The following is a 144,179-nucleotide window of genomic DNA, read 5'->3' on the forward strand; positions in this document are numbered from 1 at the left end:
TTCTCCACTTTTTTTTTCTATTTCTTCTACCCTATCCAATACATGAGCAAGATTCTTATGTACTCTGTCCATTTCCTTTTTCATGGAATTTTCCAATGCTGCAAACATAGAAATTATTTCTATTTTTTAGGTAATGCTGAAGGGTTTTCCGGCTGCGGCAAGTGAGACAGTATATCCTCTGTATCATGATCTAAGTCAGCTGATTGATCCTTCTCCGGCTCCGGCATACACTCTTGGGCCTGTGGAGAGTTGTTTTGAGGTTGTTGTCTTTTTTTTTTCCCTCTTTTCCTTGTCCTTTTTGTCTTTAATTTCTACTTGGGAACTTCTTGTTTGTAATTGCTTCTCTGGTTGTTGTTTCTCTGAACCCCCCGTTTGTGTAACAAATTTATTCATGGAGCCGGGACTCGCAGCCAGGCTCCGCCGGGGTGATTTAGGAATTGCTCCGGTCCTGGGTATCTTTCCCTTCATTATCTAAGTATCTGGTCTGGCCTAAGAAGTAAAATGTCACCTTTGTACCCCTGTTTGTCACCGTATAGTCTCTATTGTATATATATTTTTTATTATGATTTCAATGACTTACTTCAGACCCCAGCCCAATCCTCTTTTATCTTAAGGAGACGCCTAAACAAAAATGCTTTAGCCTTGCCGCAGCTTGATTTGTGTATATAATAACATAGGTCTAGGCCAATAAGTACCAAGACACTCAGTGTCCGCAATATCCGTACTCCTTCAACTTGTCCACTCTTATGACCCGTTATCTCCACTACATTACGTTATATTCGTTCGCACACGTTCTCCTGTTAACCAGGTTACTACCGTCACTTGCAGGGAGAATCCAATTCAACAAAAGAAAAACTAAAAAAAACACCACTTTAGAGTCCCTTTGTCTCCCTCAGCATCTCTCTTCTTTACAATATTGGCATATAGCAAATAGCCATATATTTATTTTTCCCGGATCGGTCAATACAAAGTTCTCAAGACTGATTATTTGCGGAATCAATATCTGCTTATATTCTCTTTACAAGCACTTAAAGAGGGTATTAATAACCGTTTAGCCATTTTATCATAAAAAAAAAGGAAGAGAAAGTTCTTCAGTGCATCAATAGCTGACACCATAGACCAGACCACATACCGCTTCTTTAATCTCTCTTCCTCTCTCTGAGATTTCTCTCTATTAAGTTCTTTCAGCTGTATATAGTTATTGCTTCATACCTGCTCCTGTGATTTTTGCTTCTCCGTCCAAGCACTTCACTGTCAGCAGAACGAAAACTCCTCTTACCGCTGTTCCCCTCTTTCGCCACCAGAGGGCCGTCGACACCGCCACTCCGCTCCTCTGGGAATTCACGGACTCGTCCGAGGCTCCACTCGAGGCACCATGCCCCTCCGACAAGACGCCGAACCAGACTCGGCTCCGTTCGTCTTTGCTCTGTCAGGTCGTCTCCGTGACTAAGCTTCCTGCTCCTGAACGGAGCTCCGGGAGACAGCGACGGCGGAGGTATGGGGCACAAACAGCGGGCTCTGCAAAATAGGACACGCAGGGAGAGCGGGGAGAGGCTACTGCAGTCTGACCAGGCATTACAGCGGTATCACAGCAGTACGGGGGGAGCCGATCCTTACCCGCACGTCTAGGTGTGGACGCGCTCCCTCCCAAGTCTCCTCTCCCTCATCAGGTGTCAGCCTAAAAAGTCTTTTTTATCTTATTATATTTTTATCAATACATATTCCTTTTAGCAGCACACATGGATGTATTTAACTTTCTTGATAAGAGGGAGGTGAAACTTGATGAAGTTTTTTTCAGATGCCCCCCTGCCTATCAATCCAGATGATTTATCAGTATGTTTTAAAAAACGAGGATATATGTTTGAAAAGGAAATGAAAACTTAGAGGGACATTGCATCGTTTGAGCAATATAGCAAATGTAAACGTATCCCCAGGAGGTTGAGGTGGGATATTCTGCCTAATGATGGACTTATGGATGATGAATCCATGTCAGAATGGCAGAATTTCTTTGGCAATAAGGGTCAAGAGCTTATTGATCTCTTATTGGCTAGAAAACATAGAAAAGTTCCCTAAGTTCATCTTCCGTAAGTTCAACACCGCTAATATTATAAATTCCTGTACCTATCACAGTTTTTGTCTTTTGTATTCTTCTTCCTGCCCTTCTTCCTCTCTTAACCTTCTTTTGCCCCCTTGTTTGCTGCTTGTGGGGGTTTGACCCCATGGGTCTTGCCACTGCACTTGGCGTGACCCTAAAAAACCCTCCTCTTGAGTATTCACTTCCTGGGAGAGTGGAGCAAAACGATTTTGAGTAGGTATTGGTACCTGATCGGGATACTGATTGTTACCTCTAGGATAGTCATTCCATCTGCCTTGTTGATTGGGGTAGGTGGAATGAGAATTCCTGTGAGGGACATTATTAGCATTACGACCTCTTGGGGGGTTTAGAGTAACCCCTCTGTTCTTGCCATTGAGGTTGTTCCCTCAATGGTGGATTATAATAGTTGTTACTTCTACCTCTGCCCCCTTGCTAGAATTACCCCTACCCCTATTTGTTGGATCAATCTATTGCAGATCTTAAAAATAAAATTGAGCCCTTTGAGAAATCTCCCGACTTTGAAAAATTGTCTGGTGACTTGAAAAATAAAATGACTAAATGGGATAGATAAATACGAGATAAAAAGAAAACCAAATATATCAGAGATTCAGGAGATTTTGCACGGGGGGGGGGGGGGGAGATCTTTAGGTGGCAATCTAAGTCTCCGGGTGTTAAAAATACACCTGTAGTTCCCCCTACCAGAGCTCCTTTTGTCCCCCTAGCCTCTACTCCGATTGCTTCTAGCTCCCCTAATAGACGGAATTCCAAAGGGAAATGGTTTAGTCACCCCACAAATAGGGGTAGGGGTAATTCTAGCAAGGGGGCAGAGGTAGAAGTAACAACTATTATAATCCACCATTGAGGGAACAACCTCAATGGCAAGAACAGAGGGGTTACTCTAAACCCCCCAAGAGGTCGCAATGCTAATAATGTCCCTCACAGGAATTCTCATTCCACCTACCCCAATCAACAAGGCAGATTGAATGACTATCCTAGAGGTAACAATTAGTATCCCGATCAGGTACCAATACCTACTCAAAATCGTTTTGCTCCACTCTCCCAGGAAGTGAATACTCCAGAGGAGGGTTTTTTAGGGTCACGCCAAGTGCAGTGGCAAGACCCATGGGGTCAAACCCCCACAAGCAGCAAACAAGGGGGCAAAAGAAGGTTAAGAGAGGAAGAAGGGCAGGAAGAAGAATACAAAAGACAAAAACTGTGATAGGTACAGGAATTTATAATATTAGTGATGTTGAACTTACGGAAGATGAACTTAGGGTTCTTGACAAGGGTCTGAAGTTTGCTCAAGTTAGGAACTTTAATAAATTCCAGACCTATGTCAGTTTACAGAAATTCATAAGATCTTTAAATATCAAACGATACTTTTTATCTAAACTTGGGGAACCTCCTTTGTCTTCTGTACGGACAATTCCGGAAGGGAAACATTCTAACTTGGCCAATAAATCCGTTTTCAATCCACCAAAGAATGACCATAGGCATGTGGAAGTCTTTAAAAATATGGTGATTAGTGATCTTGAAACTATAAAATAAGAAAAAGTACTAGACCCCCAATTTCTCAAGAAAGACATTGCCTCCTTGGAAAAAAATAAAGACTTGGTCACCCGCCCCGCCGATAAGGGGGGCGGTCTTGTAGTTATGAGCAAGGTATTCTATAAGGAGGAAATGGATAGGTTATTGGTGGATCGGTCTACTTATCAAGTACTCACTAACGATCCAGTTTTCCAATATAAGAACGAACTACAGACTCTTGTACAACGTGGTAAAAATAGTGGGGTTCTGAATAAAAAAGAATCCCTCTATTTAGATCCGAGTGCATGCAGAAGGCCGAATATATATTTTTTACCTAAAATACATAAGGATGCCCTTAGACCACCCGGTAGGCCTATAGTCAACGGTATTGACTCAGTCACTGCACGGCTGGGTCAGTACATTGACTTCTTTTTGAAGCCATTAGTATGTAATACTATGACATACCTCAAGGATACCAAACACGCCATTCAGATTATTGAATCGACACCGGCTGGTGATAATAGTCTTCTAGTCACAGCCGACGTCGGCTCATTATATACGATTATAAGTCATCAGGACGCTATAGCATCAGCTGGATGGGCTCTAGAGAGTTCGGACCTTCCAGTGCTCCAAAAGAATTTTCTTCTTGAAGCCTTAGAATTTTGTCTAACAAAAAATGTATTTTTGGTATGACAGCAAATTCTATGTACAGGTTCTCGGAGTAGCTATGGGAGCTCGTTTTGCACCTAGTTTTGCAAATCTCTTCATGGCTTTATGGGAAGAGGAGACTATTTTTAGAAATAGACCCACACCATGTTACCAAATGTTACCAACGGTATATAGATGATCTGATTATGGTATGGGAAGGAGACCTATTGAGCCTTAAGATGTTTATGTCTATTCTTAATGGTAACACCAAGAATATTAAACTCACTTGCAATGCTGACCCTTTTAATATAACTTTTTTGGATTTAGAGATTTTTAAGGAGGGCTCATGTTTTAAAACTAAAATAATATTTCAAACCGACAGACAGGAATGGATACATACCATTGGACAGTTGTCACCATCGGTCTTGATTATGTAACATCCCTAGGGGCCAGTTCATTCGGCTGAGGCACAATTGCTCTCGTGCAGAGGACTATTGCACACAGGCTAATGTTCTGGCCAAACGTTTTTTACAGAAGGGGTATAACCCAGAAATAATTGATGGTCAGAAATTAAGTGTAGGTAACTTGGATAGAGCTACCCTAGTCGCTAATCCTCCCAATAACAGTGATGACCACCGCAGAAAGTCTAATAATAATGAGTTCCGGATGATTTTGGATTACATTATTCAATATAAAAAATTTGAAAAAATGATTGTCAAACACTGGGATATCCTCAAGAAAGATCGTATGTTGGGCCCAGTCTTACCATCTCGTCCGAGGTTTATCTATAAGAAAGCTCCTACGCTGAGGGACATACTGGCCCCTAGTGTAGTAGATCCCCCGGTAATTAAAGGGAATAGGATCTTTTCTTTTCTTACTGGTTTTTATGCGTGTGGAAAATGCCCCTCATGTAAACAGTGTAATCATAATAAGAAGAGATGAAAGGAATTTATGGCTTCCACTACAGGAAGAACCTATCAAATGAAAAATCTCATAACCTGCAATACTGAAGGAGTAGTTTACATGCTGGAGTGTGATTGCGGTCTCCAATACATAGGGAGGACCTCTAGGCCTCTTGGAGTCCGGCTCGCTGAGCATGTTAACAATATCAAAAAGGGTTTACGCTCCCATAATGTGTCCAAACACTTTAGATATGTTCATGATAGGAACCCCCGATGCCTTAAGATTTGGGGCTTGGAAAAAGTTAAGAAGCACTGGAGGGGAGGCAATTTTATTCGTATATTAAGTCAGCGTGAATCTTTTTGGATCCACGAGACTCGGGTTCTTACCCCGGGAGGATTAAATGTTGATTTTGATTTGAACTGTTTTATTTCTGACAAATACATTTTTTGTAATTTTTTTCCCGACGGCGGGTGAATTGTCCAATTTAGGAATTTTTTATGAATTTTCATATTGTTCCAATCATTTTATTATGAAAAAATATATAAATATTTAATTGATTAATATATATACACACATTTTTTTTATTAACATGTTTTAATATATAATTTTGGTAGTAAAATATAAGGACAGCAGGTTTTTTTTTTTTTTAATTAGGTACTGTTGTTACCATTGACCTTGTTTTGTTCCTTTTATATTAATTGATATTAATAATTATTTGTGGTTCACTGTGTATGAAGGCTTGTTTAAGTCCCCAAGTGAAAAGCAGCATCATTCTGGCATCTCAGTATAGCTGGCTTCCACTTCCGGTTCCCGCTGTGCTATAGCGTCCAGGCTAACCATGGTAACCAGTGCACTATTTAAATGTGAAGGGTGACGCCGTTAAACTCCACCCACCTCTGACGAAGTCCTGATAGGACGTAACGTATGTACGGGGGAGGAGCTTATTCGCGGACGTCACCCGCCGTCCAGTCTGTTTCTGTTTGATATTTCATTCTCCGCTGTGTGCTCTGCTTTTTACATTATATAAGCTGCCACACTGCCATCTTGTGGCGGCTTGGTGTATTTGCACTAGGACGGTGTCATTATCCAATACACGTGAACTGTGTTTTTTCTCCTCTGTGCACTCTGCTCTTTGGTATCATATAAGCTACCACACTGACATCTTGTGGTGGCTATGAGTACTGACACAGCAATATCAGTATAAGTTACTTTACTGAACTGTGGACTATTACAGAGGAATTTTTGGCTACTATTATTATTATCATTTTTATTTTTTTATTTTCATTTTCTGTAATTGTGAATATTAAATAAAACGATCCTTTTTAAGCTACACTTAGATTGTTTTTTATCCCTTTTGCACATTTATTTTGGGCTGAGGTTCCCTCGGATTTTTTTCCTGTCTACATATATTGGCCCATATACACCTGGAGTGAAAGCGTTGGGCATATATTGGAAGACGGCTACATCTGACCGATGACGAATGGGATTTGAAGTTCTCTCTGTCCACACGTGGGAAACCAACCAGTGAGGCTCCTGCATACTATGAGTATGAATCTGCATGTTTGACCATCTGAGAATTCAGAGGTCCATCCCAGCTGGTAAGAGTTTATTTCTACTGGTGGAAGGAGCGGTCACACAAAAAAGAAGAGCTATCTCACTACGTGGTGTCTTCCCCTTCTCTCGGCGGTCACACAGTGATATGTCATCAATGTTTGGTGGACTTTCATTTGCGCTGCACCATTTGTATCTTCTAATCTGGTTGTGAGGTGTTTTGTGTATTGCTCCTTTAGGTGTTCAGCTTGCAAAAATGATTTGTTTTTTGGGTACATGTGAGCGCTGATTGTCTTTTTTATCTTATTATTGAGAAGAGCTAACATTGGGTCTGGTAGAATTAAGCAGTTAAATAATTTTGAAATTATTGCAAAGGCCTTTTTCCAAAATGTTTGTACAATTGGGCATTGCCACCAAATGTACATAAATGTACCAAGTTCCTGACAGCCGTGAAAACAGAGGCCGGCATTGTCCGTTGTGAATTTGGCTATTCTCACATTAACCAAATACCATCGGGGAGGACTTTATATGATGTCTCTACCGCCAATATATTTGTAGAGGAAGATTTGGTATTAGACCATATGTGAGCCCAAGTTTTAGAGTCAATCGTACGATCTAGATCTCTTTCCCACAACATATGTAGGTACAATAGTATTAGATTTAGAAACCAATTGTGCATAGATAGATGAAATACGACCTTTAGCATGTGCTTCTTTGAGACAGAATCTTTCAAATTGAGAAATAGTGTGAGGGTTTTCACACGAGTTGAGCAGGGGGAGTATAAAAATGTTTGATTTGAAGATATCTGAATATTTCAGATTGAGGAAGTTTATATAACTCGCAGAGTTCAGGGAAAGGTCTTATTGAGGAGGTTGAAGGTAAATGATATAGGCAAGTAATACCAGCCTTGATCTAAGCTTTAAAAGTTTTAGGAAATGTCCAAGCTGGGTAAAAGGCCGGATTTTTGTGAAAGGAAAGTAATGGGTTATGTGAAGATTGTAAACCATGTGAGATTCTATGTCTATTCCAGATAGATAAAGAATGTTTAGAGATTGGATTCTCTATAATTTTATGATCTGTGGGTTGTAACCATAATAAATTGTTTATCGGAAAAGGATCACAGTTTAGAGCTTCAGTGAATACCCACATAGGAATCTCTGTGGTCGAATGATAATTTGTTAATTGTGATAATTGAGCTGCTTTATAATATGCAGTAAAGTCTGGGAATCCCAGACCACCCATGGATTTAGGGAGAATTTGTGTTTTCTTATACAACCTAGGTTTTATTTTTCCCCAAGTAAATTGTGTTACTTTTTGCTGAATTAGTCTGAGAAAGTAAGCAGGAATATGAATTGGAAGTGTTCTAAATAAATATAAACATTTCGGAAGAATAGACATTTTAATAATGCTAATTCTTCCGAACCACGATATTGGTAGTGATGACCAATTAGATAATGAAGTAGTAGTATTCTTCAATAGGGCTGGGTAATTATCTGTGAATAAATCTGAGGGGTTAGAAGTAAGTTGGATACCCAGATATGGTAGACTATGATCTACACATTTAAAAGGCAATGAATTTTGTAATGATTGTTTATTTTTTTCATCAAGTGAGATGTTTAGTGCTAAGGATTTTTGGGTATTAACTTTGAGACCTGAAATGAATGAAAATTCATGAAGTACAACCATAAGGTTTGGGGCAGAAACTTGTGGTGTGGATAAAAAAAGGAGAATGTCATCCGCCAATAAACATATTTTGTGGTGATAGCCACCCAATTCGATACCAGTTATTGTAGGTTCCATCCTAATTCTTTGTGCTAGGGGTTCAATGAGTAGTGCAAAAAGTAACGGTGAGAGTGGGCATCCCTGACGTGTCCCTCTCTGTATATTGAACTCATCTGATTTGTATCCTGCATATTTAATGTAGGCTTTGGGGTCTTGATAAAGTGCAGAAATCCATTGTAAAAAATGAGGGCCGAAGCCCCATGTATTGAGAGTATAATTCATAAATGACCAAGATATCGTATCGAATGCTTTCCTAATGTCTAGCGAGAGAAAACAAGTCGGGATACGCCGTGATTTAGCGGCGTGCGATAAAAGTATTGCACGTCTAATATTATCTCCAGCTTGTGGAATTGGAATGAAGCCCACTTGGTCTCGGTGTATAAGGTTGCCAATGACTCTGTTTAATCTATTAGCTAGGATTTTGGCTAAAAATTTTATGTCCAAATTTAGTAAAGAAATAGGGAGATAATTAGACCATATTGAATCGTCTGTGTGTGGTTTAGGTAGCATACAAATGATTGCAGTCAGGGTTTCTCTCCTAAAGGAGTGGCCTTCCAGGAGGGAATTGAAGGTGTTTGTCAAAACTGGTGATAAGATATCTGCAAATGTTTTGTAGTAAAGAGCAGAAAATCCATCAGGACCTGGTCTTTTATTCAATTTCAGATTTTTAATGACTTCAGATACCTCTGTAATAGACACAGATTCCTCCAACACTTCCAATTGTGTTTTAGATAATGCGGGTAAAAGATACATGAGAAAAAAAAAATCATTTGCTTTAGATGGGTCCAACCTATTATCAGAAGAATGTAGATTATTTAATTGTGTTTTACATTTTGGTAAACTTTTCAATGGGTTGTTTGTGTGTGTTTCTCTGGAGACTTTCAGGCGAATAGGTTTGGTTGGATTATGACAAGATTTTAGTGCCCGGGCTAATAGTGTATTTGGTTTATTTGCGATTGTAAAGAAGTTATGTTGTGACCTTTTGATAGTTTTGTCTGCGGATTCAGTAAGGAACAAATCAAATTCCAATTTAGCTTTATCCAATTTTATTTTGGCTATAGGAGAGGGGTTATGTTGGAATGCTGTATGGCACGTATTGAAATTTGTCTCTAAGGTGCGGAAAAGGGCTTTTCTCTCTCTGTTGAATGCATTGGCTTGTTGTAAACATATGCCACGAAGAACAGGTTTGTGTGCTTCCCATAAAGTGGTTGGAGAGATGTCGGGTGTAGAAATATGTTTTAGGTCATCTTTGAGTGCTATTTCAATATTGTTTTTATGTACTGGATTTTTAAGCAGGAAATCTCTTCATAGCCATGTTGGATCTCTTTTTTTTGGAATTATGGAGGGTATGGTATTGTAAATTGCACTGTGATCAGACCAAGGAATAGGAACAATTTTAGAGGATGAGATTTCCGGTATCATACCTGTGGATGAGAATATGTGGTCTATCCTAGAAAATGACCGGTGAGGATATGAACAATGTGTGTACTGTCTCTTGGTAGGATTCAGTTCTCGCCAGGAATCTACTAGATTATATTTAGCAATTAGTTTTGTAAAAGATTGTCTATCAGAACTGGGGGACTGCGGGATTGGTGATTTAACTAAAAATGGGAAAATGGTCAGATTAGAATCTCCGCATAAAATGATTGTACCTATTTTATGGTAGTCTATAGTTTGTAATAGATGGGAGAGAAAAGAGTTAGGATTTTTTTTGGGAGCATAATAAGATATAATGGTGATTGCTGTATCCATTAAATGTCCTTTTAGAATCAGATATCGACCTTCTGGATCTTTAATTCCTATTATTAATGAAAATGGGGAGTTACGATGGAATGCTATAAGTACACCACCTTGTTTTGTGGAAGCTGAGGCCGTATATACTTGTGGATAGGTTTTACTAAAAAATTTGGGAGTGGAATGTGTAGTAAAATGGGTCTCTTGAAGACATACTATGTTTGCTTTTTTAGATGAAAATGTACGAAAGGCTTTTGTGCGTTTATGTGGGGAATTAAGTCCTTGAGTATTCAAGGATAGGATATTCAATGTAGCCGTGGTATTGAGGGAGTTTTAATTATGTTTGTATTTAAACAAGGATCGTGTACGGACCTTTGTGTCTCCAGAGTATAGGGGAGGAGGGGAAAAAAAAGGGAGAAGGGGAGAAAAAAAAAAACGAATGAAAAAAAGAGTGCAATTTGCATTCATCATGAAAATATAGCATAACATATATAAATTCTTAACATATCCGTTGAAGGGAGAAAGAATCTCCCTCCAAGGGTACATGAGCCACTTTCAGTTGCCCGTCAAACACTGAGCAGCTGAGGGTAGCAAGAGAAGTCTCTGTTTGCATTTATCAGCCCTAAATTCTGTAGGGTAGTTTGTAGATCTTTGGCGGATGGACACAAGTATTTGCGACTCTGATAAGTAAAACGTACAGAGAAAGGGAAGCCCCATTGGTAGATTATGGCGTTGTGTTGTAGTATTTGAAGAAGTGGTTTCAATGTTCTTCTTTTGTTGATTGTTATTTGTGAAAGATCTGCGAATAATTGGTAATTATGACCCTGGAAATTGAAGGATGCTTTATGTCTTGCTGTACTTAGCAATTGTTCCTTAGTACAGTAAAAATGGAATTTCGCGATAATGTCGCGGGGTGGGCCGTCAGGTTTTTTTGGTGTTAGGGCTCTATGAACCCTGTCCATCTCGAGACGTTCTAATGGTATGGCTGGTTGCAATCCTTGAAAGAGTGTTATCATAGCTCCTTGTAAGTCAGTCACGGATTCAGGGATTCCTCTAATGCGTATATTAGAGTGTCTTGCCCGATTTTCAAAGTCTTCCCATTTAGATTGTAAGATGTCATTTTCCTCTTTAAGGCTATCGATTTCTGAGGCAAAGTTTGATGAATTATTCTCCAAATCGTCTAATTTCAAGTTCAGAGGTGCGCTGGCCTAATTCCCTCATTTCTTAAGTGAGGTTTGTGGTGATGAGATCTGCGGTAGATTTTTATGATTTTTGAAGCAATTTTTCTATTTGACTGGATGTTACAGGAGGTGACATGTCCTTATGAGGAGAGATATCAACATTCTCCAGTTCTACCACATTAATATTAGAAGTAGAATAGGAAGGACTGTGTGCCTTTAATGTAAATTCATTAGAGGATGAGGCAGCAGAAAGGGACGGCTGTTTGTTCTCCTCCCTGCGTCTCACCTCAGAGGCGTGTGATTTAAGTGCCATACTTCTGTGTTTGTGAGGCGCTGGTCCCTTGCCAGCTTTTGGCTTCATGTGAAGTTTGTGACCCCCAGGATAGCCCCAAAATGAGGTAAAGTAATTCAGGCACTTATTTAACCCCCCTGGCGGTATTCCCGAGTCTGGCTCGGGGTGGAATTTTTATACCAAAAGCGGTAACCCCGAGCCAGACTCAGGACCGCATCTCTGGATCCAGGAGGATGTTTACTTACCTTCTCCCTTGGATCCAGCGATGTCCCCCCGCTGTACGAGCGAGCCGTGTCTTGCTCCATCTATCACGGAGTCGATCTCCGTGCCCTGCGAGCATTGTGACGCACGGGGACGGAGATCGGCGCCAAATTCAAAAAGTGAAACACTCACTATACATACAGTATAATGTAATCTTACAGATTACATTGCTGTATGTAATTATTTCACATCCCCTTTGTCCCTAGTGGTCTGTCCAGTGCCCTGCATGCAGTTTTATATAATAAAAACTGTTCTTTATGCCTGGAAACTGGAGATTGTCCATAGCAACCAAAACTGTCCCTTTACATCAAAAATGATTTTAGACCAGCTAGAAAACAGCGATAATAAATTGGAATCACTTGCAGAATTGAGTGATAGCGATTTGTGGGGAGATCCGTCATCAAATATTGAAAAGTAATGACAGCGACAATTCTGCAACTCTGCAAATTTCTGTGTTTTTGATTTGATTATCATTGAATATTTTTTATTATTGTTATATTATTATTTGGTACAATTATTTATAATTATTTATTATATTATAATTTATGATTTCATTTTTCAAACTTTATCATACCCGGGATGTCTCCTAGACTCTGGTTTGGACAGATTTAAGTGAGTTATTGCTAAGAATTACAGGACTACAATATAAAACGCCAAATTTTCATGCAAAATAATTGTACCGCTTTTAACATCTAAAATCCGAAATAATCGTACCGCCAGGGAGGTTAATGTATGTCTATGCGGAGGGGCGAGTTACCTCCGCCGTTATGAGGCTCATTCATTTCGTCAGGAATGGAGCTCTAAGTCGGCATTACCGCTCAGCTCAGCTCCGCGCATGCGTCCCCCGTTACATGCTTGTTTTATCCTATATTATGTGAGTAGCCATTGGGTTGATGTTCTTAATAAATTCCCTTTTGATAAAGAATCAGAAAGTCTTTCCTTCTATATACACCCTTTGACCTTTATTCACATTGATCCTTGTTTCCTTCTCTGGAACAATTTCCCCTGTTCTTTTCCTTGCATCATTATATCCTTATCTTTATTACCATGATACATATATCTATCTTATGGGTTTGTCTACATATTTGTCTCGTACATCTCCCCATTTATGTTTTGTTCATTGTTTAATTCCTCAGATGTGCCCTACATAAATTTTTGGCTTTGGCCACCAGATGTCCCTGGCATTCTCCTGTTGCTCCCCAGCAAGCGTATTCCTCATAGCGCTTCTCCCTGTGTGTGGGGCCATTGGTAATTATGCCGCATCATGTGTGTGGTGGGCCGGTGTCATTCGGAGGAGCCGGTCCAGTCTTGTCCACTTGATCCCCTTTTCATCAGACAAGGACGCGGCTCCTACTCTCGTGTTGGCGGCTCCCTGACGTCTGACATCATCACACAGCGCCCGCTCCCCGCGGTTCTCTTCCCCATTTACATTGCTGCTAAAAACAAAATACACTTCATCATTTTATATATACATATTGTATACCCATTTTCCCTTTTTAAATATTTTTATTACTATCAGGATTGGCCCCCCTTGTGCGATCCTTGTGAGCAGCCACTGGCGTCAGTGTGGGTATACCCTACATGTGGTTTTCATCGGCCCACCTTCTCACCGCATGGGAAAACGTCTACTCTCACATACAATCTGTAATGTGGGAACAATGCGGTGCGGCACACCCAAGAGACAAACCTTGATGTATATTCTTGGTGACAGAGCTATACATCATGAGTATTACAAATCTGCTGTTATACTGGATGATCTACCTGTATTGATACTAACTGTAGACTATATATATATATATATATATATATATATATATATATATATATATATATATATACATACTGATATGTCACTATTACATCCTTAGAGAATTATATTTTGCTCTGACCTTCCGTGTGTTCCAGATCATGAGCTATACAATATTGGTATCTACATAAGTGTGTGTGTATATATATAAAATCTGTGTGTGTATATATGTATATGTATAAAATATGAATATGTCTGTGTATGATGTGTATGATGTGTATATGTGTATATATGAATTTATGTGTGTTTGCATATCTCCCTTTACAAACATCTAGCATATGTCAGATATACACATTTTTAACTATACCAATCATTATGATTATCCTTCACCCTACCTCTAATCATATTCTCTATTTTCATTTCTTTCAGATTCTTAAGTCATTTTTCAGGTAATAAGTTTCCAATTAGTATATCATTTATAATAATCTCTATATGAAATAACGATATGCACTATTCACTTCTTATTTATATTTTATTTATCTTTTATTAATTTGTACTCTATAATGGATTCACCATATATTTCACTTGTTTTTAATCAATTGTATCCCAATACAACCTATCTTTAAGTTTTATTACGTTTTAACCAGTAAACGAACGCACAAAATACCCGCTATGACACACTAGGGGTTAAAAAGCCAAAAAACAAGAAAAATCATAATTAACCACTTTCAGACCGGACCATTTTGCTGGTCAAAGACCAGACCACTTTTTGCGATTCGGCACTGCGTCGCTTTAACTGACAATTGCGCGGTCGTGCGACGTGGCTCCTAAACAAAATTGACGTCCTTTTTTTCCCACAAATAGAGCTTACTTTTGGTGGTATTTGGTCACCTCTGCGGTTTTTATTTTTTGCGCTATAAACAAAAATAGAGCCACAATTTTGAAAAAAACGTATTATTTTTTACTTTTTGTTATAATAAATATCCCCCAAAAATATATAAAAAAAACATTTTTTTCCCTCAGTTTAGGCCGATACGTATTCTTCTACATATTTTTGGTAAAAAAAATCGCAATAAGCGATTATTGATTGGTTTGCGCAAAAGTTATAGCATTTACAAAATAGGGGATAGTTTTATAGCATTTTTATTAATAATTTTTTATAATTTTTTTTACTAGTAATGGCGGCGATCAGCAATTTTTATTGTGACTGCGACATTGTGGGGGACACATCGGACATTTTTGACACATTTTTGGGACCATTGTCATTTATACAGTAATCACTGCTATATAAATGCAGTGATTCCTGTGTAAATGACACTGGCAGTGAAGGGGTTACCAGCGGGTGGCAGTGTAGGGGTTAAGTGTTCCTAGGGGTGTGTTACTAACTGTGGGGGGGTTGGGCTTTCATTTAGTGAACACTGATCTCTGCTCCAATCACATGGAGCAGAGATCAGCGTCACTAGTTGCTAGGCAGAATGGAGAAATGCTGTTTACAACGGCATTTCTTCATTTGGCCGCTCCGTGAGACGATAGCGGGTATGCCCGCGGCGATCGAGTCCGCGGGTCCCGCAACCGGACTCACGGGGGTCCCGACCAGCGCGGGAGTGTGCCGCCGGCGGCGCGCTCCCGATGGCAGGGCGGCAAATTTAAAGGGACGTACATGTACGCCCATTTGCCTGCCCGTGCCATTCTGTTGACGTACATCGTCGTGCGCTGGTCGGCAAGTGGTTAAGGAAACTAAAAAGTTATCCAATGCAAAAAATAAGATATTGATAAAAGAATCAACAAATTATATGTAATTATATCTTAGACATATTGTATGTATGCTGTTGTTGAATGTATTGTAGTTGTCATACTATCCCCCATATGTTTTTTAGTTGAAGTTCAATAAATTTTGATTACAGGGTTAAAAAACCCAGGCCAATTAATTTCAGCTACAAAAGGGCTCTCTGAATAACAGCAGGGTGACCTGAGGAAGGAGGCCGCAGCTTCCGAAACATGTTATCCTGACAACTACCAGTTGGCTTCACCAGAGCTCTCCCTGTGACTAGTGTCGGAGGCGCCCCACAGCCCTCTCCTGACCGGCCGTCTCTTCAGTCGGTGAGCGGCTCACTCGCGGCCTGTCGGCAGCTGCTTGATGAGCCTGTGTCTGTGGAGCCAGCCCATCCATCCAGCGGTCTTTTCATCCACTCTGAAGCACGGATGTGTCCCTCACCTCAGATGGCTTTACCCAAACTCCTCATTGGGACTAAAGAGCTAACCTGCCAGATCAATCCCAGTTGAAAAGCATAAAATCGTGGATTCCGCAGTTGGAAAAGTGAACATCATCAGCACTCCTGAAAATGGTGGTCAGGATCTCCAGCAGAGAAATCACCATAAACAAACATATCCCCTGCAAATGGACTATTCATATCTATACAGCATGTAGAGCTTACTGGATGCTCATCAAGGCCAACCCAGGCTATGGATCCCGACACATTTTCTTCTTGTAGGGACTTCCTTGATTGAGGCCACACCCCCTCCGAGGAAGTCCCTATGAAGAGGAAACACATCAGGGATCCACATGCTTTACAGATATTAAAAACCCATTTTCAGGGGCCATGTTTGAGTCCTCTTGATGTACCTGCTGGAGATCCCGACCATCATTTTCAGGCACACTGTTGTATCAGAGATAAGAGATCAGGAGTAAGTGACATGGAGTTCAGGGGTCAGCAGTCACTGTCCATAGTGGGGGGGAGGGGAGGTCTAGCCATGACTGTTTACAATGTGTGTTATCTCATATGTTTTCTTTAATAAAGAATTGTGTTGTGTATATACAAGAGGCTCATGGTTCCATATACTGTATATATGTGAGATTAGTACATTCAGGTCATATGAGTCCATGAAGTAGATTCTTCCATAAGTTGGTGTTTCTTCTTCTGCTATACACCACAAGGACTCCGACTGATAGTTCTAATGTGTGTCTTCTAGGCCAGGCTTGGGGTCAGGACTCTTCTAACTTTACTGACCTCATTTGGGGCCTTTCAGTGGAGAAAAAGAAAGTGTCTTACCTCTACATTTATCACACATGGAGGATTTTTTGGGCAAACATAGAACCAATCAGATCTCTGCATTCTATAATTCTTCTACTGAATGTGTAATGTCCTGTCTAGCCTGTCCTTGTGGTCTCCTGGATGTGGGGCACAATTAGGGCTCTTCATAGCCGATTTGGTGAACACCGCCGACTGATTGACGAAGGTTGTTGTAAATATTGTGTGCCCAGAAATTGTACAGAAAAGCACAATAGATGGACAGATGGACTTGTAGTGTGGGGGATGGGGGCCATACCAAAAAGTCATTCCCCTGCAGAGCGTTATAAAAAATGATGTGATGAGAGACCTTCTGGATTTTTCCTCCCAATATCCTATCACTGATGGGTCTTACTGAAGAAATTGGGATGAATACTATAATATCATATCATTTACAGGCCACGTCTCACAATGTATGGAGTAGGGATGAGCCGAACACCCCCCGGTTCGGTTCGCACCAGAACTTTCGAACAGACCGCAAATTCGTACGAACGTTAGAACCCCATTGAAGTCTATGGGACTCGAACGTTCGAAATAAAAAGTGCTAATTTTAATGGCTAATATGCAAGATACTGTCCTAAAAAGGGTTTGGGGACCTGGCTCCTGCCCCAGGGGACATGGATCAATGCCTAAAATGTTTTTAAAATGGCCGTTTTGGCGGGAGCACTGATTTTAATGATGATTAAAGTTTAAAAAAGTGAAATATTCCTTTAAATATGGTGCCTGGGGGATGTCTGTAGTATGCCTGTGAAGTGCCACGTGTTTCCCGTGTTTAGAACAGTCCCTGCACAAAATGACATTAAACGGAAATAACATCATTTAAAACTGCTTGCGGTTTTAATGTTATATCTGGTTCCTGCAATATGGTTGAAAATCATTGAGAAAAATGGCATGGGTAGCCCTCCCTGCCCATTACCAGCCCCTTTGGGTCTTGTACGCATATTAAGGGGAACCCCGTACCCATATTAAAAAAAGGAAATGCGTGTGGCCCCCAGGCCCTATATACTCAGAACAGCAGTATACAGGCGGTGCAAACAAGACAGGGACTGTGTAGGTTTGTTGTGTTAAGTAGAATCTGTTTGTAATTTTCAACTGGTACATTTTTAAAGTGTAGCTCCAGTCAAAAAAACTATTTTTAAGCTTTTTGGAAAACATAGGGAAGGGTTATCACCCCTGTATAATTTGTTTTGTCGTCCGTCTTTTTTCATCTCACTTGCTGTTGTCTCCTTCCGTTTGCAAGTAGGAGATGTTTGTAAGTTGGATGTTTGAAAGTAGGGGCCTGCCCTATATGCTCTGCAGAAATGGTGGAACAAGGTGTTGGTTTTGCCACAACATTGTAAGCCCTCAAAGTGACTCTTGGTGGGCGCTGGAGCGCCCTGCTGTGAACGATTATATCAAGAATTGTAATTACATGCCATTGTTGAACAGTGGTAGAAAAATTGACCTTTGGTGGTTGTGGTGCTGGTGCCACAACACTATAAGTCATCACAGTTACTCTGGGTGGGCACAGGAAGGGGCCCTCCTGTGAAATATTATATCAAGAATTGTAATTACATGTCCCTGTTAAACAGGGGCAGAAAAATTGGGCCTTAGGCACTGGTGCTGGTGCCACCACGCTGCAACCTCTCCCATATACTCTAGTTTTATTGCAGGAATTAGCCCTGCTGCAAAGCATTGCTTTAAAAATTGTAATTAAACGCCCCTGTTAAACAGAGGCAGAAAAATTGGGCTTATGGCATCACCCAGAACCAGAAATGTTCTTCCAACATATCAGCGGAGGAGGAAGAGGATAGACAATCAACATAACAGGACAGTCACTCAGCATCAGCATAGGCAGTCTTGAAGGGATGTGATATTTAAAAAAAAATTATTCGGTTACATCAGCTTCAGGTGTTTGGTAGCTGTGGGTGATCCAAGACTCATTCATCTTGATGAAGGTCAGTCGATCAACTGATTCGGTGGACAGGCGCACCCTGTGATCGGTAACAAAGCCACCAGCAGCACTGAAGGTGCGTTCCGAAAGAACGCTGGATGCAGGACAGGCCAGTAGCTCAATTGCATACTGTGCAAGCTCTGGCCAGTGATCCATCCTCAAGACCCAGTAAGCCAGAGGATTTTCGGTGGGAAAGGTGTCCAAGTCTGACCTTGCCCCTAGGTATTCCTGCACCATGTAAATCAGACGCTGGCAATGGTTGCTGGAACCAATCATACCTTGGGGCTGCGGACTAAAAAATTGTCTGAAAGCATCAGTCAGACGGCCACCTTCTCCACCGCTCCTTCTGACCAATGCCTCAGCAACACGTTGTCCAGGACCAGGAGTTTGTAACCTCCCAGTCTCTGGGAACGCGTTGCACAGACCTTTCTGCAAGGCCTCCCGGAGATGTCTCATCCTCTGCGATGGCAAGATAAGGTCAGCAACCTTACCCTTGTACCGTGGATCAAGGAGAGTTGCCAGCCAGTAATGGTCCCTCTCCTTGATCCGAAGAATACGAGGATCCTTCCGCAGGCTTTGCAGGATCAGGGAGGCCATGCAGCGTAGGTTAGCAGAGGCATTCGGTCCGGAGTCCTCTGGGTCACTAAGGACAACATGATCTGCAGCTACCTCCTCCCAGCCACGTACAAGTCCACGGGTTTCTTGGGACTGTAAATCATCCCTATAAGACTGCTGCTGCTGCTGCTGATGCTGAGTGCCAGCCTCCACCTTCATGCTGACACAATCATCCTCCTCCTCCTCGTCCTCTTCCTGTGTGATGGGTGGGACAGCAGGAACACTGTCTGGATAAAGGGGGCCTTGAGAGGCAAGGAAGTCCTCCTCTTCCTGCCTCTGTTCTGCCTCAAGTGCCCTGTCCATTATTCCACGCAGCGTATGCTCCAAGAGGTGGACAAGAGGTACAGTGTCACTGATGCATGCACTGTCACTGCTCACCATCCTTGTGGCCTCCTCAAATGGTGACAGGACAGTGCATGCATCCCTGATCATGCCCCACTGGCGTGGTGAGAAAAAACCGAGCTCCCCTGACCCTGTCCTGGTGCCGTATTCGCACAGGTACTCATTGATGGCCCTCTGCTGCGTGTGCAGCCGCTGCAGCATGGCCAACGTTGAGTTCCACCTGGTGGGCATGTCACATATAAGGCGGTTCTTGGGCAGGTTCAACTCCTTTTGGAGCTCAGCCAGCCGAGCACAGGCATTAAATGATCGGCGGAAATGCACACAGACTTTCCTGGGCTGCTTCAGGACATCCTGTAAGCCCGGGTACCTGCCCAAGAACTGCTGCACCACCAGGTTAAGGATGTGAGCTACACAGGGCACATGGGTCAGTTGTCCCTGTCGGAGGGCGAAGAGGAGGTTGGTGCCATTGTCGCAAACCACCTTTCCTGGCTTAAGCTGGCGTGGTGCCAACCACCTCTCGACCTGCCCCTGCAGAGCTGACAAAACATCTGCCCCAGTGTGGCTCCTGTCCCCCAAACAAACCAGCGCAAGCACGGAATGGCATCGTTTTGCCTGTGTACTTGCGTAGCCCCTGGAACGCCTACGGAGCAGCGCTGGTTCTGAGGACAGAGCACTGGAAGAGGCCATGGAGGAAGAAGAAGAGGAGGGGGTGGAGGAGAGAGGTGTGTCACAACCAATAGTAGCATTTTGGAGGCGTGGTGGTGGAACAACCTCCAACACTACTGCACCTTGTCCTGCATCCTTCCCAGCTGCCAGAAGAGTGACCCAATGGGCCGCGAAAGACAGGTAACGTCCCTGTCCATGCCTGCTGGACCATGAGTCAGCGGTAATATGCACCTTACCGCTGACCACCCTGTCCAGCGAGGCAAGGGCATTGCCTTCCACATGGCGGTAGAGAGACGGAATCGCCTTCCGTGAGAAAAAGTGGCGTTTGGGGACCTGCCACTGAGGAACCGCACATTGTACAAACTCACGGAAGGGGGCCGAGTCTACCAACTGAAGAGGCAGCAGTTGAAGTGCTAGCAATTTAGCCAAGCTAGCACTCAACTGCTGGGCATGTGGATGGCTGGGAGTGAACTTCTTTCGCTGGTCCAGCAGCTGGGGCAGGGACATTTGCCTGCTATAATCGGACGTCGGTGTACTGCTAGCAGAGTGCCCGGAAGCACTTGGCTGTGACACACCTAATTCTACACCTTCATTCCTCTCAGAGCAGGTTTCAGAGAGGACTGAAGGTCTAGTGGGTTTGGAGATGCCAGCTGATGAGGAGCAAGGAGAGGTCCACTTTGTTCTTTGGTGTGGGTCTTTGAGGTACGCTTGCCAACGAGCTGCATGGCAGGTCAACATATGTCTGGTCAAGCATGTGGTGGCCAAGCAGCTGATGTTTTGGCCACGCGAGATACGCTTGAGACATATGTTGCAAATAGCAGCGGTACGATCTGATGCACTCGTCTCAAAAAAGGCCCACACCAAAGAACTTTTAGAATAACGCGCAGAGGCAGTGCCCTGCACAGGCGGAGCTCTGCGGTGTGATTCAGTCGGTGTGCTGCCCCTAAGCTGGCCCCCGGAGGGCATCCTGCCTCGTTGAACATGTGCCTCCTCCTCCTCCTCTCTCCTACCAGGCACCCACGTGGAGTAAGTGCCCTCATCATCCCCTCCCTCTTCATCGCTGTAGCAAACCTGGCAATATGCTGCAGCTTGTGGAACATGACTGCCAGATTGCTGTCCTTCTTATTTCAAATAATTTTTATTGGAACTTTATAGAAAAATATACAGATTACAGTCAATACAAGCTTTGACATTTAGTTACACATGGAGATAAATATCCGCAACCATCAAATAGCGATTCATTATCAAAATAGTGTCATCTCCCGTGTACTGAACAGATACACGTAGAGGGCTTGGATGATATGTAGGGCCTACCCCCCCCCCCGGGTGGACTCAGGCGAGCTCCCTTGGAGATCGCATCCCCCCGAGTGGGTACTCCCCCGCTTTGATTCATTCTGCTAGGTATAAAGTGAAGCAGAAGAGCTTACTTTAGCAAAGTGTACTTTGAAAATTACTGATGCCTCACTAACCGACTGCAATTTATCATTAAACAATTTGACTGTATATTGAATAACAAATTTAATAACAACTCAAAACTTGAAACATGGAAGTCAGTCTTGACAGAAGTAGCGTTACCTATTCCCTCATTCACTCCCAGTGAAGGCGGGCTGACCCTTGTTGCTGTATATCGAATACCACTGGTGCCCATAACTCGTTTGTTTCCTCATACTTCCCCTGTATGGAAGAATGCAGAATTTCGTACTGGCTATGCGTGTGGACAGTAGTCATAACTTCCAAAAAGGATGGGGCTGCGGTATCTCGCCAGTGCCTAAGGATTATTAATCTGGTAGCCAACAGCACATGTGAAACTACTGTTCTATGTGTAGTAGGAAATTTGTCCAGGTCAAGCGAGAGTATTGCCGTCTCTGGATCCAGTTTCCCTTGCATTCCTGTAATGTTGTAGATAGCTCGCTCTATTTGTTTCTAAAGTAGGCCTATTTTAGGACAGTGCCAGAGGACATGGCTCAAAGGTCCATATCCCCCGCAACTTCTCCAGCACTCAGACGATGTGTGATACATTTTCGAGAGACGGCTCGGGGTTAAGTACCATCTAAGTGTAATTTTCTGTTGCATTTCTCGCAGATTGGTGCTTTTAGTGGACATGTGTGTCATTTTAAAAGCCCTCTCCCATTGCTCTATCAGGAAAACCTTTCCCAGTTCCATTTCCCATGCCTCCATATTTTGAGATTTCTCGCACAGGTCTTTCCCCTGAAGTCCCATGTATATTATGGAGATCCCCCTTGATTTATTTTGCTTATCTGTATAAAAGCGGTGTAAGTTAGAGGGAAGTAAAAACGTTAAGTTAGTGTCTTTCTTGAGGAGCTGTGATAGCTGTAAGTATCTGTAGTACTCCCGTTCCGGCAGGTTAAATTCCTGGGAAAGAGAGGAAAATGGGTTAATACGTGCGTCTACTATTATGTCTTCTAGGTGTTGGATACCTCGGTTTAACCATGTTTTCATGTTAATGTCCGGTATCAGGTATCTGATCGCCGATATGGGTAATTTTAGGGGTGAAAGAGTGCCCGACCCTCTACAATGTTTTTTAAAGTATAGCCAAGCCCTCAGGGCGGCCAAGATAGTAGATGACAATTTGACATCCAGAAAAGAATGTGAGTGTGCTGTAAGTAAGAAATCTCTCAACGTACCCGATGAAAGTTGTGTCTCTTCAATATCCGACCATAGTTTCCTCTGGTCGGGATTAGGGATAATCCAATGTCTAAGTTGGGCCAAGATTGCTGCAAAATAGTAGTCTTGGATATGGACGTGGTATGCTTGATCATCCTACCGAAGGCACACCTAGCCTTTTTCCCCTGCCACACAAACCTGTTCAATACAGATTGTATTGCGTGGAAATATGAGTTGGGTAATGGTATAGGTAGCGTTCGAAAGACATACAATATTTGAGGCAAAATCTGCATTTTAAAAGCCGCCAATTTTCCCAACCACGACAGTTCTGTCATGGATATGGCTTTCAGTTTTCCCTCCAGTTTATTTAGCATTGGAATGTAGTTGGCTGCTACAAGATCATCCGTTTTGGAAGTGAGAGTTATACCTAAATACTTAATCCCTTCCTGGCACCATATATACGGGAACCTCTGTTCCAGTTTGCTCTTGGAGTGGTTCGGGACTCCTAAGTTAAGTATGTAAGATTTGCTTGCATTGATTTTGTAGTATGATATGTCGTTAAAGTCTTGTAGGGCTTGGTGAACCGATTCTAAAGAGTCTTCAATATCAGTGAGCATCAGAATAATATCGTCTACAAACAAGCTGATGGTGTGCTCCCTCCCCCCAATGCTTACGCCATGAATATGTGGATGCGATCTCAAATAGATAGCGAGAGGTTCCATCAATAGATTAAAGATCAGGGGTGACAGAGGGCCCCCCTGCCTTGTCCCATTTGTAATCTGAAACGGCTTAGATAGAGCTCCTGCCACAAGTACCTGAGCTGACGGCTTGGAGTATAGGGCCATTATGACGGAGTAGATTGTACCGCTAAAACCAAACCCCTGCAGCACCTGAGACAAAAACTGCCAATGTATTCTATTGAACGCCTTCTCTGCGTCCAAGGCTAGGAGCAGAGAAGGCGTTCCACTCTTATTAACTGCATGAATCACATTGATCAGGTGCCTAGTAGCATCGGAGGACTGCCTCCCTTTAGTAAATCCTGATTGATCCACGTCGATCAACTCAGGCAGGATATGCATTAATCTTGTGGCCATAAGCTTAGCATAGATTTTAACATCATTATTCAACAACGATATTGGATGAAAATGCTGCGGTGAGTCCGGGCTTTTACCTGGTTTTGGCAATGCAACTATAGTGGCTTTCAACATTTCCTGAGGGAACGAGGAGGAGGCAGCAGCAGAACCAAACACTTCCACCATATGTGGGATTAATATATCTTGAAAGGATTTATAGTATTCCCCAGGGAAACCATCTGGGCCCGGGGACTTGTTTAAAGGTAGCTCCTTTATTAACTGGCCAATTTCCCCGCCTGTGATGGGGCTGTTTAGCATGTGTAGGTGGTCCTCTGTAAGCTTGGGGAGGCTAAGTGTTCGTAGGAAGTCGGTTATAGCGGCAGTAGACGGTTGCGTTATAGTAGAATCGTCTTTGAGGTTATATAAGGAGCCATAATAGCTACTGAACGCATCTGCTATGTCTTGTGGGTGTTGTAGTTTAGCCTGTGTCTCATGATGTATTACATGTTGAATGTGGGTCTTGTGTCTGTATCCCTTTAGTTTATTAGCTAGCAGTTTCCCCGCTCTGTTACCACTAGTGTAGTAAGTCAATTTCATTTTCCTGGAGGCTTTCTCAAAGTCCTCCAGAAGGCTTATTCTCAATTCTGTTCTTAGCAGCGTGAGATGGTCTGTCAAGGCTTGGGTCGTGTGCCGCATGTTTTGGGTCTCTAGAGATTTTATTGTTTCAATAATAGTCGAGGTCCGCTGCTGCCTCTCCCTCTTAGCCCTGGCCCCTTGCTGGATCAGTACTTCCCTGGCGAACGCCTTGTGGGCATTCCAGAGAATAAAAGGATCTGATACTGAGCCTAGATTAGTATTAAAGAATTCAGATAATCTTTCCTGAACATATTCTTTGGTCGGACCATGGCGGAGGAGTCGGGGATTTGCTCTCCAAATAAAAGCGTTTTTCCTGTTCATAGGGTTCCCCACTTGCAACTCCACCGGAGCATGGTCTGACCAAGTTATGTCGTGAATCTGCACTGATTTACATTGAAACAGTAACTGCTTGTCAATCAAAAACAAATCGATCCTGCTATATGTTTTGTGACTATGGGAAAAGAATGAAAAGTCCCTGGCGTTGGCATTCAAGCATCTCCATGCATCAAAGAGGGAATGCTTGCGCAAAAATGGGAGGAGAGAAGGTTGAGGCCTTTTGGGGTGTGATGTAGAGTCTAGCTTGTGGTCTGGAGCCATATTAAAGTCCCTGCAGATCAGCAAGGAGCCTTGAAGTACTTGATGAATTTTCTTCATCATTTTGTTAAAAAATTTGGATTGACCTGCATTAGGGGCATAGATATTCGCCAGCGTGAAAAGGGAAGAGTTAATTTCACAGACCATAATTAAAAATCTGCCCTGAGGATCCTCTTCAATTTTGTGTAGTTTAAATGCAACAGTGTCTCTGACCGCCACCATCACCCCTCTCTTCTTTTGGTCCGCACTGGCGGAGAAGGCATGGGGAAACTTGGGATGGGTGCATTTTGGAGGTGCAGTGCTCTGAAAGTGAGTCTCTTGCACGCACAAGATGTCACAGTTCCTTTGGAGGGCCTCTTTCCAAACAGACCTGCGTTTGGCGGGGTGATTAAGGCCTTTGGCGTTGATTGATAGAAATTTAACCGCCATGGAAGGTGTACATGGAGAGAGTGCCTACCAAGTGGGAGTGTCGCTCACTTACGATTGCAACGTTCCACCAACGTGGGCTTCACAGGAGTTTCTCAGGCCGATGCTCTAAGGGATTTGGTTGGCATAGTAAGGAAGCTTGCATCGCATCTGGGAGGGAAGAGACGACTGACCATCCAGAGAGAAAAATATTGTGTGAGTCAACACTAAACTGAGTGGACAAGTGCCACCAACCGTGTAAACAAAAAACCTGGAGTAATAAAAAGGTCAAACACAACAAAAGTGTGAAAAAGTGTGACATGATGCCACTCAAGTAGTAACTTGGGGGGAAAGTTGCATCCAACTTTACGGAGTGATACAATGCCTCCTGAGCGGGTGAGGAGTGTAGGATCCCTATTCCCAATCAAGTATGCTTGCGGGCGTTTTTGTGGTTGACAGTGCGCCATTCTGTATCCTGCTCATCACAGGGGCTGCCATGTCGGAGAGGCTTCTGGGTTTCTGCAATGATCCCCCACGAACTCAACAGGGCCATGCCCTTGGGGATGGAGTCCATTACATATTCCTTGCCATCTTTGTGACTATCAATTTTGTGGGGAAACCCCATCTGTAGCTTATCTTGTGATTCCTGAGTGTTTTCGTTAAAGTTACCATGTTTCTGCGTTTTTGCAGCGTGTAGTGAGAGAGATCCGCATAAAATTGCAGATGAGAGTATTCGTGAGGAATCTTGTCCTTCTGCCTAGTGGCTGACATGAGTCTTTCCTTCATGTGGAAAAAATGTAGGCGGAGGATGACATCTCTGGGAATGTTTTCAGATAGATAGCTGGGTTTCGGGAGTCTATGGATTCTATCCACTGTGAAGTCAAGCTCCTTCAGGTCTGGCAGAATGGCCGTGAAAAGCTGTACTGCATATTCCCTTAACTCCTGCTGTTGGACCGACTCGGGGACCCCTCTGATCTTCACGTTATTCCTCCTAGACCTATCTTCAATATCCGCCATTTTAGCTCTGATATCTTCTATCTCATCATCTTTCGCTTCATTAGCATCAACCAGCTCATTAATAGTTGTAGCATATTCCCCCATTCTGTGTTCAATATGGGTCACTTTGGCAGTTACAGACTGAAGATCTTTCCCAAATTTGTGCATGCATGCTACCATATCTGAGTGCAGTGAGCCCCTTAAGGATACTAGCATCTCCTTCAGCATAGTGTCCATGACTGGCTGGCCGTTAGTGGGAAATGTGTCTATGGAGTCTAGCAACTCCCTAGTGTCATCACCTGAGTCTAAGAGGGAGCTCACCTCATGGTTGCCATCCGCGTCATCCGGCTTGAATCGCGCCTTCTCCGGGCTCCCTGAGGATGGTGTGGCAGGTGGGGACTTTGGATCGCCCAGAGGGCTGCTCCTTTTATGCTTCCCATGCTGCGTTCCGCGGCTGGAGGCTGCGGTGGACGGCGTGGATGTATGGCCGGCGCCATCTTGCTTCCCTTCATAGGAGAAGTACTCCGTGAGCCTCGCTGGCCCTCCCGGCCTGCGTTTCTTCCCCGGCATGTCAGCGGAGTGATCACTGACTGTCGGGGGTCTGGATCGCCACTGTGGTTGCCCCATTGAGCGATTGGGATGGGTGCTTTTAGCCGCTTCTTCCCCGCTGAGTCAGGAGCTCCTTTACTGCACGTCCATCTTGGACTCCGGCTAGCTCCGCCCCCGATTGCTGTCCTTCTTGAGCATCCCCTCTCTCTGCATTCACGCTACTGCCTTCCTCTAGCTGAGTGTCATCATCAGAGCCTACAAAACACTGGGCATCCTCCTGCAGCATGTACCCAACACTGTGCTCAAAGAGTTCAGGAGACTCCTCAGGAGGACGTGGTGGGTCTAGGGAAGGAGTCACTGATGATACCATTGAGAGGAGGGAAGACGATGCGTTGGCAGCTGCTTTGCTAGTACCCTGAGACTGGGTGAGAGAGGATGAGGAGGATGAAGAGGGCTTGGTCATCCACTCTACCAAGTCGTTGGCATGTTGTGGTTCAACATGTCCAGCTGCCGAAAAGAAGGACAAGCGTATCCCATGGCCACGTGCTGATGACAATGCACCACGTCCACGACCAGCACTGTTGTCTCTAGACACAGAGCCTGCTTGCCCTCTTTTATCGGCTCGTGCCTGTCTGCCTCTCCTTGTTGGCCTTCCAGACATGGTAATGGCCTGAAGGGAGATGGGAAAACCAGCAATTGGGTAGTGTATATTGTGCTAGAGGCACACAACACCCACTAACTCCTGCAGATGGCAGATGGCTCAATTAGAGAAGAGCTATATAGGTGGATAATGGTGTATGCTGTGGTCAGGGCACGCAGACAACACCCACAATCTTCTACAACTGACTGAAAGCTCTATTACAGAAGAGCAATATAGCTAGCTATATAGGTGGATATAATGGTGTATACTGCGGTCAGGGCACGCAGACAAAACCCACATACTCCTGCAGATTGCTAAAAGCTCAATTACAGAAGAGCAAGACTGCTAAATCGTCCGATAACGAACGGTGTATACTGTGTTGAAGGTACTTAGAGAACACCCACTAACTCCTACAGACGCCAACACACTACACAAGGCCGCCGCGCTGGCGGCCTTATATAGTGTGGGGCGTGTAATACACAGTCTGAGCTATGATTGGCCACAGGCATCCTGCCTGTGGCCAATCATGCCTCTCCTCGCTGCCGGCGCTGTGATTGGCCAAGCATTGCGGGTCACAGTGCATGCTTGGCCAATTATGAGCCAGCAATGCACTGCAAAGGCACAGTTCATTGTGGGCCATGAGCGCCACACGAATGTGGCGTGAACAGCCCATAACATTCTGTATTTGCCGAACGTGTGAACAGCCGATGTTCGAGTCGAACGTATGTTCGACTTGAACATCAAGCTCATCCCTAATCAGCAGTGAGCATTCTGGTGTTTGCTAGGTAATCCAAGAGGAAGCCACCTCTGACCTCACCTGCTCAACTGAGCTTCCTGAAAGGAATACATGTGGAGGTGGTGAACTAAAAGACCCAGCGAGCCAAATCACTGTCTGAACACACAAAACATGGAAGGAGAGAGTGCCAACACCTGCTAACGAAGGTATATACAGTCATTTATACTGCCAGTGACCTTTGCCAGTTATACACAGCCATTTATACTGCACCTTTTTATCCCAGCACCAAGGGAACCCACACTCCTCAGGAGATTTACTGCCTCTATGGGGGGGGGGGTCTTCTGATAAGGGAGAGGCTGAACCCGAACAGGATGGATGGTGAAAAAAAAAAAAAATACAAAATAAATAAATAAACTTTAAAAGGTGTCCGGAGCGAGGATGAAAAAAGAACACTGGTGTGGGCAGACAGCCGCCCTTTATGGGATAGGAAAAAGGTGGTCCTGGAGGGGTCAGAGGGGGCAGAGCTGACCCATAGTAGGTTGACATGGGGAGGACCAGGAAATCACCTTATGGGAAGAGGAGTGTAGTTGAAAAAAAAGAAAAGCAGAAATGAATGAAGTATACATAGCTCCCAACTGTCCCTGATTTGGAGGGAGTGTCCCTCTGTCCCCCTCATTTGTCCCTCATTTTGGTCTAATCTGTATAATGGTATATAAAATGTATTATTTAAAAACGTGTTTCCCAGCGCTAAACCTTTCATCCAAATTCTGAATTGATGCATTTGTAAATTCCAAAAGCCAATATAAAGGAATAGTAGTGGTAAAAAAAAAAACACTTGTGGGTTTAACTAATCATTTTTTTTGTATAATTCTCCTTTAAGGGGGTGTGTCCTATGGCCACATACTTTTGCTAATACAATATCTAAAAGAAAAGTTGGGACTTTATATGAAGCTCAGCTAAGAATGTAAAAATAGAAACCACATGATTAAGGATGCCAAAAAGCATATACATTAAATAAAAAAAAAATCAATAATAAATAAAATAATAAAATTCATAAATCTTTAATAATTTGTTATACATGATAATAACACAATTGATAACCAATCTATAAGTAAAAGAATATTGATACATGATAGTACAATTATACTAGTTTATACTAGTTCATGAACAGCATGATTAGGTTAATAACATAATTCAAAACCAGTCTATAAATAGTAAAATCCTGGTTGCACGGTAAAGCGATTATGCTGATTCATAAACACAACCATAGCAATAATAATCAATTGATAAACATTAGCAAAAAATAAGTTGATATCACTTATTGCGGCATCTCAAGATTACTTGATTAATAGATGTAGCATAAGGCTAGGGCTCTACGCGTTTCTTGGGGGAGTCCCATTTATCAGGAGCACTCGCATCATCTATAATAATAAAATAATATAAAGGGTTAACAGGGTGAACAATCACTGGACACCGAGGAAAACAAAAGCAAAAGTACAAGTGTATACATAACGTATACCACTCTTACCAGAGAATACAGGCTAGTAATAAGATAATAGTATTAGAGGTTGCGGATGCCATGGGGAAGTCATACCTCCCACGGGAGCTGAGGCAACATAAACACGGCCACATCAAGGCCCGGGGATGCAGCATGTGGAGCGATAGTGACGTTGTGATTCACAGTTGGTAATAAGATAAGAGAATAAATGATGCTGTATGTGTACCAGTCCCATAACATGTACTGTTAGAAATAATAAAAAGTAAAAAAATCTATAAAAATGAAATGTAAAAGTGTGATTGTGTTCAGTGCAAAAAAAGGGCCGTTCTTGGGCAGAACCTGCCCAAGCCAAGTGAGGGCTATAGTGTGACAGCCCAAACGAATGTGAGGAGAAATAAAAAATGAATGAAAAAATAAGAATGTATATTTACCTTAGATCTCGAAAGGAGATCATGGGAGCCGGTGTGTGTGTGTATCTCAAAATCAAAGTGAGTTGTGTGCTCCACCAGCATGCAGTCCCAATCAAAGGCGGCTCTCTAATTAGGCAAATTAGGCAGCAGCCTAAGGCCCCGTGCTCCTAGGGGCCTCGCGGGCGCCACCTAATTTGCATAAGTTGTGTGTGGAAATGGGAGGGAATGTCCCTGGTCGGTGTGCCCGAACCGTCTTTAACATGGGGGAACACGGTGTCTGCAACTACTTTTCCCAGCCGTGGGTGGGTGGGCGGACTGACCACTTGAGAACTGCTCGATGTCTAGGGTCAGTGGGTGGCTGTATGTATTTCCCTCCTCCGGCTCCTCTCCCTTCTGCTGCGCTCTGCTAATCTCCTGCATGCACAGCTGAGTAGCTCCCTGCTCTACTCTCCTGGATGGCTCGACCTGCAATGGAGGACTTACCACAGCTGCCGCGTCATCGAGGAGCCAGTCTGTCACAGCCTTAAGGTACTACCCGACACTGACAGGCTGAAAGCATCCCGTGATGTCACCTCCTGACCGAGTGCACCCAGAAAATCAAGGCTGCCAGTCGCCCGTGACCTCGCAGCCCTGAGTGACATGATGCATGCCATCTGACATATGATGTCACCTACTGACCCCCTGCCATAATCATAATCCGATTTCTCCTCATCATCCCCCCTGTTCCTGGTATCCCACTTCCCTATCTCCTGTCATCATACTTCCTATCATCCCCCCATCATCATTTCTATCCTCACCATAATCCCCCTGAGCCTGGCATCCTACTACCCCACCCCATGTCATTCTCATCCCCCTGCATCCCACTGCCAGCTGCCTACCACCCCACCCCGTCATTCCCCCCGCACCCCACTGCCACCTGCCTATCACCCCACCCCATTATCTTCCTTCTCCCTGCACCCCACTGCCAGCTTCCTACCACCTCACCCCCTCATCTTCATCCCCCTGTACCCCATTGCCAGCTTCCTACCACCCCACCCCATCATCTTCATCCTCACTGCCAGCTTCCTACCACCACACCCCATCATCTTCCTCCTCACTGCCAGCTTCCTACTACCACACCCCATCATCTTCCTCCTCACTGCCAGCTTCCTACCACCCCACCCATCATCTTTATCCTCACTGCCGGCTTCCTACCACCACACCCCGTCATCTTCATCCTCCCTGCACCCCACTGCCGGCTTCCTATCACCACACCCCGTCATCTTCATCCTCCCTGCACCTCACTGCCAGCTTCCTACCACCCCACCCCCATCAACTTCAAATCAAGACAGGAGGTTGGGACTTTAAATGAGGTGGTTGATTCGTGTAGATTATATCAATTTTTTTATATTGTTAGAATACAAAGTATATAAGTACATAACAATGATACAATTCAGGTAAGAGAGCCAATGAGTAAATATTAACACATCTGTGCATGTGCACAGCAATGATAACGTCGTATTTACAGTTATATACATAATTGGCACATAACAGCAATAAAATGGTAAAGCGTGTTTAAAACAATCACAAGGTTGATTCACATAGCAATTGGCAGCCTTGGTGGTACAAAAAATATGACATGTCTAAATGTATATCCTAGTAGGGCAAATAACTATATCCTTAAAGCCCAACGCGTTTCTGTGTAAAGACACTTCTTCAGGGGAGAGTATTATAAGGTATCTGTAAAAACATGTAATGTGAAAGTTAGTCCTCATGTTGAAGTAAATACAACAGGACAAACCATGGTTATTGGCCCTAAGTACTTACGTGCCAACAGATAGCGACGGCAAGCACCATGAACAGAACAAGGGCCACAAGAGTAGTCCGTCCCGGGAGCTGAGGTGGCAGTATACCTCATGTCCATAGGGGCACACAAACAGGCCCCCCAGATGAGCGCAGGTACCTTTTCTCCAGAGTGTGTCCAAAATGCACAAAAAGTTTATGTGCATGTTTGTTTTTTGTGATATTGGGGTGGACAGGAAAATTGCTAGGGGTCTATCGCTTGAATTATTTTTCACATTATGGAAGTTAGTAGGGCCTCATGTCTAAGATTTGCCTAAGGCCTCACAAAGCCTAGAGCCGCCTCTGGTCCCAATGGCCAAGGATAACCGCAGTATGCCGCCAACGCCACACTGCGTTATGAAACAGAGGGAAGGAAGGCGGAGCCACCACCCGGGCACACAGTGTCACTCAACAGTTGGCGCTCAAAGTCCTCCCTCGGGTCAAAACCTGATAGACAAACAAGCACAACAGCGCGCGGCGCCATGACAACGCCGCACGTGGACGCCCGGCATCATGTGACGCAACGCACTCGGTGAATGGGCGTGGCGTTGATGTGTGGGTGGCACCGCCCACCACCCCAACCAAAGGGGGGAGGCAGAGGGAGGGGCCATACCAAACATCGCAGCTCCTGAGGATGCAGAACCCAGGAGTCCACAAAACAAAACACAAAACTAATAGCAAAAAATCCAAAATGTCCAGCAAAAGTCTCCCTGCAATAGTGAAACCTCAATATAGTTAATACAATTAATAGACTGTATGCTACCTTAGCTAATGTGCTTCCATCCCTGAATCATGTCATCAAATAAGGGGGGGAAAGAGGGATTTGGGACTTTGTATGAGGCAATGAATGGATACGTTCATCTGCCTCCATCCCTAATGTATATACAATATCTAAAAGAAAAGTTGGGACTTTATATGAAGCACAGCTAAGAATGTAAAAATATAAACCACATGATTAAGGATGCGGGAAGTTGGGAAGTTGCTCCTTCACTTTCTTTTGCTAACCAAAGCCCTCCCCTTCCTGTAAAATTATAAATTATTCTCCTCCCCGCTCAAAGCCTGCCCCCTACAACTACGGACCTATCCTGTGCCCTTAACTAGGTCCTAACAAGCCCCTTTTAACCCCTGTCATGCAGGCCCTACGTCTAGTGGATTCTTTCTTTTCACTCCGGTCCTTTCTAAAGGAAAGGGAAAGGTCACACGTCACTCACCTGGACAAGCGTCTTGTGTCTGATTGGTGGATCTCTCACTTATGTTGTTCTTTGCTGAACATCTGATATTCCAGGAATCGGGTGGTGACACAGGAGGCACAGTGACACGGACTGTCCGCTCTGAGCTGGTGACATCATATACCTCCAATCCTCCACTCACAGTCAGGTAGATGGAGGGGTCAGTCCCAATCTCCACCCAGCAGGAGATCTCAGCGCTGTCATTCTGGAGACACCTCACATCCAGGACTGGATCTGATACCGGAACTAAGAGACACAGAGATGGGGAGATCTGTAACATTGTACTATAATGAAATATGATTTCCCCTGTAATACCCCGTCCACCCCAATCCATTACAGTCATAAAAAGTCACAACATTCCTGAAATATCTTTGCTGCAGAAAATTTTATTGCAAGATACTAAAGGGGCCAATTGTGTGATTGGGATTCCTAGGCTTTGATTGATCTCTACAGGAGAGGACCATCAGCCAATAAAAAGCTACTCCTTCCTGGGGGGCGTGGCCAGCCATGAAGCAAGGTGGCTGCTTAACCACCCAGCTCCGCTCAGCCCCGGGACAAACAGCTGCTCCCAGGACTTACCAGCAGCAGCTCCCTCTCCCTGATGCACCGGAGGGGAGCCCTCATCCTCAGCGAATGGATGGTATGTCCAAGAGAAAATACCTCAGCCTCCACAAGCTGCGCCACCTCACTGAATATTTCCCACATGCTGGCCATGCAATCATCCAAAGATGGCGCCGGTGTGGCACCTTGTGATCCCTCATAGGACACAGGCATCATGCAGGGACCTGCAGACAACTCGGAGCCCATGGAAAATATCACATCAGAGCCTACCTCTCCCCAGCAATCACCTTCAGATAGGGGTGAGCAGGCTGCACTGTCCCCAGCACTTTCCCCTGCTAAGGAACCACTGCTTAAGAAGCAGCACTGGGATGTCCAGACACACACAAACCCGGAGGAAATCCCTCAGACTGCCTAGCAGCCCTCCCTGCGAGTGACCAGCCAGCATCTGAGCACACACTAAAGCTCATTCTGCTTTCTTTGCAAAGAGACTTTCATAATGAACTGTGCTCCTCTATATCTACCTTAGAAAAAGAAATGATCGGGTAGAGGAATGCACGACCGATCTGGAAAAAGTGGTGACAGAACATACCCCAGTTTATAACAAAATGGCGGATGCCTATGACTATCATACTGAAGAAATCAGATTCCTCCAAGTGATAGTGGCTGATTTAGAGGATCGCTCCACGAGGAATTATATCACATTTAAGGGCATACCGGAAACTGTTAAACCTCCAGAACTAATTATTTAACTACATCAGCTATTCCTTCTGCTCTTCGCTCCCTCCGCATGCTAAACAGACAGCCAAGGGTGCAGGGAGCACCCTTCTAGTTCCTGCCACTGGCTCCCTGTCCCCACCACGGAACTTTATAGGAGAGTATAGTATACTTGTAGTTTGTTTGTCTTTACCTTGATCAATATTGGTTTTGGCAATACTGTAAAAATATATCTTCATAATAAAATTCTCCTTTGTTGGTGTCCTCCTTATTACCCATTGGAGAGATTTCCCCTCATTTTCTATCATGGTGACCACACAGGAAGTGAAAGGAAATCCTCCCAATATGGAGCAAGACAGCAATAAAAAACTCTACTTATCTCTGTTATAATAGTTTATAAAAAGTCTTAGCTGGAATTGGGCTTCATCTACAACTTCATCTACAAATGTCCTGGTAGATTTATTGGGGGAAAATAGAAGGTCTCACAATTATAAATTGTGAGATTATGAAGCAGCTCATTCTGGTGTCCTCCTCACATTATATACTTGTATGACCTCTTTTACTGAATGTTGGGTCTCTGTTTAGGTTTTTTTTATCTCTATCCCTCTGCATAAAAACTGTATTTTATATTAGGACTTGTTCTGTGGTGTGGTCAGTGGTGAAGGGTTGGTTGCCAGTGTTCAGGGTTGCCTCCTAGGTAGGGGTGACACAAGTCCAAAACCACTCAAGCTATCCTGCCTGAAAGCTATCAAAGCTGACAACAAATCATAGGTGTTGGAGACATTGCCCACCCCACAACTGCATGTATGCAATGTATGCTGGTACGCAAGTCCAAGACGGATCAGTTGGGAAAAGGGATCAAGGTAATTTTGGGGAGTGTGCCTGGCCTGGTAGTATGCCCGGTCAAGGTTATACGGGAGTGGTCGGTTTTACGGCCTCCTGGTAGTGGTCCTTTGTTGATTCATGAAACTGGTTTGTCGTTGTCACAATATAAGTTTGTGGTGATCTTCAAGAAGTGCTTGGAAGTGGGGGTTATCAGTTGGTGACTATGCGTCCCATTCTTTCAGAATTGGGGCGGCAACGGAGGCCTCATGCTGGGGTTTGAGTGATAAATACTACAGCGGATTGGGCGATGGGAGTCTCATCGTTTCAGGTTGTATGTCCGCCCCATCTCCTGTAGGGGGAGAAAGGGTAGGGGGAGTTCTGTCTCAGACACTGGCTGCAAGGACCCTTTTCTGTCCAAATTCACCCTGTTTTTTTGGTATTGATATATTAATCTTTCTTTTGTTACATTTTTGCGAGACTGTTCTCTTGAATGTTAATTTTGAACAATACACAATCCTTAAAAGAGCTAATCACACCGACCTCCGGAGACGGACTGTCTGGTCACCTAGGCTGCCTTAAGTGCTGGCTTAATTAACATGTTAATTGTGTAATTGTTTTTTAAGTTGTTGCTATAGGGGAGGGGGAGTATCCATGAGCAGCCCTACCTCGTTAGCTACCCCTTGTGTAAAATGTGTATAAAAGGCACTGGATTCTGTCCAATAAAGGATTCAAGATTCTACAAGCTATTTTCGGCTAGACTTGTATACAGTGCAGCTATGATAATATATCTCTCTGATAGTCAGATTGGAGGAAGCGGGATGTACTGACGGAAGCACTCAATCGGAGTGTGAGATTGGATCCATCACAAGTCCTATATGGTGTTTGTCATGTGTATGTTTTGTGTGCTAGGGGCTGTCTTTTCTAGGTACTTGCATGACGGGTATGTGATGGCGATTGTCCTCTGGGTCTATGTTTCTGTGTTTTTCTTTCTTTTCAGCCCCTACCTGTCTGATGTGGATCCTGGGCCATTCCTATGTACACTGGGGGTAAAGGAGCGTATTGGTCAGATCAGAGGGCCGTCATTTGGGTTTCTCCAGGGAAGAAGTCAGGGTGAGGTGGATTGTCATTCCGGGTATGCTATGGTCCATAGTTATCTGGAAATACAATGGTACGCTCACTTGGACAGGCCACCGGATGTGTTATTATTACATGTTGGGGGCAACGACCTTTGCCTTCGGACTTCAAGGGAGCTGATTAGGGACGTCAAGTGGGATTTCCTTCGACTCTGATTGGCCTTTCCTGATACAGTCATATCAGGAGGGCAACATGGCGGGGGGCCTGTAAGTGGGCCGCATCAATAAAACAAGGATAAAGGTCAACAAGGCTGTGGCGAAGTTTGTGGTCAGGAATGGAGGGAAGGTGGCCTGGCATCTGGAATTAGAGGGGGACAATGGCATTTATTTGAGGGGAGATGGGGTTCACCTGTCAGCGGTGGGAATAGATATGTGGTTCCTGGGGCTCCAGGAAGGTCTCCAGCGGGCTTTGCGGCTGTGGCGGGTCACCCATGTGTAAGGGATCACTGGTGGGCATCTGTGGCAGGGGTCTCTGGTTCCTGAAGGTCAGAATGGTGGTGGTAGATATATGTATATGGATATATACTATCTGGTGCGGTATGGGTTGAGACCTATCTCGGGATGGGTACCTTTCCCTAATTGGTAATTGGACTATTGGTCATCGAGCTGAAGGTTCAAGAAGGAGGTATGTTGTTTGAAATATTTTGTGTATATATATATATATATATATATATATATATGTATGTATGTATGTATGTATGTATGTGTGTGTGTGTGTGTGTGTGTGTGTGTATATATATATTGGCGGTGTTATAATCTGGTCTGCTGGTGTGAATGAGCCGGTATTGTGTCAGTGTTAGGATGGATATATAAACTCCAGAGAGGTCTCGGTCTCCCACTCACCTGGACAGGAGATGTTGATGGATCTACTTAGATTATTGATCTGATTGGTGACATCACAGTGGAGGGTTCCGGAGACCGGAGGAGGAAGAGTTACCCGGCGGTGTGAGGAGACGGATCTTCCATCCAAACTCCAGGAATAACGTGGATCTGATCCTTTCACCGAACATTCAGCCTCTGCGCTCCCATCCGGGAGACAGGAGGAGGTCACAGCGATGTCAGAGAGGGGGACTGGGGGAACAGAATTCCAGGATATGATTGGTCAGAGTAATGACATGGAAAGTGAGACTTATCACAATGGTCCTATAGGAATATGGAGGCTGCCAAGGTGACCCTCTCCTTCTTAAAGTACCAGATACCTGGGTGTCATACTGGTCCTCTGACTACAAGAGCCACTGACATGAAATGAATATATTGTTTGTGAATTGCTTGTTCTGGATCTGAGACTCACAACCTACAGATACAGAAACCAGAGATAGCCAGGAATGTAGCATTTTCAGGAGCTCCCGTATTTATAACTCTTCCAAAAATGTTATATTTTACAAATCCTAGAAAACCTTGAAAAATAGAGGACTACCCCTCGACCATGTGCATGAACATCTCCAAATCCAAGATAAGGATATGCAATGGTCGTAGTTCCATTCTCCTGGTCCAGACTGCATGTGTTCCTAATATCTTTGACAGGAATTATAAAGTTTACAATGTGTACACATTTGGGTAATGACTCAGCCTGTCTGTGTATTTAGAGGGGTGTATGCATTTTGTTACTTTTATTATGTTTATAATCTTTAGAACTTGTTGCCAGTTTTCCCTGAGGAAGTCGGCTTTGCCCCAGCGAAACGCATTGGAGGCTACTGTATGGAATACCCCATTTTACCACCTGGGGATCTGTTCATCTGTAAGTGGCAATCAATGTAACTGCAGCTCCTTTATTCATTTATAGACATGTGCAATTTGTTTCGTTCCAAATTAGTTTTTTTGACAAATGTTGACAAGGTAATTCATATAGAAATATCCGAATTAACGAAAACCCATTTAATTTCTTTTTCTAAATATTTGTAAATTTGAATAAAAGTAAACTCAAAAATTCATAAATTCGAAAACCCAAAAATTTGAAAATCTGAAATAATAACTAATAATAACTTAACTTATAAATTATAGGTGTTGGAATTTCCTTTCAAATGTGGCTGTTAGTGAACATAACGGATACAAAATTATCCAAAATAATGAATGCCGTATCTAAACGAATGGAATATAATGGATTGATAAAAATAATAAATAATAATAATTAGAACTTTTTATTATTATTGTTATTATTTATAAAGAATTTGTTCTGTTCCATTTATTTAGATACGGCTTTCGTTATTTCGGATCATTCATAACTTTGGATAAATTCGTATTCATTACGTTCACTAACAGCTAAATCTGAAAGGAAATTACAACACCTATAATTTAATAGTCAGTTATTATTAGTTAGTTATTCTTTCAAATTTTTGGATTTTCTTTCTTATTTTCAGATTTTCCAATATATGAATTATCCAATTTACAAATTGCGTTCATAACAAATGACCCCTTTAAAAAACAAACAAAAAAGAAAACATGAATTTTTGGGCAGTGCGCGTATCTACAGTATATCATTTATATTTATGTGTCAAGGATGTTTTTTGTCTTTAAAATTCTTTTAATATGTTTGTAGTGATAGAAATGTGAATTGTAATCTGTGGTGTGGTGCCTTGGAAGTGCCATTAGTTTGCATTTTGTTAGGAATTCATTATATTTCAGTGTCATACATGAAGGGATGGGGTACCTGTAAAACCGTGAGAACAATAGAGAATGCTTTGTCTCCTTCCCATTTATTATTCTAGTGTAGACATGTGCATTCATATTCGTTCCGAATCAAAATTCGGACAAATTTTCATTATTCGGACATTCAGATGGATCCGAATTACAATGCTAACTAATTCAACCGAATTCGGATGAAATTCTAATTGAATTCAAAAAAAGTTGAATTTGAAAACAATTTGAATAAAAATTTTAAAAAATATAAATTGATTTCTAAAAAAGAATACAGTAAAATAGAATAAAAAATAATAAACACAATAGAATGAAAATAAAGGAATAGTAAAGAACAGAATAGAATTTAATAGAATGTAATAAAATACAATAGAAGAATATGACCTTCTTCTGAAATTATAATTTCGAATAGTATAAATTCGAATTTGAGAATAGATTTGAAAATAAGTCAAAATAATGGAAACTAAAATAATATATATTTTATTATAGTCCATTCTTTTCTATTATTTTATATTCTAATATTTTCTATTCGAATTTGATCCAAATTTTTATACTAAATTAGAATTTCAGAAGATGGTTTTATATATATTTATATATCATTATATATATATATATATATATATATATTTTATATCTATAACCATCTTCCGAAATTCAAATGTTTCCTATAGAATGAATTAAAATAGAAAAGATTTGAATAGAAGAGAATAGACTACAAAAACAACTGAACAGAATAGTATAAAATATTATTTTATTCTATTCCAATCACTGAGTCCAAGCCTTAGGCCGCGTACACACGGGCGGACTGTTCGCCCAACCTTGTCCGCTGAACAGTGTTTGAGCGGACAGTCCGCCCGTGTGTGGGCTTTCAGCGGACAGTTTCAGCGGACAGTTGGACGGACAAAGTCTTTCGGAAATTCCGAAAAACTGTCCGCTGAAACTGTGTTTGAGCGAACAGTCCGCCCGTGTGTAGGCTACTTTCGAAATGAGCAAACTGTTCCCGCTCGGAAAGTCCGCCCATTTCGAGCGCGTGTACAGGTAGGCGGGGCCCGCGAGGGAGACGTCGCGGGCCCCGCCGCCTGGAATGGGCTTAAAGGGGAACCCCAACGCCGAAAAAACATTGGCGTGGGGGTTCCCCCAAAGTCCACACCAGACCCTTGTCCGAGCACGCTACCCGGCCGGCCAGGAAAGGGGGCGAGCGAGCGCGCCCCCCCTCCTGAGCCGTACCAGGCCGTGCCCTCAACATGGGGGGTGCCTTGGGGAAGGGGGGGCCGCGCGGCCCCCCCACCCCAAAGCACCTTGTCCCCATGTTGATGAGGACAAGGGCCTCTTCCCGACAACCCTGGCCGTTGGTTGTCGGGGTCTGCGGGCGGGGGGCTTATCGGAATCCGGGAGCCCCCTTTAAGAAGGGGGCCCCCGGATACCGGCCCCCCACCCTATGTGAATGAGTATGGGGTACAATGTACCCCTACCCATTCACCTGTGAAATAAAGTACAAAAAAAAACACAACACAGGGAAAAAATATTTTATTGCACAGCTCCGGGGGTCTTCCATCTTCGGGGGTCTTCTCGCCGGACTCCTCCGCTATCTGTGTGTAGCTCTTTTACTAGCGGAGGAGTCCGGCTTTCTTCCTCCCCGCCGCCGGCCTCTTCTCCCGACTTCGGGGGTCTTGTCCCCCTCTTCGGTTCTTCTGCCGGGCCACCGCGCCTTCTTGTATCTCTTTTACAGGCGGTGGCCCGGTCTTCTGTCGCCGCTGTCGTCGCCGCCGCCTTCCGTTCTTGTTCTTCTTCTTGTTCTTCTTCTTCTTCTCCTGGAGATGTTGACTCGACGAGCTCTCCGGCCGGAATGCCAGGGACACGCTCCGCTGCCACTTATATAGTGACAATGGGGCGGTGTCACATGGTATATGTCACATGGGTTGGTCACATGGTGACCCCGCCCCCTTACGATGTCATAGTCCCCATGTGACATCAACCCATGTGACCAACCCATGTGACATATACCATGTGACACCGCCCCATTGTCACTATATAAGTGACCGCACAGCGCGGCTCTGGCATTCCGGCCGGAGAGCTCGTCGAGGCAACATCTCCAGGAGAAGAAGAAGAAGAACAAGAAGAAGAACAAGAACGGAAGGCGGCGGCGACGACAGCGGCGACAGAAGACCGGGCCACCGCCTGTAAAAGAGCTACAAGAAGGCGCGGTGGCCCGGCAGAAGAACCGAAGGCGGCGACAGAAGAACGGAAGGCAGCGGCGACAGAAGACCGGGCCACCGCCTGCAAAAGAGCTACAAGAAGGCGCGGTGGCCCGGCAGAAGAACCGAAGAGGGGGACAAGACCCCCGAAGTCGGGAGAAGAGGCCGGCGGCGGGGAGGAAGAAAGCCGGACTCCTCCGCTAGTAAAAGAGCTACACACAGATAGCGGAGGAGTCCGGCGAGAAGACCCCCGAAGACGGAAGACCCCCGGAGCTGTGCAATAAAATATTTTTTCCCTGTGTTGTGTTTTTTTTTTTACTTTATTTCACAGGTGAATGGGTAGGGGTACATTGTACCCCATACTCATTCACATAGGGTGGGGGGCCGGTATCCGGGGGCCCCCTTCTTAAAGGGGGCTCCCGGATTCCGATAAGCCCCCCGCCCGCAGACCCCGACAACCAACGGCCAGGGTTGTCGGGAAGAGGCCCTTGTCCTCATCAACATGGGGACAAGGTGCTTTGGGGTGGGGGGGCCGCGCGGCCCCCCTTCCCCAAGGCACCCCCCATGTTGAGGGCACGCGGCCTGGTACGGCTCAGAAGGGGGGGCGCGCTCGCTCGCCCCCCTTTCCTGGCCGGCCGGGTAGCGTGCTCGGACAAGGGTCTGGTGTGGACTTTGGGGGAACCCCCACGCCGATTTTTTTCGGCGTTGGGGTTCCCCTTTAAGCCCATTCCAGGCGGCGGAGCCCGCGACGTCTCCTTCGCGGGCCCCGCCTACCTGTACACGCGCTCGAAATGGGCGGATTTGCCTCCTCCTTACGTGGGCGAGTCCGTTCATTTCAAAAGTTGAGCGAACTGTTTGGCAAACAGTTCGCTGAAACAGTCCGCTCGTGTGTGGGCAAGTCCGCTCATGCAAATTTTGAGCGGACTGTTTGCCGAAACTGTTTGACGAACAAGGTTGGGCAAACAGTCCGCGCGTGTGTACGCGGCCTTATTCTTCAAGGGGAAACTCTAACCCCAACCCTAATCCTAACCCAAACCCCAAGTTGTGTATTGTCCACTTGCCACGACAACTGCCAGGAGTGCCACGTGACCAGCCACATGTGCCACGTAACCTGCCACATGACCCAGTTGTGGATTGTCCACTTGACATATCACCTGCCACAAGTTGTGTATTGTTCATGTTGAAATAATTTTGAATCCGGTAGAAATATTTTCGAATGCGACCAATTTTTCGAATTCGGTAGAAAACAAAACAAAATCCAAAAACGAATATAACAAAACAAAATTAATTCATTAACAAATTAAAACGAAATTAAACAAAACAAATTATTTTTTTGCACATGTCTATTCTAGCGTGGTGCTAAATGTAAACAAACGGCATCAGGGAACCTGGGTGATGTCATAGGCCATATAGAGATCATGACCTCATTGTGTCAGTGATGTCATAGACCATGTAGGGGTCATGACCTCATTGTGTCAGTGATGTCATAGACCATGTAGGGGGCATGACCTCATTGTGTCAGTGATGTCATAGACCATGTAGGGGTCATGACCTCCTTGTGTCAGTGATTGTGTCAGTGATGTCATAGACCATGTAGGGGTCATGACCTCATTGTGTCAGTGATGTCATAGACCATGTAGGGGTCATGACCTCATTGTGTCAGTGATGTCATAGACCATGTAGGGGTGATGACCTCATTGTGTCAGTGATGTCATAGACCATGTAGAGAGGATGATGACCTCATTGTGTCAGTGATGTCATAGACCATGTAGGGGTCATGACCTCATTGTGTCAGTGATGTCATAGACCATGTGGGGGTGATGACCTCATTGTGTCAGTGATGTCATAGACCATGTAGGGGTCATGACCTCATTGTGTCAGTGATGTCATAGACCATGTAGGGATCATGACCTCATTGTGTCAGTGATGTCATAGACCATGTAGGGGTCATGACCTCATTGTGTCAGTGATGTCATAGACCATGTAGGGGTGATGACCTCATTGTGTCAGTGATATCATAGACCATGTAGGGATCATGACCTCATTGTGTCAGTGATGTCATAGACCATGTAGGGGTCATGACCTCATTGTGTCAGTGATGTCATAGACCATGTAGGGGTGATGACCTCATTGTGTCAGTGATGTCATAGACCATGTAGGGGTGATGACCTCATCATGTCAGTGATGTCACTCGGAGTCCTCGGTGGATTGTTACACACAGAATGAAGCCGGCAGGGATCTGTCATTTACTGACATTAGTGATATCACCGCTAAATGCCGGGCGGAGGATTGGGGGGAGAAGTGGAGAAATCTGCCCACTTTGTTCTCCTGTCCTTCACTGAACATCCCATAGACTGGATTTGGGGGAGTCTCATGTTTGACCCGAACCTGAAGCTGATCCCTAATCATTCCAAAAGACTGGAATGGGAATGGAAATTCATACAAAAATGTAAAACTTTGGACTGTAGGGAGAGGAATTTTATGTGCCGCTATGATTGTAAATAATGTTATAATGTATTTTTATTATGGTCAGGACTAAAAATAAAACATGTAAGATCAATCTATAATTACTGTATATATTTCATATTCTCTATCAGTCAGTAGGCGGAGCTCTGTGTTTATCTGCCTCCGGCCCCTCCCACCTGCTCTGTGCCCATCCCCCCGATCTCTCCTCACCTGGACAGGTGACCCCGGCTCTGCTCTCCTCCGACCGGCTGACCCCATTCTCCACAGTACAGGTGATGTTCCAGGGCCCCGGGGACCCCACAATGGCTGTAATTTTATTGGTGGATGTGGAATATCTCTCCTGGAATCCTCCAATCACAGATAGACTGATATGCGGCTTAGTCCCCTCCTCCACCCTGCAGGAGATCTCAGCGCTGCCATTCCGGGGACATGAGACATGGAGGAGCGGAACCGATACTGGAACTGAGAGAGACAATCATTTCCATTGATCAGGTCCAATATATACACAGCATGCCCCTCCCCCATCCTTACCTATAATCAGGTGTGCAGACATCTTCCTGGAGACTGGAGGAGATAGATTGTGTCTGTGTGCACCCCTCCCCCAACACTAAATCCCCCACTAACATCACACCCATTTTCTTCAGTCATGTGACCCCCATACACAGCGCTGTACAATCTCATCTGGATGATCGGCTCTAAGAACATTGTACATGGCTACTGCTGTGTGAGAGATATTCTGTACATTGTAATACAAAGTGGACGATACAAAACAGGATGTGAGGAGTTCCCTCTAAAGGAGACCTCCGCCCAGTGGTTCTTGGTGGAGTCTTCTGGGATGAAGAGTCTCCGGAGATGTAAATCCCCCCCATGCTGGGAATCCCCCAACATCTGTGCAGGGGGGAGGGGTGAAAATTTCCCCGCTCAGGTGAAGGAGGAGATCTTCACACCCCGTCTGTGTTTCCAGCTGGAGATCCACCATTGTCACCCATCAGCAGAATTCCCACCATCCAGATCATGGAGTCCTCATAGTGAGAGAGGAAAATGAGCACGGGGGAGGGGCTGCCCACAGTGACCAATCAGAATTCTCAAGTCATTTTTTCCTGAGATGTGAAAACCGATTGGCTGCTGTTGGCAGAAGCTCCACCCTGTTGAAGAATCAGCTCCATCCCAATAAACTGAACTTACTTTCTACATGGACGGTGTATATAAAGACACGGAGCGGGGAGGACACTGCTAGGACTGGGGGTGGGGATTGGATGGACTTACCTTCTACATGGACGGTGTATATAAAGACACGGAGCGGGGAGGACACTGCTAGGACTGGGGGTGGGGGTTGGATGGACTTACCTTCTACATGGACGGTGTATATAAAGACACGGAGTGGGGAGGACACTGCTAGGACTGGGGGTGGGGGTTGGGTGGACTTACCTTCTACATGGACGGTGTATATAAAGACACGGAGCGGGGAGGACACTGCTAGGACTGGGGGTGGGGGTTGGATGGACTTACCTTCTACATGGACGGTGTATATAAAGACACGGAGCGGGGAGGACACTGCTAGGACTGGGGGTGGGGGTTGGGTGGACTTACCTTCTACATGGAAGGTGTATATAAAGACACGGAACGGGGAGGACACTGCTAGGACTGGGGGTGGGGGTTGGGTGGACTTACCTTCCACATGGAAGGTGTATATAAAGACACGGAGCGGGGAGGACACTGCTAGGACCGGGGGAGGGGTTGGATGGACTTACCTTCTACATGGACGGTGTATATAAGGACACGGAGCGGGGAGGACACTGCTAGGACTGGGGGTGGGGGTTGGGTGGACTTACCTTCTACATGGAAGGTGTATATAAAGACATGGAGCGGGGAGGACACTGCTAGGACTGGGGGAGGGGTTGGATGGACTTACCTTCTACATGGACGGTGTATATAAAGACACGGAGCGGGGAGGACACTGCTAGGACTGGGGGTGGGGGTTGGATGGACTTACCTTCTACATGGACGGTGTATATAAAGACATGGAGCGGGGAGGACACTGCTAGAACTGGGGGTGAGGGTTGGATGGACTTACCTTATACATGGACGGTGTATATAAAGACACGGAGCGGGGAGGACACTGCTAGGACTGGGGGTGGGGGTTGGATGGACTTACCTTCTACATGGACGGTGTATATAAAGACACGGAGTGGGGAGGACACTGCTAGGACTGGGGGTGGGGGTTGGATGGACTTACCTTCTACATGGACGGTGTATATAAAGACACGGAGCAGGGAGGACACTGCTAGGACTGGGGGTGGGGGTTGGGTGGAGTTACCTTCTACATGGACGGTGTATATAAAGACACGGAGCGGGGAGGACACTGCTAGGACTGGGGGTGGGGGTTGGGTGGACTTACCTTCTACATGGACGGTGTATATAAAGACATGGAGCGGGGAGGACACTGCTAGGACTGGGGGTGGGGGTTGGGTGGAGTTACCTTCTACATGGACGGTGTATATAAAGACACGGAGCGGGGAGGACACTGCTAGGACTGGGGGTGGGGGTTGAAAGGACTTACCTTCTACATGGACGGTGTATATAAAGACACGGAGCGGGGAGGACACTGCTAGGACTGGGGGTGGGGGTTGGGTGGACTTACCTTCTACATGGACGGTGTATATAAAGACACGGAGCGGGGAGGACACTGCTAGGACTGGGGGTGGGGGTTGGATGGACTTACCTTCTACATGGATGAAGTAATCATCTCTCTGTATAAGGGGTCCTGTAGAGTTGTATATATACACATTGTATATCCCGTCATTCTCCGGAGTCACATTGGATATGATCAGACTTCCATTCTCTGATATTCTTGTATTGGGGAAATATCTGCGATCAAACGGATCACAATTCCAGTGTTGAGCTATTGTACCCCAGACTCCAGGAAATTTCTCATAGTACCAGATAAACCAGTCACATCTCTCTGTATCTGTATGGTTGAGGGTGAGATGGATTCTGATGGGGATGAGAAGGTCAGATCCCGGCCGGGTGAATATTTCCTGGGCTTTTCCTGTACAGACAGAATACAGATCCCAGTCAGGTCACAGTGTACTCCCCTCCCCCTCATATAACATATATCCCTCTATGAGGATCCCAGAAATATTCAGATTCCATCTATCAGAGTCCTCCGGGTCTTCCTGGGATTCCTCTGTTTTCTTCCCATCTCAGATCATTGAGGAATCTCCTCTGACACCCCTATACTCTCCATTATTCTACCAATAAATCATCAATGAATAGACAATCATTCATCCCCCCATTTCCCCTGCTGGAGTAAATTGGAGCGTCCTTTATTTGGCCTTCCTCTGGATCCTCTGTAGGTATAGGATTGTGTAGATGGGATTGGAGGATTTCTTCTCTTTTATTGGTGGAACTGGATGGACTTTATGAAGAGATGATAAATAGAGAATGTATTACATATATAATGCAGTCAGGTAAGATAATCCCTGACCTTCCAGTAGATGATGGTGGGCGTCCATCCATACATGGACAAGGACAATGGACATGTGGAGGACAATAAATGTCTTCTCTGGATATTTTGTATTATTTGGTCTAAGGCTAGACATACATTTTCAATTTTTGGTTCTTCTTCCACAGATTGAAGGAAAGAAAATCGCTTGATTCCCCATCAGTACAGTCAGTGTTGATGGGAAGAATCCCTCTTGTGGAGTCATTGTGTTCTGAGAGTGGAAGGTTTCCCCGCCATCAGAATACAATGATCAGTGCTGGAGGTTATAGCCACCGGCAGTGATTGTACAAAAAAAGAATACGACGGGCTGGTTGTTCTGAAGTCATCCGATGGACCAACTTCAGTACAATCAGTCTGTCCTTGGATGGCTTGAATTTCAAACTGGCATGCAGACAATCCTGTATCCTACAGTGGTGTGAAAAAGTGTTTGCCCCCTTCCTCATTTCCTGTTCCTTTGCATGTTTGTCACACTTAAGTGTTTCGGAACATCAAACCAATTTAAACAATAGTCAAGGACAACACAAGTAAACACAAAATGCAATTTGTAAATGAAGGTGTTTATTATTAAAGGTGAAAAAAAATCCAAACCATCATGGCCCTGTGTGAAAAAGTGATTGCCCCCCTTGTTAAAACATACTATAACTGTGGTTGTCCACACCTGAGTTCAATTTCTCTAGCCACACCCAGGCCTGATTATTGCCACACCTGTTCACAATCAAGGCATCACTTAAATAGGAGCTGCTTGACACAGTAAGGTCCACCAGAAGATCCTTAAAAGCTACACATCATGCCGAGACCCAAAGAAATTCAGGAACAATTGAGAAAGAAAGTAATTGAGATCTATCAGTCTGGAAAGGGTTATAAAGCCATTTCCAAAGCTTTGGGAATCCAGCGAACCACAGTGAGAGCCATTATCCACAAATGGCGAAGACATGGAACAGTGGTGAACCTTCCCAGGAGTGGCCGGCTGCCCAAAATTACCCCAAGAGCGCAGCGACGACTCATCCAAGAGGTCACAAAAGACCCCACAACAACGTCCAAGGAACTGCAGGCCTCACTTGCCTCAGTTAAGGTCAGCGTTCATGCCTCCACCATCAGGAAAAGACTGGGCAAAAATGGCCTGCATGGCAGAGTTCCAAGGAGAAAACCACTGCTGAGCAAAAAGAACATCAAAGCTCGTCTCAATTTCTCCACAACACATCTTGATGATCCCCAAGACTTTTGGGACAACATTCTGTGGACCGATGAGACAAAAGTGGAACTCTTTGGAAGGTGTGTGTCCAAGTATATCTGGCGTAGAAGGAACACTGCATTTCAGAAAAAGAACATTATACCAACAGTAAAATATGGTGGTGGTAGTGTGATGGTCTGGGGCTGTTTTGCTGCTTCAGGACCTGGAAGACTTGCCGTGATAAAAGGAACTATGAATTCTGCTGTCTACCAAGAGATCCTGAAGGAGAATGTCCGACCATCTGTTCGTGTACTCAAGCTGAAACCAACTTGGGTTCTGCAGCAGGACAATGATCCTAAACACACCAGCAAGTCCACCACCGAATGGCTGAAGAAAAACAAAATGAAGACTTTGGAGTGGCCTAGCCAAATTCCTGACCTGAATCCTATTGAGATGTTGTGGTATGACCTTAAAAAGGCCGTTCATGCTCGAAAACCCTCTAATGTAACTGAATTAGGACAATTCTGCAAAGATGAGTGGGCCAAAATTCCTCCAGGACGCTGTAAAAGCCTCATTGCACGTTATCGCAAACGCTTGGTTGCAGTTGTTGCTGCTAAGGGTGGCCCAACCAGTTATTAGGTTTAGGGGGCAATCACTTTTTCACACAGGGCCATGATGGTTTGGATTTTTTTTTCACCTTTAATAATAAACACCTTCATTTACAAATTGCATTTTGTGTTTACTTGTGTTGTCCTTGACTATTGTTTAAATTGGTTTGATGTTCCGAAACACTTAAGTGTGACAAACATGCAAAGGAACAGGAAATGAGGAAGGGGGCAAACACTTTTTCACACCACTGTATATGTGGGGTCCTGACCTCTCATACAATTATCATTATCATAAGAAGAGAAGACACAACAGTCACATCAGAAAATGGAAACCCAACAACCTTCTGAGATAAGAAAGAGGGGCGCCCCCTATCACAAGGTGTAGGAAGGGGCCCAGATAGCCAATCAGCTGCAAGTTTGAAGATGACTTGACAAGCTATTGCCAGACTTGCCGGACTTCACAAGTTTGTTGTACAATTGTAGGGAATCCACATTACAAGAGCCGTGCTATAGACTTGTGGGGACTTGTGGGGCTCTTGCTATAGACTCACCACTTCTGTCGGACCCACTGATTGGCTCCTGCTGTGTCCAATAACAGTGGGAGTGGCCTCCAGTGGCGCACGCCCCCCAGACCAGGAAGAAGAAATCATGAACAGGTAAGTGATTTTGCCGCCCTGCCGCAGTAGATGTACGCGGGGCGCTCCTTACCCGCTCTAGACTGCGGATTATATAGACTGGAATATTATCCGCCATCTATGATTGGAAATCATTTCCTGTCCTCTGAGAACAAACACCGTGAAGGGGAAATATTGTGTTTTATTTTATTATGATCAGGACTAAAAAATAAAACCTGTAATGTAAATCTATCATTTCTGTATATATTTCATATTCTCTATTCAGTCAGTGGGCGGGGCTTATTTGTTTTCTGCCCCTCCCACCTGCTCTGTTTAAAGAGGAAGTAAAGGCAGTTAAAAAAAAAATGCAACCTGCAAGGCAAAGGCATAATGAACTAGTATGCATAGTATACTAGCTCATTATGAATAACTTACCTGAGAACAAAACCCCCGAATCGGTCCTCCGTCTTCATGTTCACCGCTGCCATGGATCCCAGACTGACTTCCAGGTCTCGCTGCTCCGGCGCTGTGATTCGCCAGAGCCGTGATGATGTCACTCCCACGCATGTGCACATGACCCGACACAAGCGGCATATAACCGCGATCTGCGGCCTGCCCAGTGTGCCAGTGTGCCGCTGTCTTATTGTAAATATCTCCTAAACCGTATAGGTTTAGAAGATATTTCTTGGACCTACAGGTAAGCCTTAATCTAGGCTCACCTGTAGGTCAAAGTGGTTTGTAAGGGTTTAAAACCACTTTAAATGTCTCTGTGCCCATCCCCCGATCTCTCCTCCCCTGGATAGGTGACCCCCTGCCTCTGCTCTCCTCTGATTGGCTGACCCCATTCTTCACAGTACAGGTGATGTTCCAGGGCCCCGGTGACCCCACAATGGCTGTAATGTGATTGGAATAATTCCTCTGGGATCCTCCAATCACAGATAGACTGATATTCGGCTTAGTCCCCTCCTCCACCCTGCAGGAGATCTCAGCGCTGCCATTCCGGAGACATGAGACATGGAGGAGCGGAACCGATACTGGAACTGAGAGAGACAATCATTTCCATTGATCAGGTCCAATATATACACAGCATGCCCCTCCCCCATCCTTACCTATAATCAGGTGTGCAGACATCTTCCTGGAGACTGGAGGAGATAGATTGTGTCTGTGTGCACCCCTCCCCCAACACTAAATCCCCCACTAACATCACACCCATTGTCTTCAGTCATGTGACCCCCATACACAGCGCTGTACAATCTCATCTGGACTTACCTTCTACATGGACGATGTAATCATCTCTCTGTATACGGCGTCCTGTAGAGTTCTTTATATACACACGGTATATCCCGTCATTCTCCGGAGTCACATTGGATATGATCAGACTTCCATTCTCTGATATCCTTGTATTGGGGAAATATCTGAGATCAGACGGATCACAATTCCTGTGATAAGCTATTCTCTTCCAGTCTCCAGGAGATTCCAGATAGTGCCAGATAATCCAGTCACATCTCCATCTATCTTCAGTGTTGAGGGTGAGATGACGTCTGATGGGGAGGAGAAGGTCAGATCCCGGCCGGGTGAATATTTCCTGGATTTTTCCTGTACAGACAGAATACAGATCCCAGTCAGGTCACAGTGTACTCCCCTCCCCCCTCATATAACATATATCCCTCTATGAGGATCCCAGAAATATTCAGATTCCATCTATCAGAGTCCTCCGGGTCTTCCTGGGATTCCTCTGTTTTCTTCCCATCTCAGATCATTGAGGAATCTCCTCTGACACCCCTATACTCTCCATTATTCTACCAATAAATCATCAATGAATAGACAATCATTCCTCCCCCCATTTCCCCTGCTGGAGTAAATTGGAGCGTCCTTTATTTGGCCTTCCTCTGGATCCTCTGTAGGTATAGGATTGTGTAGATGGGATTGGAGGATTTCTTCTCTTTTATCATCGCTCCCAACTGTCCCGGATTTTGAGGGACTGTCCCTGATTTGGAGCAATGTCCCTCTGTCCCTCTTTCCTCCTCATTTTGGTCTGATCTATAGAGTTGTATATAAAATGTACTTTCCTGGTGCATCATGACATCATACATATGGGTTGTGACTCCGCCCCCACAACCTGATAGGTCTGGTTAACTATAAATCAAAGACAGACCCGGCTCACAGCATTCACTTTTTTTACTCACCTGATCAGGACTGGAATCGCGAGGTATCCCTTACCAAATGTCGCCCCAGCTAGGGTTGCCACCTGTCCGGGATTCACCCAGACAGTCCAGCTTTTACATCCTCTGCCTGGGTTTCTGACTGCCTGTCACCCGGACACCAGCCACCAGGGCATCCTCAGAAATTCTTATAACACCCCCATAAAAGCTTAATCAGAATTTAGGATCCATAACATGTATTATAATGTCACATATCTTTACATACATGTAACTGTCTGGATGGAAACAGCCCTAATTACAAGGGACTTGTTTCTCTCTGTGGAGGGATACAGAACCTCCTGACCGCATTTCCCGATGCTCTGCTTCTAGTCCCGGCTACTGGAGCCCTGCCCAGACTGTTCACTGTTCACAGACTGATCTAGTGGAGAGAGCTGTGAGTGTGTGGGCGGGCAGAGGGAGGAGCTGTGAGTGTGTGGGTGGACAGAGGGAGGAGCTGTGAGTGTGTGGGTGGGCAGAGGGAGGAGCTGTGAGTGTGTGGGTGGGCAGAGGGAGGAGCTGTAAATGTGTAGGTGGGCAGAGGGAGGAGCTGTGAGTGTGTGGGTGGGCAGAGGGAGGAGCTGTGAGTGTGTGGGTGGGCAGAGGGAGGAGCTGTGAGTGTGCGGGTGCACAGAGGGAGGAGTTGTGAGTGTGTGGGCGGGCAGAGGGAGGAGCTGTGAGTGTGTGGGCGGGTAGAGGGAGGAGCTTTGAGTGTGTGGGCGAGAAGAGGGAGGGGCTATGAGTATGTGGGCGGGCAGAGGGAGGAGCTGTAGGGAGTGGGAGGAGGGGACAGTAGGACAGAGGGGAGGAGAGAAGCTGCCCATTACCAGACTACATATGGAAGTATTCATCTCATAGTATGTTGTGTCTTGACCCCTGTAGGCCAAATGGCCCCTCTATTATACTGTTATGTCCTTAATACTCCCATCCCCCTAACCCTCTTTCTAAAATAACCGGGATCCACACATTGCTTATGGAGTATAATTGGCCATAACAGCCTTCAGTGGTGTAACTAGAACCTTCAGGGCCTGATGCAAGAAACCATGGGGGGCCCCTCCCCCGAGCTCCGGACAGGGCTCTTTTCTCTGAGCCCGATGGCAGAACACCGGGGCCCGGTCCCAAGTGGGTGGCCGCATATAAAGGAGCCGATTTCTCCATTTCCCCCGCTTCTCCTCCTCTCCCACCCACAGGCATTCAGCGGCTGCAGGAGGAAAATGGAGAGACGGTTCCTCTATGTCGGTGTTTCACAATCTTTTTCCAGTCAGGGTCCCCTTGAAGTACATCCCTAGGTGAATGGGGCTGCACTGCAACCCCCCTGAAACTGTGTGCATTGCATGCAGTTGCACCACAGTGATGATGCATTTAAGGGGTAAAAACAGGTGGTCAGTAGGCAACATATTGCCTCTCTACCAGCTGTCAAATGCCTCTGAAAAGCGATCTGAGCATGGATCACTTTACGGAGAAACAGCATTTTACATAAAACACACACATATACTATAATATATAAAAACACACACATATAATAAATATATATATATATATATATATATATATATATATATATATATATATATATATATATATATATATATATATATATATATATATATATATATATATATATATATATATATATATATATATATATATATATATATATATATATATATATATATATATATATATATATATATATATATATATATATATATATATATATATATATATATATATATATATATATATATATATATATATATATATATATATATATATATATATATATATATATATATATATATATATATATATATATATATATATATATAAATATATATATGCACATATAAACCAGTGGCGGCTGGTGCTCAAAATTTTCAGGGAGCGCAAGCAAGCTGAAAAATTCAGAAAAAAAAATCATCAATTGCAGCCACTGTACCATCAAATGTCACCACTGTGCCAATCAAATGCCACCACTGTGCCCATCAAATGTCACCATTGTGCCCATCAAATGCCGCCACTGTGCCCATCAAATGCCGCCACTGTGCCCATCAAATGCCGCCACTGTGCCCATCAAATGCTGCCACTGTGCACATCAAATGCTGCCACTGTGCACATCAAATGCCACCACTGTGCACATCAAATGCTGGAGGTGTGCCCATTAAATGCTGGCAGTGTGCCATCAACTGCTGCCACTGTGAATCCCCACCGCCCGCTCGCCGTCTGCCCGCCACTTACCCTGTCTTGGTGGGGCAGCGGGTGATGGCCATGAGCGGGGTCCTCCATGCATCTCCTGCCATCCTCATCTCCCGTCCTCTCCTCCTGATAGGTATCCAATAGCTGCGCCTATCGTTTCAGCCAATCAGGTGATGGGTAACAGACCCGCACACCTGATTGGTGGAGACGCGGTTCAGTGTTAGGAAAGTGAATATTAATTCACTTTTCTAACACACCTTGGTAGACTGAGTGTCAAGCATGGCGCTTGCAGTTCACCTATTTTGAAGCCTATTAGAGCCTATGGCTCTAATCAGGTGCTGCAAAAACACCTCCCCACCCGCCACTCTAATTCAACACCCAGCACCCCAAAAGGGACCGGACACCTAAATATGAACTGCATGCTGGGTAGGATATAAAAGGCCCAGCGTGGCCATTTTCTGTGTCTTTCTGGACATGTGACCTGCCTGCGAGGGTCTGTGAGGAGGTGTTCCAGAGAGGGCGGCCTGCTGCAATCACGGAGTGGAACAATCAGCGATTCTACCCTACACCCTACACTTGTGTGCTGGAGAGACGATGTGACCGGATCGGAGAAGGATCCAGAGACACCTGACAGAACCACCTATGAGTCCCAGTCGTATTGCGGAGCGGAAGCAGCATGACGGTGCTGGTGTGAAGCAAGACTGAGACAACCAGAGCAGAGGTTTCCTGGTTTTGGTGAGAGGGCTGCCGCCCATAATTCTTAACGCACTTTCACAAACTTAGACTCAGAGTACAGTGTTGCTGGGACCTGTAGTCCCGTGGAGGAGGTTTCACATTATTAGACAAGTTCAAGCAGGCCTCAAGCCTATACTCCACTGAGAAGTGATACTGTGTGATTTGGAGACAACTACCCCGGAGGTAGTTATAATTGTGCTACAACACAGGAACAGTTTCAATACTCAGTCTACACTTTTCTTTGTTTGTTAAACCCTTTGGATTACAATTTCTTCAACCCAATAGCTAGCAGAAGACAGAAGACTAAAGACTACATCTTTATTGTAAGGCCTTGCAGTCAATCCCAATAAGAAAGGGCTACATTATAAAGCAGGGGGAGCGCCCTAGAAATTGTATTGTGTGGTGCTGTGTTTATTGCAGCGTGCTGGAAGTGGGAAGGTGCCCAGAGCCAAGGCATTGTCACTATGAGCATTGGTCCAACTTGGAGACGCACTTACAGGTGTTATGCTGCGTACACACGATCTGACTATCTGGTGGACTTGGACTCTGGTCCGCCGGACAATGCGCCCGTGTGTGGGCTCCGGCTGACTTTTTTTCCCCAAAGGTCCGGCAGACTTAGAAAGAAGTTTTGACTCAATCCGGCCATCTGTGTGCTAGTCCGCCAGACTTAGTAAAAGAGCAGAAGATAGTGGAGGAGTCCGGAGAGAAGACCCCCCAAGACGGAAGACCACCGGAGCTGTGCAATAAATTATTTTAAAAACATGTGTTGTGGTTTTTGTTTAAACTTTTTTTTCACAGGTGAATGGGTAGGGGTACATGGTACCCCGATACTCATTCACATAGGGTGGGGGGCGGGTATCTGGGCCCCCCTTATTAAAGGGGATCCCAGATTCCGATAAGCCCCCCACCCGCAGACCCCGACAACCAACGGCCAGGTTCTCCTCATCAACATGGGGACAAGGTGCTTTGGGGTGGGGGGCGCTCATCCCCACCCCCTTTACTGACTGGCCGGGTTATGTGCTCAGATAAGGGTCTGATATGGACATTGGGGGACCCCCACGCCGTTTTTTCGGCGTAGGGCTACCCCTTTAAGTCCATAACAGGTGATGGGGCCAGCAAGTGTCAATCTCGCCACCGAAAGCGGCGACATGGACTTCGTTCACTAGACCCGGCTACCAGGAACCGCGTTCAAAATGAACTGACTTTCCTCCATGTGTGGGCAAGTCTGTTCATTTCAAAAGTATGGTGGACTCCCGCTAGGTCTACCTGAAAAGTCCGGTTGTATGTGGGCTGGTCGGCTGACTTTCCGGCGGTTTGTTCGCCAGACTAAGTCTGCCAGATAGTCTGATCGTGTGTACGCGGCGTTAGCCAAATAAACCTTTTATACTGAAGAATTTGTGAATATTCATTGCATTTCTGCATCACGTTTGTGTAGTGGTGCAGTTATTGTAACCACTGTTTAGAACTGTTCTAGTAAAATTCTTGTGTTTATGCTTAATATTCTTTAGTAAATCTATTCTAATATTTCCTTATAAAACAGTGAGTTTGTGTTATAGTGAGTCCTGTAGCTAGCAGCAGCAGGCAATGGGTGCAGGGATGGCATGACATGTGCTGGACCGCACACTCGCCGTCTTAAGGGTTATTGAGGTTGGCACTTTAAAGGAACAGTAGGTGGAGCTAGGAGCGGGGCGACGGCGGAAGAGCAGGAAGCCGAGGGGGATGTAACACATTCTCAGAGTGGAGGAGGAAGTGATCACACGCTGTGCCCTCACTGCTCTGCATCCCCCCGGCAAAATGGTGGCATTGGAGGGCTTGATGGCCCAACTCCGGTCGGCGGTAGCTAGCCAAGGCATCGAGTGGCTCAGGGAGCAGATTGTAGCCATTGCAGCAGAGCACAGTCCGGCAGTCAGCGGGGGAGCGGCGGTGACACCTCGGGTGCGGTGATCTAGGCCGCCTGAGTGGTTTAGCCCAGATGCTGGCCAGGGGGGCCTCAGAGCGCAGCAGGTGACACCCCATCCTGAGACACCAACCTCCATATTGGCGGGCAATGTGAGGAGCAGGTATGCAGTGAGAAGTGGGACCAGGAGGAGAGGCCAGGGGATAGCAGGAGGGACCCCGGATTGTCACATGGCTCGGCGCCCCCCACAAGGCAGCACTGTATGGGATGCATGGCGGGTGCAGGGGGGTTGTAGGCAGCAGCCAGTCCAGACAGCAAGGGATTGACGACCGGCGGGTGGGGGACCGGCCTTTCAGCATGGCCACCAGTCTCAGGGAGCCCAGAGGGGGAAAGGGAGAGGCCAGGAGGCTGGAGGTGACAAAGCAGGGTTGGAGATGAGGAGCCAGGCAGACAGGAGGCACAGGAGTCCTTTGCCGACCTGAGGGAGCAGAGCTTGCGGGAAGGGGAACAGGGAATCTTGGGGACAGCACCACAGACCTTTGCCCAATGGAGCAGGCCCGGGACTCACATGTCGGAAGCGCAGTCGGCTGTTGACAGCGCGTGGTCAGAAGGGGAGTTATCAGAGTCGGATGGAGGCGAGGACCAAGGATGGACAATGGCCTTGGGTCCAAAAGAGGTGGCTGGTGGGCCCGGTCCTGGGCAGCCCAGTGAGTGCAATCCTTCCCTTTCAATTTCATCTTTACTGCATGATTTGCTGGGCCAGGTTAGTTCCAAGGAGACAACGACTGCGGGGGGCGGAGCCGTGGGGGCTGGAGTTAACCCCACATGGCCAGGGAGCAGGACACCCGGGTGGGGCAGGGAGGCCTGGGGGGGTCTGTTACTGGGGCTTAAGGAGCTGGTACAAAGATTTGAACACCGTGGAGCGGGTGGGCCGGCTCAGGCATGGACGCATGTGGCTGGGCCGGTCTCAGCCCCGGTCGGTGCAGGGGGCAGGGCGCAGGCACCCTCTACAACACCTAGTGTGGGGTTGGTGGTTAGCGAGGCCCCAGCACCGTCGGCTGGCACTCCGCAGCCATTAGGGAAGCGCATAGGACATGCGGGGGTATGTCATGGCTCAGGTATGATGAGCAATTCCGTCAATGAATGACAGTCTGATCGTCTCTCCGCTGGGATCACAAGGACATTAGCCTGTGGATAAAGCTGATGACGGACAGCGCGGGCCCCTAACCAGTTTTTTCAGGCGGGGTCAGAGTTCAGCAACCTCAGGACAACCGACCAAAAAAAGATGGGGTATTTGCTGGCAGTTTAATGAGGGCACGTGTAGGTTTGGAGCAAACTGTTGATTCAAGCACACGTGTTCCAGCTGCGGGGGATCGCACGCACTTTCCAAGTGCTTCAAGAGGGGAAAAGGACATCCCGGAGATTCTACGAATAGGAGGGATGACTCTGGTGTGGGTGGAAAGGATGTTGCCTTTTCTCAGTAGATACCCCGACCGGGCGGTAGCGTAGTTGTTGGGGTAGAGCAGTTGTTGGAGTCTGGCTTTACTTTGGGTTTTAAGATTCCTTGTTCATTGACCTCAGTCCCACCCATGGCCAAAAATTTGAAGTCCGCCCTGCTGTATTCGGCAGTGGTTATGGAAAAATTGGGTAAAGAAGACGCATTGGGACGTATGGCCACCCCCTATCAGAAGGCGCCATTTCCAGACTTGGTGGTTTCTCCACTCTCCACTCTGCTGTTGTTCCCAAAAGGGGGATCTGTTAACAATGCTATTGCTCCGCAAGAATTTGCGGTGACGTACACTTCATTCGATGTGGCAGTTGCTTGGGTCCGGCGTTTTGGCTGGGGGACATTGATGGCTAAATCTGACATTGAATAGGCTTTCTGACTTTTTCCGGTCCACCCAGACAGCCTTCAGCTGCTGGGATGCACCTGGGAAGGGGGGTTTTACGTAGACCGCTGCCTTCTGATGGGTGGCTCGATTTTGTGTGCCTTTTTTGAGAAGTTCAGCTCCTTCATGGAGTGGGCTGTCCAGGATGTGTCGGGCATCAACTCGGTCATTCACTACCTGGATGACTTCTTATGTGTTGGCCCGGCGGGCACCAATGCCTGCTCGGTTCTGTTAGGAATGTTGCAACATTTGGTGGAGCGCTTCGGTGTCCCTTTGGCTCCGGGAAAGACAGAGGGGCCCACGGAGTGCATCACATTCTTGGGGATTGTGATCAGTTCGGTAAGGATGGAATGCAGGAGGAGATACGTGGGACCATCGGGGTACAAAACACATTGGCTGACGCTCTGTCTCATTTTCAGTGGGACAGGTTCCGGGAGTTGGCACCAGAGGGGGAGCGACACGGGATCGCCTGCCTCGCCTGGATATGGAGCATAGCATTGGGTTCACAGCATGGTGGATCGAGCAATCCGTGAGCACAGCTACATGGAATGCCTACTCAAGGGTATGAACAGGAATAGACTCTGGACTGCCACACTCTTGAGTAGGGATGGCTGAACTGTTCGCCCGGCGGTCGGTTCGTGGCGAATTTTGGCTGTTCGCGGTCCGCCCGATCAGCGGACTATTGCCGCTGTTCGCCTGGCAGACTTACGTGTTTACTGTGTAAAAAAACTTTGACCTATGATGACACATCCATCATGTGGTACAGGACAGCCAATTGAGACGTTACAGCACATGGACACTTGGACATTCCCCCTAACTTATAAATAGACCCGATCCGGCGGCCATTTTACATTCTTTCTACTGTCACTATAGGGAGAGGTTGCTGTGTGGAGCAGGGAGAGACTGCAGTGACCCAAATCGCTAGCTATTAGGTCCACAAAAGTCCTTTCAAGGACTGGTATGGTATAGGTGTAGTTCAGGAGATAGGTTTGAGGTACTGCTATTCAAGTCATTGTTGCCGCAGATTGTCTTTTCTCAGTGCAGATAGGGACAGACAGAGCGCTGTGTGTTGCAGAGAGGGACAGTCAATTTAATCATTAGCTGTTACTATTAGGTCCACAAAGGTTGTTTTCAGGACTGGTATGGTGTAGTAGTACAGGTTATAGTTTTGAGTGCTATTCAAGTTATTGTTGCAGCAGCCTGTGTTTTGTCAGTTTAAATAGGGACAGACAGGAAGCTGTGCGTGGCAGTGAGGGACAGTCAGTTTAATCATTATCTGTTACTATTAGGTCCACAAAGGTCCTTTTCAGGACTGGTATGGTAATAGGGTTGTACACGTATAATATTCTTTCTTCCAAATATAGAAAGAATATTATACTTGACTGCTGCCCTTCTGCTGCAGTAGTCCTTTATGAGTATAGGGACTGAGGTACAGTCTGCTAATCACAACCTACTAGTTCCACAAAGGTCCTTCTAAGGACTGGTAAGGTATAGCGTTCTAGAGTATATAGGGTTGAGTGAGGTACAGTCTGCTAATCACAACCTACTAGTTCCACAAAGGTCCTTCTAAGGACTGGTAAGGTATAGCGTACTAGAGTATATAGGGTTGAGTGAGGTACGGTCTGCTAATCCTTAAGGACTGGTATAGGTCCACAATATATAGGGTTGAGGTGCACTACTGCTGACTGCTGCCCTGTTCTGCAGCAGTTCTTTATCACTATAGGGACTGAGAGTTTTGTCACAGGGTCATTTAAAAAATGACAGGCAGAGGAAGAGGCAGGCCCTTCCGCAGGGTTGGTAGGGGTAGGGCAGGAGCAACAGGCTTGAGCCAAAGTGGGAAATTGCAGAAGGTGCGTGCGATTACGTCAAAGGACGCACCAGACTTGGTTGAGTGGCTCACTCAGCCTTACTCTTCTGCACCCTCCTCATCCTCTCGATCTGCACCCTCTTCTTCACTCTCTGCTATGTGCACCCCCAAATACACTACCACCAACAACACCACCACCACCACATACCTTCCGCTTGAGTCACAGGAATTATTTTCCGATCCATATCAAGACATTTCTGATGCGCAGCCACTCTTGGTATTGGATCAGGAAGAGGAGGTAGCAACAACCGCCACTCAGCAGTCTGACGACAGTACCCAGATCAGCCCAAGGAGGAGGTTGGTCCCTGGTGTTGCTGCCTACTCCGAGATCTCTACTTATAGCGGTGGGGAAGGTGACATCGATGATGATGTGTCTAGTGATGTCACGTGGGTGCCCACAAGAGAGGAAGAGGAGGGGAGTTCAGAGAGAGATATGGACCAGCAGATAGGGAGGAAAAGCAGGAATAACTTACATTGCACAGGAGGGACAAAGCAGACTGCTAATGTATCAGGAACGAGTCATTGACCATGTACGGTCACATCTGGCGCTCCCAGGACGCCGACACATGGCTCCACAGTGTGGGCTTTTTATTTTTATTTTATTTTTTTTTCCATAAAGATTTTATTAAAGATTGCAGACAATAACAGGAACAGTTCGACACAAATATACAGGTATCGGGCATTTAGACAATCAGCAAAAGGAAAAAGAGCATTTCAAAGGAGGGACCAGGAGGGACCTCCTAAGGATACCAGGCAAAAGAGCAAAAGGAGAACTGTTCCAACAACTATATCGGTATATACGCTGAGTCTAACTATATTAGACTCTCAATGGGGGGGGGGGGGGAGGGTGGCTCGGGCGGCTACCAGCGCCCACCCGAGTCAGCCTAGAGTCGAGGTCCGAGCAAAGGAGTAGGGCAAAGCAGGGCATCGGAAAACCATGCAACAGATGCGCCTACAGGGGGGGGGGAAGGGGGGGAAAGGGGGGGAAGCAAGGACAGGGGGGAAAGGGGGGGAAGCAAGGACAGGAGGGAAAAGGGGGGAAAAAAAAAAAGGGGGGGGGAGAGAAAAAGCAAAAGAAAAAGGAAACGAGGGGAGAGAGAAGAAAAAAAAAAAAAAAAGGGAAGAAGAAAAAGAAGGCAGAAAGAGAAGGGGGGACGTGGTGTGGCCCCCCGCATCGGAGCCCCAAGGGGTAGAGGGGGTGAGCGGCAGGAAACCAGGATGGGATCGACTCTCAGTCGGGGGGAACGTGGTGTTTAAACTCAGAGGTGGTCGTGAAGTGAGACCAGCAGGCCCACGTGGAGGAGTATTTTTCCAGTCTCTCTTGGGAAATGTGGATCAATTCTTCCATGCCAGCAATCCTGTTGATGGACGCAAACCACTCGCCCAGGGTTGGGGTGTGGGTGGTCCGCCAATGTCTAGGCACACACAACCTTGCGGCGTTGACCATGTGCATAGCCAGGGATTTGAAATAGGTTTTCCGAGAGAGGGACGTGTGGTGCAGGAGAAATTGTGCCGGTGTGAAGTCGAGATTATAAGTGGTAACTGCTAGGATGAGTCTGTGGACGTCCCTCCAGAAAGGCTGGATAACCGGGCATGCCCACCAAATGTGAAGCATGGTCCCAACATCAGCATTGCATCTCCAGCAGACATTCGGTACAGTAGGGGAGAATTTGTGAAGGCGGGATGGAGTCCTATACCATCTAGTTAGAATTTTATACCCGTTCTCTTGGATGGCAACATTGAGGGAACCCCCATGAGCATATTCATGGACCCTAGTCCAATCCGTCGGGGTTAAAGGGGTCGGCAGATCCCTGTTCCAAGAGGATTGCGAGGGGGATGGGGCCAGGACACCCGGGTCTGAGACAAGGGCGTACAGGAAAGAGACAAGGTGTTTTTGGGGTGTCTTGCGGTTGCATAGGTCCTCAAATGGGGTAAGAGGTCTCATCCAATCCTCCAGGGGAGCCTGCGTGGAGAGGAAATGGCGAATCTGTCGGTACGTCCAGAACGAGAAGGAGGAGGAATTCGAGAGGCTACGAAGAGCATCCAGGGAGGCGATCCTGCCCCCTGGGAAAAAGTGTGTGGCTAGAACATCCTCAAAGGGCCATTCCTGCGAGAGAAAATTGGGCAAGTTCCCAGGAGGAAAGTCAGGATTGCAACGCAGTGTGGTCAGGGGGCCCGGGGAAGGAGCAATGGAAACGGAGGTGGAAGTCTTCCTGACTAACATCAAGGAAGTGTAGATGAAAGGGTGAGAGGCCAGGGACGGGGGCCATTGTTTCGGGAGCAGCCAGGGAAGGAGGTGGATGGGGGCAGGGGAGAAGGCGTTTTCTAGAGACACCCACAGCTTTTCACGGGAGTGGATGTTCCAGTCAGCTATCCTGGTGAGATGACAGGCTACATAGTACCTGTACAAGTCTGGGAGGGCAATCCCCCCTTTAGATTTGGGCAAAGTGAGTCTAGAGTATTTGATCCTCGGGGGGGAATCTTTCCATAGAAAGGACGAGCAAACCCTCCGATAAGAAGAAAAGAAACTGCCGGGCAAAGCCATAGGGATGGTTTGAATCAGGTATAGAAAACGAGGTAAGACAATCATTTTAAGGAGGGCTGCTCGTCCAAACCAGGACACATTAAGGTGATTCCATTCCTTAAGGTAAGTTTGGGTGTGGGTCAAAGTCGCGTGGAAGTTAAGGGAAAAGAGGTCCGAGAGGTGGTGGGGAATTTTAATGCCCAGGTACGAGATGGCAGTACGTTCCCAGTGGAAGGGGAACGCGGTTTGACAGTGGGCCACTTCCTGGGAGGGCAGGGTGATATTTAGGGCCTGGGACTTGGAGTAGTTGATCTTAAGGTTGGAAATCTTTCCAAAAGCCTCCAAGTCACGAAGCAACGAAGGGAGAGAAATGCGCGGAGCGGACAGAGAGAGCAGAATGTCGTCTGCAAAAGCCGAGACCTTAAACTCTCTCCCCTTTACCAAGACCCCCCTGATGTCCGGGTTTGTTCTGAGCTTATTCAAAAGGGGCTCAAGAGTGAGAATGTATATCAGAGGGGAAAGGGGGCATTCCTGACGGGTGCCGTTGTTGATAGGGAAGGCGTCCGATAGGTGGCCGTTGACTCTCACCGCCGCAGTAGGGCCGGCATACAAAGCCATGATAGATGCAAGCATGCGGTCACCTAAGCCAACCGCTGCCAAAACAGCACGCATATAGTCCCAGGCCACTCTATCGAACGCCTTCTCGGCGTCTAGGGAAAGAAAAAAGCCGGAGGCTTTGGAAGAAGTGAGCCAATGGTGAAGGTTCAGGGCACGGATTGTATTGTCCCGGGCCTCCCTGCCCGGGACAAAGCCCACCTGATCATTGGGGATTAGACTGGGGATCAGGGGGAGCAATCTATTGGCCAAGATCTTAGCATAGATTTTAATGTCGACGTTTAACAATGATATTGGCCTGTAATTAGCCACTAGGAGCGGGTCCTTGCCCTCCTTGGGTATTACTGTAATATGGGCCCTTAGCATCTGGTCCGACTGTACTTGCGGATCAGCTAAGGCATTAAATGTGAGTAGGAGGTGAGGGGAGAGAGTGTCCAAAAAGGACTTGTAATATTGGAGGGAAAACCCATCCGGCCCCGGGCTCTTGCCTACCTTCATCTGCTTCAGCGCGGTGTCTAGCTCAAGGGGGGAGAATCGTGCTTCCAGGGATTGGGCACACAGGGAGGAGATGGGTGCAGGGCTGTGTGTTGAAAGAAAGTCTGCGATAATAGCATCACGGGCCTCTTGAGAGGACTGTGAGGGGGGGGGGGATGACTGAAGGTTATACAGTTTAGTATAAAAATTCTCGAATTCTTTCGCAATGTCTTCATTTTTGGTAAGTAAGGATCCCGAGGGGCGCCTCAGGTTATGGACAGTGGGGGAGAGCTTGGCTGATTGGACCGAGCGAGCAAGGAGACGGCCGCACTTATTGCCGTGTTCGTAAAAGATCCTTTGGCCAAGAACGTGACGCCTTTTAGTGCGTTTACCCAACTCATCGGTGAGCAAAGCACGGGTGTGGGTGGGCTTTTTTTAACATGTCCGGTGCTGACAATAGTGTTGCCATCTGCAATGTTTGCAGTCAACGCATTAGTCGCGGTAAGCCCAACACTCACCTAGGGACAACTGCCTTAAGAAGGCACATGAGCTGCCATCACCGAGCCCAGTGAGAGCAACGGAACACACAAAGCCACACTCCAGGCTCTCACCGTCCAGCCTCGTCTTCTACTTCTCCTTCTCCTCTCTCCTCACAATTATCCTCCACTCCACCTTCCATCACGCCAAGCTCATGTTTTTCGGCAAAAAGGCAGGCTTCCATGGGCCTTATGTCCGAGCGTAAAAAAATGATGATGCCGGATAACCCTCTTGCCCAACGGTTGACGGCTGGCTTGTCAGAACTGATAGCCCGCCAACTACTGCCATATAAACTGGTGGACTCGGAGGCCTTGCGAAAATTTGTGGCCATTGGAACACCACAATGGAAGGTCCCAGGAAGGAAGTATTTCTCAGAGAAGGGCAACCCAGAGCTATATGGCCATGTTCAGCGGCAAGTGAATGTATCTCTGGCACACAGTGTCGGTGCCAAGATACATCTGACCACAGACACGTGGTCTAGCAAACATGGGCAGGGAAGGTATATGACTTCTACTGGCCACTGGGTGAACCTTCTGATGGCTGTCAAGCATGTAACCCGTGGCACCTGTGTAGATTTGGTTTTACCGCCACGGATTGCATGCAGGCCTGGCTCTTCTTCTCCTCCTACTCCATCCTCCTCCCTCTCCTCCTCGGCTGACTCCTCCTTTTCCGCTGCTAGCGTCTCTTCCGCTGTGCCGCCCAAGCTCCCCAGAACCTATTCGACATGCCAGGTGAGACGTTGCCATGCCGTGCTGCGTCTGTTGTGCCTGAAAGCCAAGAGCGGCACTCCTTTCAGCTTTGCGTTCACAGGCAGATCAGTGGCTAACACCGCTCAATTTGACAGTTGGTAAAGTGGTGTGTGACAACGGTGCCAATCTGCTTAGCGCATTGAAACAGGGCAAAAATAACGCACGTGCCATGCATGGCACACGTCTTAAACTTGGTCGTGCAGTGATTCGTTGTCAAATACCCTGGGGTCCAGGACATCTTGCGGCAGTCAAGGAAAATCTCGGCCCATTTCAGAAGAGCGATAGGAGAATGAAGAGGACGACATTATCCTGGATGATGAGCAGGAGCCAGGCCACCACACCCCTTCCAGGTTAGTGCAAATGGGGGCCTTCATGCTCCAGTGTTTTAATAGGGACCCCCGTATAAAAAGCATAAGGGTCAAGGACCAGTACTGGGTGGCAACGTACTTAGACCCCCGTTACAAACACAAAATGGTGGAAATGTTACCACCGTTACAGAGGGCTGTCAGATCGGAGCACTTCCAAGCCTTGCTTTGAGAAATGCTGCATTCTGCTTTTGCGTGCGCTGGCAGAGGAGCAATTCCCACTCCCAGAGAAGGAGTTGCGGGTACCAATCCAACAGCGCCTGCAAGAAGAGGCCGGTTTGAAGATGTGTTGGTGACTTCGGATATGAGGTCATTCTTTCAGCCGACCCATCGATAGGTGTCATCCGGATCCAACATCAGGGAACGCCTAGACCGTCAGGTGTCTGACTACATCGGGTTAACGGCCGATATGGACGCTCTGAGAAGTGATGAACCCCTGGACTACTGGGTGGGCAGGCTTGACCTCTGGCCAGAGCTGGCCCAATTTGCAATCGAACTGTTGGCTTGCCCCTCGTCCAGTGTCCTGTCCGAAAGGACGTTCAGTGCAGCAGGGGGGATCCTGACCGATAAGCGTACTCGCCTAGCTCACGACAGTGTTAACTACCTCACATTTCTAAAAATGAATGAGGCATGGATCTCGGAGGAATTCAACACATGTGACCAGTAGACCATGTATATGTCTATAAAAAATTTTTTTAATCGAGCACAGAGACCTTCTTTCTTCATTTGGCTCACTTACTTGTACAAAAAAAGCACACCGTACTATATGCCCGTACCCTCCTGTTTGAAGAGGTTGAGCGGTGTCATATTTCTACTGGGGCTTCTTATTATGAGGGGCTCCCACCATCCCTGTGCTGTGCTGACTTCCTCCTGGGGCTGCTTATTATGAGGGGCTCCCACCATCCCTGTGCTATGCTGACATCCTCCTGGGGCTGCTTATTATGAGGGCCTCCCACCATCCCTGTGCTGTGCTGACTTCCTCCTGGGGCTGTACCTCTGCTGTGCATATTATGAGGGGCTCCCACCATCCCTGTGCTATGCTCATTATGAGGGGCTCCCACCATCCCTGTGCTATGCTCATTATGAGGGGCCCCCACCATCCCTGTGCTGTGCTGACTTCCTCCTGGGGCTGCTTATTATGAGGGGCTCCCACCATCCCTGTGCTATGCTGACATCCTCCTGGGGCTGCTTATTATGAGGGGCTCCCAACATCCCTGTGCTGTGCTGACTTCCTCCTGGGGCTGAACCTCTGCTGTGCATATTATTAGGGGCTCCCACCATCCCTGTGCTATGCTCATTATGAGGGGCTCCCACCATCCCTGTGCTATGCTGACTTCCTCCTGGGGCTGCTTACGGTGCAGGTGTCAGTACTGTATATCACGGTGCTGGTGTCAGTGCTTTATGTCACGCTGATGATGTCAGTGCTCTCTATCACAGTGCTGGTGTCAGATCACTCTATCACGGTGCACGTGTCAGTGTTGTATATCACGGTGCTGGTGTCAGTGCTTTATGTCACGCTGCTGATGTCAGTGCTCTCTATCACGCTGCTGATGTCAGTGCTCTCTATCACGGTGCTGGTGTCAGATGACTATCGCGGTGCAGGTGTCAGTGTTGTATATCACGGTGCTGGTGTCAGTGCTTTATGTCACGCTGCTGATGTCAGTGCTCTCTATCACGGTTCTGGTGTCAGATCACTATCACGGTGCAGGTGTCAGTGCTCTATATCACGGTGCTGATGTCAGTGTTTTATGTCACGGTGCAGGTGTCAGTGCTATATATCACGGTGCTGGTGATCATCTCCTGCACCCTCTTCTTAGCCTACCCTGACCTTCCCTCTCCTCCATTGCCTTCATGCGCTCCACAGTCCTGAATTGTCAGAATTTCACTTATAAAAAAAGAATGCTTGTAGTTGTCGATCCCAGATTCACCTCATACATGTGTTATGTCATTGGCCATGTGGTGGGACTATGTGTGCACAGCTAGTAATTATTTTGTGGCTGCAAATATGACCTGTAGGTTTGTAAAGTTTGCCTCCCATTGAAGTCAATGGGGCCCACCGTGAACGTTACGGTTCGCAAACTATCGGCCGCATTTGCGGTTCGCGTTCGCGAAACGTCCCATCGGAAGTTCATCCATCACTACTCTTGAGAAGAAACGCCTTTCTTTATTTAAAAAAATCACATAAAAAAACAAAGAACACAGCAGACAAAAGAGCTGACGTTTCGCACTTGCAGTAGTGTTTATTCATAGCTGACAATCACAACACAGGAAATCAATGAAATACTCTCTATAATTAGACCCACGTCATGAAATTATTAAAAAAGTGAACTTCTCAATCTTTGTTTTTTGATGTTTTTGATGTGATTTTTTTAAAATAAAGGTTTCCTCTCAATAGTGTGGCAGTCCAGAGTCTGTTCCTGTTCATTGCTATTGGCAATTTCCGGCACCTGTAGGCTTCCGGGCCGAGAGAGAAATTCCCCATCTGTGTGTGTTCCTGGAGCGGTGAGATTCCCCTCTTTTTCATACTCGAGGGTATGGCAGGAATGGTCAGCTTGCCTAGATTCGATCGGCATGGCCCCGAGGGATACGGGCATGGCTCAAGAAGTGTTTTACTTTCTGAGCAATGGAGAGGGGTGTCTCGGCTGCTACGAGGACGGAAACTGGCAGGGTTGTCATTTTTCTTTAAATGGCAAGGGCTGCAGGAGCACACAAAGGAGTTTTGTGTGAAGCAGGCGGTGAAAGGATACAGGAGGGCACATAAGAAGAGGGATGGGAGACGCTGGTATCCTTCAGTAGTAATGGACGAACTTTCGACGGGACGTTTCGCAAACGCGAAACACGAACGTGGACGAAAGTTCGCGAACCGTAACGTTCGCGGTGGGCCCCATTGACTTCAATGGGAGGCGAACTTTACAAACCTACAGGTCATATTTGCAGCCACAAAATAATTACTAGCTGTGCACACATAGTCCCACCACATGGCCAATGACATAACACATGTATGAGGTGAATCTGGGATCGACAACTACAAGCATTCTTTTTTTATATGTGAAATTCTGACAATTCAGGACTCAGGAGCGCAAGAAGGCAATGGAGGAGAGGGAAGGTCAGAGTAGGCTAAGAAGAGGGTGCAGGAGATGATCACCAGCACCGTGATATAGAGCATTGACACCTGCACTGTGATAGAGTGATCTGAAACCAGCACCGTGATAGAGAGCACTGACATCAGCACCGTGACATAAAACACTGACATCAGCACCGTGATATAGAGCACTGACACCTGCACCGTGATAGAGTGCACTGACATCAGCAGCGTGACATAAAACACTGACATCAGAACCATGATATACAGCACTGACACCTGCACCGTGATAAAGTGATCTGAAACCAGCACCGTGATAGAGAGCACTGACATCTGCAGCGTGACATAAAGCACTGACACCAGCACTGTGATATACAGCACTGACACCTGCACCGTAAGCAGCCCCAGGAGGAAGCCAGCATAGCACAGGGATGGTGGGAGCCCCTCATAATGAGCATAGCACAGGGATGGTGGGAGCCCCTAATAATATGCACAGCAGAGGTTCAGCCCCAGGAGGAAGCCAGCATAGCACAGGGATGGTGGGAGCCCCTCATAATGAGCATAGCACAGGGATGGTGGGAGCCCTTCATAATATGCACAGCAGAGGTACAGCCCCAGGAGGAAGTCAGCATAGCACAGGGATGGTGGGAGCCCCTCATAATAAGCAGCCCCAGGAGGAAGTCAGCATAGCACAGGGATGGTGGAAGCCCCACATAATAAGCAGCCCCAGGAGGAAGTCAGCATAGCACAGGGATGGTGGGAGCCCCTCATAATAAGCAGCCCCAGGAGGAAATCAGCATAGCACAGGGATGGTGGGAGCCCCTCATAATGAGCATAGCACAGGGATGGTGGGAGCCCCTCATAATAAGCAGCCCCAGGAGGATGTCAGCATAGCACAGGGATGGTGGGAGCCCCTCATAATAAGCAGCCCCAGGAGGAAGTCAGCATAGCACAGGGATGGTGGGAGCCCCTCATAATAGGCAGCCCCAGGAGGAAGTCAGCATTGCAAAGGGATGGTGGGAGCCCCTCATAATGAGCATAGCACAGGGATGGTGGGAGCCCATCATAATAAGCAGCCCCAGGAGGATGTCAGCATAGCACAGGGATGGTGGGAGCCCCTCATAATAAGCAGCCCCAGGAGGATGGCAGCATACCACAGGGATGGTGGGAGCCCCTCATAATATGCACAGCAGAGGTACAGCCCCAGGAGGAAGTCAGCATAGCACAGGCATGGTGGGAGCCCCTCATGATAATCAGCCCCAGGAGGAAGTCAGCATAGCACAGGGATGGTGGGAGCCCCTCATAATGCGCATAGCAAAGGGATGGTGGGAGCCCCTCATAATAAGCAGCCCCAGGAGTATGTCAGCATAGCACTCGGGATAGTGGGAGCCCCTCATAATAAGCAGCCACAGGAGGAAGTCAGCATAGCACAGGGATGGTGGGAGCCCCTCATAAAAAGCAGACCCAGGAGGAAGACAGCATAGCACAGGGATGGTGGGAGCCCCTCATAATAAACAGCCCCAGGAGGAAGTCAGCATAGCAAAGGGATGGTGGGAGCCCCTCATAATAAGCAGCCCCAGGAGGATGTCAGCATAGCACAAGGATGGTGGGAGCCCCTCATAATATGCACAGCAGAGGTACAGCCCCAGGAGGAAGTCAGCATAGCACAGGCATGGTGGGAGCCCCTCATAATAAGCAGCCCCAGGAGGAAGTCAGCATAGCACAGGGATGGTGGGAGGCCCTCATAATGAGCATAGCAGAGGGATGGTTGGAGCCCCTCATAATAAGCAGCCCCAGGAGGATGTCAGCATAGCACAGGGATGGTGGGAGCCCCTCATAATAAGCAGCCTCAGGAGGATGTCAGCATACCACAGGGATGGTGGGAGCCCCTCATAATATGCACAGCAGAGGTACAGCCCCAGGAGGAAGTCAGCATAGCACAGGCATGGTGGGAGCCCCTCATAATATGCAGGCCCCAGGAGGAAGTCAGCATAGCACAGGCATGGTGGGAGCCCCTCATAATGAGCATAGCAGAGGGATGGTTGGAGCCCCTCATAATAAGCAGCCCCAGGAGGATGTCAGCATAGCACAGGGATGGTGGGAGCCCCTCATAATAAGCAGCCACAGGAGGATGTCAGCATAACACAGGGATGGTGGGAGCCCCTCATAATAAGCAGCCCCAGGAGGAAGTCAGCATAGCACAGGGATGGTGGGACCCCCTCATAATAAACAGCCCCAGGAGGAAGTCAGCATAGCAAAGGGATGGTGTGAGCCCCTCATAATAAGCATAGCACAGGGATGGTGGGAGCCCCTCATAATGAGCATAGCACAGGGTTGATGGGAGCCCCTCATAATATGCACAGCAGAGGTAAAGCCCCAGGAGAAACTCAGCATAGCACAGGGATGGTGGGAGTCCCTCATAATAAGCAGCCCCAGGAGGAAGTCAGCATAGCACAGGGATGGTGGGAGCCCCTCATAATGAGCATCCCCATGAGGAAGTCAGCATAGCACAGGGATGGTGGGAGTCCCTCATAATAAGCAGCCCCAGGAGGAAGTCAGCATAGCACAGGGATGGTGGGAGCCCCTCATAATGAGCATCCCCATGAGGAAGTCAGCATAGCACAGGGATGGTGGGAACCCCTCATAATAAGCAGCCCCAGGAGGATGTCAGCATAGCACAGGGATGGTGGGAGCCCCTCATAATAAGCAGCCCCGGGAGGAAGTCAGCATAGCACAGGGATGGTGGGAGCCCTTCATAATGAGCATAGCACAGGGATGGTGGGAGCCCCTCATAAAAAGCAACTCCAGGAGGATGTCAGCATAGCACAGGGATGGTGGGAGCCCCTCATAATAAGCAGCCCCAGGAGGAAGTCAGCATAGCACAAGGATGGTGGGAGCGCCTCAAAATGAGCATAGCACAGAGATGGTGGGAGCCCCTCATAATAAGCAGCCCCAGGAGGATGTCAGCATAGCACAGGGATGGTGGGAGCCCCCCATAATATGCCCAGCATAGGTACAGCCCCAGGAGGAAGTCAGCATAGCACAGGCATGGTGAGAGCCCCTCATAATAAGCAGCCCCAGGAGGATGTCAGCATAGCACAGGGATGGTGGGAGCCCCCCATAATATGCCCAGCATAAGTACAGCCCCAGGAGGAAGTCAGCATAGCACAGGCATGGTGAGAGCCCCTCATAATAAGCAGCCCCAGGAGGAAGTCAGCATAGCACAGGGATGGTGGGAGCCCCCATAATATGCACAGCATAGGTACAGCCACAGGAGGAAGTCAGCATAACACAGGCATGGTGAGAGCCCCTCATAATAAGCAGCCCCAGGAGGAAGTCAGCATAGCACAGGGATGGTGGGAGCCCCTCATAATAAGCAGCCCCAGGAGGAAGTCAGCATAGCACAGGGATGGTGGGAGCCCCTCATAATGAGCATAGCACATGGATGGTGGGAGCCGCTCATAATGAGCATAGCACAGGGATGGTGGGAGCCCCTCATAATAAGCAGCCGTAGGAGGATGTCAGCATAGCACAGGGATGGTGGGAGCCCCTCATAATATGCACAGCAGAGGTACAGTCCCAGCAGGAAGTCAGCATAGCACAGGGATGGTGAGAGCCCCTCATAATAAGCAGCCCCAGGATGATGTCAGCATAGCACAGGGATGGTGGGAGCCCCTCATAATGAGCATAGCACAGGGATGGTGGGAGCCCCTCATAATATGCACAGCAGAGGTACAGCCCCAGGAGGAAATCAGCACAGCACAGGGATGGTGGGAGCCCCTCATAATAAGCAGCCACAGGAGTAAATCAGCACAGCACAGGGATGGTGGTAGCCCCTCATAATAAGCAGCCTAAGGAGGAAGTCAGCATAGGGATGGTGGGAGCCCCTCATATTAAGCAGCCCCAGGAGGATGTCAGCATAGCACAGGGATGTTTGGAGCCCCTCATAATAAGCAGCCCCAGGAGGATGTCAGCATAGCACAAGGATGTTGGGAGCCCCTCATAATGAGCATAGCACAGGGATGGTGGGAGCCCCTCATAATATGCACAGCAGAGGTACAGCCCCAGGAGGAAGTCAGCACAGCACAGGGATGGTGGGAACCCCTCATAATAAGCAGCCCCATGAGTAAGTCATCACAGCACAGGGATGGTGGGAGCCCCTCATAATAAGCAGCCCCAGGAGGAAGTCAGCACAGCACAGGGATGGTGGAAGCCCCTCATAGTAAGCAGCCCTAGGAGGAAGTCAGCACAGGGATGGTGGGAGCCCCTCATAATAAGCAGCCCAGGAGGAGGTCAGCATAGCACAGGGATGGTGGGAGCCCCTCATAATGAGCATAGCACAGGGATGGTTGGAGCCCCTCATAATATGCACAGCAGAGGTACATCCCCAGGAGGAAGTCAGCACAGCACATGGATGGTGGGAGCCCCTCATAATAAGCAGCCCCAGGAGGATGTCAGCATAGCACAAGGATGGTGGGAGCCCCTCATAATAAACAGCCCCAGGAGGAAGTCAGCATAACATAGGGATGGTGGAAGCCCCTCAAAATAAGCAGCCCCAGGAGGAAGTCAGCACAGCACAGGGATGGTGGGAGCCCCTCATAATAAGCAGCCCCAGGAGGAAGTCAGCATAGCACAGGGATGGTGAGAGCCCCTCATAATAAGCAGCCCCAGGAGGAAGTCAGCACACACAGGGATGGTGGGACCCCCTCATAATAAGCAGCCCCAGGAGGATGTCAGCATAGCACAGGGATGGTGGGAGCTCCCCATAATGAGCATAGCACAGGGATGGTGGGAGCCCCTTATAATATGCACAGCAGAGGTACATCCCCAGGAGGAAGTCAGCACAGCACAGGGATGTTGGGAGCCCCTCATAATAAGCAGCCCCATGAGGAAGTCATCACAGCACAGGGATGGTGGGAGCCCCTCAAATTAAGGAGCCCCAGGAGGAAGTCAGCACAGCACAGGGATGGTGGGAGCCCCTCATAATAAGCAGCCCTAGGAGGAAGTCAGCACAGGGATGGTGGGAGCCCCTCATAATAAGCAGCCCCAGGAGGAAGTCAGCATAGCATAGGGATGGTGGAAGCCCCTCAAAATAAGCAGCCCCAGGAGGAAGTCAGCACAGCACAGGGATGGTGGGAGCCCCTCATAATAAGCAGCCCCAGGAGGAAGTCAGCATAGCACAGGGATGGTGAGAGCCCCTCATAATGAGCATAGCACAGGGATGGTGGGAGCCCCTCATAATAAGCAGCCCCAGGAGGAAGTCAGCACAGCACAGGGATGGTGGGAGCCCCTCATAATAAGCAGCCCCAGGAGGAAGTCAGCATAGCACAGGGATGGTGGGAGCCCCACATAATAAGCAGCCCCAGGAGGATGTCAGCATAGCACAGGGATGGTGGGAGCCCCCCATAATGAGCATAGCACAGGGATGGTGGGAGCCCCTCATAATATGCACAGCAGAGGTACATCCCCAGGAGGAAGTCAGCACAGCACAGGGATGTTGGGAGCCCCTCATAATAAGCAGCCCCAGTAGGATGTCAGCATAGCACAGGGATGGTGGGAGCCCCTCATAATAAGCAGCCCCAGGAGGAAGTCAGCATAGCACAGGGATGGTGGAAGCCCCTCAAAATAAGCAGCCCCAGAAGGAAGTCAGCATAGCACAGGGATGGTGGGAGCCCCTCATAATGAGCATAGCACAGGGATGGTGGAAGCCCCACATAATAAGCAGCCCAAGGAGGATGTCAGCATAGTACAGGGATGGTGGGAGCCCCTCATAATAAGCGGCCCCAGGAGGATGTCAGAATAGCACAGGGATGGTGGGAGCCCCTCATAATAAGGATAGCACAGGGATGGTGGGAGCCCCTCATTACATGCACAGCAGAGGTACATCCCCAGGAGAAAGTCAGCACAGCACAGGGATGGTGGGAGCCCCTCATAATAAGCAGCCCCAGGAGGAAATCAGCACAGCACAGGGATGGTGGGAGCCCCTCATAATAAGCAGCCTAAGGAGGAAGTCAGCATAGGGATGGTGGGAGCCCCTCATATTAAGCAGCCCCATGAGGATGTCAGCATAGCACAGGGATGTTTGGAGCCCCTCATAATAAGCAGCCCCAGGAGGATGTCAGCATAGCACAAGGATGTTGGGAGCCCCTCATAATGAGCATAGCACAGGGATGGTGGGAGCCCCTCATAATATGCACAGCAGAGGTACAGCCCCAGGAGGAAGTCAGCACAGCACAGGTATGGTGGGAACCCCTCATAATAAGCAGCCCCATGAGGAAGTCATCACAGCACAGGGATGGTGGGAGCCCCTCATAATAAGCAGCCCCAGGAGGAAGTCAGCACAGCACAGGGATGGTGGAAGCCCCTCATAATGAGCATAGCACAGGGATGGTGGGAGCCCCTCATAATATGAACAGCAGAGGTACAGCCCCAGGAGGAAGTCAGCATAGCACAGGGATGGTGAGAGCCCCTCATAATAAGCAGCCCCAGGAGGATGTCAGCATAGCACAGGGATGGTGGGAGCTCCCCATAATGAGCATAGCACAGGGATGGTGGGAGCCCCTCATAATATGCACAGCAGAGGTACATCCCCAGGAGGAAGTCAGCAAAGCACAGGGATGTTGGGAGCCCCTCATAATAAGCAGCCCCATGAGGAAGTCATCACAGCACAGGGATGGTGGGAGCCCCTCAAATTAAGGAGCCCCAGGAGGAAGTCAGCACAGCACAGGGATGGTGGGAGCCCCTCATAATAAGCAGCCCCATGAGGAAGTCATCACAGCACAGGGATGGTGGGAGCCCCTCAAATTAAGGAGCCCCAGGAGGAAGTCAGCACAGCACAGGGATGGTGGGAGCCCCTCATAATAAGCAGCCCTAGGAGGAAGTCAGCACAGGGATGGTGGGAGCCCCTCATAATAAGCAGCCCCAGGAGGAAGTCAGCATAGCATAGGGATGGTGGAAGCCCCTCAAAATAAGCAGCCCCAGGAGGAAGTCAGCACAGCACAGGGATGGTGGGAGCCCCTCATAATAAGCAGCCCCAGGAGGAAGTCAGCACAGCACAGGGATGGTGGGAGCCCCTCATAATAAGGAGCCCCAGGAGGAAGTCAGCACAGCACAGGGATGGTGGGAGCCCCTCATAATAAGCAGCCCCAGGAGGAAGTCAGCACAGCACAGGGATGGTGGGGGCCCCTCATAATAAGCAGCCCCAGGAGGATGTCAGCATAGCACAGGGATGGTGGTAGCCCCCCATAATGAGCATAGCACAGGGATGGTGGGAGCCCCTCATAATATGCACAGCAGAGGTACATCCCCAGGAGGAAGTCAGCACAGCACAGGGATGGTGGGAGCCCCTCATAATAAGCAGTCCAAGGAGGAAGTCAGCATAGCACAGGGATGGTGGAAGCCCCTCAAAATAAGCAGCCCCAGAAGGAAGTCAGCATAGCACAGGGATGGTGGGAGCCCCTCATAATGAACATAGCACAGGGATGGTGGAAGCCCCACATAATAAGCAGCCCAAGGAGGATGTCAGCATAGTACAGGGATGATGGGAGCCCCTCATAATGAGCATAGCACAGGGATGGTGGGAGCCGCTCATAATATGCACAGCAGAGGTACAGCCCCAGGAGGAAGTCAGCACAGCACAGGGATGGTGGGAGCCCCTCATAAAAAGCTGCCCTAGGAGGAAGTCAGCATAGCACAGGGATGGTGGGAGCCCCTCATAATAAGCGGCCCCAGGAGGATGTCAGAATAGCACAGGGATGGTGGGAGCCCCTCATAATAAGGATAGCACAGGGATGGTGGGAGCCCCTCATTATATGCACAGCAGAGGTACATCCCCAGGAGAAAGTCAGCACAGCACAGGGATGGTGGGAGCCCCTCATAATAAGCAGCCCCAGGAGGAAATCAGCACAGCACAGGGATGGTGGGAGCCCCTCATAATAAGCAGCCCAAGGAGGAATTCAGCACAGCACAGGGATGGTGGGAGCCCCTTATAATAAGCAGCCCCAGGAGGATGTCAGCATAGCACAGGGATGGTCGGAGCCCCCATAATGAGCATAGCACAGGGATGGTGGGAGCCCCTCATAATATGCACAGCAGAGGTACATCCCCAGGAGGAAGTCAGCACAGCACAGGGATGTTGGGAGCCCCTCATAATAAGCAGCCCCAGGAGGAAGTCAGCATAGCACAGGGATGGTGGAAGCCCCTCAAAATAAGCAGCCCCAGGAGGAAGTCAGCATAGCACAGGGATGGTGGGAGCCCCTCATAATAAGCAGCCCCAGGAGGAAGTCAGCACAGCACAGGGATGGTGGGATCCCCTCATAACAAGCAGCCCCAGGAGGAAGTCAGCATAGCACAGGGATGGTGGGAGCCCCTCATATTAAGCAGCCCCAGGAGGAAGTCAGCATAGCACAGGGATGGTGGAAGCCCCTCAAAATAAGCAGCCCCAGGAGGAAGTCAGCATAGCACAGGGATGGTGGGAGCCCCTCATAATAAGCAGCCCCAGGAGGAAGTCAGCACAGCACAGGGATGGTGGGAGCCCCTCATAACAAGCAGCCCCAGGAGGAAGTCAGCATAGCACAGGGATGGTGGGAGCCCCTCATATTAAGCAGCCCCAGGAGGAAGTCAGCATAGCAAAGGGATGGTGGGAGCCCCTTATAATGAGCATAGCACAGGGATGGTGGGAGCCCCTCATAATAAGCAGCCCCAGGAGGATGTCAGCATAGCACAGGGATGGTGGGAGCCCCTCATAATGAGCATAGCACAGGGATGGTGGGAGCCCCTCATAATATGAACAGCAGAGGTACAGCCCCAGGAGGAAGTCAGCATAGCACAGGGATGGTGGGAGCCCCTCATAATGAGCATAGCACAGGGATGGTGGGAGCCCCTCATAATAAGCAGCCCAAGGAGGATGTCAGCATAGCACAGGGATGGTGTGAGCCCCTCATATTAAGCAGCCCCAGGAGAAAGTCAGCATAACACAGGGATGGTGGGAGCCCCTTATAATGAGCATAGCACAGGGATAGTGGGAGCCCCTCATAATAAGAAGCCCCAGGAGGATGTCAGCATAGCACAGGGATGGTGGGAGCCCCTCATAATGAGCATAGCACAGGGATGGTGGGAGCCCCTCATAATATGCACAGCAGAGGTAAAGCCCCAGGAGGAAGTCAGCACAGCACAGGGATGGTGGGAGCCCCTCATAATAAGCAGCCCCAGGAGGAAGTCAGCACAGCACAGGGATGGTGGGAGCCCCTCATAATAAGCAGCCCCAGGAGGAAGTCAGCACAGCACAGGGATGGTGGGAGCCCCTCATAATAAGCAGCCCCAGGAGGAAGTCAGCACAGCACAGGGATGGTGGGAGCCCCCCATAATGAGCATAGCACAGGGATGGTTGGAGCCCCTCATAATATGCACAGCAGAGGTACATCCCCAGGAGGGAGTCAGCACAGCACAGGGATGTTGGGAGCCCCTCATAATAAGCAGCCCCAGGAGGATGTCAGCATAGCACAGGGATGGTTGGAGCCCCTCATAATAAGCTGCCCCAGGAGGAAGTCAGCATAGCACAGGGATGGTGGAAGCCTCTCAAAATATGCAGCCCCAGGAGGAAGTCAGCATAGCACAGGGATGGTGGGGACCCCTCATAATAAGCAGCCCAAGGAGGATGTCAGCATAGTATAGGGATGGTGGGAGCCCCTCATATTAAGCAGCCCCAAGAGGAAGTCAGCATAGCACAAGGATGGTGGGAGCCCCTCATAATGAGCATAGCACAGGGGTGGTGGGAGCCTCTCATAATAAGCAGCCCCAGGAGGATGTCAGCATAGCACAGGGATGGTGGGAGCCCCTCATAATATGCACAGCAGAGGTACAGCCCCAGGAGGAAGTCAGCACAGCACAGAGATGGTGGGAGCCGCTCATAATAAGCAGCCCTAGGAGGAAGTCAGAATAGCACAGGGATGGTGGGAGCCCCTCATAATAAGCAGCCCCAGGAGGATGTCAGCATAGCACAGGGATGGTGGGAGCCCCTCATAATAAGCAGCCCCAGGAGGAAGTCAAGTACGTGCAAGTATTTTATAGGTGTATTACACAACTATATACTGCACACCAAATAGTAAACCTATACCAGTCCTTAAGGACCTTTGTGGAACTAGTAGCTAGGGATTAGCACACTGAACCACACTCAACACTATATACTGTACTACGCTATACCGCCAGTCCTTAGAAGGACCTTTGTGGGACTAGTAGCTAGTGATTAGCAGACTGTACCTCAGTCCCTATACTGATAAAGGACTGCTGCAGAATAGGGCAGCAGTCAGCAGTAGTGCACCTCAACCCTATATATTGTGGACCGATACCAGTCCTTCGGGATTAGCAGACTGTACCTCACTCAACCCTATATACTGTACTACGCTATACCTTACCAGTCCTTATAAGGACCTTTGTGGAACTAGTAGGTTGTGATTAGCAGACTGTACCTCACTCCCTATACTGATAAAGAACTGCTGCAGAATAGGGAAGCAGTCAGCAGTAATGCACCTCAACCTTATATATTGTGGACCTATACCAGTCCTTAAGGATTAGCAGACTGTACCTCACTCAACCCTATATACTGTACTACGCTATACCATACCAGTCCTTAGAAGGACCTTTGTGGGGCTAGTAGCTAGTGATTAGCAGACTGTACCTCAGTCCCTATACTGATAATGGACTGCTGCAGAATAGGGCAGCAGTCAGCAGTAGTGCACCTCAACCCTATATATTCTGGACCTATACCAGTCCTTAAGGATTAGCAGACTGTACCTCACTCAACCCTATAGACTGTACTACGCTATACCTTACCAGTCCTTATAAGGACCTTTGTGGAACTAGTAGGTTGTGATTAGCAGACTGTACCTTAGTCCCTATACTGATAAAGGACTGCTGCAGCATAAGGGCAGCAGTCAAGTATAATATTCTTTCTATATTTGGAAGAAAGAATATTATACGTGTACAACCCTATTACCATACCAGTCCTGAAAAGGACCTTTGTGGACCTAATAGTAACAGCTAATGATTAAACTGACTGTCCCTCAATGCTACACACAGCGTCCTGTCTGTCTCTCTGTACACTGACAAAAGACAATCTGCTGCAACAATGACTTGAATAGCAGTACCTCAAACCTATATCCTGAACTACACCTACACCATACCAGTCCTTAAAAGGACTTTTGTGGACCTAATAGCTAGCGATTTGGGTCACTGCAGTCTCTCCCTTACTCCACACAGCAACCTCTCCCTATAGTGACAGTAGAAAGAATGTAAAATGGCCGCCGGATCAGGTCTATTTATAAGTTAGGGGGAATGTCCAATTGTCTATGTGATGTAATGTCTCAATTGGCTGTCCTGTACCCCATGATGGATGTGTCATCATAGGTCAAAGTTCTTTTACACAGTAAACACGTAAGTCCACCGAGCGAACAGCGGCAATTGTCCGCCGACAGGGACAGGGACAGTTCTAAGCACGGGAAACTTGCGCCCCTTCACAGGCATACTATACACCCCCCAGGTACGAAATTTAAAGGAATATTACACTTTTATTGTTTCACTTTAATCATTATTAAAATCACTGCTCCCGAAAAAACGGACGTTTTTAAAACTTTTTTGCATTGATCCAGGTCCCCTGGGGCAGGACCCGGGTCCCCAAACACTTTTTAGGACAATAACTTGCATATTAGCCTTTGGAATTAGCACTTTAGATTTTGATTTCGAGTCCCATAGACTTTAATAGGGTTCTAAAGTTCACATGAAGTTTAGGTCTGTTCACAGGTTCTGGTGCGAACCAAACAGGGGGGTGTTCGGCTCATCCTTATTCATGATGGCCAGCAGCAGGCAGGGTTTAAGGAAAATAAGAGAGACTGCCCGTTACGTATTTGCACGCAGGCGCATGGACGCGCGCTGGTGCACATGCTCGCGGGCGACTGCATATGCCCATGCACGTTTATGTGCTTGTGCATGCGTGGTGTCACGTGTGCGCAGGAACCCACACTTGGCGCCAATTGGTGCCAGGCAGCCTATTTAAAGGGATTCCGACCACTATTCTGTGCTGATTGGTCTTCAGCTGTATCCTGCTGCCCTGAAACCTGTGCTGTTCGGTTTGATCCCATTGCTGACCCTGGCTCCTGTTGACCTTGCTTCTGGACTCTGCCTGTCTGATTCCTGGTTCCTGATCCCGGCTGCCCACCTGACCTGTCTCTGCCTGATGCTCAAGTACCCTGCTGCCTGCCTATTGACGACTCTGGCCTCCTCCTTGACCTGTTTCAGCCTGATGTGCTGGTACTCTGCTGCCCGTCCACTGACGAACCCGGCTTTCCTGATGACCTTGCTTCTGTGCCCTGCGCGGCTCAGCACTACTACCCGAGTGTCTGTCACCACGGTTCTGCGACCAGCTGTGACCTGCTCTGCAACTACAGTTCTGCAACTGGCTGCGACCTGTTCCGCAACTACAGTCCTGTGACCGGCTGCGACTTCCTGCTGCAAGTCTTCTGGTCTTCATCTGCAGGCATCGTGTGCCTCTGGTCCTTCGGATCCTTCTGTCTCACCCTCAGCGGGACCTGAACTGGAGATACAAGAGAGGCCGACCTCGTCATTTCAGTCTTCCTTCAGGTACGTGACACAGGGTCTGTTCTCATTCTGGGTGGGGACACTGTCCTGCTCCTTCCAGAGGATCTGTTTGCTGTGAGATGGGGTGGTCCCCGGTCACCTTTACCTTCCACCGTCCTCATTTTCTGGCTCCAGTCAGCCTGTCCTCCAGTCCTGGGAGGTCTTTAGAGCTCTTCTCCCTCCAGGACTATCGATCCTTGCAAGCCTCGCTGCTCAACTTGCCCGCCAGGCCCGGACCGGGACAAAAAAATAGACTGAGGAGCCCATGATAGCAGTCCCTTCCCCGCTCCCCAGCCTGAGAGACCCCCCACAGCAGCTAGAGGGAAACGATGAGGGAACCTAGCAGAGCTGCCCGGGGTGAGGGGGCTAGAAAAGAAAACAGGGGTGGCAGAGAGCATGGAGTGAGGCTGAGAGCAGCAGAGGGGTGGCCGAGAGTGTGGGGGCAAGAACACTGGGGGAGTGGATAGCACTGGGGGAACTGGAGAGCACTAGGGGGTGCACTGATGGGAGTGGAGAGCCTGGTGGAAGCAGAGAGCACAGGGGGGTGATGGAGAGCATAGGGGCAAGAGAGTACTGGGGGAGGGGCAGAGAGAGCAGTGTGTTGAAGAGCATGGGGGGGAGCCAGGGAGCACAGGGGATGGGGGAGTTGGAAAGCACTGGGGGAGCTGGATAGCATAGTGGGAGGAGCCAGGGAGAAAAGTGGGGGGCTGGAAAGCATAAGGAGGAGCTGGAGAGCATGGGGAAGTTGAAAGCACAGGGGGAGTCAGGGAGTATGGGGGGGGCAGAGAGCACGGGGGGGGGGGAAATTGGACAGAACTGGGAGTGCAGGTAGAACTGGGAGGGGTTAGGGAGCACGGGGGAGCATGGAGCTCTGGGGGGCTAGAGAGTGTTATGTCCCTTGGACACAGCGTCTCTCAGGGTGTTGCTAGCAATGCTGCCAGTATCTGCTCAGTAAGTCACACAGGCTGGAGGCACTTCTTATTCAGGGAAGGTTTATTACTCACTCAGAAAGCGATGTACATTCTTAGATGGAGGAGTCATATACAACAGATCTCCCTCTCAGTATCATGCTGCTGATCCCAGTCCCACAAACATTGTGCATGACTTCCTGGTACAGCCTTTCCCCCAGCATGCATCAGGAGAAAGGGGTTAAGGGTCACAGTGATTCTGCATAAACATTACACCTCCTCTTTTTCTCAGAGAAGAAATAAAACATAAAAAACAAAAAATAAATATATATATATATATATATATATATATATATATATATATATATATATAACAAGAGAACAAATACACAACACATAAAATACTCAACACATAAAGAACAAGGCAAACAGGATCAGTTCAGCAATTAGTATCTCCAACCCGCAGCACTTCAGGAGCCCCTTTCTCAGTTTCCTGTCCCGTAAGATTTCAGTGCTTTGCCAAAGAGGAGTCTGATGTCTTTGGCGGGCAGACTTACGAAGCGGCACAGCACTGGAAGGGATAGAGTCGGTCAAGGGTTCTGGAGATGTCCAACAGACCAATCAGTCTCTGCGACTCCAGGCACATATCCGGACTCCTCAGGAATATGGTCACCAACCTTTTCAGGGGTTGGTTGTGAACTTGTGGGATCATGCCAGACACCATGCCATATGTCACCAGTAGAGCCCTGAGTAGACTCTGGTGGTTGGTTAGAAAGAGGGATCGGGTTTGTCTCTAGTGGTCGGCAAATGCGCTTCCTCAATTGCGAAAGGTGTCGTCGAACATAAACTCCATTCTCCAGGCAAACAAGTTACATTCTTCTTCCAAGAGGTCAATCAATTATGCCAGGAAGCCAATGAGGCAAAATTCTAATTCCAAAACCATACAAGATCACCAGCATGGAATCCAGGACGGCCTGGTGGAGGAGGTGTTGGTGACTGTTCCTGTGGAGGGACTAAATCCAGTTTGGTGCGGAGATGCCTGCCAAACATAAGAAAAGCAGGGGACAGCCCAGTAGTAGCATGTTTTGTGTTTCGGTACATGGGCAAGAAGTCCAGCAGCTTCTCCTCTGACAGTCCGATCTGGTCCAGAGTGGACAGTAAGTGCTTCTTAAACGTCTGCACAAACCGTTCTGCCAGCCCATTCGAGGCTGGGTGATAAGGAGCTGTTTTGTAGTGTTGGATGCTCAAGCCACTGAGGAAGGATTGAAACTCATGCGATGTAAATTGAGTTCCATTGTCTGAGACTATGGCTGTTGGCAAGCCATATTGAGCAGAGAGCTTCCTTAAGACTAGAATGGTAGCAGCTGAGGTAGTAGAAGGCATTTGAAATACCTCCAGATGTGCATCTACCACGATCAAATACATTTTACCCTGGATTGGGCCAGCAAAATCAAGATGGAGTTTTGACCACGGGTCTGTCGGCCATGGCCAAGGTAGCAGGGTTCCTTTCTTTTGGGGTCGCTGAGCTGACAGCACACAGGACTTTGAGCCACATAATCTTCAATTGCTTTATCCATTTGTGGCCCCCAAACATAGCTCTGGGCTCGCTGCTTCATGCGTACCACGCCAGGATGGCCCTCATGCAGTATCCTTAGCATGGTTGGTTGCAAATACTGAGGTTTAATCACTCTATTGCCCCACTGTAGGCAACCAGCTTTAGTCACAAGCTCACATTTTCTGGTAAAGCACGGACAAAATTCACCTGGGACTTTCTCTGACCATCCAGCCTGAACATAGGAGAATATCTGAGACAGGAAGGGATCTGTGGCTGTATGTCTGGCAATTAGGGAGGTGGACATGCAGGGCCGTGGCCTGTGTACTTCCACTATGCGTATATCACTAGGTAGGTGGTCTCCAATTGGCAATCTGCAAAATGCATCTGCATTGCCATGGGCCTCGTGGGAGTGGTCTCTGATAGAATAAGTATAACCTCCCAAGAATAAAGCGTACCTTTGTAAGCAAAATGCGGTTGTTGTAGAAATTCCTGTCTCAGGATTCAGTATGGACAACAGAGGTTTGTGGTCAGTGATCAGTGTGAACTCTCGTCCATAGATGTACGTGTGAAATATTTTTGTGGCCCATACAATGGCCAAAGCTTCCTTGTCTATTTGGGAGTAGTTTTATTCTGCTGAGGTTAAAGACCTGGAGGCAAAAGAAATGGGACGCTCCGTGCCATCTGGCATGACATGGGAAAGCACGGCACCCAGTCCATAAGGTGAGGCGTCACAAGCCAAGGTGACGTGTTTCTTTAAATCGACCAGAACCTGAGAGGACTGAATGAGCTCTTTAGAAAGCCGAAAAGCTTCTTTACATTTGTGTGTCCATATCCATTGAGCTCTTGTAAACAGTAAGCGATGTAACGGGTAGAGCTGGTGTGCTAGGTTCAGCAAGAAATGGTGGTAGTAATTTAGGAGGCCAAGGTAGGACCTGAGCTGTGTGACATTCTGGGGAGTAGGGGCATGGGTAAGGCCTTTTCTTCAGTAGTGTGTAACCCATGTCGGTCCACAGTGTGGGCACAATATTCCAGTTGAGATTTGAAAAATTTGCATTTTGAAAGATTGGCACGTAAAGCATACCGTTGGAGTCTCTCTAGCACAGCTTCAACATTCTTTCTGTGTTCTTCATCAGTGGGACCAGTAAAGAGCATGTCATCTAGTAGACATTGTGTGAAAGGTATGCCTGCCAGGACCTCATCCATGATCCGCTGCCAGATGGCTGGAGCTGGGGCTAGGCCAAAAACCATGCGGTTATAGTGGAATAATCCTTTATGGGTGTTAATGGTCAACAGATGGCGTGAATCTGGGTGTTCTTTCAGTTGCAGTTAAGCTTGCTTTAATCTATTTTTGTAAACTTTTGCCCCAGCCAGTGAGCCAAATAAATCTTTAAGTCGAGGCAATGGGTATTGATCCACAAGAAGTTGGTTGTTCAGGGCAACCCTGAAATCTCCACAAATTCTAAGGTCTCCATTCTTTTTCTTGACAGGCACAAATGGCAATGCCCATTCACTTCTATCAACTTTAGTTATGATCTTTTCAGCCAATAGATGGTCCAGCTCTGCTTCCACTTTCTTACGCAAGGCAAAGGGCACTGATCTTGCCTTACAAAAACGAGGTGTAGCACCAGGATTTAAGATAAGGTGGGCCATTTTCCTTTTACCGATCCCAAAGAGTCCTCAAAAACCTCCTTAAAGTGTGACTTCAAGTATTCAACCCAGTAGTCTACCTCAGAAAGCAATGTACATTGGGCAATGGCAAGAGGGGGCATGCCCAGGGCTTTGATCCAGTCCCTACCATACAGCGGAGGACCTCCTTTACTTACAACATAAAGGCGTAGAGGTTTACTGCACTTGTCTAATGTCACAATGGGTTTCACATATCCTAAGGGCTGTAGCAGTTCCTTGCTGAAGGTTTTTAGTGTGAGATTTGTAGGTTGGAGCGGTAGGGACAGACCCAATGCCTTTATATCAGTCCATGAAATGACGGACACAGCTGCCCCTGTATGAACATCCATGGAGAGAGGACAGCCATTGAGTGTGACATCCACTTTTATCACAGGAGTGTTCCCAGCTACCCGAAACATTCCAACATGCTGGACGCAGGTCTCCTCATCAGAGCTGGAGCCGTTCTTGTCACTATCCACATGAAATGTCTGTTTACGTCTACCTTTTGTGGTAGTGTTCGGGGCGTGTGAGCTGCGGCAAACACGCCCAATATGACCAGTCTTTCCACAAAGAAAACAAATGACCTCCTTGAACTTGCAAGCAGGTGCCCTGTGAGAAGTGTTACCACAATGGTAGCAAGTTGGTATCCTAGAGACAGAAGAATTAGGGTGGTGAGGTTTAGGGTCATTTGGTGACGGCCGTCGTGGGTGTCGGGTGATAGCAGTGTGGAATATTTCCTCTCCCTGGCTTGCAGGAGGTTCAGGTGGTGCCTTCAGTAGGGTGGCATCCCGTGTAGCCAACTCCATGACCGTAGCAAGGTCCGTGGCTTTCGTCAGAGTCAAGTCGGGTTCTGTGAGTAAACGTTTCTGTATGGCTGGGTCGCAGAGTCCCATGACAAACATGTCACGGAGAGCCGCCTGCAGGTCTCCAAACTGACAAGTGGCAGCTGGTTTACGTAAAGCAATGATATAAGTCTTTATATCCTCCCCAGCATGCCGCCTCCTACTGTAGAATATAAACCGCTCTGCGATTTCTAACGGCTTTGGGTTGTAGTGCTCATGTAGACTCTGAATAAACTCAGGAAAGGGCTTAGAGGCCGGCTTGTCTGGAGAAATGAAGTCTCTGAGAGGGCCATATGTAGCCTGACCCAATGCTGTGAGCAAAACGACAACTTTCTTTTCTACAGCAACACTATTTGCTTCCATCTACTGCTCCGGCCTCTCCACCCAGGAGCTCCATGATTCAGCAGCAGGATCAAATGCTTGAATAAACCCTATGAAAGCCACGTGTGCTAAAATCCACAATCCTCCTTGCCACTGTTATGTCCCTTGGACACAGGGCCTCTCAGGGTGTTGGTAGCAATGCTGCCAGTATCTGATCAGTGAATTACACACAGGCTGGAGGCACTTCTTATCCAGGGAAGGTTTATTATCTGTGTCCCTGCAGATTTGTGGTTAAGAAAACAAAACAAACAAAAAAAAAACTGGACTCACCCTCTGCCCCACCCCCCACGGACTTCTATTGCACTTCCCTTTTTTTTTTTGTTTTTTTGTTTTGTGTGTGTGTGTAAAAAAAAAAAAGAGAGAGAGACATGGGGAATAGACTCTGCAAAGGTATTTCTTGCGCTTGTTTGTGTTGTTGCTGTGTACCGAATGTACCATTAGAAGGTGATAAGAAATTTATGCATGGTAAAAGTCCAAAGAATGTTAAATATTGCCATAAGTGGGAAAAGGACTGTGGGTTTAATGGGAAACTAACAGTGAGGGGTTGTCAAGCTTTAGTAGATAGAATTAAAATGTTTGGACCAAAGGATCAGAAGCGATATGGACTTCAAGTAGCAGAGGAATGGTTGCACCAAGCGCAGAGTAGAGCAGAAAGTAAAGCTAAATCAAACCAAAGGAATAAATCCCAAATGCAGTTGCCTTTGGTTGATGGAGAAGATGATACTATGTGTATAGTGCAGCAACCACCGCCCTATCATGCCCCGCCCCCTCCACAGCCAACATATCTCACCCTGCCGCAGGGGGCTGGAACTAACCCCTTCATCCTGCAGTCACACCTTCTTCCCCTTCAAGCCTCCACCCCCCAGAAGGGACCCAACCAGCCCCCACAGGAAGGCTTGGGCGTCTCCCCTATTGCACAAGCAGCCCATGACAGCCCTAGGTTAAACAGATCCATGATAGAGACATTAATGGAAGCCATTGCTAAGGGGTGGGCACAGGCGGGGGAAACAGCCCGAAATCGAAGAGCTCTTACAAGATACCCTGGGGAGAACGAGGAGGAGAATATGCGCCCTCTGATTGAGGTCCCTAATCCATTGGCAGGTCAAAACATAAATGGACAAGTCCAGCCTCTTACTATGACCGTATATTGGCCCTGGAATGAAAGTGATGTGCAAAAAGCCACCGAACATATTAAGCACCCCAAATTAGGTCCAGCAGAATTTGTTGAAAATATTCAAGGGCTACAAGATAGCTATAAACTAAATGGGGTGGAGGTAGAGCGGGCAATCAGACGTGTATTGGGGCCAGATTGGGCCTCAGTAAAAGGAGACTGGGAACCATGTGCAGTGGACCACCAAGGGAATAGAGAACTCCCTCTTGCTCCAAATCACACAGATTTAAATGCGAGAGTAAATAATCTTCTCCAACGAATAACTAATAGATTCATCCAGCGCACAGATTGGCAAAAGATCAATATGACTGCACAAGAGGATAAGGAAAACGTTAACGATTATTTAAATAGATTAAGGGAAATTTTCAAATCATACTCCGGGTTACCGGAATCAGAGGACGTTAATAGTGCATATCAGCAACAGCTGAAGATTACTTTTGTTAATGGATTAAAACCAGAGCACACAGAGTATATCACAAAAAGTATGGTCACATATAGAACAGCTGGAGTGTTAGACACATTACAATGGGCAAAACATAATGAAAGTTGGCTTAAGGAGAAAGGAAAGAAGAAGGAGTGAAAGTTTTCTTGTAAGGTGACAATAATGAGGATGATGGGGAGGAATATACTGTTGATGCCGCGCCCAAGAACAGAGGGAGAGGTTGGGGCGGCAACAGGGGGAGAGGAAGGGGCAGGTATAGAGGAAGAGGTAGGAATGAAGGGAACAGAGAAGGATGGCAAGATAGGGAATGGGTAAAAAAAATAGTATGTTGGACATGCCACCGACAGGGACATCTGGCCAGAGACTGTCCAAAGGGATCAGGACCCCTGCAGGACAGAATGACTAGACATCGAGAGCATAAGTCACCTGGGTAGGGTAGGATATGTGGATAACCTACTGCAGGTGACCCTGAAGATTGAAGGGATAGAAGTTACGTTTTTGGTAGATTCTGGAGCATCCAGGACATTAATACATCCAGAGGACATACCACAAATAAAACAATTCACAAAATCAATTTTGGTACAGGGAGTAAATGGTACACCAGTAAGAGAGGCCCTGTCTGAATATGTCACAGTAGAACATCCCAGGATAGGGATGCGAGTAACTACTAGGGTAATCCTATCAACTGTATGCCCAGTAAACTTACTCGGAAGATATTTGATGTCAGCAATGCACATGTCAATACATGCACAAGACACGGGGTTCACAGTGAAGGTGGGGAAAGAACTTGTTTTCCACCCATGGGATGAAAACTATTACTATTACTCACTAGATGCATACCTTAAAGACAAAATTACTTCAGAAACGATCGAGAAAATGGTTAAACATACAAGGGAAGTCATGGGGTCTAAAAGGTCAATAGATTTCCAGCCAATGGGCAGAGTGCATTGCACTATGTGGGTTAAAAAGACACCAGGACCGGACAGAGACTATACCTCACACTTCTTTTTGAAAAAGGAAGTGGTGTTACAGTTAACTAATGTCTATTGGAACAATGAAGGGTTTTGTGCATCATCTTGTGCTCTGCCACCAGAGGAAAAGGATTTGTTTAAGGAAACAACCCCCCCATCTGTCCCTCAGTAAACCGAAAGATAGGGCTTGGGTGGATTGTGGGGATTTTGTAAAACAATGCCAGGAATTGCAAGACTGGAAGCAGACAAGGATACCAGACATGTATGAAAGTTATTCTACTGGCTACTTCTGTCAGTGACCCAGGGGAGATGAGGTCACTCACCACTACACCATCTGCCCATGTGCGAAAGTCCATAACACCATGATATTTGGTGACTGATGCTGATCCTTTGGACCAGGTTCCAGAGAAACTCTGGACCAAGGGACCGGCAGATGTAGGACTTATTAAGGGAGTCCAGCCAGTGACTATCACTCCAAAATCACACCAATGAAATTTTTATAATTTTGTTCGTACAAATAGAGCTTTATTTTGGTGTTATTTATTCACGACTCCGTAATAAATCTGTCTTCTAATCAACATGACCGGAGTTGACTGATCAGTAAGAGGAATGGAATTTTACTGACACAGGCAGACTAATGCCGCGTACACACGACCGGACTTTTCGAGGGACTAGGTCCGTCTGATGGAGTTCTGACAGAGTTCTGACGGACTTTCCGAATGAACGGACTTGGCCACACACAATCACACCAAAGTCCGACGGATTGGAACGTGATGACGTACGACCGGACTAGAATAAGGAAGTTCATAGCCAGTAGCCAATAGCTGCCCTCGCGCCGGTTTTTGTCCGTCGGACTAGCACACACACGAGCGGATTTCTCGGTAGGAACTGGGTCCGGTGGAGTTCTGGCGGAAAAATTTGAAACATGTTCTATTTCTAAAGTCTGTCGGATTTTTGCAAATCAAAAGTCTGCTGCAGCCCACACACGATCGAATGGTCTGCCGGAATTGTTCCGTCGGACCTTTGATGTTGAAAAGTCCGGTCGTGTGTACGCGGCATTAGGGGACTCCCAGGCACGATATTTAATGGAATATTTCATTTTTTATTGTTTCACTTTAAGCATTATTAAAGAAAAAAACGGCCATTTAAACAAAAAATTGCATTGATACATGTCCCCTGGGGCAGGACCCGGGTCCCCAAACCCTTTTTATGACAATACCATGGATATAAGCCTTTAAAATGAGCACTTTTGATTTTTCACATTCGTGTCCCATAGACTTTATCGGTGTTCATCCAAATTTTTTGCCTGTTCTGATGCAAACCGAACCAGGGGGTCATCCCTACCTATCACTATAAATATCTGACCATAGCGCGGAATCACCTCACATCTCACCATTCATGGAAGGAATGTGACTGGAGATACAAAGTACACATTTTATTCTATAATATGTCCGCTTTATAATTACACATTACATTCCTGATACAAAGCATGGACAAGTTATTTACACATCAGATAAAGGAGGTTTTTTTACAACTTTGTGCATTTTTTATGTAGTATTTTAAAATGAGCATATAAAAGAAAAAACGAAGACAGTAAAAGAAAGTTTAAATATTAAAACAATAAAAAAAAAGATAATACTGTATAATGTTCTTACATACCTGTGCATGGACAGAGAAGAGCCCACAGGAGGAGGACACGGAGGGGACACGAGAGGAGGACACGGAGGGGACACATCACTGCAGTCGGGGTCTCTGGTCTGTGTGGAAAGAATGAGAATTAAAATAAATAAATACAATGTATATAAAATAATAAAAGGGAAGAAGATTCTGCCCGGCAGACTTGTGTTTCCTCTCCATCTCACACATGAATTATTTATCATTTATAGAGTAAGGTGACCAGATTTTTAAAATGAAATCCGGGGACATATTTTTTTTTTACTAGTAATGGCAGCAATCAGCGACTCGTAGCGGGACTGCGATATTTTGGTGGACAAATCGGACACTAATGCCGCGTACACACGACCAGTTTTCACTTTATAATAAACTCAGAAGGTTTTTCCAACAGATTTCCACTTAAACTGTCTTGCCTACATTTGATCACACCAAAGTCTGACCGTCTAGAACGCAGTGGCGTACAACACGTATGACGGGACTAGAAAAAGGAAGTTCAATAGCCAGTAGCCAATAGCTTCCGTCTCATACTTGCTTCAGAGCATGCGTCGTTTTTGGTCCATTGGAACAGCATACAGATGAGCGGTTTTCCCGATAGGAATTGGTTCCGTCGGAAATATTTAAAACATGTTCTATTTCGAGGTCTGTCAGAATTTTTTAAAAAAAAAGTCGGATGAGGCCCCACACACGATCGGAATATCCGATGAAAAGATTCCGTCTGACTTTTTCTGTCTGACATTCCGCTCGTGTGTACGCGGCATTAGTGACGCTTTTGACACTTTGTGGAAACCAGTGACACTAATACAGTGATCATTGCTAAAAATATGTACTGTCACTGTACTAATGACACTGTCTGGGAAGGGGATAACATCTAGAGCAATCAATGGGTTAAATGTGTGCCTAACAAGTATGTTCTCACTGTGGGGGAGGTGCTTTTATTAAGGGAAGACATAGATCCTTGTACTTGCTTTGCAGGAGCACAGGATCAATGTCTTCCACACTGACAGAATGGTGAACTGCCTTGTTTACATATGCAGACCACTAGGCGAGTCCGCCGGATCCGCTGATTGGCTCTGACACCCAGAAATGCAGGATCACGTATATAAGTGATCCTGCGCAGTGAGACCGCCCTGTAGCAGTAAATCTGCTATCAGGCGATCGGCAACTGGTTAAGATCATCAGCATTATGATAACTCACAGGCAGGGGGTGCTCTATCATGGCTCTGGCTGGCTCTGGCAGCATTATGATAACTCACAGGCAGGGGGCGCTCTATCATGGCTCTGGCTGGCTCTGTCAGCATTATGATAACTCACAGGCAGGGGGCGCTCTATCATGGCTCTGGCTGGCTCTGGCAGCATTATGATAACTCACAGGCAGGGGGCGCTCTATCATGGCTCTGGCTGGCTCTGTCAGCATTATGATAACTCACAGGCAGGGGGTGCTCTATCATGGCTCTGGCTGGCTCTGTCACAGTGTGTCACATAACATGGCTGCTGGGTGCTGATTTTGTTAACATGACCAATAAGTGGTGCTGCCTGTGAGTTCTGATACCATCCATTATGCCAGAGAGACAGACACAGTGCCATGTAGTCTATTCACAGACACCCAACGCTCACCTGTGTTGAGGCCTTGAAGGCACTGGCAGCCCCCCAATTGGATCCCCTCCCCCTCTACTCCTGCTGCTGGACATCATCAGCTGAGCTCAGCTCCCTCTCTCTGCCCGTCGCCTCCACCGGACTCACAGCCTCTCTCTGCCCATCGCCTCCGCCGGCCTCACAGCCTCTCTCTGCCCGTCGCCTCCACCCGCATCACAGCCTCTCTCTGCCTGTCGCCTCCACCCGCCTCACAGCCTCTCTCTGCCCGTCGCCTCCACCCGCCTCACAGCCTCTCTCTATCCGTCGCCTCCACCGGACTCACAGCCTCTCTCTGCCCATCGTCTCCGCCGGCCTCACAGCCTCTCTCTGCCCGTCGCCTCCACCCGCATCACAGCCTCTCTCTGCCTGTCGCCTCCACCCGCCTCACAGCCTCTCTCTGTCCGTCGCCTCCACCGGACTCACAGCTTCTCTCTGTCCGTCGCCTCCACCCGCCTCACAGCCTCTCTCTGTCCGTCGCCTCCACCCGCCTCACAGCCTCTCTCTGCCCGTCGCCTCCACCGGACTCACAGCCTCTCTCTGCCCATTGCCTCCACCCACCTCACAGCCACTCTCTGCCCATCGCCTCCACCGGCCTCACAGCCTCTCTCTGCCTGTCGCCTCCACCCGCCTCACAGCCTCTCTCTGCCCGTCGCCTCCACCCGCCTCACAGCCTCTCTCTATCCGTCGCCTCCACCGGACTCACAGCCTCTCTCTGCCCATCGTCTCCGCCGGCCTCACAGCCTCTCTCTGCCCGTCGCCTCCACCCGCATCACAGCCTCTCTCTGCCTGTCGCCTCCACCCGCCTCACAGCCTCTCTCTGTCCGTCGCCTCCACCGGACTCACAGCTTCTCTCTGTCCGTCGCCTCCACCCGCCTCACAGCCTCTCTCTGTCCGTCGCCTCCACCCGCCTCACAGCCTCTCTCTGCCCGTCGCCTCCACCAGACTCACAGCCTCTCTCTGCCCATTGCCTCCACCCACCTCACAGCCACTCTCTGCCCATCGCCTCCACCGGCCTCACAGCCTCTCTCTGCCCATTGCCTCCACCCACCTCACAGCCACTCTCTGCCCATCGCCTCCACCCGCCTCACAGCCTCTCTCTGTCCGTCGCCTCCACCCGCCTCACAGCCTCTCTCTGCCCGTCGCCTCCACCGGACTCACAGCCTCTCTCTGCCCATTGCCTCCACCCACCTCACAGCCACTCTCTGCCCATCGCCTCCACCGGCCTCACAGCCTCTCTCTGCCTGTCGCCTCCACCCGCCTCACAGCCTCTCTCTGCCCGTCGCCTCCACCCGCCTCACAGCCTCTCTCTATCCGTCGCCTCCACCGGACTCACAGCCTCTCTCTGCCCATCGTCTCCGCCGGCCTCACAGCCTCTCTCTGCCCGTCGCCTCCACCCGCATCACAGCCTCTCTCTGCCTGTCGCCTCCACCCGCCTCACAGCCTCTCTCTGTCCGTCGCCTCCACCGGACTCACAGCTTCTCTCTGTCCGTCGCCTCCACCCGCCTCACAGCCTCTCTCTGTCCGTCGCCTCCACCCGCCTCACAGCCTCTCTCTGCCCGTCGCCTCCACCGGACTCACAGCCTCTCTCTGCCCATTGCCTCCACCCACCTCACAGCCACTCTCTGCCCATCGCCTCCACCGGCCTCACAGCCTCTCTCTGCCTGTCGCCTCCACCGGCCTCACAGCCTCTCTCTGCCCATCACCTCCACCGGACTCACAGCCTCTCTCTGTCCGTCGCCTCCACTGGACTCACAGCCTCTCTCTGCCCGTCGCCTCCACCGGCCTCACAGCCTCTCTCTGCCCATCACCTCCACCGGACTCACAGCCTCTCTCTGTCCGTCGCCTCCACTGGACTCACAGCCTCTCTCTGCCCGTCGCCTCCACCGGCCTCACAGCCTGTCTCTGCCTGTCGCCCCCGGCAGCCTCACAGCCTCTCTCTGCCCATCACCTCCACCGGACTCACAGCCTCTCTCTGTCCGTCGCCTCCACTGGACTCACAGCCTCTCTCTGCCCGTCGCCTCCACCGGCCTCACAGCCTGTCTCTGCCTGTCGCCCCCGCCAGCCTCACAGCCTCTCGGATCTCACTCTCCAGGCCCCGGCTACTACTGAGTGGGGCCCGGAGGAAAATGACTCTGCCGGGGAAGGCAAGGAGATAAGCAGGCAGGCGGCTGGCCGGGATTTGAGCCAATGTGAGACGGAGCTGAATGGGCATGTGCCGGAAACTGAAGAAATAGTCCATCCGCTCCGACCAGCACATCATCATCAGAAAGGGGCACAGATAATGGAAAAAATACATCCCCTAGTACAGCTAGTAGGAGCGGGGGAGGGGGGTGTAATTCAGATTATTTTTTTTTTTTAACAGAAACGTTTTTATTAATCAAAACAAAGCAACAGTACAACTTATGCACAGTTCTCAATACAATCATATTTGACAGAGTTCAAACCAGATTTTGTTTTTATTCTGCACTGACTGTCTTTGAAAATTGCCCCAGCTCCTGTTGAAGTCAAACCCAGGGACAGACTTGGTCCGGGGGCAGTGTCCTCAATCCGGGGACATCTGGTCACCCTATTATAGGGGGTCACACTTGGTGTAATGAATATCTCAGTGTTGGGTGTATGTAGAAGTGTTACATCATAGTTAGTCAGGTTGATGTTTTGCATATATAAGGGACCTCGTCAAAGTCTTGCCCATAGTGTAGTGTTGCATTGCAAAGTGTACCTGTCACAGTCCTGCCTACAGCCCAGCATGCATTACAAAGGGGACCCATTACAGTACTGCCTATAGTGTAATATGCGTTACAGTGGGGGGAGGGGGTCATGAATTATAGAGGATGTGTATGTGAGTCTTGACTATAGGGAAGCATGCATTACAAAGGGGTCCTGTCAGAGCCCTGCCTATTGGATGGATGATGCTGGGCCTGGATGTGGATACTGGAGGGATGGATGGATGGATGATGCTGGGCGTGGATGTGGACACATTGTGGAGAGGGATGGATGATGTTTAGCATATATAAGGGACCCTGTCATAGTCTTGCCCATAGTGTAGTGTTGCATTGCAAAGTGTACCTGTCACAGTCCTGCCTATAGTGTAATATAAGTTACAGTGGGGGGAGGGGGGCATGAATTATAGAGGATGTGTATGTGAGTCTTGACTATAGGGAAGCATTACAAAGGGGACCTGTCAGAGCCCTGCCTATTGGATGGCATGGGGCCCATTAGTCCTGCCTATAGTTTAGCATTTAGCATAGCAGTACAGGAAGGAGGGTTCTGGTGTGCGTTGTGTACAGGAAGGTGAGTTCTGGTGTGCGTTGTGTACAGGAAGGAGGGTTCTGGTGTGCGTTGTGTACAGGAAGGAGGGTTCTGGTGTGCGTTGTGTACAGGAAGGTGGGTTCTGGTGTGCGTTGTATACAGGAAGGTGGGTTCTGGTGTGCGTTGTGTACAGGAAGGTGGGTTCTGGTGTGTTGTGTACAGTAAGGAGGGATCTGGTGTGTAGTGTACAGGAAGGAGGGTTCTGGTGTATGTTGTGTGCAGGAAGGTGGGTTCTGGTGTGCATTGTGTACAGGAAGGAGGGTTCTGGTGTGCATTGTGTACAGGAAGGAGGGTTCTGGTGTGCATTGTGTACAGGAAGGAGGGTTCTGGTGTGCATTGTGTACAGGAAGGAGGGTTCTGGTGTGCATTGTGTACAGGAAGGAGGGTTCTGGTGTGCATTGTGTACAGGAAGGAGGGTTCTGGTGTGCATTGTGTACAGGAAGGAGGGTTCTAGCGTGCGTTGTGTACAGGAAGGTGAGTTCTGGTGTGCGTTTTGTACAGGAAGGAGGGTTTTGATGTGCGTTGTGTACAGGAAGGAGGGTTCTGGTGTGCGTTGTGTACAGGAAGGTGGGTTCAGGTGTGCATTGTGTACAGGAAGGAGGGTTCTGGTGTGCGTTGTGTACAGGAAGGTGGGTTCTGGTGTGCATTGTGTACAGGAAGGAGGGTTCTAGCGTGCGTTGTGTACAGGAAGGAGGGTTCTAGCGTGCGTTGTGTACAGGAAGGTGAGTTCTGGTGTGCGTTGTGTACAGGAAGGAGGGTTTTGGTGTGTGTTGTGTACAGGAAGGAGGGTTCTGGTGTGCGTTGTGTACAGGAAGGAGGGTTCTGGTGTGTTGTGTACAGTAAGGAGGGTTCTGGTGTGTAGTGTACAGGAAGGAGGGTTCTGGTGTGCATTGTGTACAGGAAGGAGGGTTCTAGCGTGCGTTGTGTACAGGAAGGTGAGTTCTGGTGTGCGTTTTGTACAGGAAGGAGGGTTTTGATGTGCGTTGTGTACAGGAAGGAGGGTTCTGGTGTGCGTTGTGTACAGGAAGGTGGGTTCTGGTGTGCATTGTGTACAGGAAGGAGGGTTCTGGTGTGCATTGTGTACAGGAAGGAGGGTTCTAGCATGCGTTGTGTACAGGAAGGTGAGTTCTGGTGTGCGTTTTGTACAGGAAGGAGGGTTTTGATGTGTGTTGTGTACAGGAAGGAGGGTTCTGGTGTGCGTTGTGTACAGGAAGGTGGGTTCTGGTGTGCATTGTGTACAGGAAGGAGGGTTCTGGTGTGCGTTGTGTACAGGAAGGTGGGTTCTGGTGTGCATTGTGTACAGGAAGGAGGGTTCTAGCGTGCGTTGTGTACAGGAAGGTGAGTTCTGGTGTGCGTTGTGTACAGGAAGGAGGGTTTTGGTGTGTGTTGTGTACAGGAAGGAGGGTTCTGGTGTGCGTTGTGTACAGGAAGGTGAGTTCTGGTGTGCGTTGTGTACAGGAAGGAGGGTTTTGGTGTGTGTTGTGTACAGGAAGGAGGGTTCTGGTGTGCGTTGTGTACAGGAAGGAGGGTTCTGGTGTGCGTTGTGTACAGGAAGGTGGGTTCTGGTGTGCGTTGCATACAGGAAGGTGGGTTCTGGTGTGCGTTGTGTACAGGAAGGTGGGTTCTGGTGTGCGTTGTGTACAGGAAGGTGGGTTCTGGTGTGCGTTGTGTACAGGAAGGGGTGTTCTGGTGTGCGTTGTGTGCAGGAAGGAGGGTTCTAGCGTGCATTGTGTACAGGAAGGAGGGTTCTGGTGTGTAGTGTACAGGAAGGAGGGTTCTGGTGTGTAGTGTACAGGAAAGAGGGTTCTGGTGTGTAGTGTACAGGAAGAAGGGTTCTGGTGTGCGTTGTGCACAGGAAGGAGGGTTCTGGTGTGCGTTGTGTACAGGACGGAGGGTTCTGGTGTGCGTTGTGTACAGGAAGGAGGGTTCTGGTGTGCGTTGTGTACAGGAAGGTGAGTTCTGGTGTGCGTTGTGTACAGGAAGGTGGGTTCTGGTGTGCGTTGTGTACAGGAAGGTGGGTTCTGGTGTGCGTTGTGTACAGGAAGGTGGGTTCTGGTGTGCGTTGTGTACAGGAAGGTGGGTTCTGGTGTGCGTTGTGTACAGGAAGGTGGGTTCTGGTGTGCGTTGTGTACAGGAAGGTGGATTCTGGTGTGCGTTGTGTACAGGAAGGTGGATTCTGGTGTGCGTTGTGTACAGGAAGGTGGGTTCTGGTGTGCGTTGTGTACAGGAAGGTGGGTTCTGGTGTGCGTTGTGTACAGGAAGGTGGGTTCTGGTGTGCGTTGTGTACAGGAAGGAGGGTTCTGATGTGCGTTGTGTACAGGAAGGAGGGTTCTGATGTGCGTTGTGTACAGGAAGGAGGGTTCTGATGTGCGTTGTGTACAGGAAGGAGGGTTCTGGTGTGCGTTGTGTACAGGAAGGTGAGTTCTGGTGTGCGTTGTGTACAGGAAGGAGGGTTTTGGTGTGTGTTGTGTACAGGAAGGAGGGTTCTGGTGTGCGTTGTGTACAGGAAGGTGAGTTCTGGTGTGCGTTGTGTACAGGAAGGAGGGTTTTGGTGTGTGTTGTGTACAGGAAGGAGGGTTCTGGTGTGCGTTGTGTACAGGAAGGAGGGTTCTGGTGTGCGTTGTGTACAGGAAGGTGGGTTCTGGTGTGCGTTGCATACAGGAAGGTGGGTTCTGGTGTGCGTTGTGTACAGGAAGGTGGGTTCTGGTGTGCGTTGTGTACAGGAAGGTGGGTTCTGGTGTGCGTTGTGTACAGGAAGGGGTGTTCTGGTGTGCGTTGTGTGCAGGAAGGAGGGTTCTAGCGTGCATTGTGTACAGGAAGGAGGGTTCTGGTGTGTAGTGTACAGGAAGGAGGGTTCTGGTGTGTAGTGTACAGGAAAGAGGGTTCTGGTGTGTAGTGTAGAGGAAGAAGGGTTCTGGTGTGCGTTGTGCACAGGAAGGAGGGTTCTGGTGTGCGTTGTGTACAGGACGGAGGGTTCTGGTGTGCGTTGTGTACAGGAAGGAGGGTTCTGGTGTGCGTTGTGTACAGGAAGGTGAGTTCTGGTGTGCGTTGCGTACAGGAAGGTGGGTTCTGGTGTGCGTTGTGTACAGGAAGGTGGGTTCTGGTGTGCGTTGTGTACAGGAAGGTGGGTTCTGGTGTGCGTTGTGTACAGGAAGGTGGGTTCTGGTGTGCGTTGTGTACAGGAAGGTGGATTCTGGTGTGCGTTGTGTACAGGAAGGTGGATTCTGGTGTGCGTTGTGTACAGGAAGGTGGGTTCTGGTGTGCGTTGTGTACAGGAAGGTGGGTTCTGGTGTGCGTTGTGTACAGGAAGGTGGGTTCTGGTGTGCGTTGTGTACAGGAAGGAGGGTTCTGATGTGCGTTGTGTACAGGAAGGAGGGTTCTGATGTGCGTTGTGTACAGGAAGGAGGGTTCTGATGTGCGTTGTGTACAGGAAGGAGGGTTCTGGTGTGCGTTGTGTACAGGAAGGGGTGTTCTGGTGTGCGTTGTGTGCAGGAAGGAGGGTTCTAGTGTGCATTGTGTACAGGAAGGAGGGTTCTGGTGTGTAGTGTACAGGAAGGAGGGTTCTGGTGTGTAGTGTACAGGAAGAAGGGTTCTGGTGTGCGTTGTGCACAGGAAGGAGGGTTCTGGTGTGCATTGTGTACAGGAAGGAGGGTTCTGATGTGCGTTGTGTACAGGAAGGAGGGTTCTGGTGTGCGTTGTGTACAGGAAGGTGGGTTCTGGTGTGCATTGTGTACAGGAAGGAGGGTTCTAGCGTGCGTTGTGTACAGGAAGGAGGGTTCTAGCGTGCGTTGTGTACAGGAAGGTGAGTTCTGGTGTGCGTTGTGTACAGGAAGGAGGGTTTTAGTGTGTGTTGTGTACAGGAAGGAGGGTTCTGGTGTGCTTTGTGTACAGGAAGGAGGGTTCTGGTGTGTTGTGTACAGTAAGGAGGGTTCTGGTGTGTAGTGTACAGGAAGGAGGGTTCTGGTGTGCATTGTGTACAGGAAGGAGGGTTCTAGCGTGCGTTGTGTACAGGAAGGTGAGTTCTGGTGTGCGTTGTGTACAGGAAGGTGGGTTCTGGTGTGCGTTGTGTACAGGAAGGTGGGTTCTGGTGTGCGTTGTGTACAGGAAGGGGTGTTCTGGTGTGCGTTGTGTGCAGGAAGGAGGGTTCTAGCGTGCATTGTGTACAGGAAGGAGGGTTCTGGTGTGTAGTGTACAGGAAGGAGGGTTCTGGTGTGTAGTGTACAGGAAGAAGGGTTCTGGTGTGCGTTGTGCACAGGAAGGAGGGTTCTGGTGTGCATTGTGTACAGGAAGGCGGGTTCTGGTGTGCGTTGTGTACAGGAAGGAGGGTTCTGGTGTGCGTTGTGTACAGGAAGGTGAGTTCTGGTGTGCGTTGTGTACAGGAAGGTGGATTCTGGTGTGCGTTGTGTACAGGAAGGTGGGTTCTGGTGTGCGTTGTGTACAGGAAGGTGGGTTCTGGTGTGCGTTGTGTACAGGAAGGTGGGTTCTGGTGTGCGTTGTGTACAGGAAGGTGGGTTCTGGTGTGCGTTGTGTACAGGAAGGTGGATTCTGGTGTGCGTTGTGTACAGGAAGGTGGGTTCTGGTGTGCGTTGTGTACAGGAAGGTGGGTTCTGGTGTGCGTTGTGTACAGGAAGGTGGGTTCTGGTGTGCGTTGCGTACAGGAAGGTGGGTTCTGGTGTGCGTTGCGTACAGGAAGGTGGGTTCTGGTGTGCGTTGTGTACAGGAAGGAGGGTTCTGGTGTGTGTTGTGTACAGGAAGGAGGGTTCTGGTGTGCGTTGTGTACAGGAAGGTGGGTTCTGGTGTGCGTTGCGTACAGGAAGGTGGGTTCTGGTGTGCGTTGCGTACAGGAAGGTGGGTTCTGGTGTGCGTTGTGCACAGGAAGGTGGGTTCTGGTGTGCGTTGTGCACAGGAAGGTGGGTTCTGGTGTGCGTTGTGTACAGGAAGGAGGGTTCTGATGTGCGTTGTGTACAGGAAGGAGGGTTCTGATGTGCGTTGTGTACAGGAAGGAGGGTTCTGGTGTGCGTTGTGTACAAGAAGGTGGGTTCTGGTGTGCGTTGTGTACAGGAAGGTGAGTTCTGGTGTGCGTTGTGTACAGGAAGGTGGGTTTCTGGTGTGCGTTGTGTACAGGAAGGTGGGTTCTGGTGTGCGTTGTGTACAGGAAGGTGGGTTCTGGTGTGCGTTGCGTACAGGAAGGTGGGTTCTGGTGTGCGTTGCGTACAGGAAGGTGGGTTCTGGTGTGCGTTGCGTACAGAAAGGTGGGTTCTGGTGTGCGTTGCGTACAGGAAGGTGGGTTCTGGTGTGCGTTGTGTACAGGAAGGTGGGTTCTGGTGTGCGTTGCGTACAGGAAGGAGGGTTCTGGTGTGCGTTGCGTACAGGAAGGTGGGTTCTGGTGTGCGTTGTGTACAGGAAGGTGGGTTCTGGTGTGCGTTGCGTACAGGAAGGAGGGTTCTGGTGTATGTTGTGTACAGGAAGGTGGGTTCTGGTGTATGTTATGTACAGGAAGGTGGGTTCTGGTGTGCGTTGCGTACAGGAAGGAGGGTTCTGGTGTGCGTTGCGTACAGGAAGGTGGGTTCTGGTGTGCGTTGTGTACAGGAAGGAGGGTTCTGGTGTGCGTTGTGTACAGGAAGGTGGGTTCTGGTGTGCGTTGCGTACAGGAAGGTGGGTTCTGGTGTGCGTTGCGTACAGGAAGGTGGGTTCTGGTGTGCGTTGTGTACAGGAAGGAGGGTTCTGGTGTGTGTTGTGTACAGGAAGGAGGGTTCTGGTGTGCGTTGTGTACAGGAAGGTGGGTTCTGGTGTGCGTTGTGTACAGGAAGGTGGGTTCTGGTGTGCGTTGTGTACAGGAAGGTGGGTTCTGGTGTGCGTTGCGTACAGGAAGGTGGGTTCTGGTGTGCGTTGCGTACAGGAAGGTGGGTTCTGGTGTGCGTTGCGTACAGGAAGGTGGGTTCTGGTGTGCGTTGCGTACAGGAAGGTGGGTTCTGGTGTGCGTTGCGTACAGGAAGGTGGGTTCTGGTGTGCGTTGTGTACAGGAAGGTGGGTTCTGGTGTGCGTTGCGTACAGGAAGGAGGGTTCTGGTGTATGTTGTGTACAGGAAGGTGGGTTCTGGTGTATGTTATGTACAGGAAGGTGGGTTCTGGTGTGCGTTGCGTACAGGAAGGAGGGTTCTGGTGTGCGTTGCGTACAGGAAGGTGGGTTCTGGTGTGCGTTGTGTACAGGAAGGAGGGTTCTGGTGTGCGTTGTGTACAGGAAGGTGGGTTCTGGTGTGCGTTGTGTACAGGAAGGAGGGTTTTGGTGTGTGTTGTGTACAGGAAGGAGGGTTCTGGTGTGCGTTGTGTACAGGAAGGTGGGTTCTGGTGTGCGTTGCGTACAGGAAGGTGGGTTCTGGTGTGCGTTGCGTACAGGAAGGTGGGTTCTGGTGTGCGTTGCGTACAGGAAGGTGGGTTCTGGTGTGCGTTGCGTACAGGAAGGAGGGTTCTGGTGTGTGTTGTGTACAGTAAGGAGGGTTCTGGTGTGCGTTGTGTACAGGAAGGTGGGTTCTGGTGTGCGTTGCGTACAGGAAGGTGGGTTCTGGTGTGCGTTGCGTACAGGAAGGTGGGTTCTGGTGTGCGTTGCGTACAGGAAGGGGGGTACTGGTGTGCGTTGCGTACAGGAAGGGGGGTTCTGGTGTGTGTTGCATACAGGAAGGGGGGTTCTGGTGTGCGTTGCGTACAGGAAGGGGGGTTCTGGTGTGCGTTGTGTACAGGAAGGGGGGTTCTGGTGTGCGTTGTGTACAGGAAGGTGGGTTCTGGTGTGTGTGTTGTGTACAGGGTTCAATTAGGGTGCCCACGTGTCCCGGATTGCCTGGGATTATCCCGTAATTTACATCTTTGTCCCTGGTCCCGGGCACCTTCATTCCGGGACAATACAGTGTCCCGGAATGAAACAGACAATCTGGGAACAGGGGCGGACTGAGCCGCCATAGCGCTGGCTCCGCCTCCACCTCCTCCACCCACCCACCCCTGATCACTGGTTGCTATAGCCGCCTTGTGTCTGGCAACCAGTGACGTCACAGCCCAGCGTTGAAAGCGGAGGAGGATTTCACATCCTCCTCCTCCGCGCCAGTGCTGCTGGGAGTCACTGCTGGTTCTTTTACCTCCGCACTTGGCTCCAGTGACTGGCTTGCAGCTTGTGTGGGGTGTTTCTGTTCCCACACACTGCGATTACAGTGTATACTGCATGGCATCTCTCCCTTCCTCCCCCCTCCTGCCCACTTCACACTAACAAACGGACTGAAGTCCCCTCCCCCCTTTCCTCGGTTCGGATGTCCCAGACAGGAGAAGGAGAATGGACACAACAGGATGGGATGTGCTGATCTGAGGTTTGTACAGAAAATTAATGCTTGGCACTTGCAGGAGAAGGAGATACAGAGAGATGGGGGGCAAGTTGTCAAAAAAGAATACTTGCAGTGATTTTGGGGGATAAGAGCGTGCTGTATGTGCTAGGAGGCACTTTAGGAGGGGAGAAAAATTGTGCTTGGGGGGGGGGTCAGATTTTTTATTCAACTCCCCCCCCCCCCTTCCTGCACAATTTCTCTCCCCTCCCAAAGTGTGCCTCCTAGCACATCCAGCATGTTCTTATACCCTAAAATCACTGCAAGTATTCTTCTTTCACAACTTGCCCCCTTCCCCATCTTCAAAGAAAATCTGGCTGCTATTGAGGGGACAATTGTACAGTCTGGAATCCTGGGAACTTTCCTAGAGATTCAGGGCAATTCTGGAGGAGGATGTAAGGGGGCTCTGACTAAGTACCACCAGAGTGCCCCCTTATAACCTCCAGGGTGCCCCCTTATAACCTCCAGGGTGCCCCCTTAGTGCCTCCAGAGTGCCCCCTTACATCCTTTCAGAGTGCCCAGCCACCAAGGTGGTATTGCAGTGGCTGACAGACTATCAGGAGGTGGTATTGCACTCCTCTTCCTCCTCTCTCCACTAACTACCCCCTGTCATACACTCCGCACTCCTCTCCTGTACATATTACCCCCCACCATACACTCTGCACTCCTCTCCTACACATATTACCCCCCCGCCATACACTCCGCACTCCTCTCCTGTACATATTACCCCCGTCATACATTCCGCACTCCTCTCCTGTACATATTACCCCCCACCATGCACTCCGTATTCCTCTCCTGTACATATTACCCCCCACCATACACTCCGCACTCCTCTCCTGTACATATTACTCCCCTACCATATACTCCGCACTCCTCTCCTGTACATATTACTCCCCTACCATACACTCCGCACTCCTCTCCTGTACATATTGCTCCCCTACCATACACTCCGCACTCCTCTCCTGTACATATTACTCCACCATACACTCCGCACTCCTCTCCTGTGCATATTACCTCCCACCACACACTCCACACTCCTCTCCTGTACATATTACCCCACGCCATACACTCTGCACTCCTCTCCTGTACATATTACCCCCCGCCATACACTCCACACTCCTCTCCTGTACATACTACTCACCACCATACATTCTGCATTCCCTATTTAACATTACCATATTCTGCACTATATAAGTCATCTCAGACTCTCTTTAACAACACCCCCTTTAAGCCAATATTTAGCGCAATTTAAGACATGTCCACTGTTCACCATGACACACTTTGCACGCCATATTGTTGTTCTTCACAGGTCCGCTGATTTCATACACCCCTGCCCCAAAAATCTGCAAAAAAAATATGTCAAAAATCATCTTTTTTGGGGCGGGGGGGGGGGGGGGTAGGGGGGGTTGGTGTCCCTGAATGGCAGTTTGGAAATGTGGTCACCCTAGGTTCAATAGAACACTAGGTACAGAGTCCATTCATCCATGTGCATCCCAATACTGCACCTCTCCTCCCGTGCTACAACCTCTGCCATACACACACCTCTCCTCTGCCCTCCCCTCATCCCCCAAAGCTCCCCCATCATCCACATGATTACCTTGTAAAATAACTTTTCTGTACCCTCCTCTTCAGCTTCTGAACTCCCCGACCAGATCAGAGATAAGGATGGTTGTGCAGAGTAGGGAGGTGGGAGAGCTGCTCTTCCCCCATTACAACTAAAGCAGAAAAAAACTGCCTTGTTCCTTTTCCCAGCCAGCAATATAGGAATGCCTCTTCCCCTATATACTGGTTGCTTGACAAGGGGGGCGGGAATGAGTGGAAGTCACGGGCTTCACAGTGGATATCCTGCAGGCTCGCCCATCCTTGGCTGTGCTGGATGTTATGATATCGGCAACAGAATACTGACAGACTGGCCCCTTGGGATGCTGGGGCCCCTTACAGGAGTACTGCCTGTACCCCCCTGATGGCGGCCCTGGGGGTGACACAGAGGAGGAGGGTGACACAGAGGAGGGGGGTTGACACAGAGGAGGGGGGGTGACACAGAGGAAGGGGGGTGACACAGAGGAGGGGGTAATGCAGAGGAGGGGAGGTGACAGTGAGTAGAGGGAGCTGACATTGAGAAGGGGGTGACACAGAGAAGGGAGTGACACAGAGGAGGGGTAACAAAGAGGAGGGGGGTGACACAGAGGAGGGGGATCTGTCACAGAGGAGGGGGTCACAGAGAAGAGGGGGAGCTGTCACAGAGGAGGGGGTGACACAGAGGAGGGGGAGCTGTCACGGGGGGGTGATACAGAGGAGGGGGAGCTGTCACAGAGGGGGGGGGTGACACAGAGGAGGGGGAGCTGTCACAGGGGAGGGGGGTGACACAGAGGAGGGGGAGCTGTCATAGAGGAGGGGGGTGACACAGAGGAGGGGGAGCTGTCACAGAGGAAGGGGGTGACACAGAGGAGGGGGAGCTGTCATAGAGGAGGGGGGTGACACAGAGGAGGGGGAGCTGTCACGGAGCAGGGGGGTGACACAGAGGAGGGGGAGCTGTCACAGAGGAGGGGGTGACACAGAGGAGGGGGAGCTGTCACAGAGGAGGGGGTGACACAGAGGAGGGGGAGCTGTCATAGAGGAGGGGGGTAACACAGAGGAGGGGGAGCTGTCATAGAGGAGGGGGTGACACAGAGGAGGGGGAGCTGTCACAGGGGAGGGGGGTGACACAGAGGAGGAGGGGCTGTCATAGAGGAGGGGGGTGACACAGAGGAGGGGGAGCTGTCACAGAGGAGGGGGGTGACACAGAGGAGGGGGAGCTGTCATAGAGGAGGGGGGTGACACAGAGGAGGGGGAGCTATCATGGATAAGGGGGGTGACACAGAGGAGGGGGAGCTGTCATAGAGGAAGGGGGTGACACAGAGGAGGGGGAGCTGTCACGGAGCAGGGGGGTGACACAGAGGAGGGGGAGCTGTCACAGAGGAGGGGGTGACAGAGGAGGGGGACCTGTCATAGAGGAGGGGGTGACACAGAGGAGGGGGAGCTGTCATAGAGGAGGGGGTGACACAGAGGAGGGGGAGCTGTCACAGAGGAGGGGGAGCTGTCACAGGGGAGGGGGGTGACACAGAGGAGGGGGCTGTCATAGAGGAGGGGGGTGACACAGAGGAGGGGGAGGTGTCATAGAGGAGGGGGTGACACAGAGGAGGGGGAGCTGTCATAGAGGAGGGGGTGACACAGAGGAGGGGGAGCTGTCATAGAGGAGGGGGTGACACAGAGGAGGGGGAGCTGTCACAGAGGAGGGGGAGCTGTCACAGGGGAGGGGGGTGACACAGAGGAGGGGGCTGTCATAGAGGAGGGGGGTGACACAGAGAAGGGGGAGGTGTCATAGAGGAGGGGGTGACACAGAGGAGGGGATGACACAGAGGAGGGGGAGCTGTCATAGAGGAGGGGGGTGACACAGAGGAGGGGGAGCTGTCACAGAGGAGGGGGAGCTGTCACAGGGGAGGGGGATGACACAGAGGAGGGGGGGCTGTCATAGAGGAGGGGGGTGAGACAGAGGAGGGGGAGTTGTCATAGAGGAGGGGGGTGACACAGAGGAGGGGGAGCTGTCACAGAGAAGGGGGGGGGGTGACACAGAGGAGGGGGAGCTGTCATAGAGGAGGGGGGTGACACAGAGGAGGGGGGGTGACACAGAGGAGGGGGAGCTGTCATAGAGGAGGGGGGTGACACAGAGGAGGGGGAGCTGTCATAGAGGAGGGGGGTGACACAGAGGAGGGGGAGCTGTCACGGAACAGGGGGGTGACACAGAGGAGGGGGAGCTGTCACAGAGGAGGGGGTGACACAGAGGAGGGGGAACTGTCATAGAGGAGGGGGGTGACACAGAGGAGGGGGAGCTGTCACAGAGGAGGGGGAGCTGTCACAGGGGAGGGGGGTGACACAGAGGAGGGGGGGCTGTCATAGAGGAGGGGGGTGACACAGAGGAGGGGGAGCTGTCACAGGGGAGGGGGTGACACAGAGGAGGGGGGCTGTCATAGAGGAGGGGGGTGACACAGAGGAGGGGGAGCTGTCACAGAGGAGGGGGTGACACAGAGGAGGGGGTGACACAGAGGAGGGGGAGCTGTCATAGAGGAGGGGGGTGACACAGAGGAGGGGGAGTTGTCATAGAGGAGGGGGGTGACACAGAGGAGGGGGAGCTGTCACAGAGGAGGGGGTGACACAGAGGAAGGGGGTGACACAGAGGAGGGAGAGCTGTCACAGAGGAGGGGGTGACACAGAGGAGGGAGAGCTGACACAGAGGAGGGGGAGTTGTCATAGAGGAGGGGGGTGACACAGAGGAGGGGGAGCTGTCACAGAGGAGGGGGTGACACAGAGGAGGGGGGTGACACAGAGGAGGGAGAGCTGTCACAGAGGAGGGGGTGACACAGAGGAGGGAGAGCTGTCACAGAGGAGGGGGTGACACAGAGGAGGGAGAGCTGATACAGAGGAGGGGGTGACACAGAGGAGGGGGAGCTGACAAAGAGGAGGGTGATGTAATGTTCATGCAGAATCACTGTGACTCTTAACCCCTTTCTCCTGATGCATGCTGGGGGAGGGGCTGTACCAGGAAGTCAGTCACAGTGTGTGGGACTGGAAGCAGCAGCATGATACTTAGAGGGAGATCTGTTGTATATGACTCCTCCATGTAAGAATGTACATCGCTTTCTGTAATAAACCTTCCCTGGATAAGAAGTGCCTCCAGCCTGTGTGTAACTCACTGATCAGATACTGGCAGCATTGCTACCAACACCCTGAGAGGCCCTGTGTCCAAGGGACATAACAGTGGCGAGGAGGATTGTGGATTTTAGCACACGTGGCTTTCATAGGGTTTATTCAAGCATTTGATCCTGCTGCTGAATCATGGAGCTCCTGGGTGGAGAGGCCGGAGCAGTAGATGGAAGCAAATAGTGTTGCTGTAGAAAAAAAAGTTGCCGTTTTGCTCACAGCATTGGGTCAGGCTACATATGGCCCTCTCAGAGACTTCATTTCTCCAGACAAGCCGGCCTCTAAGCCCTTTCCTGAGTTTATTCAGAGTCTACATGAGCACTACAACCCAAAGCCGTTAGAAATCGCAGAGCGGTTTATATTCTACAGTAGGAGGCGTCATGCTGGGGAGGATATAAAGACTTATATCATTGCTTTACGTAAACCAACTGCCACTTGTCAGTTTGGAGACCTGCAGGCGGCTCTCCGTGACATGTTTGTCATGGGACTCTGTGACCCAGCCATACAGAAACGTTTACTCACAGAACCCGACTTGACTCTGACGAAAGCCACGGACCTTGCTACGGTCATGGAGTTGGCTACACGGGACGCCACCCTACTGAAGGCACCACCTGAACCTCCTGCAAGCCAGGGAGAGGAAATATTCCACACTGCTATCACCCGACACCCACGACGGCCGTCACCAAATCACCCTAAACCTCGCCACCCTAATTCTTCTGTCTCTAGGATACCAACTTGCTACCATTGTGGTAACACTTCTCACAGGGCACCTGCTTGCAAGTTCAAGGAGGTCATTTGTTTTCTTTGTGGAAAGACTGGTCATATTGGGCGTGTTTAGAAGTGAATGGGCATCGCCATTTGTGCCTGTCAAGAAAAAGAATGGAGACCTTAGAATTTGTGGAGATTTCACTTCCATAAACTCATTCCCAACAGTTATAACCTTCTGTACCACCTGCCCCACCCTTTTAGATTGTAAGCTCTTCTGAGCAGGGTCCTCTTAATCCTCTTGTATTTAATTGTATTGTAACTGTATTGTCTCCCTTTTATATTGTAAAGCGCTGTGTAAATTGCTGGCACTATATAAATCCTGAATAATAATAATAATAATAATAATAATAATTTCAGGGTTGCCCTGAACAACCAACTTCTTGTGGATCAATACCCATTGCCTCGACTTAAAGATTTATTTGGCTCACTGGCTGGGGGGCAAAAGTTTACAAAAATAGACTTAAAGCAAGCTTACCTGCAACTGCAAGTACTCCCAGATTCACGCCATCTGTTGACCATTAACACCCATAAAGGATTATTCCACTATAACCGCATGGTTTTTGGCATAGCCCCAGCTCCAGCCATCTGGCAGCGGATCATGGATGAGGTCCTGGCAGGCATACCTTTCACCCAATGTCTACTAGATGCTCTTTACTGGTCCCACTGATGAAGAACACAGAAAGAATGTTGAAGCTGTGCTAGAGAGACTCCAACGGTATGCTTTACGTGCCAATCTTTCAAAATGCTAATTTTTCAAGTCTTGACTAGAATTTTGTGCCCACACTGTGGACCGACATGGGTTGCACACTACTGAAGAAAAGGCCTTACCCTTGCCCCTACTCCCCAGAATGTCACACAGCTCAGGTCCTACCTTGGCCTCCTAAATTACTACCACCATTTCTTGCTGAACCTAGCACACCAGCTCTACCCGTTACATCTCTTAGCCCTTGTACACACGGTCGGAGAATCCGTCGGAATGTGTCCTATCAGACTGTGTTGTCGGATAATCTGACTGTGTGTGGTATGCATCGGACTGTTTCCGTTGGAATATCCGTCGGACCAAATTTTCCAACTTGTTGGAAATAATTTCCGACAAACTGGTCCGATCGGACATAGTCCGATCATGTGTAGAGAATTTTGATCGGACAAAGTGCCACACATGCTCAGATCAAATTCCTACATCAAAGCTATTGGCTACTAGCCTGAACGTAGTCCCATCATAACGAAATTATGTCATCACGTTCTGAAAGATCGGATTTTTCGACAACTTTGTCCAACCGTGTGTATGCAACAGTTTCGGACAAGATCTGACGGACAAAATCCGACCGATTTGGTTGGCAGAATGTCCGACTGTGTGTACAGGGGCTTACTGTATACAAGAGCTCAATGGATATGGACACACAAATGTAAAGAAGCTTTTCGGCTTTCTAAAGAGCTCATTCAGTCCTCTCAGGTTCTGGTCGATTTAAAGAAACACGTCACCTTGGCTTGTGACGCCTCACCTTATGGACTGGGTGCCGTGCTTTCCCATGTCATGCCAGATGGCACGGAGCGCCCCATTTCTTTTGCCTCCAGGTCTTTAACCTCAGCAGAATAAAACTACTCCCAAATAGACAAGGAAGCTTTGGCCATTGTATGGGCCACAAAAATATTTCACACGTACATCTATGGACGAGAGTTCACACCGATCACTGACCACAAACCTCTGTTGTCCATACTGAATCCTGAGAAAGGAATTTCTACAACAACCGTATCTCGCTTACAAAGGTACGCTTTATTCTTGGGAGGTTATACTTATTCTATCAGATACCGCTCCCACGAGGCCCATGGCAATGCAGATGCATTTTCCAGATTGCCAATTGGAGACCACCTACCTAGAGACATACGCATAGTGGAAGTACACAGGCCACGGCCCTGCATGTCCACCTCCCTAATTGCCAGACATACAGCCACAGATCCCTTTCTGTCTCAGATATTCTCGTATGTTCAGGCTGGATGGTCAGAGAAAGTCCCAGGTGAATTTCCTCCGTGCTTTACCAGAAAATGTGAGCTTGTGACTAAAGCTGGTTGCCTACAGTGGGGCAATAGAGTGATTAAACCTCAGTATTTGCAACCAACCATGCTAAGGATACTGCAGGAGGGCCATCCTGGCGTGGTACACATGAAGCAGCGAGCCCAGAGCTATGTTTGGTGGCCACAAATGGATAAAGCAATTGAAGATTATGTGGCTCAATGTCCTGGGTGCTGTCAGCTCAGCGACCCCAAAAGAAAGGAACCCTGCTACCTTGGCCATGGCCGACAGACCCGTGGTCAAAACTCCATCTTGATTTTGCTGGCCCAATCCAGGGTAAAATGTATTTGATCGTGGTAGATGCACATCTGGAGGTATTTCAAATGCCTTCTACAACCTCAGCTGCTAACATTCTAGTCTTAAGGAAGCTCTTTGCTCAGTATGGCCAACAGCCATAGTCTCAGACAATGGAACTCAATTTACATCGCATGAGTTTCAAACCTTCCTCAGTGGCTTGAGCATCCAACACTACAAAACAGCTCCTTATCACCCAGCCTCGAATGGGCTGGCAGAACGGTTTGTGCAGACGTTTAACCACTTTCAGACCGGACCATTTTGCTGGTAAATGACCAGAGGTCTTTTTACACTTTGGCACTGCGCTGCTTTAACTGGTAATTGCGCGGTCATGCAATGTTGTACCCAAACAAAATTTGCGTCCTTTTCTTCCCACAAATAGAGCTTTCTTTTGATGGTATTTGATTGCCTCTGCGATTTTTATTTTTTGCGATATAAACGTAAAAAGACTGCAAATTTTGAAAAAAAATGATATTTTCTACTTTTTGTTATTAGAAAAATCCAATAAACTCAATTTTAGTCATACATTTAGGCCAAAATGTATTCAGCCACATGTCTTTGGTAAAAAAAAAGTCAATAATTGTATATTTATTGGTTTGCGCAAAAGTTGTCACATCTACAAACTAAGGTACGTTTTCTGGAATTTACGCAGCTTTTAGTTTACGACTGCCTATCTCATTTCTTGAGGTGCTAAAATGGCAGGGCAGTACAAAACCCCCCCAAATGACCCCATTTTGGAAAGTAGACCCCCTAAGGAAATTGATAAGAGGCATGTTGAGCCCATTGAATATTTTATTTTTTTGCCTCAAGCGATTGAATAATGACAAAAAAAAAAATATTTTTTTTTTTTTACACAAAGTTGTCACTAAATGATATATTGCTCACACATGCTATGGGCGTATGTGAAATGACACCCCAAAATAAATTCTGCTGCTTCTCCTGAGTATGGGGATACCACATATGTGGGACTTTTTGGGAGCCTAGCCGCGTACGGGGCCCCGAAAACCAAGCACCGCCTTCAGGCTTTCTAAGGGCGTAAATTTTTGAGTTCACTTCTCACTAGCTATTACAGTTTTGAAGGCCATAAAATGCCAAGATGGCACAAAACCCCCACAAATGACCCCATTTTAGAAAGTAGACACCCCAAGCTATTTGCTGAGAGGCATGTTGAGTCCATGGAATATTTTATATTTTGCCACAAGTTGCGGGAAAATTACAAACTTTTTTTTTTTTTTTTCACAAAGTTGTCACTAAATGATATATTGCTCATGCATGCTATGGGCATATGTGAAATGACACCCCAAAATAAATTCTGCTGCTTCTCCTGAGTACGGGGATACCACATATGTGGGACTTTTTGGGAGCCTAGCCGCGTACGGGGCCCCGAAAACCAAGCACCGCCTTCAGGCTTTCTAAGGGCGTTACAGTTTTGAAGGCCATAAAATGCCAAGATGGCACAAACCCCCCCCAAATGACCCCATTTTGGAAAGTAGACACCCCTAAATTTAGGGGTACACTAGTGAGACTAGGTAATAAATGGCGGGTGCCCTGAAACTATAAAAAAATAACTAACCAACCAGCGTCACCTGTAACAGTTATATGGTGATCACTGGTGAAAGGGTTAACTAGGGGGCAATCAGGGGGCTTTATGCGGTAGTATATGGGGGTCCCTGGCGCTATAAAAAGCTGCGGCGAACCTAAATACCTACCTGCCTAACTAGCGTCACCTGTGACACTAATACAGCGATCAGAAAAACGATCGCTTATTAGGCTGGGTTCACACTGGAGCGATGCGGGAACGCCACGAATGCGCGGCGGGTTCCCGCATCGCATGCCTCCCGGCGGCAGTTCACACTGCCCTATGCGAACTGCTGGGAGTGTCAGTGAAATGTTACTGACACCCCCAGATCAGTTCGCATATCGCCGTGCGATCTGCAAACTCGGATCACATGGTGTGAACACCCATGCGATCCGATTCTGCTGCGGGCCAAAAAAAGGGTCCCGTGCGAATTTGCGGCGGGTGCGGCGGGTGTGGCGGGTGCGGCGGGTGCGGCGAATGGCTGAACTCGAATCGCACAGAGATCGGATGTGATTTGCACTGCAGTGCGGTGCGAATCACATCCGTTCTCATAAACCGTTGCAATGTGAACCCAGCCTTAGTGACACTGGCGACGGGGGGTGATCACGGGGTTAAACCTTTATTGGGGGGGTTAGGGGGGTACCTTAGATCTAAAGGGGGCTAACCCTAACTGCCCTAACAGTTATTAGTCACAAATGACACCCGCCGGGTGATCAGGGGGTTAAACCTTTATTAGGTAATAAATGGCGGGTGCCCTGAAACTATAAAAAAATAACTAACCAACCAGCGTCACCTGTAACAGTTATATGGTGATCACTGGTGAAAGGGTTAACTAGGGGGCAATCAGGGGGCTTTATGCGGTAGTATATGGGGGTCCCTGGCGCTATAAAAAGCTGCGGCGAACCTAAATACCTACCTGCCTAACTAGCGTCACCTGTGACACTAATACGGCGATCAGAAAAAAAGGTCGCTTATTAGGCTGGGTTCACACTGGAGCGATGCGGAAACGCCGCGAATCCGCGGCGGGTTCCCGCATCGCATGCCTCCCGGCGGCAGTTCACACTGCCCTATGCGAACTGCTGGGAGTGTCAGTGAAATGTTACTGACACCCCCAGATCAGTTCGCATATCGCAGTGCGATCTGCAAACTCGGATCGCATGGTGTGAACACCCATGCGATCCGATTCTGCTGCGGGCCAAAAAAAGGGTCCCGTGCGAATTTGCGGCGGGTGCGGCGGGTGTGGCGGGTGCGGCGAATGGCTGAACTCGAATCGCACAGAGATCGGATGTGATTTGCACTGCAGTGCGGTGCGAATCACATTCGTTCTCATAAACCGCTGCAATGTGAACCCAGCCTTAGTGACACTGGCGACGGGGGGTGATCACGGGGTTAAACCTTTATTGGGGGGGTTAGGGGGGTACATTAGAACTAAAGGGGGCTAACTCTAACTGCCCTAACAGTTATTACAGTCACAAATGACACCAATGCAAAAAAAAAAAAAAATGACATTGGTGTCACTGTGACTGGGGGGCAGGGGTAATTGGGGGGGTGATCGGGGGGTAAAGGGGGGGTGTGAGTGTGCCTGGCATGTTCTACTGTGTGTGTAGAGTGTTGGTGCAACTCACCGATCCTCTCTCCTCCGTGTCGGAACGAAAAATACCGACACGGAGGAGAGAATACATCACTTCCTCTCCTGTGTTTACATTACAGGAGAGGAAGTGATGTCACGGGGGATTCCTATTCGTCGGGAGCGATCGCGAGGGGGTGGCCATGAATGAATGGCCGCCCCCTCATCCCGGATCGCTCTCGAAGGAATGCCGACCGCCGCAGGCACCGGGGGGGGGCCCGATCGGGCCCCCCACCCGCGGGCAGGCAGGGACTTATATATACGCCCATATGCCTGCCCGTGCCATTCTGCCGACGTATATCGTCGTGCGGCGGTCGGCAAGTGGTTAAGAAGCACTTACTGTCCACTCTGGACCAAATCGGACTGTCAGAGGAGAAGCTGCTGGACTTCTTGCCCATGTACCGAATAAGGATGAGCTGAACACCCCCCTGTTCGCTTCGCACCAGAACCTGCGAACAGACCTAAACTTCGTGTGAACTTTAGAACCCTATTAAAGTCTATGGGACTCGAACGTTCAAAATCTAAAGTGCTAAATTTAAAGGCTAATATACAAGTTACTGTCCTAAAAAGAGTTTGGGGCCCCGGGTCCTGCCCCAGGGGACATGGATCAATGCAAAAAAACGGCTGTTTTTTCGGGAGCAGTGATTTTAATAATGATTAAAGGGAAACAATAAAAGTGTAATATTCCTTTAAATTTCAGACCTGGGGGGTGTCTATAGTATGCCTGTGAAGGGGCTCATGTTTCCCGTGCTTAGAACTGTCCCTGCACAAAGTGTCATTTCACAAGGAAAAAAAGTCTTTTAAAATCACTTTGAACTGTCGGCTCCCATAATACAGAGAATACTCAATGAGAGCTCTCTGTATTACGGAGCCAACAATTCATTCATTGATAAAAAAAGCGTCGGGGTTCCCCTAAATTCAATTTCCACGCCCTTCAGGTCTGGTATGGATATTAAGGGGAACCCCGCGTCAAATTTTAAAAAAACATTGACTTGGGGGTCCCCCTAAAAACCCATACCAGTCCCTTTAAATGAGCACGCAACCTGGCCAGTATCAACATCCAGGATCAGCATAATCCATCCATCCCTCCAGTATCCACATCCATGCCCAGCATCATCCATCCATCCATCCCTCCAATATCCAAATCCACGTACAACTTCATCCATCTATCCATCCCTCCAGTTTCCACATTCAGGCCCACCATAATCCATCCATCCAGTATCCACATCAAGGCCCAGCATCATCCATCCATCCCTCCAGTATTCACATCCAGGCCCAGCATCATCCATCCATCCCTCCAGTATCCACATCCAGGCCCAGCATAATCCATTCATCCATCCCTCCAGTATCCACATCCAGGCCCAGCATCATCCATCCATCCCTCCAGTATTCACATCCAGGCCCAGCATCATCCATCCATCCCTCCAGTATCCACATCCAGGCCCAGCATAATCCATTCATCCATCCCTCCAGTATCCACATCCAGGCCCAGCATCATCCATCCATCCATCCCTCCTGTATCCACATCCAGGCCCAGCATTATCCATCCATCCATCCCTCCAGTATCCACATCCACACACAGCATCATCCATCCATCCAGTATCCATATCCAGGCCCATCATCCATCCATCCATCCCTCCACTATCCACATCCAGGCCTAGCATCATCCATCCATCCCTCCAGTATTCACTTCCACGCCCAGCATCATCCATCCATCCATCCCTCCAGTATCCATATCCAGGCACATCATCCATCTATCCTTCCAGTATCCACATCCACGCCCAGCATCATCCATCCATCTCTCCAGTATCCACATCCATGCCCAGCATCATCCATCCATCCCTCCAGTATCCACATTCCCCCCAGCATCATCCATACATCCCTCCAGTATCCACATCCAGGCCCAGCATCATCCATCCATTAATCCCTCCAATATCCACATCCACGCCAAGCATCATCCAACTATCCCTCCAGTATCCACATCCACGCCCAGCATCATCCATCCATCCCTCCAGTATCCACATCCAGGCCCAACATCATCCATCCATCCCTCCAATATCCACATCGAGGCCCAGCATCATCCATCCATCCATCCCTCCAGTATCCACATTCCCCCAGCATCATCCATCCATCCCTCCAATATCCACATCCAGGCCCAGCATCATCCATCCATTAATCCCTCCAGTATCCACATCCATGCCCAGCATCATCCATCCATTTCCCAGTATCGACATCCACGCTCAGCATCATCCATCCATCCCTCCAGTATCAACATCCAGGCCCAGCATCATCCATCCATCCCTCCAGTATCCACATCCACGCCCAGCATCATCCATCCTTCCATCCCTCCTGTATCCACATCCATGCATAGCATAATCCATCCATCCCTCCAGTATCCACATCCAGGCCCAGCATCATCCATCCATCCATCCCTCCAGTATCCACATCCACGCACAGCATCATCCATCCTTCCATCCCTCCAGTATCCACATCCAGGCCCAGCATCATCCTTCCATCCCTCCAGTATCCACATCCAGGCCCAGCATCATCCATCCATCCCTCCAGTATCCAAATCCACGCACAGCATCATCCATCCCTCCCTCCCTCCCTCCAGTATCCATATCCAGGCCCAGCATCATCCATTCATCCCTCCAGTATCCACATCCAGGCACAGCATCATCCATCCATCCCTCCCTCCAGTATCCACATCCACGCCCAGCATCATCCATCCATCCCTCCAGTATCCACATCCAGGCCCAGCATCATCCATGCATCCCTCCAGTATCCACGCCAAGCATCATCCATCCATCCCTCCAGTATCCACATCCACGCCCAGCATCATCCATCCATGCATCCATCCATTCCTCCAGTATCCACATTCCCCCCAGCATCATCCATCCATCCCTCCATTATCCACATCCAGACCCAGCATCATCATCCATCCTTCCAGTATCCATATCCACACTCAGCATCATCCATCCATCCCTCCAGTATCCACATCCAGGCCCAGCATCATCCATCCATCCCTCCAGTATCCACATCCACGCACGGCATCATCCATCCATCCCTCAAGAATCCATATCCAGGCCCATCATCCATCCATCCCTCCAGTATCCACATCCAGGCCCAGCATCATCCATCTATCCCTCTAGTATCCACATCCAGGCCCAGCATCATCATGTGGGTACTGGAGGGATGAATGGATGATGCTGGGCGTGGATGATGCCTACCATCATCCATCGATCCCTGCAGTATCCACATCCAGGCCCAGCATTATCCATCCATCCCTCCAGTATCCACATCCAGGCCCAGCATCATCCATCTATCCATCCCTCCAGTATCCAATCCACGCACAGCATCATCCATCCATCCTTCCAGTATCCACATTCAAGCCCAGCATAATATATCCATCCATCCAGTATCCACATCAAGCTCCAGCATCATCCATCCATCCCTCCAGTATCCAAATCCACGCACAGCATCATCCATCCATCCTTCCAGTATCCACATTCAAGCCCAGCATAATATATCCATCCATCCAGTATCCACATCAAGCTCCAGCATCATCCATCCATCCCTCCAGTATCCACATCAAGCTCCAGCATCATCCATCCATCCCTCCAGTATCCACATCCAGGCCCAGCATCATCCATCCATCCCTCCAGTATCCACATCCAGGACCAGCATCATCCATCCATCCATCCTTCCATCCAGGATCCACATCCACGCCCAGCATCATCCATCCATGCATTCATCCCTTCAGTATCAACATCCAGGACCAGCATCATCCATCCATCCTGGATCCACGCCCAGAATCATCCATCCATCCGTCCAGTTTCCACATCCACCCCCAGCATCAACCATCCATTTCCCAGTATCCACATCCACGCTCAGCATCATCCATCCATCCCTCCAGTATCCACATCCAGGCACAGCATGGGGGGGTGAACGGATGGATGATGCTGGGTGTGGATGTGGGTACTAGAGGGATGGATGGATGATTCCTGGCCTGGATGTGGATACTGGAGGGATGGATGGATGATGCTGGGCCTGGATGTGGATACTGGAGGGATGGATGGATAATGCTGGGCCTGGATGTGGATACTGGAGGGATGGATGGATGAAGCTGGGCATGGATGATGCCTACCATCATCCATCCATCCCTCCAGTATCCACATCCAGGCCCAGAATTATCCATCCATCCCTCCAGTATCCACATCCAGGCCAGCATCATCCATCTATCCATCCCTCCAGTATCCATATCCACGCAGAGCATCATCCATTCATCCCTCCAGTATCCACATCCAGGCCCAGCATCATCCATCCATCCATCCCTCCTGTTTCCACATCCACGCACCGCATCATCCATCCATCCATCCCTCCAGTATCCATATCCAGGCCTATCATCCATCCATCCCTGCACTATCCACATCCAGGCCCAGGTTCATCCATCCATCCAGTATCCACATCCACGCCCAGCATCATCCATCCATCCCTCCAGTATCCACATTCCCCCCAGCATCATCCATCCATCCCTCCAGTAGCCACATCCAGACCCAGCATCATCCATCAATCCCTCCAGTATCCACATCCAGGCCCAGCATCATCCATCCATCACTCCAGTATCCACATTCACGCTCAGCATCATCCATCCATCCCTCCAGTATCCACATCCAGGCCCAGCATCATCCATCCATCCATCCATCCCTCCAGTATCCACATCCAGGCCCAGCATCATCCATCCATCACTCCAGTATCCACATTCACGCTCAGCATCATCCATCCATCCCTCCAGTATCCACATCCAGGCCCAGCATCATCCATCCATCCATCCATCCCTCCAGTATCCACATCCAGGCCAAGCATCATCCATCCATCACTCCAGTATCCACATTCACGCTCAGCATCATCCATCCATCCCTCCAGTATCCACATCCAGGCCCAGCATCATCCATCCATCCATCCATCCCTCCAGTATCCACATCCAGGCCCAGCATCATCCATCCATCCCTCCAGTATCCACATCCAGGCACAGCATGGGGGGGTGAACGGATGGATGATGCTGGGTGTGGATGTGGGTACTAGAGGGATGGATGGATGATTCCTGGCCTGGATGTGGATACTGGAGGGATGGATGGATGATGCTGGGCCTGGATGTGGATACTGGAGGGATGGATGGATAATGCTGGGCCTGGATGTGGATACTGGAGGGATGGATGGATGAAGCTGGGCATGGATGATGCCTACCATCATCCATCCATCCCTCCAGTATCCACATCCAGGCCCAGAATTATCCATCCATCCCTCCAGTATCCACATCCAGGCCAGCATCATCCATCTATCCATCCCTCCAGTATCCATATCCACGCAGAGCATCATCCATTCATCCCTCCAGTATCCACATCCAGGCCCAGCATCATCCATCCATCCATCCCTCCTGTTTCCACATCCACGCACCGCATCATCCATCCATCCATCCCTCCAGTATCCATATCCAGGCCTATCATCCATCCATCCCTGCACTATCCACATCCAGGCCCAGGTTCATCCATCCATCCAGTATCCACATCCACGCCCAGCATCATCCATCCATCCCTCCAGTATCCACATTCCCCCCAGCATCATCCATCCATCCCTCCAATAGCCACATCCAGACCCAGCATCATCCATCAATCCCTCCAGTATCCACATCCAGGCCCAGCATCATCCATCCATCACTCCAGTATCCACATTCACGCTCAGCATCATCCATCCATCCCTCCAGTATCCACATCCAGGCCCAGCATCATCCATCCATCCATCCATCCCTCCAGTATCCACATCCAGGCCCAGCATCATCCATCCATCACTCCAGTATCCACATTCACGCTCAGCATCATCCATCCATCCCTCCAGTATCCACATCCAGGCCCAGCATCATCCATCCATCCATCCATCCCTCCAGTATCCACATCCAGGCCCAGCATCATCCATCCATCCCTCCAGTATCCACATCCAGGCCAAGCATCATCCATCCATCACTCCAGTATCCACATTCACGCTCAGCATCATCCATCCATCCCTCCAGTATCCACATCCAGGCCCAGCATCATCCATCCATCCATCCATCCCTCCAGTATCCACATCCAGGCCCAGCATCATCCATCCATCCCTCCAGTATCCACATCCAGGCCCAGCATCATCCATCCATCCCTCCAGTATCCACATCCAGGCCCAGCATCATCCATCCATCCCTCCAGTATCCACATCCAGGCCAAGCATCATCCATCCATCACTCCAGTATCCACATTCACGCTCAGCATCATCCATCCATCACTCCAGTATCCACATTCACGCTCAGCATCATCCATCCATCACTCCAGTATCCACATTCACGCTCAGCATCATCCATCCATCCCTCCAGTATCCACAATTTATCCACATTCACCCACAGCACCATCCATCTATTCATTCTTCCAGTCTCCACAATGTGGGCGGATTCGGTGGGATGCCAGTGGGCAGGGCGTGGGGAATGATGGTTTTCAAGCCCCGGGGGGCCCAGGCCTAAAGTTTTGTAAGCAGCCCCAAAATTTCTGATCCCTGTCCTGGTCACCCCCCTCCCCTATGTCACCCACCTCCTCTGTGTCAGTGTGTCAGCTCCCCCTCCTCTGTCACCCCCTCCTCTGTTTCAGCTCCCCCTCCTTTGTGTCACACCCCTCCTCTCTGTCACCCGCCTGTGTGTCACCCCCTCCTCTGTCACCCCCCTCCTGTGTTACCCCCTCCTCTGTGTCAGCTCCCCCTTCTCAGTGTCACCCCCCCAGTGTCACCCCCCTCCTCAGTGTCACCTCCCCTCCTCTGTGTTACCCCCCTCCCCTGTGTCACCCCCCTCCTCTGTGTCAGCTCCCCCTTCTCAGTGTCACCCCCCCAGTGTCACCCCCCACTCAGTGTCACCTCCCCTCCTCTGTGTTACCCCCCTCCCCTGTGTCACCTCCCTCCTCTGTTTCACCCCCTCCTCTGTGTCAGCTCCCCTTCCCTTGTCACCCCCCTCCTCTGTGTCACTCCCCCCCTGTGTCCCCCCGTGTCACCCCCCCTCCTCTGTGTCAGCTCCCCCTTCTCTGTGTCATCTCCCCTTCCTCTGTGTCACCCCATCCTCTGTGTCATCTCCTCCTTCCTCTGTGTCGCCACACCCTCCTCTGTGTCATCTATCTCTCTCTCTCATCTTCTCTCACTCACCCCCTCTCTTGCACCCACCACTCTTTCTCTATTCCCCCTTCTCTCACCCCCACCATCTCATCCCACCCCCTCTCACCCCCTCTCTCTCCTGCCTCTCTCTCATCCCCCCTCACCACTGCCTCTCTCTCACCTCTTCCTCTTACCCTTCCCTTTCTTACCTCCCTCCCCCACCTCAACTGTATGGGGCCCCAATAATTGCTGACAGCAGCCTTGTGAGTGAGTGCACCAGATCAGATGTTTCCTGAATCCTCCCCAAGGCTCCCCAGACAATGGAAGGAAGGAAAACAGCACTACAGTAGAGGAGCTCCATCTCCAAACTCCAGAAAAAAATTGTAGGACTATATAGGAGTTGGGGGCAACATGGGAACGGGGGTGACACCTTAAAACATAAATAAAAAAATATTAAAAATGGTTAAAGAATCGGATAAAAATGATAGTAATAATTATATAGACAGGACGATGAATTGATGAATTACTTACGTTCCCTATGGATAGCCAGAGAGAAAAAAAAGCGTCTCTGCAGAGGTCAGGCAGTGGTGTAGCTCATATATCGTGTAAAAAAGGCACAAAAGGAAACAAAGACTCCAAAAATACAGGACAAGGAAAAGAGGAAAAGGTTGTAGAAACCGTCATCTGTGCAATAAACCAAAAATATATCAATTATTTACAATCAATTATATATTTATATATAAATCATTTGGTGTTATTACTAATGAAATGTTTTGTGTAATTTGTTCATTTATATAATTATTTATATTTTGTTTTGTCAATTTTCCTTATTTATTGTTCAGTCATACAAATTTCACTATTATTTATTTAAATGATTAAATTATCAAATAGAAGCAGTAAAAATGTGTATTTTTATGAATTATTTACTAGAACACATGTCATTATGTGAATAAATTAAAAAAGTGCAATATTGAAAAAGTGACTTATTTATTATATCTTATATTATTGTTATTCATTTCAGTATTTTTGCAAAGAGAAAAAAAAAAAAAAAACAAACAAGGGTCAGTGATTACCTTCCAATGTAAAGGAGCTGTTTCCTAAAGTTTCGACTTTGCCTTGAGGGAGAAGGGGAAAGGAGAACAACCCCTCAGTACCTCCGTAGCCACACACCGGGGCTGCTATGAAAGACGCCGACCCAACGCGTCCGTCTTATGGACAGCCGTCCCGGTAGTGACGTCACCCCGCAAAAGCGGAAGTGACATTGACTAACCCGGCCACTTCCCATTGACTGACGTCAGTGCCCCGTGTGTCCCGAGCACCACGGACAGCAGTGGGCGGTCCCGGGGTCAGTGCACCCGCCGGAAGACAGCGGGAATTAACCCGCCTCGCCATCTCATGTTTTCTATTAAGGCCGCGTACACACGGGCGGATTGTCTGCCCAACTAAGTTCGTCAGACAATCCGACAGACAGTCCGTCCTAATTTTGAATGAACGGACTTGACCACACACGACGAACAGACAGTCCGCCGAAAGCGTGCGCGATGACGTGTACAGCACGTACGACGGGACGAGAAATTCAACGTCCAATACACTGCAATGCAACCTTCGCCGTGTAAATCCTTTCTGAGCATGCGCCAAACTTAGTCCATCGAACTTGCCTACTCACGAGCGGACTGTCCGCTGAAACCAAGTTTGGACGGACAAAATTACGGAAATTCCGAAAGACAAAGTCCGTCAGACAGTCCGCCGAAAAAGTCCGCTGAAGCCCACACACGAGCGGATTGTCCGCTGAAACACGGTTCAGCGGACTAAGTTGGGCAGACAAACTGCCCGTGTGTACGCGGCCTAAATCTAAATATCGGGACGTGGCATGTGTTTTATACAATGTATCCCCAGGACCACCCTGTGGTAGATACATACCAAATTTACCACTTGTTACCATCCACACTAAGCGTGACGCATTATTGCTTTCCTCCAGGTCTTTAAAATCCTATAGTGTATACCACAAAAAAATTGCCATGTGCTGCTAAAGTGTTCGGGTTTGGCTTGAGGAAAATATGGCAACCCTAATTGTGGTGGCACATCTGATGGGGGCTGTGCTGATAATCAATGTCAGGAAAGGCTTGCTGGGAGTAGTAGTTCTGTGTGGGCGCCTGTGCGTGCGGGCACGCAGCCATTGGTGCCAGAAGCACTATTTAAATCCTGTCATGTCAGAGAATTCTTGTTGCCAGATCTTCAGCATTTCCTGAGTGTTTCCAATGTTCCTGATCCATCCCTGTGCCTACCCGCTTGCCTTGTGACCTTCCTTGCCATCCGCCTACATCTGACCCCGGCTTGTCCAGGACTTCTCTCCTGCCTGATCCCTTGGCTTATCTGCCCCAGTCTGTTACCCACCCGGCTTGTCTAGTGACCTCCCGCTTGCCTTGTGCACCTGTTCCAGTACTGCCTTCCTGTGTATGACCCGGCCTGCCTGACCTGCCTGTGTCTCCATCCCTGGGACCATCCCCCCGGATCCTGCGAGTGCCTGCCTCCCTGCTTCAGCTTCCTGTCTGCTGTATTCTACCTGCTGTTCCTGCTGTTCCAGATACGTCCGAAGCATCAGACCTGCCTACCAACTGTGAATCCTGCCAGGCACTTGTGCTGTCCTGCACTCCTGTGCCTCCTGTCTTCTCTACCAGGGGCCGCGAGTCAGGATTATAAGAGGCCTCCCTCTTTATATCGGGCTCAATAACCAGGTAGGTGACAATCAATGTGCTGATGATCAGCACAGACCCCCCGACAGGGAGAGCTGCTGATCGGCTGTCTCTGTCAGTGTGAATAGAGGAAAGCCGTTTACCGGCGGCACTTCCTGGTTCACTCTGTAATTGGTCACAGCTGATCACGTGGTAAGGAGCCTCTGTCAGAGGCTCTTTACCAGGGTTGCCAATCATCAGTAAATTTACTGACAGTTTGTAAAACAAGTAAACCAGTAAATATCAGCTGCTTATAATTTCATGCTGTGTTGACTTTTTAAGTGTAACTCAAGCAAATGACTTTGTTATCGGTATAGTCAGTGTTTCCATATCATGTTTATACTGTTCAAATATTCTCTGTGTTAGTTTTCAGTAGGAGTTTTGTCATTTCTCAGGCTGCCAGTAAAAAATGTGCTTTGCCAGTAAATTTTCCATGTGTTGTCAGTAAAAAATGCTGCGGGAGGTTGGCAACCCTGCTCCTTACCAGGATGGGAGATGTGGCGTGTCAGAGTGACACATGGCACCACCGATCACCGCCGATCACCGTGCTTCACGCCCCCCGGTGGGCGCACACTGGCATGTTATCCTGTTGGACATCATAAGACACCCAGTCAGGATAACAAAACCAAGACCAAGAGGTTTAAATCAGGTGTGAGGAGGCGACAGTGTGCCCGGAGATCTTTGACTTCTTCCGTGTGGTTCAGGTAGATCTCCACCTCTTTAAGGTTGCCTACCCCGGCTCTATAGGGTTACGGTGTGAAGGCACCGCCAACATCTAATGCCCAATTTCTATGCACCTGTTACTTCTATCCAAAGTACAGCAGAATGTATCTCTAATCTTGTTCCACGTGCTCCACATTGTGGCCTCATCATACAGACCGGCTCCCCAAGCCGTTGTTTATAAATAAAGAAAACTTGCAGGGAAAATGTCTTCTTTTGGGCTTTGCAAATGTCAGTTTTGCTGCAGCAGCTTCTATACACAGTTCAGATGCACCACTTTACATGTAGACTAAGGGAACCCCCCAGGCACTACATTTTATAAAAATAAGAATTATTGTTATTTCTAATTTTTATGGTTTATTATGTAATTTTTTTCTGTTTTTATTGTTTCACTTTAAAGTGGGGTACCCCCTAAAAAAAATAAAAATAAATAAAAGTCAGCAGCTACAAATACTGCAGCTGCTGGCTTTTAATAATCGGACACTTACCTGTCCCAGGGTCCAGCGATGCGGGGGAACGAAGCCCCCCCCCCTCATTCCCCACTCCACTCGCGGTGCCGTCATGCGTACTGTGGGCACCCGGCTGTGGCTTCACAGCCGGGCACCCACTGCGCATGCGCGAGCGGCGCAGGGCACCGTGATACGCCGTACAGTCATCTGGGACACGTGACAGGTACCAGGTGAATGTGCGGCATGAGGGGAAGTGATGTCACCAGCCCGGGCAATGAAGAAGGCAGATTACGAGGGACCCCCTAGCAACAGGTATTTAGAGGTGAGTAAAATTTGTTTTTTTTGGCCAATTATTATTTTTTTTTTTTTTTTTTACGAATTTTAAGCAGCTTTTAATTTTTTGGTGGCAACACCACTTTAAGAATCAGTAAATCACTGTTCATTTAACCACTTCCCGCCCGGCCGTCATTCTGCTATAGGCTGGGCAGGAAGTGGTAAATGAGCAGTGATTTACTGATGCTATCCCTAATCTATTTCTCTTGCCCTAATAAGCGCACATTTCAGCTCTTTTCAGATGTTTAGTACAGCCCACAGCAAAAAAATAAAAATAAAATAATAAGCACAGGGTAGCATTATGAGGGTTCACAGCAAGTATAAGGAGGTCATTGGTTGGCCAGCAAGGGGGAGTGTTAGGGTTGCCACCTTTTCTTCAAGCCAAACCCGAACATTTTCACGGCGCATAGCAATTTTTTTGTAGTACACGCTATAGGATTGTAAAATACCTTGGGTTACCCAAAAAGAGTAGTAATGAGGTGTGCTACAGTGAACAGTTGCTATAGCCAAATTGCATTAACAGTGGGGGGACTTAAAGGGGCATGATTAAATAAAACAAAAACATTTAGTGTACCTATAAAATATGATTCGATTAATAGAAATGTCAGTGAAAATAGCCTACCTTAAAAGTGGACACTGTCAGCCAGTAGAGCAGTGGACGGTGTCAGTAGGGCAGTAAATGGTGTCAGTAGGGCAGTGGACGGTGTCAGTAGGGCAGTAAATGGTGTCAGTAGGGCAGTGGACGGTGTCAGTAGGGCAGTGGACAGTGTCAATAGAGCAGTAAATGGTGTCAGTAGGGCAGTGGACGGTGTCAGTAGGGCAGTGGACGGTGTCAATAGAGCAGTAAATGGTGTCAGTAGGGCAGTGGACAGTGTCAGTAGGGCAGTGTACGGTGTCAGTAGGGCAGTGTACAGTGTCAATAGGGCAGTGGACAGTGTCAGTAGAACAGTGGACAGTGTCAGTAGAGCAGTAAATGGTGTCAGTAGGGCAGTGGACAGTGTCAGTAAGGCAGTAAATCGTGTCAGTAGCGCAGTGGACAGTGTCAGTAGAGCAGTGGACAGTGTCAGTAAAGCAGTAAATGGTGTCAGTAGGGCAGTGAACAGTGTCAGTAGGCCAGTGGACAGTGTCAATAGGGCAGTGGACAGTGTCAGTAGAACAGTGGACAGTGTCAGTAGAGCAGTAAATGGTGTCAGTAGGGCAGTGGACAGTGTCAGTAGGGCAGTAAATGGTGTCAGTAGAGCAGTAAATGGTGTCAGTAGGGCAGGCAGTAGACAGTGTCAGTAGAGCAGTGGACAGTGTCAGTAGGGCAGGCAGTAGACAGTGTCAGTAGAGCAGGCAGTAGACAGTGTCAGTAGAGCAGTAAATGGTGTCAGTAGGGCAGTAGACAATGTCAGTAGAACAGTGGACAGTGTCAGTAGAGCAGTAAATTGTGTCAGTAAGGCAGTGGACAGTGTCAGTAGGGAAGTGGAAAGTGTCAGTAGGGCAGTAAATGGTGTCAATAGAGCAGTAAATGGTGTCAGTAGAGCAGCGGACAGTGTCAGTAGAGCAGTAAATGGTGTCAGTAGGGCAGTAGACAATGTCAGTAGAACAGTGGACAGTGTCAGTAGAGCAGTAAATGGTGTCAGTAAGGCAGTGGACGGTGTCAGTAGAGCAGTGGACATTGTCAGTAGGGCAGTAAATGGTGTCAATAGAGCAGTAAATGGTGTCAGTAGAGCAGCGGGCAGTGTCAGTAGGGCAGTGGACAGTGTCAGTAGAACAGTGGACAGTGTCAGTAGAGCAGTAAATGGTGTCAGTAGGGCAGTGGACAGTGTCAGTAAGGCAGTAAATCGTGTCAGTAGCGCAGTGGACAGTGTCAGTAGAGCAGTGGACAGTGTCAGTAAAGCAGTAAATGGTGTCAGTAGGGCAGTGAACAGTGTCAGTAGGCCAGTGGACAGTGTCAATAGGGCAGTGGACAGTGTCAGTAGAACAGTGGACAGTGTCAGTAGAGCAGTAAATGGTGTCAGTAGGGCAGTGGACAGTGTCAGTAGGGCAGTAAATGGTGTCAGTAGAGCAGTAAATGGTGTCAGTAGGGCAGGCAGTAGACAGTGTCAGTAGAGCAGTGGACAGTGTCAGTAGGGCAGGCAGTAGACAGTGTCAGTAGAGCAGGCAGTAGACAGTGTCAGTAGAGCAGTAAATGGTGTCAGTAGGGCAGTAGACAATGTCAGTAGAACAGTGGACAGTGTCAGTAGAGCAGTAAATGGTGTCAGTAAGGCAGTGGACAGTGTCAGTAGGGAAGTGGAAAGTGTCAGTAGGGCAGTAAATGGTGTCAATAGAGCAGTAAATGGTGTCAGTAGAGCAGCGGACAGTGTCAGTAGAGCAGTAAATGGTGTCAGTAGGGCAGTAGACAATGTCAGTAGAACAGTGGACAGTGTCAGTAGAGCAGTAAATGGTGTCAGTAAGGCAGTGGACGGTGTCAGTAGAGCAGTGGACAGTGTCAGTAGGGCAGTAAATGGTGTCAATAGAGCAGTAAATGGTGTCAGTAGAGCAGCGGGCAGTGTCAGTAGGGCAGGCAGTAGACAGTGTCAGTAGAGCAGTGGATGGTGTCAGTTGAGCAGTGGACGGTAGGGTTGCCACCTTTTCTTCAAGCCAAACCCAAACAGTTTAGCGGCGCAAGGCATGGCACCCCAACCTCGGTGTGCGATTTTGCAGAGATGATCACCCGACACATCACAGCAAAATCACGTAAACAGAATTGTGGGATGCCTGTCACCCAAAAGAAGTTTTGCTTTGTGATTGGGGTGCCATTATCCCCATTCCCTTCTATTACAAATGTAGCGCCGGGCTCCTGAAGAGCACGCACTATGTTTTTGTAAATTTAAAATGTTCCTAAGACCATAGTTGGGTTTTTGGGGTTAATTGCAGTAAATTGTGGTCTCAGTATCAGTTTGGCTGGACTGTACTATGTTCTGCCTGGTCATTGGTGTGGGTGTCACCTTTGGCAGGCATTGGAACGCAGTGTGGTTGGACGCATTGGGTACCAATCTCTCTCTCGGAGCCAATCAGTGGGTGCGTTGTCTCGCTGTGTATTCTGGGAGAGGGTACTTAAGGTGCTGAGATCACGTGATTCTGGGTTCCGGTCCAGAAGTCTGTTCTGACTCCCTGGTCCTGGTCCTCCTGACCATTCCCCAGAGGCCCTCATGGCCTGGGGTGCGGATCCATCCATTTCCGAGTCTCGGGGCTGGCTAGCCCGAGTCACAGTAACTGGTAGGAGGGTTCCAAGGTGGTCCGGTGCCGTCTCGGGTTTGGAGAGGCCCAGCAACTGAAAACACAACCAGGGGAGGACTCATCAGAAGAGGGCCACACACAAGGCTGGCTGCTCGGTAGGAGCCTGGAAGCTGAGCTGAAAGGACACCAAGTGAATCCGCACTCTTACGGTATCGCCGGACCGGCTACAAGATACCGGTACCGTATGAGAGTTCCTAATCACATCCTTCAGTTACAACTAAGTTTGTGAGACTCTCTCTCATTCTAACATTCTACAACCAAGTCTGTGGCAGAGACTTTGCTTCACCCGAATCTCCTGTCGGTTGCCAAATTCACAAAAAAAGGATTTATCCGATTGCTGTGATATCCAGTTGTGAATGGCTATTCCCTGGATTATCTAGAGAGACATTTCAAGTGTCGGCAGTTCCAAGAGTACCTGAGCTTTATTATCCATCCCCTCTATTCCCTACTGAGGGACTGTGTTCTGTTAAACGTTTTGCAAATAAAAATTCCTAAAGGGATTCAAGTGTTGGTCTCTACAGTTTATGGGCCATCTACCTTGGGAAACACCCAGACGTATACGAGGCGGAGACGGTAACGGTAAGCCCAGAAAATCCAGCTGCTCGTTCGGGGGTCAGTGATACACAAATCTTCTTCCCCTACCAGCACACATCCTCCTCCCTCCAATACCCCCATGGCAGCCGACAGGGGGTATCACGGGGCCCCAGCACACAGGGAGACCCGGACAGCAGGCGGTTCGGAGCAGCGGGCGTGGGGAGCAATTACAGAGGAGGGGGGACAATTACAGAGATTGGGGAGCAATTAGAGGAGGGGGGCAATTACAGAGGAGAGGAGTGCAAGAAGGGGGAAAATTACAGAGGAGGGGGTGCAAATACAGAGGAGGGGCAAATAAAGAGGAAAGGGGCAAATACAGAGGAGGGGTGCAATTACAGAGAAGGGAGGGACAATTACAGAGGAAGAGGGTGCAAATACAGAGGAGAGGGGAAATTACAGAGAGGGGGGCAATTACAGAGAAGGGGGGCAATTACAGAGGAGGGGGGCAATTACAGAGGAGGGGGGTGCAAACACAGAAGGGTCAAAACATATGGGAGAGAGAGGCGACAGGCAGCTGCTGGTGCAGAAGTTTTTAATAAAATAAATGCTTAAAAGCAATCCACTCACTCTCCATGTCAGAGCTGTATATGTCAGTCTGTGAAGTTGGATGTCCCATCTTCCCCTCCGATCCACGCTGCTCTTATCACTGAATCTCTGGAGGAAACAGAGAGCCGCGGGAAACTCATGTGAACTGTCAGCCTCTGATGATGGAGGCGTGGTTAAGCCTCTGGAATGCTCTGATTGGTCACAGCATCCCAGGCTGACAGCTCACTGCAGTCTCCCCGCAGGTCTGTATCCTTGGCTTCCTCCAGAGATTCAGTGATAAGAGCAGCGTGGATCGGAGGGGAGGATGGGACATCCAACTTCACAGACTGACATATACAGCTCTGACATGGAGTGTGAGTGGATTGTTTGTTTTTAAGCATTTATTTTATTAAAACCTTCCGCACCAGCAGCTGTCTGTCGCCTCTCTCTCCCATATGTTTTGATTGCTCTGTAATTGCTCCCCCCGCCCGCCGCTCCGATGCCCCTGCTGTCCAGTACCCCTGTGTGCTGGGGCTCGTAAAAGGAGGCCCCATGGTACCCCTGTCAGCTGGAAATGGTGCCCGGGTGTGAGGCAGAGGGAAACCCGGGCACAGCCTCCTAAACCCGTACTGTCCGGGTCAAAACCGGACAGGTGGCAACCCTAGGGAGTGTCCTCAGGGGTCAGTCTTCAGGATATACAAGGAGACGGATATCCGGGGAGAGGTCAGACATGAGGAGGAGAAGATTTTGTAAGCAGCATCGCTCCCTCTACACGCCGCTGGACTGACATGTCGGATCTGAGGACTCTCAGACTCGCAGCTCCGCTCCATGGCAGAATCGATGGGGATGGACTGACTACAGTCTCAGGTAACTGCCATGCAGGGAGCCTCCTTCTTGGCTCCGGCTGCTTCCCCATTGAGGCACATTCTGCCGGCACATCCCCCGGAGAGCTTCAGCTCTTCACCCCCCTCTCCTGTGCAGAGCCAGTCAGGTAGCCCAGCCATGGAACCTCCAGCCCAGGCCGCTCCATGCGAGCGTTGGGAGGAATTCCAATCATGGGCGCAGCTCCATGGAACAGGGGCGGAGCTCTGCGGAATGTGGGAGATCTCGGAGGGATACGTCCGCCTCCCAGGTGGAGGCCGCTGCGGGAGTGGTGGCCCAGCATGGGAGGAGTCATCATATGGGTGCTGGCCAGTCAAGCAGAGTGGCCAGTGACCTCCTCACCGACAGATCTCGGCAGGCCCCACCTTACCATGGCCGGCAGGCTCTGAGCCTACTGTGCAGGGTGATTCCGCAGATGTCCATGATCTTGTGGCCGGCTGTGTTCATCAGCACAACTATTTGATGTGGGCTTGGCTTCCGGCTCAGTGCCGGTGGCAACTTGGATTTCAGATCCATCGGGGGCCATCTAGGCAGTGGCACAGGCCCAGGTTGTTTTGGTTCCTGCACAGGTGCCTGGAGGGACATCAGGGGGAACATGGCAACTCCAGGGATGGCTGCGAAGACCTCAGAGGACTCGCTGAGGGACAATAGTAAGAGCCCAGACATGGATTGCTTGGCCGATGCGGCCAAATGTGAGGTTTATGTATGTTTTCGAGGGTCCTTTGGGTGCACATCTCAAATCTGAGGTGCCGACAAGATTTGGCGGGGGACTATGGGAAATTCCACATTGTTGCCTCTTGAGAAGTTTAACCTGGATGTGATTAAACCAGAAGAATCCAAGAAGGAGGATGAGGAGAAACGTCACTACCGTTTGATTCCACAGAGGTTTAGTAACTGGCTCCAGGCATTTGCCATTTTTGCTAGCGTGATCGGGGGAAATCTCCTGAGAACTCTTCCCCTCTTTTTTGTTATCTGGATGCCATTAGTGAGGTCCATCGGGTGTATGGGGGCGTGGCTTGGCTGCGTTATGATGAACAGTTTTGTCAGCATAAGGCTATTTGTCCCTCATTATGTTGGGATTATAAGGACCTCAGTTTATGGATGAAACTTATGACCTCGCCTCAGGCCTCCACTTCGCTTTTTTCCAGGGGGGGGCGGAAGTCTGACTGCCCCCAGACAACCGGCCACAAAATGGCAGAGCCAGTGCTAACAGTTCAATGAGGGTTCTTGCAGATTCGGCATTGGCTGCAAATACTAACACAATTGATCTCCATGCGGGGGGCTCCCCGTCTCACTGTTTCAAAGCTGGCAGGGTCCGTCCCGGCGATGTTGCAGGCAAAAGGTAAGACTTCGGTGAAGGTGGACAGGATGGCCCCCTTTTTAAGTAGATATCCGGTCCAGCCTGCAGCCCAATTATTGCAGACGGGTTTCCCAGAAGGTTTCTTAATCCCTTGCTCCCTTTCTCAGATCCCTCCCATCACAGACAATTTGCGGTTGGCTCTTTTACACTCTTAGCCCTTGTACACACGGTCGGAGATTCCGGATTATCCGACGGACCAAGTTTTCCAACTTGTTGGAAATATTTTCCGACAAAATGCTCTGATCGGACATACTCCGATCATGTGTAGAGAATTCCGATCGGACAAAGTGCCACACATGCTCAGATCAAATTCCTACACCAAAGCTATTGGCTACTAGCCTGAACGTAGTCCCGTCGTAACGAAATAACGTCATCATGTCGGATTTTCCAACAACTTTGTCTGACCGTGTGTATTAAACAGTTTCAGACAAAATCCGTTGGACAAAATCCAATGGATTTGGTTGTCGGAATCTCCGACCATGTGTACAGGGGCTAATACAGTGCTGGATATTACTACATATATGTGTACAAGGGCTAAGATGGTTTCAGAAAAACTCTCTAGAGGTGTTATTTGGCTGGATGTGCAGAGATTTTCCTACCCCCCTTTGGACAACTTGGTGGTCTCTCCTTTGGGTGTCGCTCCTAAGAAGGAGCCTAATAAATTTTGCCTGATTCACCATCTTTTTTTCCCTAAAGGTGGGTCGGATAACGATGCTATTGACCCAGTGACATGTGCGGTGTCTTACACCTCGTTTGATGCTGCGTTTTTTTGGGTGTGGTGCTATGGTAAGGGTTCTCTCATGGCTCAGACCGACATAGAGTCAGCCTTTTGCTTGTCCACCCACGCAGTTTTCACCTGTTGGGTTGTAGGTGGTTGGGCTCCTTTTATGTGGATCGGTGTCTTCCTATGGGCTGTTCCATATTTTGCACCCTTTTCAGGGTCTTTAGCTCTTTCCTGGAATGGGTGGTTCGTGGCCTGGCGGGTGTCAATTCAGTTATTCATTACTTGGATGACTTTTAATTGTTGGCCCTCCCTCTTCTAATTTATGTGGGATTCTCTTGGCTATGGTTTGGCACCTCACTGAGCATTTTGGGATTCCCTTCGCAGCTGACAAAACAAAGTGCCCCCATCATCTATTGAATTCTATTGAATTCTTGGGGATAGTAATTGATTCTCAGGCGATGGAGTTACTTTCTCTCAAGGAACAGGTCTGTTTGGTGAGTGGCAAACATAACATCCAGCTATAGGAGTTACAGTCCCTCCTCGGCAAGATGAATTTTTCATGCCCCATTATGCCGATGGTCAGAGTTTTTTGTTAGTAGCTATCAGCAGGCATGGCGGGGGTACAGTCCCCTAGGCATTTTGTCCTTTTAATTGGTTGCCACCCGTTATGGGACGCCGTTATATGATGCATGCGTGGCCAATCACAGCTCCGTCATTAAAATCACTGCTCCTGAAAAAACAGCCGTTTTAAAAAAAATTTTTTAGCATTGACCCATGTCCCCTGGGGCAGGAGCCAGGTCCCCAAACCCTTTTTAGGACAGTATCTTGCATATTAGCCGTTAAAATTAGCACTTTTATTTTCAAACGTTCGAGTCCCATAGACTTCAATGGGGTTCTAAAGTTCGCACAAATTTTCCCTCCATTTGAAAGTTCTGGTGCGAAGTGAACCGGGGGGTGTTCGGCTCATCCCTATTTACAAGTTAAAAACAGTTCTTTTTTGCTAGAAAATTACTTAGAATCTCCAAACATTATATATATTTTTTTCTAACACCCTAAAGATGAAAATGGCGGTTGTCGCGATACTTTTTATCACACCATATTTGCGCCGCGGTCTTACAAGCGCACTTTTTTGGGGAAAAAATTCACTTTTTTTTAATGAAAATATAAGACAACAGTAAAGTTAGCCCAATTTTTTTATATTGTGAAAGATAATGTTACGCCAAGTAAATTGATACCCAACACGTCACGCTTAAAAATTGCGCCGGCTCGTGGAATGGCAGCAAACTTTTACCCTTAAAAAATCTCCATAGACGACATTTAAAAAATTCTACAGGTTGCATGTTTTGAGTTACAGAGAAAGTCTCAAACGATCGCGGCGATACCTCACATGTGCGGTTTGACCACCGTTTTCATATGCGGGCGCTGCTCACGTATGCGTTCGCGTCTGCACGCGAGCTCGGCGGGACGGGGCACATTTAAAAAAAAATTCTATTTTTTTTCTTATTTATTTTAACTTTTATTTTACATTTTTACCCTTTTCTTTTACAAAGAAATGAGGTCACTTTTATTCCTATTACAAGGAATGTTTATATCTCTTGTAATAGCAAAAAAGCATGACAGGGCCTCTTAGATATGAGATCTGGGGGGTCAAGAGGACCTCAAATCTCATATTTACACTGAAATGCAATTAAAAAACGTCCCTTTAAGATCATTGGGCAGGAGTGATGTTTTGACGTCTCTTCCGTCCTGCAATGATATGGAGATGGGTGGAGGTCATCTACTCCTCACTCGTCTCCATGTCAAGCCAGCAAGAGGACGCGATCGCCTCCCCCGCTACCGACGGCTCCGGTAAGCTGCGGAGGGCACCGGAGAGCGGCGGGAGGGGGCCTCTCTCCTACCGCAGATAAAAGTAATCTCGGGGCAAATCCGCCGCAGAGACCACTTTTATCTTGAAGCGGACTGCCTGCTGAAGAAGAGGTTACCGGGGTGATGGTAACTAGTTGCTTCCATAACAACAGTACTCCTCCTCAAAGTACCGACGTAAAACGACGGCGGGCGGTCCGAAAGTGGTTAAGTTGTAGTTCAGTGAGTAAAATAAGTATTTGATCCCCTTCAGAAAACATGACTTAGTAGTTGGTGGAGAAACCCTTGTTGGTGATCACAGAGGTCAGACGTTTCTTGTAGGTGGTGATGAGGTTCGCACATCTCAGGAGGGATTCTTCTCCTCTCTTCTCTACAGATCTCCTCTAAATCCTGAAGGTCTCTTGGCTGTCTCTTGGTAACTCGAAGTTTCAGCCCCTCCATACATTTCCTATAGGATTAAGGTCTGGAGACTGGCTAGGCCACTCCATGACCTTCATGTGCTACTTCATTAACCACACTTTGTGTTGCCTTGGCGGTATGTTTTGGGTCATTGTCATGCTGGAAGACCCATCCATGACCCATCTTCAGTGTTCTGGATGAGGGAAGAAGGTTCTCCTCCAAGATCTTACATTACATGGCCCCGTCCATTGGCACCTCAATGCAGCAAGAGTGGACCAAAATCCCCCCTGAGATGTGTGCAAACCTGGAGGCCAACTCCAAGAAACGTCTGACCTCTGTGATCACCAACACGGGTTTCTCCACCGACTACTAAGTCATGTTCTGCTTGGGGATCAAATACTTATTTTACTCCCTGAACTGCAACTCCATTTATAACATTTGTATGGTGTGATTTTTGGTTGATCTTCTGTCTCCATCATATAAAATACACCTCTGATAACAATGATAGACCCTTCATTTCTATGTAAGTGGGCAAAACTTACCCCATCTGCAGGGAGACGATCGTTATCCCCCCTCTGTATATAGAGAGAAATACAGTACAGGGAAAAGATTTAGGCAGTTGTGAAATAAAAGCTGTAAATGAAGAATTCTTTCAGAACTAGAAGAGCTCATCGTTTATTTTTATCAATTTACACCTCCCCCGCCCCCGGCCTATTCTGACACTTTTCTGCTACATGGAAAAACATTTTTGCAACAAAATGACTTGTAACCCCCAAACATTATATACTGTATATATTTTATCAGAGGCTCTAGAAAAATAATAAAAAGATGGGTTTTGCAGTTTTTTAATGCTGACAGCTTCTGCAATGAGGAGCGGGAATAGTGCGATGGTCGGTTCTCACCCAATTGGGAGGCTTTCTAACTTGCCCTATACCTCCTCAACCTGCCACTATACCACCCTATACTACCCTAACCTGCCACTATACCACCTCAACCTGCCACTATACCACCCTATACCACCTCAACCTGCCACTATACCACCCTATACCACCTCAACCTGCCACTATACAACCCTATACTACCATAACCTGCCACTATACCACCCTATACTACCATAACCTGCCACTATACCACCCTATACTACCATAACCTGCCACTATACCACCCTGTACTATCCTTTACAGGGGCTGGTTTGGGTTGCGCCCCATGACCGTGCACTGCCTGCATGGTGCTATGCAGCCTAGATGGGGGAGGGGTGTGACACCATGTTTTAGCGCATCAAGTGGCACCAAGAGACTACTGACTACAGCCAAACCACAACTCCCATCTTCTTGGACACCATTGTGGCTGATTCTGACTCACTGGCTCGGCGTACAAGGAGAAGGACCTGTCCTGCTGATCCTGAGCTGGCAGCTGCAATTGGCCCATCGCTGAGGTCACAGTGGGAGACCCTGACACCCCCTGCTGACCCCCACATGATCATCCCATCTACCCCCCTATACACCTCATTTACCCTGTCCCATTGCCCATCCATTAACCTCAAAATAGCCATCAATGCTGGGAGCTGCCCAAGTGCCCATGGCCTGTGGAGCCTGCTAAGAGCTGGCCGCTGATCTGTGGGGTCCTGCTGGCCGCTGACCTGTGGGATCCTGCTACAGGCCTACAGGCCAGCAGGACCCACAGGTCCACAGCCAGCTCCCAGCAGGACCCACAGCTTGGGTCCTGCAGGGAGAATGCTGCAGAACTGTGGGTCCTGCTGTCCATGGCCTTTGGGACCCGCGCGTCCGGCTGGCCTATCCTAAAGGCCAGCAGGACCCATAGGCCATGGCTAGCTGGATCCACAGGCGGATCCTGCTAGGAGCTGGCTGCGAACCTGTGGGGTCCTGCTGGATGCTAACCTGTGGGGTCCTACTGGACCCTGTCCAGTGACCTTTGGGTCCTGCTGGCCATGGGTACAGACCAGTAGGACCCATAGGTCAGTGGCCAGCAGGACCTACAAGCTGTGGGTCCTGCTGGGAGATGGCTGCAGAGCTGTGGATCCTGCTGGGAGATGGCTGCAGAGCTGTGGGTCCTGCTGGGAGATGACTGCAGAGCTGTGGGTCCTGATGGACACTACAGAGCAAACACTGCCAAGCACCTGACAGTAAGCAGTGACTGGTAGAAAGTAGTAACTATCACTATATATACTAGTTTAATGTTCTTTTTGAGGCTCCCTGGTGGTCCTGGTGGCATCACTGGTGGTCCAGTGTGGGCATCCGAGGGGGGTCTGTTGTCAGTGCTAGAATCCCTTTAGGACCCAGCACAACTCACCTGACACAGCCTGTGTCTGGGAAACAACAGTGATTGGCCAGCTCACGTTTAAATCACCTGTATCAGCATTCAGTCAGCGCTCGTGTTAGAGTTCACTTGTGTTTGATCCAGCTGATATTTGCTCTGTGACTTTCGTGTTTGACCCGGCTTGTTTGACCTTCCTTGTTTGCTTCTGATTCTGTACCGTTTGGATTCTGATCTACCTGTGTATGACCCAGCTTGCCTAGACTACGCTTTGCCTGATTCTACTAGTACCCACATCTGCAGCAGTGAACCACAAGGTCCAGCAATCATCTATCCTCATCTACAACAGTGAACTACAAGGTCCAGCACTCATCTATCCTCATCTACAGCAGTGAACTACAAGGTCCAGCAATCACCTACCTTCGTCTACAGCGGTGTACTACAAGTCCCAGCTGACCTGCTCTGCTTAGACCTGCTCATGGTATGTGCTTTGAACTCTTTGTATAATCAGCACACCTGAACTGTTACTTGTTATCTGCACCTAGCCTGACATTAACACGAGCCAATACATAAAGGGAAACCTATCATGAATCCTGAACAGGCTCAGTTGTTTACACAAGAACTTTGCCGTTTATCGCATCAAGTTCAGGAAATGGCCACAGAGCTCACCAAGGTGCAATCTCCTTCTACTACCACCATTACTAAAACTCCATCTGAACCAAAAATTCCTTTGCCCGACCGGTTTTCTGGTGACCGTAAAGCGTTTTGCAACTTTAAAAACAGCTGCAAATTATATTTCAAGTTGAGGCCATCCTCGTCTGGCCCTGAAACTCAGAGGGTTCAAATCATTATCTCTCTGCTACAGGGTGACCCCCAGGCTTGGGCCTTTAACCTGGAACCTAACCATCCAGCCTTACTAACAGTAGATGCCTTCTTTGAAGCCCTTGGGTTGCTATATGATGATCCAGATCGTGCTGCTACTGCAGAATCGACCCTGCGTAACTTAAAACAAGGAACTACCACAGCTGAAATGTATTGCTCAGAGTTTCGCAGGTGGGCCCCGGAATCTGGCTGGAATGATGCAGCTCTCCGCAGCCAGTTTAGAATTGGCCTTTCAGATGCGATTAAAGACGCTCTGGTCAACTTCTCCTATCCAGCCTCACTGGAGGAGGCTATGTGTCTAGCTATTAGAATTGACCGCCGCCAGCGAGAGAGGAGGCGAGAACAAACGATGGCTGTGGCAAACTGTATACCTTCCTTACCACCTGATTATTCCATCTCCAGTGCCAAATCTGAGGAAGAACCTATGCAGTTAGGCTCCACCCGGTTATCTGCCCAGGAACACAAACGCAGGCGTAATATGGGACTCTGCTTATACTGTGGCCTCAAGGGTCATATACTCCGTTCGTGCCCTACACGTCCGGGAAACGCCAGGACCTAGGTGATTGCGGGGAGGTCACCTTAGGTCTACTCTCATCTCCCCAGGGGGACAATCGTATACTTTTACCCGCTGTCATTCACTTTGGGACAGGGGCTCATGAACTGCTGGCCTTGGTGGATTCTGGAGCAGCTGAGAATTTTATTGATAAAACTCTGATCACCTCTTTGTCCCTGGAAACTCATGCTCTAGATTGTCCAGTCCGCCTGATCTCTGTGGATAATCGGCCTCTCTCACAAGACCTAGTGCTCCAATCCACCAACCCTTTCCAGTTACAATTAGGGGCTTTTCATTGGGAGAAGATTTCTTGTCTTGTCATTGACTCTCCATCCACTCTTTTGATCCTAGGCCTTCCTTGGCTTCAGAAGCACAATCCTGTAATTGACTGGCCAACAAGAGATATTCTGGCTTGGTCCAATCAGTGTAAAAAGAGCTGCATCCAGCACCCTGTTCGACTTGATACCTGTCAAGTGGGAATAGAACAGATTCCACTTTGTTATAAGGACTTTCGGGATGTGTTTTCTAAAGGAATTGCTGACACTTTACCTCCTCATCGCAGTTATGATTGTCCCATTGACCTCTTGCCTGACACTACACCTCCTCGAGGGAGAGTCTTTCCACTGTCTGAACCAGAGAATCTTGCTTTGCAAGAATACATCCAGGAAAACCTAGCTAAGGGTTTCATCCGTCCCTCCACTTCTCCCGCAGGAGCAGGATGCTTCTTTGTCCCGAAGAAGGATGGAGGACTGCGACTTTGTGTTGATTACAGAGGCCTAAATAAAATAACCATTCCCAATCGGTATCCTCTCCCTCTCATCACAGAGTTGTTCTCTCAAATCCAGGGAGCCAAAATCTTCTCCAAACTGGATTTAAGGGGAGCCTATAATCTGGTGCGAATCCGTGCAGGCGATGAATGGAAGACGGCCTTTAACACCAAGGATGGTCATTACGAATGTCTTGTCATGCCTTTCGGCCTCAGGAATGCACCAGCCGTCTTTCAGAACTTCATGAATGACATTTTCCGTGACATGATGGGTCGCTTCATGCTTGTTTATTTAGACGATATTTTGATTTACTCTCCCAATCTTGAAACACATCAGAAGCATGTCTGCTCGGTATTAGCCCGACTAAAGACTCACTCCCTTTTTGTAAAGCCTGAAAAATGTCTTTTCCATGTTAAACAGGTACCTTTCCTGGGTTATCTAATTTCTGACACAGGTCTCACCATGGACCCAGCCAAGGTTCAAGCCATTCTAGACTGGGCACCACCTTCAGACCTGAAGGCAGTTCAACGCTTCCTGGGCTTTGCAAATTTCTATCGAAAATTCATTAAGAACTTTGCCACCATTGCACATCCCATCACCTCTCTCACCAGGAAGACTCCTAGTACATTTAAATGGACTACTGAAGCCCAGGCAGCCTTCACCCAGTTAAAGAAAGCCTTTACCTCTGCACCAATTCTACGCCATCCTGTTCCTGAGCTACCTTTTATTGTAGAGGTAGATGCATCTGAAGTAGGAGTGGGGGCGCTTTTGTCACAAAAAGATCCTGTAAGTGCTGCCATCCACCCTTGTGCCTTCTTGTCCCGTAAATATTCCCCAGCAGAACGCAATTACGATATAGGCAACAGAGAACTTTTAGCCATAAAGCTAGCTTTAGAGGAATGGAGACATTGGCTGGAGGGAGCTCGCTATCCATTCATAGTTCTGACTGACCACAAAAACCTTGAATATATCCGTTCTGCTAAAAGACTGAACTCGCGTCAAGCCAGGTGGTCATTGTTCTTCTCCAGATTTGACTTTACAATTTCTTATTTACCAGGTCCAAAAAACATTAAGGCCGATGCCTTGTCTCGCAGTTTTTTATCAGAGTCTCCTCCTCCGCTTCCTCCTCAACCCATTATCTCTGAGGATAGGATTTTGGCTTTTACCCAGACTGACATCTCTGAGGCCTTGTTACCAGCACAGGCTGAAGCCCCTCCCTCCACTCCCCCTGGTATGCTCTTTGTGCCCCTGGCTCTTCGTTTGCAGGTATTGCAACAAGTACATGCATCAAAACCTGCAGCACATCCAGGGTTTAGACAAACTTTTGAGATTGTCTCTCGCAACCTCTGGTGGCCATCGCTTAGGCAGGATGTGTTAGCCTTCGTCCAGGCCTGTGAAGTTTGCGCCAGAAGCAAGAGCAGTACCTCTAAGCCCCCCGGTCTCCTTCGTCCTCTACCAATACCTACCTGTCCCTGGACCCATTTATCTATGGACTTTATCACAGACTTGCCTCTGTCCCAGGGATGTTCCACGATCTGGGTGGTGGTAGACAGGTTCAGTAAAATGGCCCACTTTGTTCCGCTTCCGAAGCTTCCATCTGCTAAAGAACTGGCATCTTTATTCATTAAGCACATTTTCAGGCTCCATGGGGCACCAGTTAACATTGTCTCTGACCGTGGCTCTCAGTTTATAGCCCAGTTTTGGAAGGCCCTTTGCTCTCAGCTGGGGATTAAATTATCATATTCTTCAGCATATCATCCTGAGACTAATGGCCAAACAGAAAGGACTAATCAGACTCTAGAGAAGATGGTACGTTGTCTGATGGCCAAAGATGAGGTGGAGTGGGTCAACATCCTTCCATGGGCAGAGTTTGCCTTTAATAATTGTGCCAGCACATCTACAGGGACCTCTCCTTTCTTTTGTGTTTACGGGTTGCATCCTCGTGTGTGCTCCTTTGATCTTCCGCCCTCTGATGTTCCAGATGCCAACACCACGATTGAACATTTCTCCAAAATCTGGTCCGATGTAAATCATGCTATTTCCCGCTCTGTGCAGGCTTTTAAGAAAAATGCTGACAAGAAGCGCTCAAAGGCACCAGAATATAAAGTTGGTGACAAAGTGTGGCTATCATCTCGGAATCTGTCCCTGCATGTTCCATCTAAAAAGCTTGGCCCAAAATTCATCGGGCCTTATGAAATCTCGGAGATTGTTAATCCTGTGTCCTACAGATTAAAACTGCCCCCATCCATGCGCATTCCAAATGTCTTTCATGTTTCATTGTTGAAACCTGTTCATTCCAGCCTCCTAATAAATGAACCAGAACCTGTGGATGTGTTGGACAGTCAAGAATATGAAGTGGCATTTATTCTTGATTCCAGACAAGTGCGCAATTCCTTACAATATCTTGTTCATTGGAAAGGGTTCGGCCCAGAGGATCGATCTTGGGTACCAGCTCGTGATCTTCATGCTGATCGACTTAAGAAGAAGTTCCATCTCCGTTATCCAAGTAAGCCTGGGGGTGCAGGAGCAACCCCTCGAGAAAGGGGGGGTACTGTCAGTACTAGAATCCCTTTAGGACCCAGCACAACTCACCTGACACAGCCTGTGTCTGGGAAACAACAGTGATTGGCCAGCTCACGTTTAAATCACCTGTATCAGCATTCAGTCAGCGCTCGTGTTAGAGTTCACTTGTGTTTGATCCAGCTGATATTTGCTCTGTGACTTTCGTGTTTGACCCGGCTTGTTTGACCTTCCTTGTTTGCTTCTGATTCTGTACCGTTTGGATTCTGATCTACCTGTGTATGACCCAGCTTGCCTAGACTACGCTTTGCCTGATTCTACTAGTACCCACATCTGCAGCAGTGAACCACAAGGTCCAGCAATCATCTATCCTCATCTACAACAGTGAACTACAAGGTCCAGCACTCATCTATCCTCATCTACAGCAGTGAACTACAAGGTCCAGCAATCACCTACCTTCGTCTACAGCGGTGTACTACAAGTCCCAGCTGACCTGCTCTGCTTAGACCTGCTCATGGTATGTGCTTTGAACTCTTTGTATAATCAGCACACCTGAACTGTTACTTGTTATCTGCACCTAGCCTGACATCTGTGCTGATAAAAAATCAGCACAGACCACCCCTGGAAAAGCCGCCATTCGGCTCTCCTCTACTGATGTCTGTCAGATGTGAGTGAGGAAAAGCTGATCACCGGCTCTTCCTGTTTACATCGTGATCATCTGTGATTGGACATGGCTGATCACATGGTAAAGAGTTTCCATCGGAGGCTGTTTCCCGAGATCAGTATAGCGGTGTGTCAGACTGACCCCCCCACCACCGATTGCCGTGATGTGCCCCCCATGGGTGTGCGGGGTCTGTTATCCTGAAGGACATCATAGGACGCCCAGTCAGGATAACAGAACCACTTCCCGGCCGTCATTCTGCTATAGGCCGGGTGGGAAGGGGTTAATATACATGCATGTAGATAGCCACAAGCATGAAGAACAACATTGTACACGGTATACATTCAATATAACTGTCCTGACTGAGGCTGGGGGCCTCAGTACACTTTATACATTGTACAGGGGGGGAGGGGTACCTTGAATGAGCCTCTTTGAAGTCCTGATCAATTGGTTGGTTATTTCCATTGATAAACAGACGGTCATTTGGCACCTAGACGTCACTTCCAGAGTTCTGGGAAATGTCTTCTCACAGCTGGAGGTGGGAATGATATTTGACCACAAACACAAGAAGAGTTTTTTCCATCCATCCTGAGATGAAACATTTGTAACAAGTATCTCTGCTTAATCACAATTCATCTTCTGATAATCAGAAGTAAATGTTTGATCAATAAATGGCGATTCCATTTCCCCGATCAATCCCATCTCTTGGTGAAATGAAAAATGGAGCAGATAAGTAAGAAAACAGCAGATAAGACACGATAACAAACAGTTGATCCGCTGGGTGTG

At 48.5% G+C, this 144,179-nt stretch overlaps 1 protein-coding gene across 3 annotated transcripts; it reads right to left on the reverse strand.

Annotated features, from left to right (window-relative positions):
• Positions 1 to 29,644: 29,644 nt before the first annotated feature.
• Positions 29,645 to 105,433, reverse strand: LOC143995695 (cell adhesion molecule CEACAM2-like). 3 transcript variants are annotated; one of them, XM_077490443.1, is made up of 8 exons: positions 105,252 to 105,424; positions 91,336 to 91,433; positions 51,253 to 51,579; positions 46,808 to 47,134; positions 44,296 to 44,547; positions 37,634 to 37,861; positions 33,540 to 33,803; positions 29,645 to 30,020 (listed from the first exon to the last, which is right to left on the reverse strand). In XM_077490443.1, exons 2-8 carry the CDS (start codon positions 91,409 to 91,411, stop codon positions 29,965 to 29,967), a joined length of 1,530 nt encoding a protein of 509 aa, XP_077346569.1. In that variant the 5' UTR covers positions 91,412 to 91,433; positions 105,252 to 105,424; the 3' UTR covers positions 29,645 to 29,964. The 3 variants fall into 3 exon arrangements, with proteins under 3 accessions (XP_077346569.1, XP_077346571.1, XP_077346570.1); XM_077490445.1 differs by lacking the exon at positions 44,296 to 44,547 and having other exon boundaries at positions 105,252 to 105,433; XM_077490444.1 differs by lacking the exon at positions 37,634 to 37,861 and having other exon boundaries at positions 105,252 to 105,422.
• Positions 105,434 to 144,179: the final 38,746 nt, after the last annotated feature.

Source organism: Lithobates pipiens, unplaced genomic scaffold, assembly GCF_037356315.1.
Source record: "Lithobates pipiens isolate NorthernLeopardFrog02 unplaced genomic scaffold, aLitPip1_a1.2 Scaffold_180, whole genome shotgun sequence".
NCBI classification, from domain to species: Eukaryota; Metazoa; Chordata; class Amphibia; order Anura; family Ranidae; genus Lithobates; species Lithobates pipiens.

Excerpts from the sequence above, each read along its gene's own strand:
- LOC143995695 (XM_077490443.1), bottom strand. The coding sequence starts at position 91,411 with ATGTGTCCCCTCCGTGTCCTCCTCTCGTGTCCCCTCCGTGTCCTCCTC. Across the intron at positions 51,580-91,335 it reads TCTTCTCTGTCCATGCACAG|GAAAAATCCAGGAAATATTC; the intron begins GTATGTAAGAAC and ends CTGTCTGTACAG. Across the intron at positions 30,021-33,539 it reads GACACAAGACGCTTGTCCAG|ATGATGCGAGTGCTCCTGAT; the intron begins GTGAGTGACGTG and ends TTATTATTATAG.